Source organism: Cyprinodon tularosa, unplaced genomic scaffold, assembly GCF_016077235.1.
Source record: "Cyprinodon tularosa strain WSP-4 unplaced genomic scaffold, ASM1607723v1 ctg218, whole genome shotgun sequence".
In the NCBI taxonomy this organism is placed as follows: domain Eukaryota; kingdom Metazoa; phylum Chordata; class Actinopteri; order Cyprinodontiformes; family Cyprinodontidae; genus Cyprinodon; species Cyprinodon tularosa.
Genome location: NW_024038814.1, coordinates 485,207 through 597,651, shown reverse-complemented (window position 1 = coordinate 597,651; position 112,445 = coordinate 485,207). Strand labels below are relative to the sequence as shown.

The 112,445-nt window shown below is 37.9% G+C and overlaps 1 protein-coding gene across 2 annotated transcripts; it reads left to right on the top strand.

The window, feature by feature from the left end:
* Positions 1-244: 244 nt before the first annotated feature.
* On the top strand, positions 245-110,844 carry caln1 (calneuron 1). 2 transcript variants are annotated; one of them, XM_038285965.1, is made up of 6 exons: positions 245-730; positions 18,894-19,015; positions 51,673-51,816; positions 60,555-60,667; positions 101,995-102,151; positions 108,207-110,844. In XM_038285965.1, the coding sequence occupies exons 2-6, from the start codon at positions 18,901-18,903 to the stop codon at positions 108,332-108,334; spliced, it is 657 nt and encodes a 218-aa protein (XP_038141893.1). In that variant the 5' UTR covers positions 245-730; positions 18,894-18,900; the 3' UTR covers positions 108,335-110,844. The 2 variants fall into 2 exon arrangements, with proteins under 2 accessions (XP_038141893.1, XP_038141892.1); XM_038285964.1 differs by lacking the exon at positions 245-730 and adding an exon at positions 3,730-4,062.
* The last annotated feature ends 1,601 nt before the right edge of the window (positions 110,845-112,445 follow it).

Below are 112,445 nucleotides of genomic sequence, written 5' to 3'. Positions count from 1 at the left end.
ATTTCATGCTTTTCTGGGCCCCCTCCTGGCCCCCTGGTACATTTTTATCTAGAACCGCCACTGCAACAGGGAATCTGGACTTTTCTCTGGTAAACAAGCTTTATTAATCCAGACTTTAGTTGTCCATTTCTACGGGTAAAGAAACCAAAGTGAAGATGAGCCGATAGCTGCAGGACGAGTGAGCAGCCAATCCGCTGCTTTCCTGCCTTGTTGCGTCTGGCTTTGGTTGGAGTCTCTTCTCTGCGCGCAGCTGCGCTCTCATCCATCTCCGCTCCGCACCTGTATTAGTGGATAGAAATACACAACATGTCACTCATACAAGGCGATGCTTAGTGACTCATTTCATTCTTTCTGATTAGTGCCGGATTTTTCTTTTCTTTACAGTTATCAGTCGAAACCAAGCAGGTTTCTTTTTTAATCTCTCTTTTTCTTTTCTTTTTCTTTTTTTACTGATGAGAGTTTGGGCAGAAAGTGCAACTCGAATAAACGCAATCTGCTCCGCTGCTGGACCCTAAGACACAAACCTAACAGATTGTGTGACTCTATTTTTAGCACGGAAGATGAGCGCTGCGCACTGTCATAATAACGGAATGATCCAACATTAACTCCATTTCAGAGGATCGATCTCCGCAGCGGACTAAGGGCTCTTAAAGCGGATAAACTGGATCCCACTGCGAACATTGACTCCAGGATTTGACTGTTAACCTTCAGGCATTTAACGCTCCCAGAGGTAAGTTAAAGAAACCAGATAATAAATATCTAACTGATAGGAACTGAATGAGGATGCGCTTATGCGCATCGGGCTGGAGAAAAGGCTTTTAATTGAACCTCTGCACCTGTTGTTAGGGTCAGTCAAATAGGCAAATAAACAAATAACCTTAGAAATATTTAGCCTTTATTGTTTCTATTACTATTTTAAATATCTGTGTTTTTGTGTTAAGATCCCTATTTAAAGTGCATTTTCCAAGATATCCTTATGACAAAGTTATTGCAGAATTATTAGTTTTGATTATTCTTGGTTTTTCTGTGATCCTTTGCTCACTGAGTGAATCAATGAGCGGATAAATGTTAAACCCAGTGGTGGTGCTTTCATGAATGCTGCTGTGGACTACCCCTTCCCTCAGCCCCCATCCTATTTTTATATATATATAAAAAAACTGCATAGGTAACTTCACAACTCATGAGATGCATAATTTTGGGGATTAAGAGATGACAAGACAAAATGATGTATCTATTTTATTTATCCCTTTCATAGAAAAAAAATCACAAATTGAATTTTTTTTAATAGAATCAACTTTTGAATGTACATTCATTTAGTCCAACTCTGACTATTGTGTAAATAGATTCCAGTTTCCTTTTAAAAGAGTAGCTGAGTTTCTATAATTAGTTGCATAATACTTTTTGTTTTCTCCAGAATTCCCAAAAAGGAATAAAGGCTATAGAATTTTTTATGTTTGTTTTCAACAAATGCTGTTATAGGCAGAACAGTTTTGTTCAGGTACTTCCAGTCCAAGTACTTTACTCTTTAAGGTAAGTGCATCAAATTTTATTGAGATTCACTTAAAGGAAAAGTTTGGTCTGCAAGGAATAATCAGTGGATCATTATCTATACCTAAAACTAATGTTTGCAGTGATTTAATTGAATTTAGCGTTAATCCGTAAAAAAAAAAAGTAAATTTTGACAAGACCACTGAGTCTGGGAGCGGCCATTTTTGCCCAAAAATAGCAACACCTCACTCCTGACATCTTCTGGCAGTGACGTCACCGCGCGGTAAGCCTAGCGGCATTCTTCCCGCTTTACAAGCAAAGTCAATGGGAACTACTAGACACATCTAGCCTGGGTGCCATTCCGAACTTAGTCCCGCCCACAACGTTTGAGGTCGGGAAGTTCGGTCTGGCATTGCTCAACAGTAGCACGAGTATGCTCGCACAATATCTTTCGGGCCAATCAAATTGTCAGGGCGGGCTTTATAAGATGATGGACAGATGATCAACAGTAACATAATCAACCACATCACCAAAGCGCGCTTGGGTGACAACAACAATGGCTATTAGGTCTGTTCTAGAAGATATCGACAGCAAATTAATTTGAAAAGAGCAACAGAGAAACGCGATCAAGGCTCATCTTCTTATTCTAGGCGTGCAACTGCACGCTTTGATTTTTGTTGACAACAACTATGCGTGGCTTAATATACGTCACGCACTCCGTTGCTCTTATTGGTTGTAGATCTATCCAATTGAGTGCAGAGGCATTTTTTTTCCTGGTTCGTTCGAAACACGCCCCATAATCACAGCTCTATGGAGCAGCATCAGACTCATATTCTGACTAGAATTGAGTAGGACTACGTCAGGCTAAGACACATCTGCAATCAACAGAAATAATTTAAGATTTCCAGAGGACTTCACCATTTGAAATCTGTGAGAACTATAGTTAAACTGACAATGCCCACCTGCATGGCAGTTGGATGTCATAATTCATCGGGTAAAAGTAAAAAAAAAAATTGGTTATTTCACCTTTCCGATTCATGATCCTCCACGGACGGGTTCGTCGTTGGATTGCTAAATTGAAGAGGGAGGATTTGCCATCGAAACTTCTGGCCAAAGAAAAAACACGTCATATGTAGCCAACATTTCGAAGAACAAAGTTTTCAAGATCACTTGGATAATTGTGACAAACACCAGATACAGCACTGGGACTTGCTCAACAGCCAATACTGCACCGTGACGTCACAAACCGGCAGGTGGCAGTAGTGTTCTTTGACAAACAAGATGTCTTCAGTAAAGCACATTCAAATGAAATTTACTCTTAAGTTAAAACACTTAGCATTTATTGAACAGTAATTCTATATTTAAAGTACTTTCAGAAGTTTGAATTCTGACTATGACCGGACTTTTCCTTTAAAAACTGTGAAACTGCCCTTTACTTTAGTGCCGACTTCCCAGTGATGAGTCAAAAAAATAATCATGAGCAACAAAACATTTTCTAATTAAAAATGTATTTCTAAATAAGCTGCCTTCCCTGAAATGATGACACCATGGGCAGCGAGCCACAATGACCATATCATACAGAGACGATGCTGAAGCAATATTTAAGTAACATGAAGCCTGAGCAGAATGTGCTGTAATCAGAATATTATAATCAGCGTCTGTTGTGATGGGAAAAGCAGGCTGGATGTGATTACAGCAGCTAACAGTGTGTGAATGTGTGCGTATGAGTGGGTTGTGGGCTGATGTGGTGCTGTCAGAGGGCCAAAGCGGAACTGTAGACCCCATGCTGAGCAACATACCCCCCCCCACCCACTATCACCTGCATCAGCATCCAGGGCGCGCTCTTGCCCCACATGGTGGCGCGCTGTGATGTTCACAGCATCCCTGTATTGACCTGCAGAGCGCACTGTAAGAGCACAATACACCAATGCACTGACTGACTGTGCAAATGATCAAGTATTTTTCCCTCTTTCATCTGATTTGTATTTTCTGTATCCTTCCCCTTCCTTTGCCGTCATCTTCATTAGCTTTTGCATGCTGTGTACTCTGTCCTGATTTATTTTCTTTCTCTTAATAACTTCTACTACAAGTATTTCAACTTAGGCATATGCAGAGCTGTCATTAGGGTTCATTAGTGAGCCCTTCTCTCAGTTTCCCCATGTGGAGGAATGTTTGCTTCGGAGAGTGAGTGGGAGAGGAGAAAAGGGCGGGGGGATGACGGGAGGGGGAGAGAAGGAGGAGTGGAGTGTGAGATTAGCCGCCGTACCTGCTGCTGCTGCCGCTGCTCAGACATTAACAGCATCTTTCTGGGAACTGATGCTGCTGCTGTGGGACGAAGCTGAACTGTGGAGGCAGCCAGGCTCACCGCGCTGCTGGAGGCACCCCTGCATCTAATCCTCAGATGGAGGAGGAGGTCACAGAGCCCGATCCTCAGACAGGCATGTCACAGTCGGAGGTAAACGGGGACCTGCCAGGCAACCCCTACCTGAGGGATGGGACACTGGACATCGTGGAGAGTCCAGCCCGGGAGCCAGTGCAGTATCCCTCAGAGTACAGTCCCAGCCACCAGTGTGGGTAAGAAAACAAAGAGTCTATTGCTGCAGGAATCAGCTGGCCATCTGTGCAGGGAGGTGGCACTTTATTTTTGTGAGAGGTGGATATTATTTAACAATAGGCTGTTCTGTGACAATACTCTTTTAATCAAAAACGAAGGCACAACTTTGTTGCAAAAGGACGTGTGTGTATTGCATGACAGGGTATTTAGTAATGCTTGGTTGGTGAACTGGTGAGGTTTTAAATGTATTTCTTGGAGTTTTAAAAATATTTAAAACAAACTGTACTTAGACTGAGTTACATGATTTAAGAGATGTTTTTCAGATTAAGATAAGCTGCTGATTACTACCAAGTTAGGGGTTCAGAGGTTCAAACTTGCAGAGAAACTTATTAGAGTAGAAAAACACTTTTTTGCATTGGAGATAAGCAGTTTTCTTTTGTAACCAGAGCAGAATTTAACTCATTGTTTATAGAATTCCAGATATTTGTTCCTTAACATATGAATTCATCCTGAACATATTTTTTGACCTATCTAAAGTTGATTTTTGTGGTTGAAGGGCTCTCTCCTGGTACAATGTGTCCCGGTCACACTCGATCCATTGCTATTGGCTGCTGTGCTGCAGGGTCTGATGTAAGAAATTGCCATCTGGCCTCCCTGTCATGTAGAAAGCTGTGAATAAAGCTGCACTCTTTTCATCTTTTCATCAGGCCACACTCTCCTAAAGCGTCCACCCTCAGAACTTAAAACCCACTGGTTTAGCTCCTTGTTCTGGACGATTACTCATTTCCCCAGAAGACTGGAATTTAAAATGAACCAATGAGATTTTATGTCACTGAGATTTCGTAGGTCTGTTGTTTATTTTGAACGATCAACTTTGATTAAGCTCCTCTGGTTTTTCTTTCCATAGTAAAACATGCATAAAATATGCTGTCTGTGGTGATAAAGGGAGCTTTTTACACTCTTGAGGATTTGCCTAGTGGGTGAAACATTAGTCCAATCAATAAACTGTGAACTGGAACGAGAGTGAGGTGTCGCTTTTCCTTTGGTTTTAGGCTGGAAGTTGTTAAAAGACCTTAACATCTGCCAAGGAGCAGAAGTATGTAATTCAGTCTGATCCCTTATTTCAGCTGGAGCAGAAACAGAGAAATGTGGTTGTTTTTCTTTGTTTTGGTTTTTATTTTTTATTGGAAAGATATCATTCCAGTTTTCTACACAAACACATTTGAATAAAGCAATGATTTTCAGTCCGATGCTTTAGTTCTGGAATGTTTTTTTCATTGACTTACTCAGAAATTCAAAGGTCAGTTTATATTAAATTTCCAACAGGGATAGAAATAAGTTATGACTTTGAGCCTTGAGCTTTTTCAGCCATAGTAAATGTTTTCAGTTTTTACTCATCTTGAAAAACATAAGCAGTAAAATAAATGCAGTTCCAGTGGTAGTTGATTCAAGAGTTTGGTTTGAATTAATCTTGGTGGGACACTGTTAACTATATTGATCAGGCATCCAAGAACATAACTTGGCGCTATAAACTGTATGGGTACCTTATGCAAAACAAAAACTAAACAGACAGAGGATATAAAGGTATTAAAGAACCCTCATGTCTTCTAATGTCTCTTTAAAATAACTTGACTCTAAAGAGGCTTTAATTAGCAGTTTTGGGGAAGTTGACAAGTTAAGGAGGACACAGGGTGTAATAATTACACTTTTTTTTTTTGCAAATAATTTTGGATCTAATAACCCAGTTGATGAATTCAGATGTTCCAATCCACTCCATATGTGCATCATGTGTGTAAAATTATCTGCTTTGGAAAGTCCTGACCTCAATATTATGGAAAACCTTTTGCATGAGTTAGAGTGGATGCAATAATATCTAATCTATTTTCCCATTCAACTATGAGCACACCCCTAGTGTATTTAGTATTTAGAAAGTTTCTCTAGTGAGAAAAAAGGGTTCTACAGTATGAACACATTGGACCTTTAAGATCACAATTAAGTGGAGACAAACAAATACTTTGGCAATATAATTTTACAAATAACATTCTACAAACCATGTCTATAAAAAAACATGGAAACCAGTGAAATTTTAGAGTTTTTCAGAGAGATATATCTCCCGCTTGATCATGTACTGAATTCAGAATTTTCAGCTAATATTTATTTGGAAATAAATTAGTGGGTGCTTTTTTAAACTAATCACAATAAATGAAAACATAATTTCAATAAAAATAAACACATTCTGTTTCATATCATATATATATATATATATATATATATATATATATATATATATATATATATATATATATATATATATATATATATATATATATATATAATCTGATTGTTGACATATATAGCTCATAGATAAAGAAGCTGGTGCTCAAACAATGGGAGTAAATTTAATGTATAACTTATAGTTCTCTTTGTCGATGACATTGAAGTTTACATTAGATTTTGAAAAAAAGGTACCAGAGTCTAGAGGAATACTAAGGCTACATTCACACTAGGGCTGGGCGATAATTCAATAACGATATATATCAATCGATAGACGTGTGGCGCAATAGAAAAAAATCGGGTCGATAAAAGTTCGATAAAAAAAACGCAGTTTTCCTTCCTTCTCATTGTAGCCTAGCATGTAGGTTGATGCTAGTCACTACTTCCTCCCAACCAATCACAATCGCGGACCCAGGCACGCCGTCACCAAGCGCCGCCCTCTCAAACCACAACACAGAGCACATGAAGCTGTGCAGCAAGGAGAGGCGGAGGAAATTGTTCCAAAGAAGGGTTTTTGTAGTTCGCCAGTTTTGCAGTATTTCGGTCATGGCAAGTCGGACAAAAAACAAACCACAGTCATCTGGAAAATGTGTAGGGAACCAGTGAAAACGAAGTCTGATAACACAACCAACTTTTTTTTACCATCTCAACCGCTCACACCCGCAGGAGTACGAGCTGTGTAGGCCCCGGCGCGGCTCTCCTCCGAGGAATCTTCGGGAATTTAGGGAAAATATATATATATAAAGTTCTGGGCAGTTTCCCACGTAGTTCTAAGAATTGAGAAAAAAATGCTGAGGGGCCAGAAACTTCAAAGTAATAACTCAGGTTAAAGCAGGAAACTAAGCTTAGAAGAATGCGGGCGGGGCGGGGGGGCGTCCATTTATTTATTTGTTATATTTATTTTGGTCACTTTTCTGGTCACTTTAGTTTATTCTTTGTCAGTATTTAATAACATAACTCAGGTCTTTTAAGTTATTTTTCTTTAAAACAATTCTGTTATGGTTAAAATAGTTGGTTAAATAAAGATTTAATTGGAAGTCTGTGTTTGTGTTCTTTATTAAAATTAAATCATTTAGCAATATAATAAAAAATCCAGGCAGAGCTGCACATAAAATATGGTTTCAAATCTTTTCAATAATTATCGATATCGATCAATATGCATTTTTTTTTTATCGATAAGCTTTTTTTCTATATCGCCCAGCCTTGGTTCACACTGTAGCCTGAAGTGACCCTAATCCGATTTTTTTGCCCATATGCGACCTGGCTCTGATCTTTTCATGGCTGTCTGAACAACACAGATCTGATTTTTTCCAGTGCGACTCAGGCCACTTGGCTATGTGGTCCTGAATCCGATACGTATCTGACCTTTTCAAATGCGAACTGAGTCTCAACAGCCAGGTCACATTCATCTGACCTGAACGCCATTAATACTCAACAAAGGTCCCTATTCTGTGTCTTGCAATGCAGAATACAGCAAGAAAAACCACAACCATGGAGGACGATAATGCGGAGTGAAGTCTTTATTTTCAAACCTCTTGAAAAGATTGAGTTGTTGATGCTCTGGCTGAGGTTGGGAAAGAAATGAAAGATCGGTAGATGTGCTCCAGCACTATCATCCACGTTTTAAACAGAGCACGCTCGCTGGTGACGACTGTTGTGACGGCAGTTCATACAGGGGATCACATACAAGTCGCAATCATGAGGAAATGTGAACAACCATGCAAAGGATTCAGATTTCACAAAAAAAAATCATAATTGAGCATTAAAGCCTGCAGTGTGATTGTAGTCTAAGATACACATGATCCAAAATGCAAGGGGTCCGATTTGCAGTTTCCACACTCAGTAAAGGCTTAAGGAGCTGTGCCAACTGGTGTGATGTGAAAATAGCCTTGAAAATATTTAAGTAGTTGATGCTTTCGTTTGCTGATATTAATGCAGATGCTGATTTTAGTTTGGCCAGACGTTGCCAATTGTAGAGCATGTTTCATGGTTGTTCCATCATTTACATTAATTTGTTTTCATTCTCCGATCTATTTGTCAACATCAGAGAATCATATATTGACTGGATGTTTCCATGTTGCAGCTGTATCACACCACAACTGCCTCAGATTTTTGCACCATATTGGCCCTTTAATTTCCTTCAGTTGTCACACAGTGTGTAAATACTCTCTCTGCATTTATCACACGCCCTCCGGGAGCAGTGGGCTGCACACACTAAGTGCCGCCAGGGGAGCATTCTGGGTTCAAGGGTTTTAGTTAAAAGTAATATTCTTTGCACTAGTGACCTTTGTGGCCTCTCATAAATGCGAACACGCTGCTTTCTAAACATGTGGTCAGCATTTTACATGACCTTTACCATAAGACAGTTTTGGGTCAACGCACAAAGATACATTATGGTTTGGCAACCCACAGCTCCAAAGCCATATGTAGCTCTTAAGTGCCCCCCATGCAACACATGTTTAGAGTGATGCAGTGCCAGGTAGGTGGCTGTTGAAAACAACACAGTGGATGAGTCTGGGAACATGGATCCCAAAGGGAAAAAAATCAAGATAGCTGATGAGAAGATTCAGGGAAGAATGGACCAAACCTTTCATTACCAATGCGGAAGGATTGCCAGCATGTTTGCTTTGAAATGAACAGTTGTCAAAAAATAAAATATATTAATAATTTGGAAAGGCCTTTCCAGGGAAGGCATGCTAAATATGCAGCCGACCACCAAGTTGGAAGTTGGGGGGAAAGTGTGATTGCAGAACTTCGGGATAAATTAGAGGAGCACAAAGAAAGATTTAAGAAGTGGATTGAATCTCGGAACTCCACTACTGCTGTTAGTTTTGTTGCAACCCGAGAAATAATAAAGCATGGGAAATAAATCAAACAGCGCTCTTTTGCAGGTATGTGAACTCTCTTCCATTTTTTTCAAATCCTCTAAATAAAAACAACCCAAAAAAATCAGATTTCTTTATTGTATTTCTGTAATTGCCTCAATGCAACAAAACATAATACATTAACACTTGAGGGAAGTTAAACTTAAAGCAAAAAATACTGTACAGCAGAGTAGTCACATGGAGTGTCATTTTCTCCTGGATAAACATTTAATCATGAATGCCTATTATATATTTATGCCCACAGGGTCATTGCTTAATGGGCTAAAACTGATAGAGCCTGTGTTGCCTTAGGAGGCTTATATGAGAATTTTACATTTGTTTTTTTTTCTTCTTTTTTTTGGTCCAGTATTGCTTTTTGAATACTTTGGGTTGCCGACCCCCCTCATTATACCATATAATGGAAAAATAGGACATTTTAAATCAACATAAAGCTCCTGCATTTGAAAGTGGTCCTGCTACAGCCATGAACAACGGTGTCACTTCAAATCAGACCTTTGCCTTCAGTTTCACACTGATGTCAACAATGAGCAGATACCCTGAATAATAGCAGGAGCTAATGTCTTCATCTGATTGAATAGAGAAATGCATTATAGACCAATAAAATTAAAGCAGGTTTCATCTGCCTGTTGATAATAATGAATCATAAGGTAGTAAAATAATTTTAGCACAAACTATATATATTTTTAAGTGGACGGTAACTTTAAGATTTCCTCTCAAAAAGGGTCAGAAATGCATCTGACTGCTTATTTCATATTCTTACTTCTTCTATATACACTCACCGGCCACTTTATTAGGTACCCCATGCTAGTAACGGGTTGGACCCCCTTTTGCCTTCAGAACTGCCTCAATTCTTCGTGGCATAGATTCAACAAGGTGCTTGAAGCATTCCTCAGGGAGTTTGGTCCATATTGACATGATGGCATCACACAGTTGCCGCAGATTTGTCGGCTGCACATCCATGATGCGAATCTCCCGTTCCACCACATCCCAAAGATGCTCTATTGGATTGAGATCTGGTGACTGTGGAGGCCATTTGAGTACAGTGAACTCATTGTCATGTTCAAGAAACCAGTCTGAGATGATTCCAGCTTTATGACATGCCGCATTATCCTGCTGAAAGTAGCCATTAGAAGTTGGGTACATTGTGGTCATAAAGGTTGCAGCAGAAATCGAGACTCATCAGACCAGGCAACGTTTTTCCAATCTTCTATTGTCCAATTTCGATGAGCTTGTGGAAATTGTAGCCTCAGTTTCCTGTTCTTAGCTGAAAGGAGTGGCACCCGGTGTGGTCTTCTGCTGCTGTAGCCCATCTGCCTCAAAGTTCAACTTACTGTGCGTTCAGAGATGCTCTTCTGCCCACCTTGGTTGTAACGGGTGGTTAATTGAGTCACTGTTGCCCTTCTATCAGCTCGAACCAGTCTGGCCATTCTCCTCTGACCTCTGGCATCAACAAGGCATTTCCGCCCACAGAACTGCCGCTCACTGGATGTTTTTTTTTTTTTCGGACCATTCTCTGTAAACCCTAGAGATGGTTGTGCGTGAAAATCCCAGTAGATCAGCAGTTTCTGAAATACTCAGACCAGCCCTTCTGGCACCAACAATCATGCCACGTTCAAAGTCACTCAAATCACCTTTCTTCCCCATACTGATGCTCGGTTTGAACTGCAGGAGATTGTCTTGACCATGTCTACATGCCTAAATGCACTGAGTTGCCGCCATGTGATTGGCTGCTTAGAAATTAAGTGTTAACGAGCAGTTGGACAGGTGTACCTAATAAAGTGGCCGGTGAGTGTATTTACTGATATATCACAATGTGCAGATAATGGGAACTATGGTGCTAATGTCTGATCACAGTGGTGAAACTTCCTGGATTAAGTGCTTTTATTCTGAAGGTCAAATCCTTTCCATTTAACTAACACTTTAATCAATTTAATCATTATGATAAGATTGAGGCAGGCTGTGTACTTTACAGACTGTTATATGTTTTCACCATAATAGCTCACATTTAATCTTTTACAACAATAATAATTTTATTAAGAGATGCAATAGTGAATTATGGCCATATAATATAACAGCTTGGTAATGTTCCACTGTATGCATCCATCTATTGCTTTTCACTGTGTTATTTTAATTGTTTGCTCTCCCTGATTGATTATTTTTATTTAACTGAAACGAGCAACAGTGTATTCAAAATCACTGAAAAAAAAAAAAAACTTAATGTGATCAATAGTTTGAGGGTTACTCTTGACTTTTTTATTTTTTAGAAAACTGCTGTTGCTAATTTAAAATAGATATGATGGGAGAAAATAGAATGCTTAATTTAAAGCAGGTGAATGTGTAAATCAATGATAAATTCATACTATTTAAAATGACCCTGGCTGCTGAAAAAAGCTTTAATAGTCTATGATGTTAAAAGAAAGAAACTTCCTAAAGTTGAAGGCAAAGTTTCAGGGTCTCATATAAGCTGCTGTATTATGAGGATGTTTCCTAACAGGCCACTTTTTGTGAGTTCATGAATTGAAGCTGTAGCTTTTATTGTAGTTTACCTTAATATTACACAGAGAAAACTGCAAGTGAACTTTAAGTAAACCAAAAAGCATCACTACAAACCGAGTAGTTTTTTTTTGTTGACAGTTGCCTGACAGGAGAGGGGGTATGAGAAAGGGGGAGAGACATGGGGCAAAGGACCACAGGTCAGATTCAAATTGTGGTCAGATGCGTTAAGGACTAAGGGCTCCATACATGGGATGTTCGCACTAACCACTGCACCACCAAAGCACGCCTCTTTACTCGGCTCTTTAATCACTTGTTTCTGTTTTTTGTTATACAAATACATGTACAGAAAACTAATAAAGGAAAGATGAAAGTTTCTTTAGTCTGACGAAATCAGACTGCACCTTCGGTGTTTTAGATAAGTTAGAAAAACAACAATAAATGAGTTACTTCCACAAAAATGAGTTTTATTTTTTTTCTGTCTCTAAATGTAGAATTTATCAAAAACAAGATTATTATGATCTTTTAACAATTCATGAAGCCATAAATGATGCCGTGGCTTTGTAAGCCTCTATAGATTAACAATAAAGTCAAGCCTTTACATGTCTGGCTCATGCTAAGGTACAATTATCAGATACTTATCTGATTATTGTACCTTATAACTAAAATAATTAAAAAAATATACTTCTCCAACTATTGTGCTGTGAAGGGAATAGGTGTTCCACACACCAAGGTTAGAAGTGTGTAAATTCACCCCAGAAGATTCTCACCAGTCAAAGACCTTGTGGCTGAAGCTTGTAAGGAAGTGGCATTATTCACATTAACACAGGCCTGCTTTGACTGCACAAAATCTGTCCATCAACCCAAAAAGCTTGCTCACCAGATGACTTGTTATCAGTTTTTGTGAGGACCTTTATCACATGCAACAAGAAAATACTTTAGTTTACTCATATCTGCACAGAAGCATGGAGCAGTCTTACAGCAGTGTTGAGTGGTATGAGATTTTAAAGTGTGCTGAAAAATGAACTGATATTACATGTAGTTGAGTCAGACTGGGTTTGAATTACTTTCTCGCTGATTACAAACCAATTTGGACCACTTCCTGCCAAGCATCTTATTTTTTTATATTTTGGTCTGCAAAACTGTATCATAAAGGTGTTCACATCTAGAGAGAAACATCACACAAAGGAGAAAAACAGACTTTTAAACACAGCAGGTGTGAAAATCGACCATCAGCCTTTAGGATTTTCTTAGCATTAGAGTATTAATTTTGCAAAGTGGGAAGTGTGAATTGCCACAAGACTGAAGATGAACAAAAAGTTTGATCATTTTCTTTTAGAGAAAATCATTAACCCCTTGAACCCTACGGACCCACCGGTGGGTCCAGCTGCTACGTGACCTCGTAATTTTACCAAACCCCCAGTATTGATGTAAAAAACATATTTGGCACAGTTTGGTGTCATTTATGGATAAGTGTGCCAAAATGGCCTCTCCGCCTAAGAAATTTCTCACTAATACCATTCTAAAATAAATATGATTCATCTGATTGAGTCCAAATTTGGTATATTTTTACACATTTAGATTTGAAAGTCTGTACTACTTTTTTGTGCTATAAATAATATTTTGGTAGTGTTTTGCAATGTTTATTTCAAAGAAAATTTTGGCGAGGTTCAAAAAATGCAAAATATTTTGTATTTTGTCCCTAATATTTCAGGCAGGGTCAAAGCTACAATGGTGCTGACACCAGAAAACCATTCTATGACATCTTACCTTTACAGACGTACCAAAAGTTTCTTCTTAAATCTAATAGCTTTGAGGCTATAAGTTATTTACTTTTGTGTGTTTTTGTCAGGCAGAAATTTATTTATACCCCCTTAGGGTGTAAGAGGTTAAATTATCTAAAATGACTTACTGAATGAAAGATGATACTGTTTGAGCCGACATTTAAGCAGCAGCGGTTTTTGAGACTGGAGTAATAGATGGAGATGAAATAATCATGCACCTGCTGAGTCAGCATCAACCTGTAAGCAAACTGACATGTGTGAATAAATGTGATGTGATGAATACATTAGTGGTAAGAACAGCTGGTAAATCTTTCAGCTCTGGATCCCAAAACTCACATCATGATAAACAGATGATGTTTGTCTTTATGTTTACTTTCAGTCACTGAATAGTTGCTCCCGCCAATGCTGAGAAGGGCAGTTAAACACAGAAGAATGCTTGTGTGGAAGAGACATATATCAGACATATTTCACTTCAATGTTGGACATAATACGCTTTATTAAGAAATAAATGAGAAATGTTCCATTAAGTGACATCATTTTAGTATTCACTCTCATTTTTGGAGACATTGGAAGGCAATTTATTCTGCACAAACTATACGTCTGAGACTTTGGTTTGTAATTTTTGTCAAATATCTCACCACATAGGTCTTAAGTTGTGAAACTACTACTTATGTTTTTACTCTTGGAATGCATTTTGATCAAACTTATCTAATAAGTTTAAGCTGGAAAGGGCAAAAAGTGACATCTTAGAATAAAAGTATGGCTTAAAAAAGAGCGTCTGGAAACTAGGGCGGCAGGATTTAGCTAAATATCAAAAAATGCTATTCATTTTTCCCCAAAATGGAAATTTTAGTTTGATTTGTCTTCTGCATTCACCACAGGAGTTATCTTCAGGGTTTTTCTTGTTTGAATGTCCTTAAAAGCTGTCTTGTGCACTGTCTATATTCACAAAACTTTTCTGTTGCTACGAAAATTACTTATATCTAGCATATTTACACCATATTCAGCATTCCCTCACCTGATGTTTGCCTGCAAACCCACATGAAGAATTATGCTGTTCGAAAGAAGGTTATTATCTTACTTCATAAAATGTCACTTGACCAAAAATTGAGCTGTTTATATATTGTATTTTTTTTGTGTGTGTGCATATATTGCAAATGCACTAAATTGTTCAGCCTTACCTGAAACCATAAATCACCATGAAATACTTGTGCTTGTTACTGAACTGTTTGTAATGACTTTAATCTGTTCTTAAAACACACAAAGTGAGGACATCAGCGCATATTTTATCATTAAAAAACCAAAAGTTAGTGTTGCATAACATTGCTGCTTCTTATTTAGACATTTTGTTATTCTTTATTCCTTATTTGAATCTCTTACTCAGACTATTACCTCTTGGTAAACATTTCAGATCAATGTTTCAGCAAGGAGCAAGGGTGGCAGGCATGATAGGATGTATTGCTTTGTTATTAACTGGGAAAAAAGCCATTATTGTTATCACATTTAGAGCAAGAGCTGACTGAATTGATGAAGTAGGAAAAGAAAAAAAGCTCTACATTATGCACAAAACATATCTGTGCGTAATAGGCGGAAATACATGCATCTTGATTTGAGTGCTTATTAAACTGACGAGGATGAAAAATGGACAGGTAATGGTGGGCTGATATCTTCAAACTAAAAAAAGCCACTGCGTAGGTGGCCCATGCAAAGATACCTCTTTAAAGTATAAAAGAAAAGACTGGAGACATATTACCACCAAATTTCCTTTTATTTCTCATATTCTTAAATGTAGATACTCTCTGGCTCTGTTTAAAGTCTTATTTTTCCTGGGTTGATTGAGTGAATTTTAGTGTGCAACTAGTATCAATTGCAGATATATGATAGACAGGTATGGGTAGAAAAAAAAACTAAAATAAATTATCACTTTATCCCAATTAAATAAATCTGAACCTCTTATTTGTATATTTCTATTTTGAAAACTAAGTCCTGTTGCAAGAACCAATATTTTACAAATTACTGAAGCAAAACTTATCAACGCAGACGTAAAAACTCTTATGAAAAAATCACATTGCCAATTGGACAGTACTTAGTTTTCTATGACATATCAATTTGCTGGAGGAAAAAAGAAAGTGTGACTGTTACTTTCTCCTGTGCATTCATTTCCTCATCTTATGCATCATCGTTTCCATAAAACCTACATCTTCATTTGTGCAAGTTGTCGAAGAAGATGTAGGTCTGTGTTGATTTGGCCATATGGCTTCCATGGTGTAAAATATGCAGTGACAAAGTAAACTGACTCCTAGAGTTAATACAACAACAGCTGGAGTAAAGTATACACTACATAGAGTTCTAATTTAGCACCAATTCCTAGTGGGATGCCTTCCCAGTGTTATTTTAACACTGCAAAAATATCCTGTGTTGGAGCATTATTATGCTAATTTTACTGCCCTCACCTAATAAACTTCTGAAACATTGCTTTAAATGGCCATACGGTTAAATTTAGGTAATTAGCTGTGTTTGCCATTTTCTTTCGGATTTTTACTTCATGTTAACCACTTGCATAGATTCATGTTCTAATATTTGATCAAATATCTTTTGATTAGATGCTACATATTATAATATATGATCATATTAAATATCATGTCTTTCATATGTTTTTGTGTGAACACATGTTCAAGTTTCTGTGTGTTAGGACGACAGATGATGGTGTAATCAAAGCTCCATTATGGTCAAACAGCTACCTTTGCTTACATAATGAATAAATTCACAGCAATATATATATTCAAAAACTAAGAATTTAGTGGTAAAAAAAGATTCAGGTGCAAAAACTTTTAACTAAGCTACTGAAACCTAACTAAAAACTGGAATGCATTCAAACCAATTCACAAAAATAAACAAAGATCATATATTATACTAAACAATATCATGTGATTAATCCTGATAGAATAACAATTGGTTATGAACCCTGTTATGGCAAAGAAAACCCAATATTCATTCCAGGAAATGTATTCAGTCGACAGAGTGAACAAAGTATGAATGATCCATGTTTTATACAAAGAAGCTAACGCCTAACTGCCACGAGTTAACTCTTTTTAACTGACTCGTCAATAATAATAATAATAATAAGTGGATCAGAAAACCCATAGAATTACTTGTAGGAATTCTTTTATGTTTATCCCAGATCAGGGATTGGTCGGTGGAGCAGCGGGCTCAGCAGATTTGCCAAGACTTCCCTCTTCCCAGACACCACCTCCAACTCTATTTAGGGAATCCTGAGGAATTCTAGGCAATACACATTGTACCTCCAGCATGTCCTGGGCCTCCACCTGGTGGGACGTGCCTGGAACACCTGCAGGATGGGACTGTAAACAAATGCCCCAGCCACCTTAACAATTTCTTCTTGTCGTGGACAGAAAATAGCTCTTCTCCAAGCCCTTGCTGAATGGAAGAGCCCCTTCACTAGAGCCAAAACTACACAACCTCCCTTCCTGCCTATGTCAGGTCAGTTGCAAACCCCATCTGCTTGTCCATGAAAAGGCCAACAACCCCAACCCTATTTCTGACATTTTGCAATGAAAAAGCTTCCTTGATGGGAAGCCAAACGTCTTTAATCTTGGAAACAAAGTCCAGTGGATTGTTTTGTAACTTTTTGGAATGACTATAACCCGAATGAGGTCGGTTAAGAGAGAATTGGAGTTGCTTCGTATTTTGAGAGTGTCTTCCCCATGCAGACAATGGCTAAAGGGCTGGTTGTACTCCCGCAAGAGTTTGTCGCAGTGAGCTTGTCGCAGATATGATGCAGATATTTTTTTAATTTAATTTAATTTTAAAGCTTTAATATCAAAGTCTTAATTTTTAATTATGTGAGTGAGAAGCAGCGTTTTTAAGCCGAGCTGAGGGATCTTTGGCTGATTAATAGCTTATGCCTTTTTAGCAGCTGGAGTTTTATCATCTTAGCATCTTATCCATTATCTGTACCCCCTTGATGCTGTTCAGGGGCATGCAGGGATGTCTCTAATATCTTGCAGCCACTGAGTGAAAGGCAGGGTTCAACCTGAGTATATTGATGGCTAACATAGTGACAGATGGCAAACAAGCATCTGAACTGCACAGGAAACAACAGTACCTTTGAGAATTTACTAGTTTTCTCCTTTGAATCATCTTGATCTGTATTATATTTGAATACTTTAAGACAGAAGTTTTAAATTGTATCTTTGGTATAATTTTTCGTTTGAATAAATTAAACTAGAGAAGTCCATCCATAAGAAAAGCAGAATCACACTCATCTCTACTCTAGTGCTTTAACTTTCCCTCTGTGCCCTTGAGCTTCAGTTTATTGAATAATTAATTGCTAGTTCAGACTCATTTACACACAATACATGCATGAACTCTCCGGTGCTCATACACTTACACACAAAGCTTTTCGTCTCAACTTAAGAGTCTTCCTTAATATTTGCCTCTCATTTAGTTAATAGTTCATCTGTGGGTTTCAGTGCCCCTTGGATGCTGATGTTTTTTTCACCAAGGTGCTGCTTCACCTTGGTGCCTTACCTCACCTTGCTGTTATTTATTATGATTTGTCTTTTTTTTTACTTCACTCAAATAGCAGGTTGGCTGAAAAATATTTATGGACTTAAGGCAGCTTGTACATCTTAAAAATGCTTTAGTACGGGGTGGAGATGTTTAAAGCAGCATTAGGCTACAAAATAATCATCCAGAGCTGTTCATTAAGATAGGAACATTTACCACAGTAGGACAAATGTGAATCTTGCAAGACATAGTGGTCCACCAAAAACCCCAGGCAAGGAAACACAGACATTAATCAGAAAGAGGTCAAGCATTAAGGGATAAATTCTAAAGGAGTTGTAAAATAGATCTGTGTATGGGATATCAGTCATACAGCCTTCAAACCCAGCCTTTTTAGATGGACCAGAAGAAAAGCATTTCTAAAAGAAAGATGCAATAAGTCCTGGGTGTAGTTTACCACAAGCCATGTAGGGGACACAAAAAAACCAAGAAGGAGGACATTTGGTCAGAGCAGAAAAACCCTAAACTTTTACTCTTAATAATCCCGTACTCATCATAACCATGGTGAAACATGGTAGTGACAGAATAATGCTGATGGCATGCTTTTATGGAGCAGGGGCAGGGAACTCTGTCAGGTTTCTGGCAAGATAAACAGGCCAAATAGAGAAAACTGTGAGAGAAAAACTATATGAAAGGTAGTTTCCTAAAAAAAAAAAATCATCAATATGGTGTAAAATTTCATAAAATGAATAGAAATCTCACCCGGCCTTATACACATTAATGATTAGGAAGAGATAAAATGTTGAAAAAAACGATGCCGTATTGATCATTTTCATGGCACTCAATGTGCTCACAGCCATTTTAACATGTCTTTGTGTTGTCTGTCAGAGAGAAGATGCCGTTCCACCATGTGACGGCAGGCCTGCTCTACAAGGGGAACTACCTGAGCCGTTCGCTGTCCGACAGCGACAGCGATGTTCTGGCCACCATATCTGTTGAGGAGCTCGATGGTAAAACTTTTTAATTATAAACATTATAAACTTTTAACATTATGTAAAGATCAACCTGATGAATTTGCTTCAGGACAGATTTATTTAGTGCCTTCTAGTGAGTCTATGGATATTTTTTGTCATTTTCATTGTTTTTTGGGGGATAATAAGGTGATATGTTTTTGTTATCAAAGGCTGCTTTTGTAACAGTTTGACCAATTTGCAACACATTTATTGTTGCAGGGTAGCTCAGGCTCGTATTTTCTGTCAAAAACAAAAACACTTTTAGGAAAACTGCTTGACCTGAAATGTAACGTTGCATACTAATTAACATAAACCAAAATGTTATCTGCTTTGCTACACTTCGTGCCAGGTTAGGATCAAAGCTACAACAAAATCCTAAGGAACAGGATTACCTGACAGTGAAAAGCTGCAAGAATGTTGAGTTTAAAGAAATAAATATAACTTTATTTGGCCAGAAGACTGGGAAGTACATGCATTTCTGTGGGGCAATAAGTTGTTACTTTGTTGAAATAACCTTTGCTTTTCTGCAAAGTGCCAAACCTGCAGTAGCCACAAGCTATGTCCTAGATCCAGAACTTGTTTTGTATTTTAAAGGTCAAATTGGGGGAACTATAAGCTATGGAGGTAATCTATGAATGATGTAACATAAACCTGTCTTGCTTTGTTTGTAATGCTAATTTGCTCACACGGATAATAATGTCTTACCGTATAATTTCTATTTTGTTGCTTTCTCTCTCTCTCTGTCTCTCTCTTTATAAACCTTTTGTTTTCGAGCCTGTCTGGGACTAATCACTCGGCTCTGTACAACATAAACCTGATCAATAACAGTCTGCTGGAGTCAGCAGCAGCAGCACCCTCACAGGCAGCTAGAAAGCTAGACTGCCCCCTCATTCCGAAAATATTAATCCACTGATGCAGCATTAAGCTGCCGCCTGGAAAATTGGCAGCCCCGTGCATGGTAATGGCCAGATACTCTGTCAGGGTCAAGCTTTAATATGCATGAAGGGACCTGCAAAATATGAATTTCTCACTTCGTGTCTGAATGGGTTTGTGTTATTTGGCAGGTAAGAAAATGTTGGTAGTGAAGAGGATTCATATGGGTTCCATTTGAAAACACTCTGGTTGGCTAATTGCTTCATGTCAACAGTATAATTACTGTAGAAGCATTTACCGTATACTTCATGTTGGATTGATGGCATCACAATACGCCTGAAGGTGTGAAATAGATGCGTTATTGGTTTGAAAGGGCTGAAAGGAGAACAGAGTCTCTGGTGCTTCAAACTATTTACTTCTGTCTATTTTCTATAGGACAAAAATAAGATAACGTGTATTGTGGTTGATGGCAGGTGACTTCTTACAGAGGTGTCACAGTGCTGTTTTGATGCTTCTGTTATGTAAATGGCTACAAGAACCCTGGAGAAATCTTAGCCTTGTATGGAAATCCATCACACTGATGAGCATTATTCATAGGAGATAATTTAATGTTTTGAATCATAACAAAAAGTTAAACTTATACTCCAGGTGGCCATCAAGCAATCCCGCGTTTCCTAGAACAGAAATTGCAGAACCACAGATTAATGACACCTGACTCTGAAGCAATGGGCCCTTCGTTTGCTGCAGACTCAGAGGAATTCCAGCAGTGCCAATCAATAGGAACTATAGCAGAGACCTATGGGACCCCCTTTCAGGTGGTGCATGTTTGTTTGACACTCCTTTTTGTTTTATCATCTGATTGGGCCCTCTGTGTGCATCCTTACTGCAACCAGACATTTACCACTCCAAGGTTAAAGGTGAAAGTACTTTGGGGACCAGAATGGTTCCCTGAAAATAATCAATCTAAGCTGCAGATAGCAACATTTCATCAGTCATTCAACAGTTAGATCAGACAAGTTAATCCTGCCAATCTATGAGCTACACAGTGGTGTCAAAAGTACACACATTTGTTACTTAAGTAGAAGTATATATACTGCAGTTGAAGTATCAACTTGACCTCTTTACTCAAGTAAAAGTGAAAAAGTATGTGCTCCAAAAACTACTGAAAGTATAAAAGTATAAAGTAACCTTTAAAAAACAGCCAGATGGCACTGTAAGTAACAAACTTTAGACACTGAACATTAAACCGAAGCCAAGAGTAACGAGTAAAATGTTTGTTTTAAAAATATGAGGAATAGAAAGTACAGATAGTCGTGTGAAAATGTAATGATTAGAATTCAGAAGTAGGAAGAAAAATATGTAATGGAGTAAAGTATAGATACCTAAAAAGTGTACTTAAGTACATTAATGAGGTATTTGTACTTAGTTACTTGACACCTCTGGAGCTACAACAGTTGGGGACACTAGATCTGCTTTTTCTTCTGTCAAAGAACAATCATTAGTTTATTTCTTACATTTCTAAAAGCCTGTGCATCTTTTCTATTGTTTGCCATATACTGTAAATGGCCTGTTTCATTACAAGAAAACTATTTGGCTACTATGTTTTTTTGTTGCAGGGTGTATCTGTAATACTTTTCGCCTGGTAATATTTTTAATTAAAGTACAAAAATAAATTCATTTGAGGTAATACCAGTGGAATTTCTTTTCCCACTTGTGTACTGTACATACTTCTTTTCCATAGTTTTAAGCAGCCGCTCTGTGGGAGGAGAGATCATCAATGATGCAGATCTCCCAGACAGGTCCTTCCTTAGATTCTCTGACTGCTTGATGTTCCATTTCAAGCTGCCAAAAGTTCAAATTTTCCAACTTCTTTGTCTGCTGCTATGAATGAGCTTAAACGCTAAAAATGCTAAGAATGTGCTTCAGGACTCTCAACGCCCCTTGAAGGTTGTCCCCCAGAGACCTTGTGTGCAGCTGGACACCCCTGATGCTCAAAAAATTTATTTTGGTGTGAATGCACCATAAGAGTATCTAAAGGAGAGAAGGTGGCAGAAATGAAGGGAGTGTTTGTCTGATTTACTGTCTAAATAAGGATCTTTAACAACCATACAAATAGTGTTATAGAGATAAGATACATTTTATAATCCCTTATAGAGGAAAACTAAATAGTTTCAGCAGGGCTACTGTAGGGGTTAAAAGTCAAGCTCTAGGAATGTAATTTTATTGAGGACAAATGCCAGTGGTCCTTGAAACATGGGAGGCTCAATGCTCTTAGTCAAATCCAAACGTAACATATTGCAATAAAATATGATGAGCGCATAACACACATTACTATAACAGGTGAGAAGCTGTTGTGAAATAATAAACTCCACAAACCATTGCAAGATTTCATCACAAGACAACTTTTGAGAGTGAAAGATCACCTTTTTCGTCTTGTTTCATGAGTAAAAGTTTCCGTCTGTTTGGCCACTGTCATTCAAATCTTATGGCGTGTTCTGCCAATCAGCAGCGAGAAGCCAGCTTAACGACCAGCCCATGCTCAATAGACCCCTGGCTGTGACCCCAGGGCTCTACTTTCTTGCTGATGGCTTTAATGCATGAAGCCCCAAGCCTGAATAGGGATTTTGCATACACAGTACGGCTCCAGAGTGGAATGGACACAGATTGGGCTCAACAGCTGGGACATCCTCATGAAATAAAGCACATTAACACTAGGGATGCACGATATTGGGATTTTGGCCGATATCCGATATGCCGATATTTTAAAACTCGTGTAGCCGATAACCGATATCGATACTGATGTTAAAGCTAAGTAGTCATTGAAAATAGCAGTTTTGTTATCCATTTCTGACACTTTGAAAAATGATATACTCAAATATATTTTCATATGCTGATATCAAATAGATTTTTAAAAACGCGGTATCGATCTATTTTACTTTCAAAATCTCGTGAAATTTCATCGTTCTGTTACAAACTCTCGTGATATTTTGCTAATTCTTGTGAGATTTTGTTAGTAAAACAGATCGATACCGCGTCAATATATCAACATATAAAAATATGGCAAAATTTCGTGAATTTTCGGGGGATTTCGTAGCATAACTTAAGCAGAAATTAAATATAAAAGACCTGAATAGCCAATGCATGTTAGAACTTCTAAATATTTCCCTGACATTGCTGTTGAAACTAGAAGCACAGCTGGTCTGTTAGATTTAAATAGGGATTGGTCATGCAAATCATTATCACCATCTGGCCAACAGTGTGTTACACTTCCTTTTTTGTTACATCCCTGACCCGTCGAGTACCTCCCTGACCCATGGAGGCATGGACTCCACTAAAGTTGTGCTGTGGTATCTGTCACCAAGATTTTGGCAGCTGATACTTAAGGTCCCCTAAGTTGTGAGCTGGTGCTTCAGTGGATCTGAAATGTTTATACAGCACATCCTACAAATACTCAACCAGATTGAGATTTGGGAAATTTGATTGTCATGAAAACAGCTTTAATATGTTTTGTCTTCCCCAAACCAAAAGCAAAAAGCTACAGCAGCCATTATAGTGCTTTCACACTGAAGTCGTTACGGGGGCCAAAGCATCTGACTTACATGAAAAGTCTATTGGGGACCTCATCAAGAGCTTTCTAGCTTTCTGGCCTCCGAGCATCCGAGAATTCAACGCTTGAGTTCAGAAATGTAAACTTTTGCTGCAGAGACAACCAATCAGAAAAGCTGATCAAGGAGTTCTTTTTGGGAGACAGACTCTGCAATGCAAGCTGTTCTACAGAGCTGTCTGCATAAGAAAAATAAATAATTATTAAGGGGTTAAATTCCAAATAAAAAAAAACGGTAGAATGGATTATGTACAAGAAAAAGAGAGCAAGCTTTGATAATTATTATCACACTAAAACATTTTTCTTTTAAAGTGGGAAAAGAGTTTATAAATATACAAATTAACTAAAAATGTTCTAACCTCTTGACAAAATATATATATAAAGAGATTGTGTATTCTGGGGCTCCCAATCACAACAAACGGCAGCGAGAAATCATCAGTAGGCTGACCAATGCAGAGAGCTTTCAGGGGGGATTTCCAGCACTGCAGTCCTCCGCCAGTATGCAAGAATTGCATATTTTAGCAGGATTATAATCCTGACAAACGGACTACACAGATTCATTTTTTGGGGTGGACTTTCTTGCTTAAAAACATGTGGAAACAAATTTTCCCACTCACCAAAGTAAGTAAAGCCAAGCTGCTCTCTGCTTGTAGCTACAGAACAAAGCAGGTAAACAACCAGAGCGTTGAAGTGCCAAAAGCATCGTGACCAGAGTTTGACCCAGCGTCAAAATTTTGGCGTTTGAGTGTTTTGACACCCAGATCACGTTTGGTGTGAATGCACCTTTAGAGAGTACCAACAAGTGTGTGAGGTCTGCTAAAATGTGTGAAACTCACATCTATATGAATGACTGACTTCCGAGCAAAACAATAGCCACATCATCTTGATGTGGCTATCCGCTTTTTCTCTCCTTTATGCATCCTAGGATCAAATGATTATCAGGCAGATATAAATACCAATAAATCAGTCCTCACCACAGTCTACCATTGCTCTCTGGTTCAGTTCTGCTACATCCATGCCCATTTGTGTTGCTTTTTCCTACACTTAAAAAACATATTATAATTATTTGCACGCAAATTTTTTAAGTAGAATTTAATGCTGCATTATCAGATAACACTCACTTGCCATTATCAAGAAAATTTTACTTTCCATAACACATAAGAGTTGTGAAGATATTAAGTAACCTTTACTTAATCACATCCAAGTTGTAAGTTAGGTACACTAGTTTTTACTGAACTTAAAAATACAGAGTAGAAATGATGACGAATACTGAAATAGAGTTTACTGCACCAAAAAGTCACTTTTTTCAGTGTAGAGGACAGCTGTCAGAATGAGTACCATAACAGACCTGTAGCTGTGCAGCCCTAGTGCATCAAACAGAGATGAAGTGTTTCTTTTCTCTTTCAGAACCAACATTAGCTTCTTTAGTATACTGAGGTTTTGTGTTTGATTGGAACACAGGGGTGAGCAACAAACATCCATCAGGGAGTGCTGTTCATCCATTACTTTGCTGTCAAGCTTATCTCTGTTCCCTCCTTGGATCATTGCAGATCAGAAACCCATTTAAAAAGACTTCCTCTTTTGGAGATACTCAGACCCCGTTGTTTGGTATTTAAAATGCGTTTGCTCAAATTCACGGTTATCCTAATCCCCTCTACTAAAAAAAATCCTTAAAATTATTTCTGTGGATTAAAATCATCATGGGTTTCATCCTGGTGTTTCCAGTAACAGGTAACATGACAGAGCAGATCCAGCCACGTCTTAATTGAAGGGAGTGATGGGCAGCAGGAAGATAAAATTCATACATCAAAGCCAGAATGATGAAAGGAACTAGAGGTAGGAATTTTTAACACATGTCTGACAGTCACAGACAGGTCGAGCAGATGAAACATGTGACTCATCTTACACACTCCCACCATCTTGGAATGTCAAAAAGCTGAATAATGAACCACCCAGACGTCCGTACCGCCGTAGAAAAGTTCCTTTAGTACAAATGCATCACTGAAATACCAATGTAGCTGAAAAAAAGGACAAACCAATGCCTTAACAATTCGATTGAAATAGGCTGTTTTCCTTCTGTAACATTCTACAGTCTGTCCAGAGTAGTCCATTAGTTAAATTTTTGTCATATCTCTTTGCCATCCGTACTTGTTTTTATAAGATTAGGTGGAAAAGGTTAACAGATTCAGTTGGAAAACTAGGCATCAGCTGCATTTGATTTCAGCGACTTCGTCTTTTGAACGCCGTGAAAATCGGGAGGCCGGAAGAGTTGGTCTATAGATCCATGCAGGCCCAGCCTTCTACCTGCTGCCACGGCACCTTACTCAGTGTACTCTCTGTCACCTAGCAACCATGACAGTTGACTCAGAGCAGGCAAAGATTGGATGCAGAGCTACTTACTACTGTTCTTTTTTATAAATTCATTTCTGAGGAGCTTCAGCAGCAGCAGTACCGTCATTGCAGATATCAGATTTGTAGCTCATACACTGCAGAGATAATGGATTCTGTTCTTTAATGTCAGTCAAACCCATTTGCACAGGGACAGATAAAACCTTTCAATAAACCAAACATTACTCGCAACATATCTGACTCACTAACCATTGATAATGACATTTTTTTTTATTTACGATGAAATTATTCACATACTTGTATTATAATAAACTACACTTAAACTCTTCACCACTGTTCGTCACCATTTCCCTTTTTACTCTGAGCACGGAGCAGTCGGCTTGCTTGGCGTGCAATGAATCATGAGATACCCAAGGCCACAGAAGATACCGTGGTCCTTCCAAACGGGTTAAAACACGGTTGTATTTGCCTGCCGCATAAGGAGGAGTCTTCCATTTCAAACAGACCATGGAGCAATGCTATGTATTACATAATTACCCGACGAATCTGGCCCTCAGAGCCATCCACTGTGGCCTACACTTTCTTTTGGGGTTTCAAAATCAACTTGGCAAGTTTTTGTGCACATAAAAAGAAACCTGACTTCCGTTTTCCAAGCAACAACCACAAGATGTATAGGGAATACTTAGAGGGGAGGAAAGGGAGCGAACCCAACAAGCATAATGGGGATTTGGATAAGTGCTCATATGTAACCTATAATTCAAAGTAAATAAAGAGAAATCACGTTGCAATAGTGCAAAGAGACAGATTTGTTTCTAGCAGATTATCTGACTACCCTCAGTATCAGAAGTTTATTGTTTCATCAGAGACAGCTTGTGTCTGAACAGCCTCTGACCAGGATGAGTGGGCTCAGCAGAGATGTTATTTGCTTTGTCCTAAAGTCATGGATAGAGAAGGGGGCAGTCCTCTCTGCAGAAATAATACCAATGGAGTTTGGACCTGTCCTGTTGGCAAATGATTAACACTAGGCAGAAGATTTATTTATATTTTCTCACCTTCATGTTGGTACAAACAGGGGCGGATCTAGAGGCTTGGTCAGGGGCGCCATCTGGCAAAAGTAGTTCTTTCTAAACCAGAGGGTGGCAGCAATGATACAATACTTTCAAGAAGAATATCCTACTTTTACATTTTAAAATTAGCAGTTACAAAAAAGTGACTACAAAAATACCACAATTAACTCTTTATAATAATACATTACAGTCATGGAGGACGAATAAACAATTATTGCTCTTATGAGAATTCGTTTTTTTAATTTATTGGGAGGAGTTTGTCATTGCTGCTATCGAAGAGTCTCTAAAGATAAAAATTGACTGCTCAACACATTCTATGTATGTATTATGGAGAACCATGCATTCATTTAAACAGCACAGATGAATCAATAGGTATGTGTGTAGCTTTACTGGTAAGGGCCTCATGACTGTCTGCTCCGATTTATTTGGAAAATATAGATTTAGGTTCATTGTGATCAGTATTGGTTGATCCTAACCTGGTTTCAGTGTCTATTAGGTTTTGGGCACCAATCTAAGGGAACAGTTACCTTTAAAAAAAATGGCCAACTTTGAATATTCTTTCCCTTTTTCACTAATAAATGCAGTCATTATATGATACTTTTCTGTATTCACTGTCACTAACATTGTCTGGATGTGAATAATTTAAAGCTACAGTGTGTAATTTTCAGCGACATCTAATGTCCAGACTGCAGACTGCAGCAACATGAACATCTCCCCCCCACCGCTTCTCCCCCCCAACAGTACGGCGAGCGTTACGGGACAAAATGTCTTCCACGACGTCCGCATCACCTACCTTCTCAAGTGATGAGGTTTGTTTACATAGATAATTTTACAGATAGTATTTCATTAGTCTGTGTAGGGTATAGATTTCAGTACCGTCTCAGTTCATCTCTCTCAACTTGCCATAGTTACTTTGGAGCGTAATGGGCGATCTCGCAATCGCTAGTTTGTTGGCTCTGCGCTGCCGTAGCGCAAAGATGTCTGCCTCCATGGCTGCGAGACCCGCTCCTATGTAATTATAAATAACGAATTCTAAGGCAACGCAAATATTAAGGTTAAGAGGCTGAGCTCGTAGATGATGATAAATAACATAGTTATGTATAATATATTACATTTCTGACTGTATATCCCTGTAATTATTACACACTGTAGCCTTAAGTATTAATGAAAACTGTTATGGTTCTCCCATTTTAGACTTCTATTTGAGTTTCTTTTTGAGTTTTCATTGACCTATGCCATTCTGTTTTGTTTTGGTTTCTTTTCCATTGAGTGTTATATTCAAGTCCAGGGGTCTCAAACTCAACTCATCTTTCAGGGGTCTCAAAATGGTTCCAGAAAGGGCCGTGTGGCTGCAGGTTTCCTTTCCAATCAAGCAATAGCACACCAGACTCCATTCATCTCATCAACTGAGTGCAATCTGAACATGATGACTTGATGAGATGAACGGAGGCTGGTGTGCGATTGCTTGGTTGGAAAGAAAACCTGCAGCCACACGGCCCTTTCTGGAACCATTTTTAGACCCCTGAAAGATGAGTTGCATTTTTTGAGTTACTCTCTGTTTCCCCCTTGTCACAGTCTCCTTTCCCCTAGCTCCCTTCTAGTTACTTCTATCCTCACCTGCTCTATGTCAGCCGATTGGCCCATTCTTTGATCTGTCCCCCATATAAACACCTCCCCTGCCGTTCCACATTGCTGGTTTCTTCTTACTTGGCTCCCCATGTGTGTTTTCCCCTGATATTTCCTGGTTTTTGGTTTCCTGTATTTTGATTCTGTAATTTTTTCATTAAATCAGCAAAACTTATCTCTGCCTCCTCATCTCTGCATTTGGGTCCTTAACCAACCTCCACCCTACCTGACAGAGAACAAAAACAGATGAACTCTGCAACATAAAATCTGCCATGTCAGCGCTATTATATAAATACTCAACTAGAAAATACCCAACTTACACTCCTTACCCAGGAGCTTTTCATTATGTATTCATATGTGCGCCTTTGCTTATTTATAATTCTCTGTAACAATTTTGTTATGAATTGGCTACAGTAACTAATGGAGGCTGGTGAATGGAGTTATTTTATGTTAAACTTAAGTAGAGGTCCTGGAAAGAACTGTTCAATACTGAAAGTTTTTAACGGATGTTTGCCATCCTGCTACAATTATTCATATCGATGTTTTCCTCTAAATCCCTGTTCCAGCTTACACAGCCGCCACAATCTCCATGTTTACCATTTACTGCTTTGCAATATTTAAAAAGGCAATTTACTGTGTTTGTTCAGGGTCATTAAAAACCTTGCACTTGTGCGCAGAGCTGCCTCCTGGCTGACACTGTAAAATCATTCATCTGTTTAATATCCCATCAGAGAGCAGAAGCTGCTGTTGCCTTCGGGGAGAGCCTCCAGTCTGGCTCGCTGTCTGGATAATGGTTTCAGAGTTGACATCCATGTCATTCACACAGGAAAAATGCTACATCAGTGTGAGCTTTTATCCATACCAGGAAGTTGCAGACAGGAAAGTTAAGGGAGAAATGTGAAGTTTGAGACTGAAGATAAAATCCTTCAAGCAAGGATGGCTTTTCTTTGTGGCGAAACCCAGAAAACCTTGAAGGTTTGTTACTTTATAACATCAGAATGATTTTAAAAAATCTGTAACAAGGTTTTTTCCAGCATTACTATACATATGTGGATTTCACATGATTTCAGTTTATGCAAACTTGCACTGTTTTCTAACAGCATTTTTCTCTTTCCTCTAAATGACAGTTAAAACTAATGTAGTGTTTCTTCATCATCACTCTGTATCCGAGTCTCATTTTCTTACACACGATAATGAAGCATATTTCTCATGATTGCCACCATTTGGTGCCACTTATATCTAAATTTGTAACGTCATTAATGCCAAGCCTCGCAGAATCCTTAAAGGTTTGTTTTTGCAAAAAACTACCTCCATCCTCTATGTTCTCACTGATCTATGACATTATTGATAGTTCAATTGGAAAACTCTGCAATTGCTTTACTGTTTTTAGGGCATTTAAAACAGCTTAGGCTGCTCAGAGTTGCAGTGGGTAGCACTGCTGCCTTGGAGCAAGAAGGTCTTGGTTCTTTCTATATGGAGTTTGCATGTTCTCCCTGTGCATGCTTGGGTTCTCTATGGGTACTCCGGCTTCCTTCCACAGTCCAAAAACATGATTGTTGGGTTAATTGGCTGACAATTAAACCAAGTTGTCCTGTCTGTCTCTGTGTTGCCCAGTGATGGACTGGCAACCTGTCCAGGGTGTACCCCGCCTCTCGCCGATAGAAAGCTGGAGATAGGCACAAGCACCCCTAGCGACCCCAGCAGGAATAAGCGTGACGGAAAATGGATGGATAAAACTGTTTAAAGCAATTGTTAAGAATATGAGACTTTGGGGACATTTTTTTTTACATTATTATTTAGTGGCTTGCTATAGTGTTATTTCCATCCTAAACTTGTTTAAAATGGCAAACATGAATACGTTTTAAGATTTATTATAGAGCTACAAAAGCAGGGTGTAACTCAACAGAAGATGGTTTTTAGTCTCTGCTTCATTTTTCTCTGATGAAAGTCTGATTACTGCTGTGTTTATGTTGATCAACTCCATTTACTGTTCTAGTCCTTAACAAACTCCAGGACAAACAACTGCCTTCAGAAGTTCCCTAATTGACAAATAGAATTTGAGTACAAATTAATCTTACTAGAAATTCGGCTGTTCTGTGAAGACTCAAATTATTTTAAGGAGAACGTTACAGACTAAACTGAAGACAAAGTAACAAAGTGGACAGGCCAGGAAAATATATTTTAGATATGTTTAACGCAGGGATAAGGCATAAACTATGTTTAAAGATTTTAGTGTAACAGCTGCAAACCAAGAAAAGGTTTGCAGTTGCTTTAGATAGTGCTTACCTCATAGCATTCAGATCTTTATTTTAAAAAATATTTAAAAACAAACTGTCCCTTTATTCCAATGCATATTTATGCAATGCTCTATTGTTCTATTAAAAGTAGAATCTCAGTGAAAAAAATGGAAGATTGCATAGGTGGGTACTAGTAACTAGCTAAATTTATTCAATTACATTCACTTGATAACATTTTCAAAATAAATGTACCTTTATGAGTAGTTTTACAGCGCTTTACTTTGTTATTTTATTTGAATAAAATATGATAAATCATCACCACCCTTAGTTGTGAAACATTTCTGGCTATTTCATCCATTGTGAATAACTTCACTTACTGAAAACAACCTTGTTCTAAATACATTTGCATCATTAAGAGAAACAATTTCTTCTTTTTTTTACTAGGCTTATTGGTTAAATGTATTTTTCCATCTGCTGGTCTTATGTGTCATTTGGAAGTTGAGTAAAAATAAAGTATATAGTTTAATAATTTGTTAAATTGTACTATATATGTAAAATATTACATTGTTTGTTATGGTCATAGTAAGTAGTTCAGTTTCTCAGTACTTAAGGAGACGTTTTTACCAAATAGTTTTTCATTCTTACTTAATACTAATACTTGAGTAAAAATATGATGAAGTAGCACTACTCCTACTTGAGTACTCTATATGTGGAAAGACCTTATTACTCTAGCTTGGACTATAGCTTATATTTGACATTTTTTTCTGATCACAAACCTTTAGAAAGGGCAAAATGGATGACTAGTGGATCTTTTGATCACTGATAAACCCTCAGATATTATTGCTTGTTTGTATTAGCAAAAATCGTTCCTTTTCAGTGTTGTAGAGTATTTGACGTAACAACTTTCAGTAAGGCTGCTGCATTAAACATAACATTGGTGAAATTACAGAAACATCAGGGGAACCTTAATGTCTTCATGTTTTATGCAGATTAAATTTTACCTGAATGTTTGACCTCAGAATGGCATGAGGGGACATTAACTAGAATATAAAGTGGCCCAGAACAGATGAGAAAGATATAAAAATACTTTAAGAGCTGTTTTACTTACAAAATAGTTAGCCTATTTTGTCAAACACAAACAGCTAGTAAGATAAGTTGGTAAAGCACTTAATAGTTTATTCTGTCCGAAAAAACTGAAAGAAAAAATTTAAAAATAATATTTTTTCAACAATATTTAAAACATTTCCAAAATACATTGAAGTGTACGATGGTAATCAATTGTTGTATGTTGGGTCCATTCATCACTGAAGGCAATAACTAAACATGGGAATGCTATTATGGCTAATTTACAAATGTTCCAGCTACAAAATGGAAACTACAATTATGACATTTTTGATGCATTAATTTAGTTTGTTGAAGATTAATGAGGAAAATAAGGAGAATAATTTATTCATATCTAAATAACAGGGGTGCGTACAAGTTGTTTTTAATGCTGCTACTTTTACTTTTTAAGTAACATGAGACAGCTCTGTACGTTGTGGTTGAAATTGGTTGAACTTTGGGGCATACATTCCTGACTTCCCGTTTAGCTTTGCACCTGAGATAATGAAGAAAAGGCAGGTAAGATTTACTATTTCAGCCATAATACAAATAATTTGGAGCCTTTTTAATCTTTCAGGATACACTGATTATGACCCTGTATTTGCTGTAAGCAGGTTCATCCAACCCAGATTTCTTTATAAGAACTATTAAAGTTTAGGCACTGTTTTATTTTCATAAGAGTACCAATATTTATCAATTCAGTGCAAATGACAGACAGGTAAACACACAGAAAAAAAGGTCTTGCTCTCTCTTACTTTTTTTTTTTACAGCCTGATTGAATCACATGCTAAATATCTTCAAACTCTGGTTGCTCTGGTCTAATATTAAATATTCCACACATTTTCAGAAGAGGATTGGAAGACAATCTTTTGTAAAGATCTTTGGAAATAAATGTTTGGCAGATGGTTGTTGAAATTGTATGAAGAAATTAAAAAGTTATTGCACTAGATTATATGATAAATAATGAATTGTTTAAGTTGTAAGTGCCAGGACAATAGTGTCCCTTTGGATCAATATTGGAATTAATTACTGCCCCTGTTAATATCCTTCCCCTTGGCTCTCTAATTTGTTAATATAACATTTCATAGTGGCTCCTTGATCCTGCAGGACCCCTGAGACTGAGAACAGAGATGTATTATTACTCCTATTTCAATCTGAAAAACTCACATGAAGAGAAAAGACAATTAGGAGAAATTTATTGATCGGCAGGAATCATAGCGCTTCATTTTGATAGATATGCATGAACAGTAGCAAAGAATAGGGCTGTCCATGATGAGCAAGCATGTGGCGACAGTGGAGAGAAAAAAGCTCCCCACTGGGAAGAAACCTCTGGCAGAATCAGGCTCAACATGGCGGTCTTCTGCCATGGTTGAGATGAGACAGGGAACGCAGTAAGAGTCCGGGAGGAATGACCCTCTGATGAAGTGGCAGATTTTATTTCTTCTTTTTAAGGCTTTGCATAGATTGATTACTCTTATTATAACAGGGAAACTTTTAGCTTCAATAATATTTTTTGAATTCAGCAAATATGTTAGATTCATTTTTATATGACTCAGCAGATTTATAAAGGAAAATGTTTGAAAAGGAAAATGAGCTATTGTAATTAAATCAAAATATATCATCTTCAGTCCTTCATACTTCAGTTAGCACCTTTAACATGCATTAAATGTTAAAGTTTATGGATTACCTGCTGCTGCACCTTCAAACTTAGGACCACGGACAGCAGCAGGCTGCATTGATTGACAGAAAATGATTAGGCCATATTTATCTGAATCTGTGTCTGATGCTGCTTATGTGCATTCCCCTTCTATTCCAAGCACTGGCCTTCTGACCATTCACGTCTTTTGGACTCAACTTAAGCAGCTAGGTTGAACATGTCCCGATGGTTGTGTGTATTATTAGATCTCCATTCTCTAGGATGTCAAAATAAATTATTTATTTATTTATTTATTTTACTGACACATCAAGCAGACTTTATTGAGTAGCAGAGTGCAAAATGCATTAAAGTAATTTAAAATAAGGAATTTAAATTTTTTCAATTTTGGCCAAGATTTTTCTTCTGTTTTTAGAACATAATTGGGAACTTTTTCTTCTGCGAAATGTCTGTTTCAGCTGAAATGCTGCTGGAAATTTCCTGTTTTTTAATGAAGCAGTGTGAGTTATTTGAATACACAAACTGAGCCCTGGCATTGTTCTGTTCCAGTGTGTTCCAAACTGAGGAAAGTACTCAACAAAAACCTGAGTCACTGCTAAATTTATGCATGAAACACTCATTTCAGAACAGAAAAATTATCAGTATGCTTTCTTTGTAGCATTTGGTTAGCTTTTATGTGTTTGGATGCAGAGAAAACGTAGGCTGGAGCCGTGTTTTCAGTTGCTGCGTATGCTGCCTTCGGAACATCTGTCTGAAAGAGTAAAAGATGCTATTTACGCGGCTCGTCGGAGACTGGGGCCCCTTATTATCTCTATTAGGTACATGACGCCACCAAAACATTGTTTGTAACTTCATGACACAATTCATAATTTACGCTTCATTTACGCTTCACTGTTCCACCTCATTTACCAGCAGACAGGAGCAACATGATGGCAGTGCTGCAGATTGAAGCTGATTGATGAGCTTATTTTGTTGGTGACTGGTTTAGATGGGCAATTATTTGGTTCAGGCAGACAGAAAATGCTGTTGATAGTTATTATTTAATGAGAGATAAATTATCAAACCACTGAAAACCATCCAGATAATCCTTCAGCATTTTCATTATTATGATTAATCTCCAGTGATAAAAGTCACAGTATTAGTCAATACACAGAATTTTAAATAAACTGATGGACATAGATGCCACCACTTTGAAACATAATAAATTGTTCATAAAGTATATGTTAGAGATTTAGAACTTCCATCCATCTATTTTCCGTCACGCTTATCTCACACAGTGTCATGAGGGGTGCTGGTGCCTATCTCCATCTGTCTATGATCGAGAGGCGGGGTTCACCCTGGACAGGTTGCCAGTCCATCGCAGGGCAACAGAGACAAACAGGACAAACAACCATTCACGTACAAGACCACACCTAAGGAGAATACAGAGTATAGGAGAATACATGCATGCAGAGGGAGAAGATGCAAACTCTACGAAGAAAGACCCGGGTCGGGAATTGAACCCTAAGCAGTGAATAATACAGCAAAGTAAATATAGCAATAGTTTAAATCTCTTGTCATTAAAAATACATGATGAAATTTATATTAAGTTTTTCCACAAATACGTTGGTGGGAGGGAGGACCTCAGTGCAGCATTCAATATTGCTGATCACTCCATCCTGTTAGAGCGCCTGGAAAACTGGGTCTGCCTCTCTGGTACAGCTCTCAACTGGTTTAAATCCTACTTAAAGGACGGACTTTTTTGTATCAGTAGGAATCTTTACATCAGAGATAACAAAAAATCACATGTGGGGTTCCCCAAGGCTCCATCCTGGGTCTCCTCCTATTCAAAATCTAGATGCTCCCTCTTGCTCAGTTAATAAAAAACAACAACATCAGCTACCATAACTATGCAGACGACACACAGCTTTACATCACCATTTCACCAAGTGATTATGAACCAATTCAAGCACTGAGGAAATGCTTAGAAGAAATCAATGCCTGGATGTGCCATAATTTTTTTCAACTGAATGAAAACAAAACTGAAGTAATAATCTTTGGACCAAAAAAGGAGAGATCTAAAGTTAGCACACAGCTTCAATCGCTTCAGCTAGTAACATCTGATCAGGCCCGAAATCTAGGTGTAGTACTGGATTCAGACTTGAACCTCCAAAAGCATTTGAAGACAATTACAAGGTCAGCTTTCTATCACCTGAAGAACATTTCCAGGATTAAAGGACTAATGTCTCAGCATGATCTGGAAAAACTAATCCATGTCTTTATTTTTTAGTCAAATTGATTACTGCAACTGTGTTTTCACAGGTCTGCCTAAAAAGTGGATCCGACAGCTGCAGCTGATCCAGAACGCTGCTGCCCGTGTCCTCACTAAGGGCCAGATCTATCAAAGGTTTGCGTGTATAAAAACGTGAACTATTTCACTGCGCACGCTAAAAAATTTACAAACTGATCTATCAACAGCGTGCTAAAAGGATTTGGTCTTTAAAACGTGCTAAATAGCGCCTCTTATCCATTTAGTAATTTTTCTGCAATGAATATGCAATATGGGGCGTTTACACACAAAACTGCGTCTTGTGGGAGGAGAACATGTAAATATATCAATTGAGCACTCGCAAAGTGATTTATTAAACCTGAAAGCTATTTTGCTAACGGTATCTGACTCTATATTTAACACGTTTCAAAAGAAGGTGCAAATGGTCTGTATGCGTAATTGCGCACACATGGCAGCGGTTATTGTTGCAAGAAGGAGACATCGAAATGATTCAAGGAGACGCAGATAATGCATTTTATCACTCCGTGTGAATATTTTTGGAATGAACGAGGAAACGATCATCAAAACATATTGTTTATCCAGTATTGCCATTTTGGAGCTGTTGGGGGAACTCCGAATGGATTTGGAGCCAGCCACAAGGAGGACCCACGCAATACCAGATATCACAAAACTCCTTGCAACATTGCACTTTTTTGCATCTGGGTCATTCCAGCGTACGGTTGCAGAGAGAGCTGGGATCTCCCAATCTCGTTTTTCAGAAGTGCTGTCCAACGTTCTAAATGCCATGTCGCCCTGACGCCCTACCGGAGAACCCCGACCTCCCCCCTGCGCCTGTGGAGCAACACGCCAATGATGCAGGGATGCGTACGCGCAGTAATCTCATCCACAGTCATTTCTTGTGAGCCATTTGGTATGTGCATTTTTCTACAGGCCAATACAACTTTTACTGCAGTGAAGTAGAAATTCAGCCACATACCACCTTAGGGAATAAAGGTTGCCAAAGTTTTTTTTATATATAAATATAAATATATATATATATATATACATTAGTGCTGTCAAAATTATCGCGTTATTATCGCATTAACGCGAGGCCATTTTAACGGCGATAATTTTTTTAACGTGAGATTAACGCTATGTGGTTTTATGGTACAATTTTCCAAGTACATCCCGCTGCAGCCTGCGGGAAGGCGGGGCTATTTTCCCCCAGTGTATGCATTTCTCCTAGGCTTCTAGAGCGGAGAGCTCCTCAAGGGAAAAAGACGCTCATACACTGGGTGACGCTAGTGCCTTTTCTTTAAGCCCCACCACCAACAAACAAGTTGAGTGTCTGGTAACTAGTAGCAACCTGAAATACGCTGAGAAAACAGATTACTGAGGTGAAATGGAATCTGCTACGGCACTATTGCTGTCTGTGTACGCCACAGGTCAGTATCGTATGTGTGTATGTGGGTGGGTGGGTGTGTCTGTGTGTGTGTGTGTGTTCTCATTTTTGTTAAGAGGCTGAAAAGTAACTTTCTAGAGCATAGACTACCTCCATCTAGTGATGTCGGTCTATTGATTTTGATGTATTGATTGAAAATTGTTCATTATTACCTTGGTTAATTAACATCTAATGTTAACTGTACTACATTTTATAGCAGTAGGGTAAAATGCTTGTCTTTGTTCAAAAGACTGTATTAACTGTAAAGACTGTCTTTTACATCAGCCTGTTTTCAGGGCCTTTTTTTTGGCTACATATTTGTTATTTTTTGCTACATGCCTCCCCATCTTCTTGCCATATGTTTCTATGGCATAAATCAGTGTCTGTGACCTGTTTTCATTTAAAAAAAAGAACATTGGCACAAACCTAGCCTGTATGTATTTTTGTATATCATCGAGAGTATTTAAATGATTTTCAATCAGAAAAAAAATTTGCGATTAAAATGCGATTAATCGCGAGTTAACTCAGGCATTGATGCGATTAATCGCGATTAAAAAAATTTAATCGATTGACAGCACTAATATATATATATATATATATATATATATATATATATATATATATATATATATATATATATATATATATATATATATACTCAATGCCACATACATGGATACTGGAATGCCTGGAAATGTACAAGATCAACAGGACTCTAATAGCCTTCATCAAGAACTCAATGAAGCTGTGGAAAACAAGTCTGGAAGCCAATGCAAAGCCAATAGCACAAGTCACCATCAAGTGCGGCATATACCAGGGTGATGCACTATCCCTGCTGCTGTTCTGCATAGGCCTGAACCCCCTCAGCCAAATCATCACAAAGACTGGCTACGGATACCAATTCCGAAGCGGAACAATCATCAGTCACCTCCTCTACATGGATGACATCAAGCTGTATGCCAGGAGTGAGCGAGACATCGACTCACTGATCCACACTACCAGGATCTACAGCAACGACACTGGGATGTCATTCGGACTGGACAAGTGCGGTCGCATGGTCTCAAAGAGAGGGAAGATGATCAGAACCGAGGGGGTTGAACTACCAGAAGGCCACATTACAGATTCTCAGGACAGCTACAAATACCTTGGGGTGCCACAGGCTAACGGAAACCACGAGGAGATGGCAAGAAAGACTGCCACAGCTAAATACCTACAAAGAGTAAGGCAGGTCCTGAAAAGTCAGCTGAATGGGAAAAACAAGATCCAAGCCATCAACACATATGCCCTACCAGTCATCAGATACCCCGCTGGTATAATAAACTGGCCAAAGGAGGAGATAGAGGCTACTGACATCAAGATGAGAAAGCTCCTCACAATGCATGGAGGGTTCCACCCCAAATCCAGCACTCTGAGACTGTACACCAAGCGTAGCGAGGGAGGCCAAGGGCTAGTGAGTGTCAAGACCACTGTCCAGGATGAAACAACTAAGATCCAGGAGTACATATGAAAGATGGCCCCCAAAGACAAATGGCTCGGTGAGTACCTCAGGCAGGAGAAAACCGAAAGTGAGGACAAGAAAGAGGAAGGAGAACCATCGTGGAGGGACAAGCCGCTGCACAGCGTATACCACAGACAAATAGAAGAAGTGGCTGATATCAAAAAATCCTACCAGTGGCTGGAAAAGGCTGGACTGAAGGACAGCACAGAGGCACTAATCATGGCAGCACAAGAACAGGCACTCAGTACAAGATCAATAGAGGCCAGGGTCTACCACACCAGGCAGGACCCCCGATGCAGACTGTGCAAAGATGCCTCTGAAACAATACAGCACATCACAGCAGGGTGTAAAATGCAGGCAGGAAGTGCATACATGGAACGCCACAACCAGGTAGCTGTCATAGTGTACAGAAACATCTGCCATGAGTATGGGCTGGAAGTCCCAAGGTCAAAATGGAAGACACCTCCTAAGGTAGTTGAGAATGACCGAGCTAAGATCCTACGTATGGGACTTCAAGATCCAGACTGACAAACAGGTGATGGCTAACCAACCAGACATCGTGTTGATCGACAAACAGCAGAAGAAGGCAGTAGTGATAGATGTGGCAATCCCAAATGACAGCAACATCAAGAAGAAAGAACACGAGAAGCTTGAGAAATACCAAGGGCTGAAGGAGGAGCTAGAAAAGATGTGGAAAGTGAGAGCAGCAGTGGTGCCAGTGGTAATTGGAGCACTGGGGGCTGTGACCCCCAAACTGGGAGAGTGGCTACAGCAGATTCCAGGTAAAACATCAGAGGTCTCTGTCCAGAAGAGCGCAGTCCTAGGAACAGCTAAGATACTGCGCAGAACCCTCAAACTCCCAGGCCTCTGGTAGAGGACCCGAGCTTGAGGATGACACATACCACCCTACGAGGGGTGAGAAAACAGTTTTTATATATATATATATATACCGGTATATATAAATATATATATATATATATATATATATATATATATATATATATATATATATATATATATATATATACCGGTATATATAAATATATATATATATATATATATATATATATATATATATATATATATATATACCGGTATATATAAATATATATATATATATATATATATATATATATATATATATACCGGTATATATAAATATATATATATAAATAATTCTTTTTTTTTTTTTTGTAGGGGGTGGGGGTGTCACTGTAAGATTTAAATTTCTTAATGCACTAGTTTGTACAGACTACAAACTACTTTGCCGCAAACCACAAAACGCGCAAAACCATCATTTAAGTAGGGTGTCTCCAACAGTTTTGCACCTGCCACCAGTTACGCAATCACTCTTGTTAAATCACCCGCTAACCATGGTTCAGCCCCTCGCGCCAAATTCCAGTTTGCGAGCGCAAATTACTGCACGCAAAATTGGATCTTGATAAATCCGGCCCTAAGACTAAGAAAGTAGAGCACATCACCCCAGTTCTAAAGTCCTTACACTGGCTCCCTGTATCTCAGAGAATAGACTTTAAAATACTTCTGTTAGTCTATAAATCTCTGAATGGCTTAGCACCTAAATACATCACAGACTTGCTATCAGTGTATCAACCCTCCAGACCACTCAGGTCTAAACTTGGAGAAGCAGCATTTAGTTCCTATGCTCCACTTATCTGGAACAAACTTCCAAAAATCTGTAAAAGTGTGGAAAGCCTGAGTTTCTTTAAGTCAAGGGTAAAAACACATTTGTTTAGGACTGGCTTTGACTGTTCTAGTTAAAGAGTTCAACTACAACATCATTAGTTCAACTTTTTTATTTTCTTTAGTCCAACTGTTTTTAATATTCTTTTCTGTTTCTGCATTTTTTTAATTTTTTTATTTTTTCCTACTTGCTTTGATTCTATTTTTTTTCCTATATTTTAATCATGTAAAGCACTTTGCATTGTCTTTGTACTGAATTGTGCTATACAAATAAATTTGCCTTTCCTTGCCTTGCCTTGATCCCGTACTCTATTCTGACTGGGAAAAAGAGCCATAGTGTGATATAATTCTATATCTGTGTTTTTGTGAGTATTCACACTATTTTGGATGGGCTGGAGTTTCTTGAGATTTTTGTTAGACATTCCAGCAAAGAATGATTTACAGAAGCAGCAGCAGAAGCAGCGGCCTAGAGGAGATTAATGAACAGACAGGTGAGAGGTGAGTGAGGGCTTATAATATTTGAGAGGCGGCAGAATGAAGCTTTGCCAAGTGTGTCACAAGGGAATAAAAGAGTAGCAGACAAACCAGACACCGTCCAGTCAAATATCATCAGTCTTAACAAACTAAGGAGTACTTTGATGGGTTCTCAATTGGAAATATTTAACTCCCTATTGCTTCATTAGGTTGAAATATGTTCATATTGAAAGTTAATCATTTGATAGGGATGGCCTTCAGGTCAATAAGTCGATGCAATCAACTGGTTTTCCTTTGTTAGAAAACTTTGAATGAGTCATGAGTTTGACTGTGTGATATGGTTGAATTGTCTCTGTAAAGTGCCTTAAGATGACATGGGTTGTGAATTGGCGTTATATGGTAAATGGCATGTACTTATATACCGCCTTTATTCAAGTCAAGAGACTTGACCAAAGCGCTTTACACTACATTCATTCATTGTATGTGTGTCTGCGAGGTTATGATATGTGTGGGAGGGGGGGACGGCAGGGAGTAATGGCTCTGACGGCTGTGGGGAAGAAACTGTTTCTCAGTCTATTTGTTGTAGTCCGTATATTCCTGTACCGCTTGCCTGATGGCAGCGGCACAAACAATATGTTTCTGTATCTGTCAAAAAACTCCCAACAAGAATAATATCCTGTACGGTAAAGTTTCTTTCAATGTAAAAACATGTATTTTCATAAATAATTTGTGAAAATAATTTTAAATCTTTTGTCACTGAACCTAAACTTTCAAAGGTCATAATATTTGCATTTAAAATATCTGTCTTTTCGGTTCCCAGGAAGGTTAGAGTTAATCATCTAATCCAGTCTGTTCACTGATATTATTCAGCGTCCAACAGTGTGTTTATGCATGGCACTCTGTCATGGTGTTCTACAGAGAGGTGACAATCCATCCCATTAAAAGAACACCAGATGCCTGTCAGGCTTTTCTTACAATCCTTCCTCTATCATCTGCAGGCGCACCTATGAAAAATGCATTTATTAAAGAACAGTGAAGTCCACTGACTGCTTTTACTGATGACATTAATACTCGGTGAGCAGCTAATGAAGCAGCTGATTCAGCTGTATAGGCAAGATTCTTTTACACTGAGATTCAGTTCAGAAAAAAGGGTTTTTACAATGAGGTTAAGCTGTTTCACTTTTTAAATACAGAGAAAGGTCTCTTGAAAAAACACTGAATAAAATAGTAACAATTATAATCTGCCTGTAGAGGCTTTTAATGATGTAATATTGCATGCAAGAGAAAGGATGTAGAGGCTATGGGATATTTTTAGCCTCAGTTATTTTGCATTAACAATGGGATGCTCAGTTCTTTTTGATGATGCAGTATTAAAACGGATAAATAAATACATCCATATGCAGTCGGTAAAAAACACAAACAAACAAAAAAGAAAATGTGCAAATGGACAAATTTAACATGTCACCCCTAAAGGTTGTTTTTGTGAGGAAATAGATTATTTACCTTCTGGCTTTTATCGATTCTGAGCAGAAAATTAATTCAGCTTCATTCTTAGTAGCTTTAAAACTTCACATGAAAGTGTGACTTTTATGCAGAAAGAAACAAGATCACAGACTTGACCAAGTATCAGCTATGCTTTTACATCTTTTTTATGATCTGTCACATCGCATTACCTTGAGATTTATATAATCAGGTGGCTGTTATAGTGTACAGGAACATCTGTGCAGAATACAGACTGGAGACCCGAAGGTCAAAATGGGAGCCACCCCCCAGGGTACAGAATGACAGAACTAAGATTTTGTGCAATTTCCAGATACTAACAGACAAAATGTTTGTGGCCAACCAACCGGATATTGTGATCATTGATAATAAGCAGAGGACAGTCGTAGTGATCGATGTGGGCATTCCAAAGGATGGAAACATCAAGAAAAAAGAACATGTGGTATTGGAAAAATACCAAGAGCTGAAGGAATAGGGAACCAGGAAGGTGAAGACAATGGAAGTGCCCATGGTCATTGGAGCACTCCCGGCAGTAACAGCCACACAGATACCTGGAAAAACATCAGAGATCTCAGTCCAGAAATGTGAAGTTCTAGGGACAACAAAGTTACTGAGGAGAACCATCAAGCTATATATATATATATATATATATATATATATATATATATATATATATATATATATATATATATATATATATATAGCTTGATGGTTCTCCTATATATATATATATATCTCCTATATATCCTCCTATCTCCTATATATATATATATATAATATATATATATATATATATATATATATATATATATATATATATATATATATATATATAATATATATATATATATATATATATATATATATATATATATATATATAATATATATATATATATATATATATACAAGGGCGTAGGAATATGTTTACAATTGGGGGGGACACATGTCGGAAATCTGAGATTCGTAAATATTCAACAGAAACATATCTTAAGTACGCTACTTAAAAAAAAGGCTATTTAATCTTTTACTTTATTCCTTTATAAATGTGTTTGCAAAAATAATGCATTTAAAATTAACATAATGCATTTGTTCATAAGATGTGAGCATATCACCAAACAAAATGACTGGAGTCTTTTATTAAGCAAAGGGAGATGTCTTTCTAGGGCTTCAGCCCTTGGCATATTTAGTGGCCGCATACGCACTAGAAAATCAAAACAATTCAGTAGGCCACACAAGTGCAAAGTTTGATATGTTTTATTTTGTCAAACTTGCAATAATGGTCAAAAATGAATTTATATAGGTTGACTGACAGAGGGCGCTGACAGTGTGTTGAAGAATTATGGACAGGGCACTTTGAAGCATCTGGTTCAAAAACGCATTATCAACCTTTGGTAGAAATCCATCCATCTTTCCATTTTCTGTACACCCTGTCCCTTAGTGGGGTCGGGAGGTGCTGGTGCGGGGTCCACCCTAGACAGGTGGCCAGTCTGTCCAGACCTTTGGTAGAAATGGCGCCTTTAATTCCAATTTGCAGTACAGAACAGAGAAAACTACAGAGTTGTCAATGTTGTGTTAATCTGTTTATAGTGTAAAAAGAGGAGCCAGCAGTTTATTTGAGGAAATAAAGATTCAGAAGTTAATTAGTTGGTTAATTAGTGGTTGTGCAGCAGTCCGCTGCACGACCAATGCGGCCGCCGCTGCTAAGAATTAGAATTAATTCTCCCTGTGGTTTTAACTTACGATCAGGAGCGTGGCAGGTATAACATCTGCCATTTCGGGGAATCAAAACCATGCAAAAAATAAAAAATCCTCGTAAAACGCACGCCCAGACCGGGCTAATTTCAACACAAGTTGTGTTAGGTGACTGTTACTCACACTGACGTTTCAATTTAAAAAAAATCTGAGTAAGTCCTACTGCTGTTTCAGCCTTTTAGTTGGTGGTGGCATTGTACTGAAATGAGATATAAAAAAATATATATAAAAAAAACATTTTGCTAGCGTGGCAAACGTCTAGAGAAAGTTAGCAGTTAAATATTGGATGAGTGATCAGCCCAAGACTACGGAAGAGGATTAGGGCCACTGAAAAAAAAAAAAAAGTTAAGTGATTTTTACATTTTATTTCAGTTTAATACGGGAAAAAAGTCAGAATTCTGACTTTTATTTTCAGAATTAAGACTTTTTTTCTCAGAATTTTGGATCTTAATGTAGATGGGCACCATGAAGGCAGAGATGTGGAGCACTCAGCTTCACTGACAAAGATGTGAGTTGTTTGAGAGGGCCAGTGACACATTGGTGGAAAATGACAGAATTAGGCAACTTTTTACGTGCCCGAGGGGTCCCCTCATTAATGGAGGAGCAGAAGGTCATTAAAACAAGAGAGCTAGTCTCTAAAAGAGACATGGCTATGGCTTGATGCTAACATGTTTGTTGTTAAACATACTTTTGTTATATTACATTTGTGTTGTGTTTTCCAAATAGTGTAGAAAATGAATGGTGGGTTTATAATATTTACCTTTTATGAGCAGGACAGGAAGCAGAGAAGTGTAGCATTACCTCCAACTAGTTAAACTCATAATTATGAAGTTATTCAACAAATTCCTCAAGTAAAAAAGTGCAACTTTTATTTTTTATTTATTTATTTTTTTTTTTTACCAGATTTGTTGATTAATTTCAGAATTATGTATTCCTTCCAAATCTGTAGAATTGTTTAAACCAATATCTACATTATTTAACATTTAGTTTGTTTTAGCAGTACTTCCTGTTATATTTCTTTATACGTATATTTTACATTTTCTTGCACAGCAAGCTCAGCAGATTTGAAATTGTGTGCTTGTGTAAACACAAGTAGTCAATCTTTACTCTAAACATATATTCTGGTTATTTTTTAGTTAGACCTTCTTGTTTTTATATATCTGTATAGTACCTCAAGTTTGGGGGTCACTGTCCCAAGAGACGCAATGATGCCTTGACCTTCCAAGTTTTCTCCAGCTCTTCTCTGAGGACCTGGTATCTCTCTAGTTTCTCACGATCCTTTTTCCTGATGTTGCAGTTACCTGGTATTGCGCTGTCAACCACAATCGCTTTCCTCTGCTTTTTGTCCACCACCGCAGCTTCCGTTTGGTTTGCCATTACCATTCGGTTGGTCTGTATCCGGAAGTCCCACAGGATCTTGGCTCGGTCATTCTCTACCATCTCTGGATGGTAGAGAATGACCGAGCCAAGAATGTTGACCTTGGGGTTTCCGGCCCATACTCTGCACAGATGTTCCTGTACACTATTCCAGCCACTTAGTTATGGCGGTCCAAGTAAGCTTTCCCTGCTAGCATCTTACACCCCGGATTCTGTATGTCTGTGTAACAAACCTGGAATTGTTTTTCCGACACCTTTCTGTATTTCCCTTCGGCACCTCTTCAGAACTCTGATATCGTGACTCTGACTCCCAAGCGTGTCAATGACACTGGGTTTGGCCTTACCCTCAGGATAATCTTGCATTCTTTTTTCTGCTCAGTTGTGATCTCCTGCCTGTCCTCTGAGCTCTTGGGTATCAGCGTCTGGGACTCTCTGGGCGGCGCCCACAGCATTTTGTTGGCAGCAGATGCATTATCATCCTCCCTCCGCCAGGTAGACGTGGCCACCAACCTGCTGTCTTCTCCTGCAGAGGTTCCTGCTGTAGACATGAATGCTGTTCACTGCAGCTCTGTTTCTAATATACTTTTTGAGAAATCTATGTCTCTGCCTCAAATACTGCGTCCAATCCTTCTTAGCCTGATATATACTGTATATTGTACAGGAAGGAGACATTTAAAACATATAAAAATTGTAGGCTATAAGTATTCAATGATTTAAAAAAGTGCAAGAATAATGATGAAATAAACATAGCAGGTACTGTATGCAACCACCTGTTGAGTTTGTTAGAATCAGTGATGACTGAAAAATCCAACAACGGCTGGGAAGAAGAGACTTTGTGCTTGCGCTACTTTGAGCTTTGATTGTGCAGATAAAGATAAAGGGTGACATGTTCTTGTTTGATTCAGCTGAGGCACTTTGGTTTGTATTAAAATGTTTTTAATATGACTTTGACATTTTTGAATGCTTTCTTTTCTTAGAAAAAATTGGAAATGGCACTTTGACTTTTTAGATCTGTGAAAAAGCAAAGGCGTCATTTTTGTTTACACCATCATATGTTTGTTGACCAGTGTCACACCTGACATGGCTTCCTTTATTATAACATATAGTAAAACAAACAGTGTGAACATATATGTGTGTGTACAGCTGTTTTTTGGCAGATTGACGTTGCATAATAAGCTCATCCTGTTTTACAGCAGAGCAGCTGACTGGTTAGGCTGTAAGGTGTTTATAGTGTTTGCCAGATGGACCACAGGCTTTTGCCTGTGCCTTTAAATGAGATGAAGCAGACAGTGATCAGAGTCCTAAAGCTGCATGGGGAATTGTGGGGTATTCTTTTTTGTAAGGCTGAGTACCAGTGATCCAGTATGTTTTTGTCTCTGATGGGACACTGCATGCTGTTTATATGTTGGCAGTACATCATCTAAATACCCCCTTTGAAGCTAATCTGCCCATTCCCCTGTGACCTAAGACTTAAATAGGGCTTTTTTTTATCAAAAGATTGTACTATCCTGCATAATTTCTCTTTTTGAAGCATTCTTTGTAAAACATTTATTGCAAATCTATTTTTAAAATCCATTTATCCCTTTATAGGTGTGATGGACTTGCAGCTCTGCAACACCAAACCATCCTTCATTAGGTTTGCCCACTTAATTAGAAACATACAGAACTTTTTTAAATACCTGCATTTAAATACCTGCTTTACATTTGCATAGCTTCGGGTTTATGACTCTTTTGCCACTCTTTCAGTTTAAAAAAACCCTCTTATGAAGCAATGTTGTTAGTGGGTTATGTCAGCTTATATGTAGAAGGAGATTGAATTGTATTTCAGCAAATATATTATATTAAATATATGCAGTATGCTGAATAAATAGTTTGCCTGTTGATTTTTAAAAGCCCTGAGCTGGAGGTGCTGTGCCTTTCCAGTTGGTCGATGTAAACTGTCCTATTTTTTAAGGTGAAAGGGATTAAAAGGATGCTGTAAACCTGAGGGAATGCTGCGCCAAGTAAACAAGGTTCCACCAGGGAGGTTCAGCCTGGTTGTCTTTGATATAAGCCAACCTCTCTGCAATCAGAGACAATCCTGGGCTCTTTCTGCTCTGCTCCACTTTGGTGAATTGTTTGGATTTCGATGAGCTGCTTACATTAATAGTGTGTGGTTTTGGTAGCATTATGGAAGAATTTTAATGCGTATTTTTCCATTTATTGTAATTGCATGTTTTCCCGTCTATTTAATTGTTTGTTTTTGACCAGCAGAGTTATTTAGTGAAATTTTTCAAAAAAGATTTATTAAAATAATAAGAAAAGGTAAACATAGCATATAGCATATAGTATATGCATTAAATGCTATTGATGGTATTTTTATGATATCACGCTCAGCCAGCTTTCTTACATAGGAAGGTTGATCATTTACCATCTGTCAAAGCGTAAGAAAAGGTTGATTAAAAACGTAAAAATTAGGATAAATCAGAGGCTAAAAGTTTTTCATTGGAAATTAAACTCATAAAACTGCCACTTGAAGGTAAGTGCATTTTTGATGAGACCAGAATTGAATCTGATCTTGAGTGCTCTTCAGGATCTAAGAGCTATGACAGAAAAAAGCCCTCTTTCTTTCTTTCTTCTTCTCTCTTTTTTCCTTCCCTCCTTCCTTTCTTCCTTTGCCAATATCGGTCTTGGAATAGATGTACCAGAGCTTGATGATAGCACAACAGATTTGCTTTCAAATGTAGACCATTGTGTCTGTTTCCATAAGGTTCCGGTTGGTACTTGTTTAAGAAACTTTAATGAAAATTATTTTTGGAGTAAAGTCATATATAGAGAGAGAAAGAGATAGAGACAGAAAATACTGCTTGAAGTGAGAAAATAAACACAGAAGATTTACAGTTATTTCTACAAGTCTGCTTCCACACCTGTATGAGACAAGAGGGAAAGAAAACAGAGATCATAAAAACAGCAAAAAAAGAAGATAACAGACAACCAAAGTAACATAAAAAAAAGCTTAGAGAGACAAAATCTATGGTGTTTACACAATATTATTCAGGGAGTCATACCGGTATATCTTTACTTGGTTTTGCTCCCATTTTTTATGAGATGAATTCAAAGATCTAAAACTTTTTCCACATACACAATAAAACCATTTCCATCAAATATTATTTACAAACCAGTCTAAATCTGTGATAGCGATCACTTCTCCTTTGCTGAGATAATCCATCCCACCTCACAGGTGTGCCATATCAACATGCGGATTAGACACCAAGATTAGTGGGCAGGTGTTTTAGTCAAGTAAAAAGTTGTCATCCAAGAAATTAATAAAGGAAAAGTAAAAAAGTATTTGTTAGAAATGCTACTTTAGTACTGAATAACTGTTGGATTCTAACATCAGATTTAATGTTTATAAGTGTCATGATGGGTATCTGTGCTAGCCCAAAATGCAGAACACACACGGAGGCTGGATAAAAGTTTAACAGAGTTTATTGATGAATAAACACATGAATATTGCACAGGAACTGGATCTGGTCAGGGGCTGGTTCACTGGAGTCTGCAGAGATGATAGTTCAGTTAGCAAACGAACTGATGAGTTAAGAGTCTTTGATATTTCAGATGAATACCTTGAAGGAGTCCGGGTTTTACTTTGAGAGAGAGAACTGTTGGGTCCAGAGACTGTTAGTTCAGCAGAGTCCAAGAGTTGCTTCAGCGTCTTGCTTCTGACTTTGAGGGCAGACCTTGATCTGAGTTTCCAGCTCTTAGCCAAGAGCTGCGGGGGAATCCACAGAGGAGTCTTCAGGTTTGGCTCACGAGGGTAATCTCGGCAGGTTAAGCTCATCCAGAGCCTCAGGTGGAGACAGGTTTCCTGTGAGGCAAAAAACAAGGAAGAATTAGAATCAGATCTCATCAAAGAGATAACAAAGATTCTCAGGTTTCGAGGCTCAGGTCGCTAACCAAACTAGGTCAACACTGCGGCGTCAAAGAAAGGTCTGGAAGCAGTTATATAGGGCTGGTCTTCTGATGAGGAGATGCGCCTCAGGTGTGTTGGAAGGTTCCAGCTCTGGAGGACCCACGGCGCACTCTGCTGGAGGAAGGTGGTACAGCTCCAGATCCCAACAATAAGTGATGCTGACAAACAGACTTTATGTTTAAGTTCTGGCATTTTAAAGACTCCAATACCTAAAGAATATAAATAAATGTCACAAATATAAAGAAAAAATTCATGCAGAAAACATACTTTTACAAATTTTATCTTCTCAACATAAAACTTAGAAAAGCAATCCTTACTATGAACTGTATATATATGTTAGAACAGGGTAACAGACTTCCCCATTTTAATATCTACTGTTTTCTGTATGTTTGCCTGATTTTGGAATAGTTCAAATCACTCAGAGGACAGTCAGAGATTTTACTCAAGTCGGAGAAGCGATATTTTACAAGAATATAACTCAAGTAAAAGTAAAAAGTACGGCACCGTAAAGCTACTCCTAGAAGCTTTTCTTTTTTAAATTGTTGCTCAAGTAAATGTAGCTAATTACTAGCCACCTCTGATTACTAGTATCAGTATAAAAAAACAACAACTATCCATCGTCTAAATGCCTGTACAGTTTTAACTCTTGCTTCAGTAAATACCAATATCTATATCGTATGCCGAGCGTTCTTAGAGTCTAATCCCCCTTGGAATAAAATATTTTTTGCTTTCTTATAATGGACCTTGGACTTTTTTGCTATTTGTTTGCATCTTTGCTAGGAGGTACAAACTTAATTAGCCCTATTACGTTTTGTTTACCCATTACACACATGTTCAATATTGTACCTCTTTTGGTGGTTTTATGGTAGATGTAAACAAAAGCACTTTGTTTACTAACAAACTGAGCAAGAAAAAAAAGTTCAAAATAAATAGCAAATAAACCACCAGCAGGACTAATGATTTTTTTCCCCTGTTTTTTTAAAAATACAACCAGCATAAACTACTGGCATTTCAATTTAAATGTATGAAATGAGACCATGCCCCTATAAGGAAAGAACAAAATTTAAAGCAGGACAAGATTTTTAATAAAATGATAAACTGTACAAATTTGCAGAATAGTTGAAAGTAGCCATAATGACTGAAAAGTCTGTCTTCATAAGAGTCATAGGAGAAAAAACAAAATGATGCAGTGTAGATGAACAGAATAACGCTATTATTAACACTATTAGGTAAAATTATGATGTTTGTTTGAGTAATTCCCATCTTGTCAATCAGGTAGATGTTACTCACACTGTAAAAACGATCTAGAAATAAGCAAAGACATCTTAAAATAACTGTATCTACCATTAATTTTAGTAAGTATATCAGATGATTTGCCAATGGAATTAGTATTTTTACACCTAAAATAAGATAATTAGAAATAAGAGACTGCTATTTTCTAATTTTAAATGTAAACTGTCCTGTTTCATTGGCAAAGTGTATCACTTACCTGCTCAATTCAAGAAAAAAAGCACATATTTTAAGAAACAGTGACTTACTTAGAAGCTTTTGCAGTACAGTGACTGCCATTAGTGAAGAAAAACCCTGATATACTGAAGGCCACGTCTTTAACGCAGACAATAAACTGAATTACCCAAGAGAAACCTCACTCTTCTCTTCATTGTACCATGGGATGATTACTGAGCTTAAAGGTTAAAAATGCTCTGTAAAATGAGAATCAATGGGTGGAACAGAAAAGGGAGCACAGCAAAGGTCTGCATTTGCCACGTAAAGGCACAAAAGTGATCACAGGAGATTGAGGCTGTGAAAGCAGGTGAAGAAAATAAATCAATGGCTGGAATTGATCTTGTTAACTTGAGGCAGTGGTGCAAGACCAATTGCATAACACTGTGCCCACAAAGCTCTGTCAGACAGGAGGAGAGGGAGCGAAGGACGTGAGGAGGGAGCTTTATGGATGAGGAAGGGGGGGAAGATAAAATGGCAGCTATCTTAACTAAGGGAGGTTAAAATAGTTGTAGGAAGCATTTCATTGCATTAATAGAAAGGTCACAGAATGTAGAGAGAAAAATTCAAAATAAAATAGATTGGATGAAAAGCAAATAAAAATAACATTGATCAAAAATAGATTTTTCTTTCTATAATGTGAAGGATGGCGGTTGCTTATAGATACTGAGGGAATTTCTTGTTTGTCTTGGCAGAGATCCGGGAAGCATTTAAGGTGTTGGATCGTGATGGAAATGGGTTCATTTCCAAGCAGGAGCTGGGAATGGCCATGCGGTCTCTGGGGTACATGCCCAGTGAAGTGGAGCTGGCCATCATCATGCAAAGACTAGACATGGACGGTAAGTCATGGTGTGAAAAGACTTGTCCACGTATGGGAAACAGCTTGTCATTGTACAATTTTAACATTTACAATGCATTTGTGACTTTTGTGTTTACCCGATGTTAAATTAAGATTTCTTTTATTTACTTGGCTTGAATGTTGCACCTTCTTTGCTTGTACAAGAATTCAGTTTTGTGCTTTTTTCCAAACCTTTAAAAACAAATGTAAAGCCAGAAACCTTTATTATTATGCATCATATCTTTAACATTTTAACTAAACATCAGAAAGGATGCTATCTGCAGCAGATAACAAAATTGTTTTCCTGCAGACAGTATTTGTAGAGAGGAGGTGTTCAGACCAAAACAATTCAAGATAAAATGAGAGAAAGTAATCAAATATTTTAAATTGATATTAGATTTTTAGATTGTGTTTTCACTTTAGGAATGGAAAGGCTAAACTCTTTAGGACTCAGCATTAAAGTTAAAGACATTAGACTGCATAGATCTCCTCCTGTGACTCATCCGGATCAGATTCCTCTGAGACTCAGGGAGCTCTGAGCCCCGGAGGTTCAGTCTGGTTGTGTCTTCTCTCTGCAATATAAAGTCACAGTTTCAACTTTTGAAGCGTTCCCGAGATGTGATGGTGTTTTGCTGTCCTGTTTTTAAGTATTTATTTTTTTTAAATTTAAATATCTTAAACTACTTGTTCCCATTGAAACACATTTTTTCTGCAAAATTGTGTAAAATATAACAGTACAACCTTTCTGACCTGTTATAATTCATTTAGCATTCTCTAGAATCATTTTACCTTCCACATTTCTGTCTTGATTTTATGCTGATATAACTTTTTCATATTTTTGTGAGGATGCAAGGGATGCAAATAATGTTTAGAGTGAAAGTTTATTAAAATCTACTTTAACTGTCCAGTCTATATGAGTTTCTTACAGAAGCTCAAGCTAATAATGAGTTAGAGGAGCTCAAACCATCCATCCATTTTCTGTCACGCTTAACCCAAGCGGAGTTGCGAGGAGTGCTGGTGCCTATCTCCAGCTGTCAATGGGCGAGAGGCGGGCTACATCCTGGACAGGTCGCCACTCCATCGCAGGAGCTCACACCAATCAAATTCAAAAATACCTTATTTATCTGAAAGAGAAATGAAATGTTGTTGAAACTCTTTATATGGTTTCTTTAATGAGTTGCTGTAGATGCTGATGGCCTGTCTTACAGCTGCTCTGGATGAAGAGTACTCTGATGGTCCAAAATCTTCTTAATTTTATTGAGAGTTCTTCTTTTTAAAATGTTAATCATATAGTGCCAGTTCACAATACATGTCTTATTGCACTTTACTGAGGCAGATCAGTCACATCCAGACTGACTGGTAAACAGTTTTCTTTCCAAGGAAACCCAGTTAAATGCATTGAGTCATTGACCACAGCAAATCCCTCTCACCAAGCATGCATGCAGCAACAGTGGAGAGCAAAAACTCCCTTTTGACAGGAAGAAATTTTACAGCAGAACCAAGCTCAGTGTTAAGAAGCTGGCTTGGACTGGAGAAATGAAGAAGCCATTTCTTTGTTCTTATCATGAAGCTACTATAATCTAGATATGCTAGATTATATATGGCTTCAACCTATTATTCCTATTGGTGCTGAGTCCTTTTGTGTCGACACCGTCATGACTAGAAGAAAATATTTAAACATTTGGGACTTTTCAAAATGTATATGATTTATTTTCTATATTTTTTAGGGAAAACTATTACTTTTATTCTACTCCAATGTAGACATTGGATTAAAAGAAAAAAAAACTTTCTTAAACATGACCTTTTGCCTTCTATTGTACTCCAAACAATCAATATTATTGTATAATTAATGCAAAAAAAATTGTAAAAAATATATGTATATTTTAAATATACTCAAAAGCATGAGAATAAATACATATAGCCAAGACTTTCTGCAATAACAGTCGCACTCCGCCCCTTCCATCCCTGCAGCTTCTCACCAGCCCAAAATAAATAGCTTTTGGTGCTGGAGGTTTCATAATGAAAGCATGTGGAGCACATCTGGTTAAAAAAAAAAAACAACAAAAAGATGCACCTTAAATACTGCTACTAAATTGTGAAGTAACAAAACAACAAGTATGCCTTCCTATTACTCCATTTAGTTTTGAAGGCTTTGGTGAATAATGTGGCTACTAACAACACAAGTTATACTTTAATCAGACTGAAGCCTATTATTTGAGTTATTTACTTAAAGATATAGAATGAAAAATTGTCAGAAAAAAATTGAAACTGTATTGAACAGCTGCTGAGGTATCCATGGTGTTGTGGGTTCAAGGCTTTAAAGCCAATGTGGGGAAACCAGGTTTGAATCTGAATTGTTGTGGTGTAAAAACTTTGCCAAGTCTCACAATTATGACTTGCTGTGGGCACTTCTGAATAAGAGAGAGGAAACAAACAATACTGGGCAGCTTAAGAAAACATTTCCAACCACCAGACCCTTGTTTCAACTGGAAAAAGTACATTTTGTATATCAGATATTTATTTTGCAAAAAAAAAAAAATGTTTTATATTAAAATCCCCATGTCATCAATATGTACATTTTATTCATACCAATATAAGATTGACAAGCAAATTGAAACTAAACATAAGCTGTGATAATGAAATTATATTATTGCAGGAATGAATAAAATGTATATACTTACATTACATAGAGGATTTGAATACTAATACTTTGTAACACAGTTTTGCCAAACAGGAAACTGATGATTTAGAATGTACTGAGGTCTCAGTTACTTCTTACTGTCTCTGCTTTAACCAGGAAGTAAGATATAAAAAGTCATATAATACTGTGATTAATCATACTTTCTTTCTTAACAGGAAATGACCTGTTCCTCTAAAGATTGTTGCTGTGTTAAAAAGAATAGTATTGAGTAAATGGCTGTAGCTATGATCATTTTTGATTAATTTGTTTTCTGATTAATCAGAAAAAAATACAGGTCAGTACATAGGTCTTCTGTTAAATAAAATTATTCTTAAAATAAAAAACATTTGAGCAATGTGTCAACCATATTACCTTCTGAATTCCTGCTATTTAATCCAAATGCATGCATAGTTCTTTTCTTTTCATTTCATTTCATACATTATTATCCTACATTATTTATCAAGTTAATAAAAAGCAGAGTACATTTTAAATTTATGAAACTAATTTTGAGGTCTAAGTTCCTGCTGTCTTTCAGCAGAGTTCGGAAAAAGTTCGCATGCAGTTTTTTTAAATTTAAGGCTCAGTTTTTCAATTATAATTAGGAAGTGATCAAATAAAGGCTGCATTGCAGAGTAGGAGGATTTTAGCAGATGACTGGAATTGGATGTTGACCAGATGAGGAGCAGTGAACATTTGACCCTGATTATTTCTGCTTATATTGATGGTTATTAGTTGTGCCAAGTCGCATGAGCTCATTATGACCTTCATGACAACATGAATCTTTTATTGGATTTTCAGAGCTGCCTCATTGTACCTCCTGGCCTCTTTTTAAAGCGAATCTGAGTGACCGTAATAATATGATCACAATTTCACATCAGTAATAATTCATTTGTTCTGTTTCTGGAACATATGCTGGAAAAAAGTCGAAAGCGGGTGGCTTTGACTGTGACGGATACAGAAAGTGACTCAGTTACTTTGTGTCGAACGTTGAGCTGTCACAAACTCTGCCTACAAAATGAAAGCAAACATGCTTCCATGATTTTCACAAAGAAAAGAAATCAAAAAGGTTTGAATTGATTTCACAGCACTGCTTCGTTCTGTTCAGTGTTTGTGATTCTTTTAAAAACTTTTCATTTCTTTTAAACAACTATAGCCATTTTTTTTATTCTCTATTCATATAATAACAGTAAGATGCTGTGCTGTGGCTAATACCTGCATGTAGGGATTATATCTGAGCATTCATATGGCCAGGAAGAGAGCTATTTTAGTCATTATTATATTATTCATATCAGAAGAACTCAGACTAACGTCACCCACTGGTGTTGGGAGTACAATCCTATCTCAGGGATCAGATCAGAGCTAACAAACATGGCGATCTTTCAGCTGCATTTTGTTATACTGTCCTAGGGAAAGTATTTGGACCCAACGTCATATTTATTTATTTTTACATTTGATCAAATTACAGCTACAGATCAGGGAATTTTCTTAAGGATTTGACCAGATAGAGTGACACATATTTAGGTCCCTGCTTGGTCAATTCTAATGAAGATCTGAGCTCTGTGTGCTGATTCAGCCCAGTTTCTAACAGGTTTTCTTCAATGTTTGTTCTGATTTATACATCTTTCTTCCTCACAACTTTGGCCAATTCCTCAGTTCTGGTAAATAAAAGTACCCGCTGTATAGTACGGCCAGTTTGATGTAAAACTCTGGTTTTCACAATGCATAGCATTTTATATGTGAGCGAAAAGTGTTGGTTTGAGTCGCTTGAACCACGTACAACTTTTTCCATGAATGGGGAATATAGGGTGAATGATACATTTACACACTGTCTTTTCTGCTCTTCCATTAGCCTCTCTACTTCTCTGACAAATGCTCTCCTCAACAATATGTATTTTAAATAGACATGCTTTACTTGGTAGGTGGATATGATGATGGATAGAGCAGTCCAACGCGAAATATAAATATAAAATAATATGTCCCCCAGATAAAAATATCTGGGGGACAGTGATTCGCCTAAATGTTAAGAATGCTGGCATAACATAAAGAATAAAGAATAAATTATGAACAGTTTAGTTGTGCCTTCAATTCGTTGCCCATAGGAAGACGTTACTTGGATATAACCTAAAGGAATATCTTCAGAACGGCTCCAAATGACACAAAACTCATATGGGTGAGTAGAACATGATGTAATAACGTAAAATCAAGGGCCCAATGTAAAAAAAGGCATTCCCCTTTAAACCTAACCCTCCCTTTAAACCAATCCTCACCCTGACCTGTCTTCTGTGCTTTTTGTCTTAAAGTTTCTGATTATTTTCTTTTCTTCAACCTGGTGCATTTCATACAGTTCAGGGTAAACTTCAAAGACTGTTGGTTTCTTGTATCCTGCTTCTTTTGTATTCAAAGCTGAAGCACATCTTTTCTTATATTTATGCCACTCACCAAGTCTACCTTCTGTCATCCTCCTCCTATTTGACCTTTTGACCTGTGTTTTTCCTGCTGTTTATGTATGAAGTAGAGTCATAATTTCAAAATCAGCACAGATGTGCTGTAAACTGCAAGTTGTTTTATCAACACCTTGATTTTGACAGAGATCCCCATCTCATTGAAATATGATTAAAAAGGAAATCTAAAGGAGCGATGAAAAAAGGCTGACACAATTATAATTAAAATTTAGTTTTACTTAATAATAATTTAGTATCAGCAGTCAATCTTCCTCGGCTTTTAGGACACATTATCCGACACAGTCACAAGATCAGAAATAAAGTCTTAAAATGTACATTGAATTAGCTGTTTTGGAAGCTGACAATGTTTTTTCATTGCAAAGTAAAACTATATGCAAAGCAGAGGTGCTGCATTTGGGACTCCCATTAGTTTTTCTCCATTTCTTCTAGGCCTGTACTCCGTCCTGTGTGGTCATTTCTGACCAGTGAGAGCAATGATCGTCCAAATTGTAGGCTTTACTTTGAGTTATCATTGACTTGCAAAGGGTTAAATTTGAAAACAAATTGCAAACCTAACAAAAAAAAATAAAGCCCACTGTTGGTCCGAACCAAACAAGCAACGGACTTCGGTGGTCTGGCTAAACCGTAAGTTTAGAGCACATTAAAAAAAAGTGGATTAACCCCTAAACTTTTCACCCCCTCATAAAAGACAAATAATGAATGAAAGAGAATGTGTATAAACCATGGCAAAGCATAATCTAACATTACAATGTAGTTTTCTATTACTCTAAATTCATAAAGCAAGTTACAAGCTTATTGACAGTGATATTTTCATAGAGTCAATGTTTTCATTCAGAGCTTAAAAGCAAGAGAAGACTGATTTATACGAAGACATGTTTAATGTTTTAATGTCTGTATAACTGTAGCAGGTACTCTGCCACAAAAAGATATGAAGACCGTAATCCATGCTTTTATCAATACAAGATTGGATTACTGCAACTCTTTATATGCTGGCTTGGACCACTCATTTTTACACCGTCTGCAGTTGGTACAAAAGTCTCCTTACTGGCACATGTAAACGTGACCACATATCACCTGTTCTAGCTTCACTGCACTGGCTCCTAGTTGTTTTTAGGATAGATTTTAAAATTTTATTGTTTGTTTTTAAAGCTCTTAATGGTCTAGCCCCCCAGTATTTGACTGAGCTTCTCCAAATTCATGCCCCGGCCAGAACACTGAGATCCTCTAATCAGCTGCTACTGGCGATGCCTAAAACCAGACTTAAAACTAAAGGTGATTGTGCCTTTATGGCAGTGGCACAGAGACTCTGGAATAACTTGCCTTGGCATGTTAGCTCAGCAGGCTCCTTTGAGGTTTTCAAATCCTCTTTAAAATCACATTTCTTCTCCCTGGCTTTTAATCATGTCTAAGTGGACATTTGGCAAAATTTTATTTTAAAATTTATTTTATTCTAAAATGTATTTTAAATGAAACATTTATCTCATTCTATTTTTATGTGTTTATGTATTTTAGTCTTTAGCTTTTATCTTATGTTCCTTAACTGTGATTCCTGTACAGCACTTTGGTCAACCCCGGTTGTTTTAAATGTGCTTTATAAATAAAGTTTGAGTTGAGTTGAGATAAAGTAAAAACAAACCGCAGAGAGCTGACTACATTTAGGCAGTGTCAATGATATATATAGCCTTGATTCAGAAATCTGTACATTATCAGCATTTAGACAAGTGTTAGCTGCCTGGTCTGAAAAAGGTAGAAGCTTTGACTTTGAGATGATTGACAAGCGTGCTAATCATGCAGAAATGCTTGGAATCACAATCAAACTGAAAACAGCTTCATTCTATTCAGTATGAAGTAATTTGCATTTTTTTGTCAGCAATACTATTGCAGTACAGTCATTGCCTTTACAGTGCGGGTAAATGAAAAAAAAGCAACACCTATTGAATGTTGTTAAACATTCAAGCTGTTAGACAGGCTGCGGACTGCAGCTAAGATGCTCTCTGGATTTTGGTAGATGATTTTATTTTGTAACAGTACGAGTAAAAGTGTTTAGCTATGGTTGTATTTTTTTTTTTTTCCCACCGGCACTACTACATTTGTAACAGTAGCGGCAGCAGCACATCTGTGAGATGAAGTGGTACCAGTTAAATATCTTGGTGGCAGATTTGTAGTTTAACCTCTATTTGTTCCAGAAAAAGTCATAAATCCTTCAGCAGTGACAGGAAAACCATTACGAGAACGTGTGGAAAGTCTGCACCATATTATTTGCACATCAGTGAAGTTATGATTATGTAGTTCATTCGGTAAAGTTGATATGTTGTTTAGTTTTTTGTTTTTTTCACTTATGTGTTTTTTTAAATCATTTTGTTTATTTCATATTTTTATCAATCTTTAACCCATATTTTGATTAAATGAACAGTAGATCCATATAAAGGGGTTCCATTCTTCATATCCCAGCTTTCTTCAAGTTATTTACATACGGTTTCTGACTCCACTCGTCTGAATATGTCCAAATCCATGTTTATCTTTATATATATATATATATATATATATATATATATATATATATATATATATATATATATATATATATATATATATATATATATATATATATATATATATATATATATACTTCCCATTTAATGCCAAAGAACCAAAGAAAGTGCCATCTGGGTTAATCATAGTGTATCATGATCTTTGAAAGGACAATGTGATCATAATGGGAAGTTGGAAGTTGTCTCTTTTTTATTTTCTTTTTATCAACATTAAAATAATAACATACTCATAGTTAACATTTGTGTAACTTTAGTAATCATTATTTTATCTTAAAGCACTATAAACAATTTTTGCTTTCCTATTTAACAAAATGAAAACACCAAATACTGTATTCTTGTTTTGTTGTGCCCGCTATCAGTTTAATTATAGCTTACAGCAGATTTATAATATAATTATTATTATCTACTTTTGTATTAGGGTTATATTATAGTTATTTCAATAACCTATTATTCCAGGTAAGAGTTCTGAGTAACATTTACTGAAAAGGAGACTTTTTGGTAAAAACTTACTAAACTGACCTGAATTGATGCCAAAGAGACACTGCTCAGGCAGAGTGTTCTTATATGGTTGGTTAGAGCTGTGCGTCCTGCACAGCATTTCAGATATACTGTGACACTGTGACCACCTCCATTTACAACTCAAAGGTGTAACAGCTGTGCATCATCCTCAAGTATCTGACCATTTCACACACCACTAGACACAATGATGGAAAACCAGATGTATTCCTCATGAGGAAGGGAATTAAACCTTTACTCTACCAAAACATGATCATCAGCCACATCACTGGATTATTAGTTTCAACTTCATACAGATGCTTGATGCTGTTTTTGTTTCAGAAACCAGTCCCCTTCTTGAAGTTATTCATATCCTCCTAATCCAGTGAAAGTGAGCTGTTTTTGTTTTTTTATCTCATCTCTATTTTTTTAATGAAGGGGTTTCAGGGATTCACTGATGACTTTATTAATTTTCAGGACTTGTGGGTTTCCAACATTTATAGACAAGACGTAGATCTCATCACCATTTCCCCTGCTTCTCCTGTTCCAGGTGATGGACAGGTTGATTTCGAGGAATTCATGACGATCCTTGGTCCAAAGCTCCTGTCGTCTGAAACGAGGGAAGGTTTCCTGGGGAACACAATAGATACCATCTTCTGGCAGGTAAATATAAGTCCTATTTAAAAAAAAAATTTTTGGCTTTGGTTATGATTTAATCAGTTTGTTCATCTCTGAAGGGTTGGATGTATTGACACATTTGAAATATAAGAAAAAATTGATCTGAAGATGATAAAGAGGATTATTTTGTTGGATTCGAAGACAGAATTTGCAGCTTCAAATACGATCATAAAATCTTTTCTTTCTCTCATAGTGGCATAATGTGTGAAACTATCTTGGAGAACATAAAATTAATCATTCAGAAATCAGGGAAGGAGCAGGCAGAATTAGAAGAAATTAAACATGTTTTCGTGAAAAGCTCATAAGTTTTGACAACAATGATGCTTCTAATGAAATCCTCTTCTGAACAAAAACCTTCCTATGGAGGAGGGGTAAGTCTTTCTTCTATAACTACATCAGCAGTTTCACCGAGTTCACTCTTTTACTCCAACAAACAGATGCATTTTGCCTTGTCTGATAAATGTATGCCTTAGAGCCCTCAAGGACTTCGCTCAAGTCTAAAGCAAATTTAGATTGGGGGAAATGAACCACATTGCATGATTCATCATGATTATAGATACAGTATATTTAGATCACAAATGATAACTTTCATGATATGTTGAAGATTAGGTTTCTGTTTGTATTTTAGCCGCTGAATCTTAGAACAATACTAGTGTGATGTGCAACATCTTTAGGTGCTTGTTTTCTTGCTTGTTTAAAGCTAGCAGTGCTTTGCTAAATGATTTATACCTCTTGAACTTCCCTGCACTTCATCGTCTGTTGCCATCAAGTATTGCATACTTGTGAAATGGAGGGAAAATCGTTTACAAACCTTTTTACAATACAATATTGTGTTGGGATTTTTTTATTTATTCCCTGTTTCTCTTATGACCTTCAATAAAATCCCAAATAAACAACTGAATTCAAAGGACAGTATAAATCCTGCTGGTCCTTGAAGGCTTCAGGCTAGAGAGGATAAAGCATCATGAAAACCTAGAGCTCTGCAGACGGGTCAGGGAAGGTTTGGAGACGTTTAAAGCAGAGCTTGGTTATAAATCAAAATGTAAACCATTGAACATTTCAGAGTCTGCAATGGTTATTCTATGCATTCTTCAAATCTGTTATTATTCTAATCTGTTATTTCCTGGTTTTGTCCTAGTTTACCTCATTTTTGTGTTTTTTTTTCTTTTCCAAGTTCAGATCCAAGCTTTTTCATTAATTATCACTATCCTGTTAGAGTCCAGACATAAATCCAACTCAGATACTAAGACTTGAATATTGATGTCCATAGACCTTTTCTATCCAAGCTGATTTTCAGACGTGTGTGATTTCAGCTGCATGGCGTCTATTTATATTTTAAGGCCCCCTAAGGAATTATGAATTCAATGGGCAAATAATCCTGACATCTAAAATCTATCCATCCATCCATTTTCTGACATGCTTTACCCCAAACGGGATGGCGAGAAATCTAAAATCAAAAACAGCTAAAACTTAAAAACAGCAGTTGTGTTTTGTATAGATATTATGCCAAATTAGTATTGTATCATATGCAGAGTTTCAGTATTGATACTCTTCCGGATGTCAATATTTCTGACAACCCTATTACTCATAGCCTGCACTCTCTCTGTGGCTGTTGCATCTGCAGATGCAAACAACTAAAGAAAGATTACTATACTCAAATTTCTTACACTGATGTCATAAATTAATTTGCAACCGGAAAGCTAGAAAGCAATATAAGGTAAAATGTTTAGAAGAAAGGCAAATTATTTTTTGAATAGAGCCTTTATGTTTCACAATATTGAAATACAGTGTATTTACAGAGCTTTAACGACTAATTACTAAACTTTAAATTTTGTTTTTTAAAGAAAACCTGTGCAAGTTTTTACCCAACTATTAGCTTAAATTCTGATATATGAAAGGATTTTTAGTTTAGGTCAATATACTGTACAGAACCTGGTGCATATTAACTCAACTATCAATAAAAAGGCCATAGAAATAAATCTTAAAATTTACAATAAACATTGCTTAAAGGTAAATGAATAATTATGCCCAAAACGAGTAATTTAGAGCACAAAATAACATTTGATTAGCAGAATTTTCAATAGGCTTGTTAAAAATCAAGCACTATTCCAGTGAAAGTCCCCATGTAAGAGCTGTTTTGATTTTTCAGCATGATTTCAATACAACAACAATATAATGTTGTAGTAAGTTCTTTAAAATCTCATTTCACTGTGTGCATGGAGAGAATATGTGTGCAGTCTCATTCATCTTCATCACAACAATCACAATTGCCACTCAGGTCTGTCCTACATGCAAGTAGAACTGTGAGATCTCTGGGAAAAAAAACCCGTCTGCAGTTCTATACGCTCCATCTGGATTTTCAAATGTCCTTATAACACAAAAGAAGTAAATGAATGGCAAAATAATAGAGCAGAACAAAATCTCAGAATGTTGGTGCTAAATTGCAGTGTTCTAAAGTGCAGTACAGTGGTTTAAAGAATATGATTGACTTGTGAACTCCCTGTGATAGCTATCAAGAATTGAATAGAAAAGGTATAAAGATCTAAGCCTTCCTATTCAGCCAGCAGGGACAGGAGTATGCAAACCATTCAAAATACCTTACCTGTGGCTGGTTGCTGCTTTAGGAACCAAGCTTTAACATGAACCAATATTTTGAAAACTTTACAGCATCTTGATAATGAAAAAAACATCTTCTCATTGATTGTACAATACAGTGTTTACTTTTTCATATACTTTCAGCTGGACTGTGTTTGCATTTGATGCTTTAGCCAAGGCTCTGACAAAGACTTGGCACGTGCAGTCAAAAGTGGTGCTTTAGAGTTCAAGGTATCAGTGCAGAGGGAAAGGGAAGTTCACTGATTGCATTTTGAATCTCAGTATCAATAGATAAAATGATTTCCTATAATAAACAAGGATATATTCTGTATCTGCAACTTTAATCTCTATCTGTATATTTCTTCCTATGATAAATTTAGTCTATGAGGTTGCTCTTAAATTCAAAAACTTAATTCTTGAATTTCTGCCTGGATACATCAAATCAAAGTTATTCTCCCCACTTCTACTTCCTTACTGTGTCTCAAAAATGTTATGGACTGAAATTAGGAAGCGGTCTATACAATATGTATATCTATCTAACAGGAATCAGTTATAGAGTGTATCCTGAAGCTAGTCACTCTGAAGACTTAAACAGAATTTAAGGGATTTCTAAAAGAGAAAAAGCCGCTTTAGTTCCTTTTGAAACTTATATTTTTGTGTGAAGTTAACATAGGTTCAATTAAGTAAAAAAAAGAAATATATACAGGCAGGAAACACTAAGTCGATGAGACTATGAAATATATACCATAAGCTTCCTTTGGGTTATCATATGAAATATAAACCTTGTATGCATTACTGCTTCTTTGACACACATTCCTAACTGGATGTATTGGTGCACAGAGTCAGGAAAAGATCTGAACACTCAGTGACAGTCTGTGCTTTCCTTTATTTTTAAATAATAAGTAATAAATTTAATATTAAATTTGGGGAACATTAATATGGAATGAAAAGACAGAATTATCAAGCCCAAGCGAGTAGTAAGGACCTGCTCGGAATGTCTGGTGAAGCCCTCATTCAGGGACATACTCATTTCCCACCTCTGGAGGGAGAATTTCCCAAATCCTGCAAGAAGTGGGGGAAAAGTAAGCCCCATTTACACTACCTTATTGAAACTGTGCCAAGATCGGTCTGAGCATGGAAACTGAGTTAACTGTTGAATGTAAATGGCATGCACAACTGAACCGGTCCGCACCAGACACAACCGAACTGTGCTAAACTGGTATTAGTTCACCAATAGGGCTCAGAGCGGTTCATTTCTGGCTGGATTCTCAGATAACAAAGAGCACATGAGCAGAATGCGTCATCTCTTTACAGTCAGCCTCTTTAATCATGAAATTTCAGACATTCATAAAAATACTAGCTTCCCTACCGTGCCACATTATTTACAGTGATGATTCTGCTTAGCAGCGTAATGAGTTAGATTAGACTGTTGTTTGTCGTATCCACTTCCCAAAAGCCGACTCTGTCAAGTCAATTAACCAAAGGCTGCCTTCTTCACCTGATTCTCCACTAACTTCCTCAATGTTATATGCGCTGCCATGTTGATTTGTTTGATTACCTCTAGAGAGCAGTAGTACCGTAGATTGTCACTAGGAGGAGAGGAAACGTGCTAGGTTAGTGTGTAAATGGTCGTAAGGAACCAAGCTCGGCGTGGTTAACTGATCCAAGCTCGGCACGGATTCATTATTACAGGGTAGTGTAAATGGGGATGTGGTCCGAGGACATGTTCATTGCCTCTATTGTTGATGCGACAGCTTTTAAGCTGCGGTTGTATTTATTGTTAGGCCAAACTTGCTGCTGCACAGGTGGTCAACATGGAAAAACTTGGGTGTAAGAGGAATTTGGTCTGAGACCATTGAGAGAAAAATGCATTAAGCCTCTGTAGAGAATCAGTGAGGCTCAAAGTGAATTTGGCAAACTGTCTGGGAAGAGGGGGAAGCAGTGTTTTTTTAAAATGTCTTTAGCCGCAGTGGGGAGCTGCTGTCCCTAAATAAGGAAAATGTGGAATGAATACTTTGAGGATCTCCTCAAGCCAGGTGACACACATTGTCTGGTCTCTGTACAAGTTGAGCAGGAGTTTGTTCCGCATTGATGTTCCCGATGCATGTTGGACTCCATACAGGCCCCCTGTCCACAGTCCTCTCCGTAACCTTTATGGACAGGATTTCTGGGCACAGTCAAGGAAGAGATGTGTGGTTTAGGAAGCAGCAGATTTTGTCCCTGCATTTTGCAGATGACATGGTTCTGCTGGATACCTCCTCCCAAGACCTTTAACATGCACTGGAGCAGTTTACAGCAAATTGTAAAGTGGTCTTGATGAGGATCAGCTCCTCCAAATCCAAGGATATTATTCTTGACCAGAAAAAGGCGGCGTCTTCCACTCAGATTGGAGGAAAGTTCCTGAATCAAGTGAAGAAGTTCAAGTATCTCGGGGTCCTATGAAGGGAGAATGGAGTAGGAGACTGATAAAGTGAACAGTGTAAGAAACACAGCACCTTTCTGTTGTGGTCAAGAGAGTGCTGAGCCAAAAGGCAAAGTTTTCAATTGACCAGTTGCTCTACATACCTACTCTCACCTATGGTCATGAAATCGGGATCATGCTCACAAGAACAGATCCCCAGATACAGGTGGCTTAAATGAGCTTGGATGGCTGGGCACTGTCTTAGCGATAAAGCAGGGAGCTCAATCATCCAAGAGAGGTTCGGAGTAGAGCCGCACCTCCTCCACATGTAGAGAGCAGAGGTTGCTTGGACATCTTTTTCAAATGCCTCCTGATACTTCCATCAGGAGGTGTTTTAGACACGCCCCACCTGGAGGAGGTCCATGAGACGACCCAGGACTACGAAACCGCATGGAAGTGAACCATTGGAAGTATTATTAAAGGCTGAGTTGGCTACATATTCCTAATTTAAAGATATTTAACCAAGACCAATAAAATTGTTGTGTATTTAAAGTATTTTAGCAGATTTAAGTTTTCTACAGTACAACCTGAAAACTAGGAGTCTTGAAACCGTGTAATTAATCCTTATTATTTCTGTCCTTAAAAGTAATATCTTTTAATATGGAAAATTGAATTGGATGTGCATAATTTTTTGCATTTAGATGGAGTGACTCTGTGTAGCCCTCAAATAATCGACTCGTTAAAGAAGTACTGTTAAAATTATCTCAATCTAAAGTCTGGCAAAAACAAGCCAACAAACAAAAAAAAGATACTGAATCTCAATCCTGTCTTGGTTCTAAACCTTGGATGAGGGAAACTTACATTTTGTCCTTGCAGGGAGATTTTCTCATCCCAGTAATATCAGTTGAAGTGTCACATCCTCACCAGCTGGGGTGATGGGTAGTGATTCACTCACTCATACACATTTGCACACATTTTCATCTTGCTAGAGGACCATGTGTTGACTTCGATTGATAATCAGTCATTTTCAACCATTTTCTATGCCTTAACCTTGATAACAACCCTAACCTAACCGTTACCAGTGAATACTTACCTCTAATCCGGACCTAAATTCAATTCACACCTTATTTCAAAACTCTGGTTAGAAAAAAAAACATGAGGTGAGGACCAGCAAAAAGCCCTCACTTTGGTACAAACAGTCCTCAGTTTGATAGAAATAAAAAACCCAACAACAAATAATCTGATGCCAAAGCATGAGCACACACATACACAAACCTTTAAACACAATTAGATTTGCCCTGAAAGAGTTTTTGAAAGTGTCTAATCTTCTCCTTAGCTGGTTTACAATAACATTTTTCTGTTCTTTGTTTAGCTAATCCCCAGCCACATAATTAACAAAATGTTGTATAATTGAATTTGGAGTAGTAAACAGATGGCCTCCCCTGATAAATTGAGAAATACTGTTTATGTTTCTCACTGTAAATTCTTAGGGGCCTTTTGTTGTTTTGTATACTCTTCAACATTTCTTTTATCACCGAGAACACATTATTTTAGGTTATATTGCCAATCTTTCTTTCCCACTTTTTTTTTTGAAGGAGAGCTTTTTATCCTTTAAGGACACAGTTACAGTTTGTTCATTCTTGTCGACTAAGAGCCATTTAATGATAACAGTTGGTTCGGTTTGGTAATAATAGGGTTGATGAGGTCACAGACGTCTAAATTATTTTTAGGTTATTTGGTTTCTTCTCTCAGAAAAAACAAACAAAACAAACAAACTCAAGTTGGGACAACCAAATACTTGATGCTATGGCTGTTCTACAGTAAGGCTATGTTCCATGTTATTAGAAAACATGGACATTTTGATTCTATCAGTAATATGTTTCTGGTTAATATTTAAGATAAAAGCTTTTTACAAAAGATAGTTTAAAGTTGCATAGGGCTTCATGCTTCGATCAGTGTGTTCAAGGGCAGCTGAGGCTACAGTTTAGCTTGCCACCATCACTGTGTGAATGTGTGAATAGGTTAATGACTGAATGTAGGCCTAAGGTAAATAAGTACAGGTCTTTTACCATTTATCCCTTTAACACCAAGTGTATCATACTTGATACATGAGTTTTTGAGACCTGGACATCATAGGAGTAATATTTTTATTCTTGAAAAACGTTACTTACACAATCAAACAAACACAGTGAACTGAAAATCCATAGTAAATTGCACAAAAATGTCTTATGTATTACAAGTGGTATAAAAGACTTATTTAATTTAAATTATTCAAATGGAAGTTTTTTTTCATCTGTCAGAATGTTCAGTCACAGTTCTACTTTAAAAATTAGTTTTTCTGATAAATTTCACCCTGCCACATTTCGAAGTGCATCCAAAGTGTTATCATTGGCTGCAAGCCAATATATGCCAAAATTTCTGTTTTAAAAAAACATATGAGAATCCATCTTCTACAGCTCCATCTTAAATTGTTTGGGTCCGACAAAAAAAGACAAAAACAATAAAAAAAAAAAAAACAGGTGGGCCAATAACATTTCAATATTTTGGTTTGTGGCAGGACATATAGCGATGATGGATATAAGAGCTGCCAAGTATACAACCAAGCCAGAATAATAATAATCATAGCACAGTAGCAGGATGTACGCATCGCTGATGCTATCACATCTGTTTTGTCACAATTCACAATTTCATCTTTAAAACAGGAACAACAATAAAGTTAAAGCATACATTGTTGTCCTCACATCTGCTAATATTTCATTTGGTACCATGATTGGCTAAAATCAAACTTTGGTAGGTGGGCTCCATGTGTCACTTCGCCCAGTTAGCTCAAAAGGTTCTCCTGGATGTTTTTTTCTTTCCCCGACCAGATTTGATGGGAGCAGTCCAAAATGTATGTGTAGAACTAAACCTGAGCTCTACACATTATCAATCAGACCATTATGTCTGTTTTCTCAAGGTTCCGGTTGGTACTTCTATAAGAAACTTTATTGAAAATTATTTTCGGAGTAAAGTCATATACAGAGAGAGAAAGAGGTAGAGGCAAGAAATGCCGCATGAAGGGAAAAAATAAAACAAAACAGCAAAAATCGTCAACACAGAAGATTTACAATAACCCCCAAAAGTTTGCTTCCACGCCTGTATGAGATAAGAGGGATAGAAAACAGAGATAATAAAAACTGCAGAAAGAAGATAGCACACAACCAAAGTAAACATCAAAAAAAAGCTTAGAGAGCAGCAGATATCCTTTAGATATCCAAGGCAAAATCTATGTTGTTTACACAATATTATTCAGGGTGACATATATATTTACTGTAGCTGCAGCTTAGTATTTAGTATGAGTGTGTATCTGTGAACACCTGGGAACCAATTTACCGTGGTATGTATGCAAAAGGGCTCAGTCCCTGAGGGGCCGGACCCCAAAGTGCATAGTGCCGAGGTCCAAAGGGGCTGCAGCAGTGAGCCCATGGTGGACCAGGATGAGAGCGCAGGGGTACTAGGTCTGGGAGACCCAGGTGACCAGGAATGGAAGAGCGGCCACCAAAGTACCCAACCCCCAGTTGAGAAACATGCCAGCAGACAGGCACTTGTCACAGGCAGGGAGCATAAGAAGGGCTAGGAGGCAGGCCCTACTTATACTTGGGTCCTAGGATGTTCAGTAGGTGGGGCGGGAGAGGCAAACACCCTAACTGACAGGTTGACAAAGATAACTTCTAATTCATCTAGTCACATTTACACAATCCCTCCCTTAGCCCCATGCGGACGTACAGGTCCTCAAAGGAGACGCACATAAGGAGAGAGGCTAAACATATTCTCACACTCCTCATAAATAGTGTATGTATGAGGAGAAGGAAAAGTTTCACAGACCCAGGAGGACATACCTAGACCCACAATTGTGGCAAGAGGGCAGGCAAAAAAATAGGGGCAGGGACCATGTCCACAAAAGGCACAAAAGCGCATGTACTTCTTGCAAAGAATGAGGAGAGCCCACCTGCCCCACTCATCCTCACCACCTTTTACAGAAGAACCATAAAGAGCTTTCTAACCAGCTGTCTTACTGTTTGGTGTGGAGGCTGCAGCGTCTTAGACTGGAAGAAGGTGAGAGTGTTGAAAACAGCAGAGAGGATTATCGGGGCTCCTCTTTCCTCCATTAAAGACATTTCATCCCAGCACTGCGTGTCCCAAGCCCGTAACATTATCAATGACCCCTAACACCCCCACCATGGGTAAAAAAAAAACCCCTGAATGTTGGAACTGTAACTAATATAAAGTTGTATGTTTACATTATCTCTGCTGCTTACCTTGATCACGGCTGCACTTAAAAACAAAATGTCTTGAGAGCTGTACTGAATGAAATTTATGTTTGTATACACTTCGTGTATACAAAATAATAATAAAGTGTGTCTAAGTGCCAACAATCGGAGGAGAGCAGCAGGGTAGTCAGGGACTAGCCCCAAAAACACCACCCCAGACCCACCACTAGGGGGGACAACCCACCCCTAGAAGGGCAACCCCCGGACAACTCCGGGCACAGCCCCTCCACAGCATCCCCCCAGAAACCACACGCCCCCATAGATGGCAGAAACGGTAGCCAACTTGCCGAAGAGCACAGCTACTCAATGCCACTCCAGGCCCCCACACCCATATGGTCCTCTTATACCCATGGCTGCAAGGCAATTGCACCCCAGGTAGTTCACCCCCCTAGGCCAAGTTGCAGGGCACGCCAGCCCAGTTGCCAGACACGCTCCAGCATCCTCTCTCTCGACTGAAGGCACAGGCCATGCACAGGGTCAGGACAGGCAGTATGGCAGACCCTTACCACAAGCTGAGATGCATCCGGGCATGGTGGTCTTATCCTACCTGCATGCAAGGATTGGACCAAATCCTCCAATATCCAAGACAACACCCAAGGCCAGGAACCGGCATCCACCATCTCGGCAGACAGACCTGACTTTAAAGCCATAATATGAGAACTACTTAACTTAAAGTATTACCCCCCTATAGTTTAAGTTAGAATTTAAGGACAGAATTTCTGCAAGGAGCAGCTAGGAAAATGTTTAACTATGCGAACCGAACCGCTGTGGAAAACATGGCGAAAAAGAAATAGCTCCTAATGGCGATGATTCACAAATGTAAACAGCCAGAGAAATCCCGTGATTTAGCCCATATATATCACCACTATCAACATACTGTGAAAAAACTCCAGGAAAGAAATTACTGTCGCTCTCATACGGCTTGAAGATGCTTTGATAAAGTTGTACACGGCTGTCTTTTCTACTAGCTCGTGTAGTGTGGTGTTGTCAGTTTGCTCTTTGTGTATAAATGCTGCAGACGCTGTGACTGACGGCTCATTTTCTGCACGGAATGGTATAATGACCCCTTATGTGTTTAAATCGTAGGTCTTCAACAGGGGGTCTGTGACCCCTATGGGGTCCACGGAGGTACAGTACTGCATTGGGTTTTGGTTGATTAGACTTTTATATATATATATATTCCCCCCTGCAATTTTTTCCCCTAATTGAAATGTCTTTAAATACACATTAACATGAAATTATCACACTGTAGTAAACCGATAAATGGAGACTGAAGATGTCTTTCAGTCATCAATGCACACATTCAGCGACACACAGGACCTCTTTGAAGATGGGCACAATGTTATTCACAACACCTGTCCCATCAAGAGGAATCAGAATCAGAAATACTTTAATAATCCCAGGGAGAAATTACTTTCGTTACATTACTCCATATGTAATAGAGGGACTATAGGACCAGTTTGATATAACACAATTTCATACAATATATAATTAGGGGGTCCCTGCTTTATCTCGCCGTTAGTTTGGGGGTCTTTGGACTGAAAAACTTTGGATTCCAACAATGCATTCCAACAATCATAGGTGGGCATCAATCTGGCCTCTAAGTTACCAATGTGTGGCCATGGGTAGGAATTTTGCATATACTACAGTAGCATCGTAAACTTAGTAGAGCTTAATCAAGGTCTGATCCAGTTCACGCTACAAATGAAAAACTCTATAGTTAGCGTAAAGAAGGAGCCTTTTGAGGATTTAAAGCTGCAGTCTGTTACATTGAGAAGAGAACAGACTTCGACTGAAAATTTGAAGAAAAACAGGTTTCACACCTCTCCCCCACCCTCACTGCTTCACTCATGCCCCACCTCCAAGCTCCACCCCTCTCACAGCATCTGCGGGGCTACCACATGTGACCAGAAGCGTCCAAGCAGCGTACGCGGCATGGAGTGTGAACCGGTAAGAGCGATAACACTCACCTCCAAGCAGCTAGATATAAGATGCTGGTTATACCGAAGTTAAGCAGTGTAAGCAGTTGTCGGCAGGGGCAGTAAGGGGAGTTTCTCTTTCGCTGGTGGCTGTCGCTCCGCCATGACTTCCACGCGCGTCCTCCTGACTGCGGCAGCCGGGCGCTGCGGCAGGTTCAGCGGTGAGAGGGAGGGGGCGGGATTCAGCGTGTGTGAGCTGTGATTGACACTCCATCAGACGCTCCTCTGGCTGTGATTGGTTGTTTTGTCTCGTCCCGAAATATTCTTTCCAGATTGAAATACAGGCAGTAGGTGGGACCAATTGAAGCAGTTTTTTTCACAGGTTACATATCACATGTACTGCTGTCTGAGCATAGGGACAGTTTTAGCCAATATGACAAAAAAGTGATTTTTAAAAACTTACAGACTTCAGCTTTAAGACTTGACATGTGAAAACTGTGTATATACAAATAAATTTAAACTGTGTATTTGGATCTTTGCAGCTTTATTTGAACATAACAATTAAAGGGGTAATTAAGCAAACCTGGGGAAAAACCAATTAAGGTGTAATTTAGCACACACCAAATTTCCCCATTCACAAACCTGCATTCAGATATGCAAGTAGATGTAAATGAGCTCCAGATGTATGTTTCTTCATGCAATCAGGATCAATGTATTCAAACCAGAACAAGAGGAATTTATTAAAACCTGTGTTGGAGATCCTCTAAATGAGGACCACTAGAGTTTTTTCATGACTTTACAACTAATTAGAATAGTGCAGAAACAATTAGACAGGTCTTAGACATTATTTTCAAAGAATACAATTCTGGTTAGGATCAGGGTGAAAGGGCCTTTTTAAACTTGACATATGTTTTTACTCATACAGCTAAAATATACAATTTTAGTGCCTCAAAAGTGAGGCACTAAAATTTATTTAGTGTCTGCTTTATCTCCTTTATCACCTGTGAATAGTTGATGCACACAAATCTAAAAGCAAACCAACTGAGTGGAAAAACAAGGTGCAACCTGGTTATATCTGGTTAGGATAAACAAAACTAAGGAATAAATTACACAGTCATAATATCTGCAGTAAATCCGAGAAAATGTTGCACAAATGCCCTGTTATTAATTTTAAACTTTTGTCATCCAATAGATAATTGGAGGATTTTCAGACATTTTACGAAATGGGATTTCATTATGCAGCGTAGACAAAAATTATATAAGTAAGAGTAGCACTACTTATACATTCCTTTATTCATGGAAAGGTAGAAAGTAGCAAAAAATGACTCGAGTAAAATTAAAAAAGCACCTGTTAGTATTGCTACTCGAGTAGTGAGTAATTGTTGGCACATAACTTAGGATTTAATGTTTGAAATTATGTAATTAGACTGAAAGTTACATGCTAATTCAGGAATTTCATGGTATAAAACAAAAATAAAATACAAATAAATAACATTATAAAAAACTAGCAAATTCAAGCACACAAAACACTGTTTCAGCTTATATTTTTAACATAAACATATAGAAACCAATTTGTATATCTTTTATAACATATAAGCAATGCATATATGTTATAAAGGATACAGAAACCAGTGAACTTATCTATTGTTGTATCAAATCAAAGCTATGTAAAGGCCTAAAATCCTATAATTAAAAATGTTTATTGATCTTAGATTGAAATTTATATCAGATTTTCAAACAATGAGTCTAAAACAAATATTCTTATTTGAGAAAAGTAAACTGATGTCCAACATTTCATATTTAAAAAAAACCCTGCTTTTTAGCCTAAAGGCACGTAATTGACAATTGTGTCTAAAAAAACAAAAAAGAAAAAACATGTAGTCTTTAGTGAAATCATTAAATTTGAAATATGTGCAGAATTGGTAATAAGATATCAGTCAATTCTACATTTTTAGGTAGCTTTTTAACAATTCTAGTGTAAAAACAAGCTTGTACACAATGTATAGGATCACAATATCAGTCTTTGCAAAACTGTAATTCCAAAAGACATATTTTAGTTATTGAATATTATACTTCAATTGGAATATTTGCTAATTTTCCATGTCAGTAATATTCTTGGCTTTCAATGCCTATAGAGCTAAATCTCATGGGGAGCTTTGGGGATATAAATTAGAAGGATAATGTAAGTTAATGGGCGGCATAATCATTAAAATGTTCAGCAATAGAATCACAACTAAATGTTGTTCTGATGCCCTGTGCTGTAGATTCAATGTTCATGTTTATAAATGTGTATTTTCACTGAGGAATTCGAAGTGATTTACATTATTTCACAAAGCTGCATACTTTTTTATAAAACAATACCCTGTAGAAAAAAAAAATCTATTGTTTTTTTTTTTTACTTGATTCTAAACAAAATGTTTTTTTTTTTTTCTTTTCCTAAATAATTAAACTGTGTTGACAAGCAATGCAGAGTTAGTTCATAAAATGAGGAAATTCACCTTTAATATCAGATCTGGTTACTGGAAACAAAAACTCCTCTGGGTTTTTATTTCCAGTAACATGAAATAAGTCCTTTATGTTGCATTTGCTTGTTTGTAGCTGGTCTCGACTGGTCATCTGTCTGATTAGATTTCCTCTAACTCCCTGACAGAACACCACCATGGACCTTATTATAGAGCTGTTTGCTCTGTAATCAACCGGAGCTGAACGCCCACCAGTATGAAAAAACCCCATCATGGAACCAGAGGGCTTGATTATTAATGTCTCTTTTTCAGACACTTAGTTGCTCTTTTTGCTATTTCTCTTTTGTCTAATTCTTTTGGAGGCTCCATAAATGTCTTATGTTCCCTTTTCTTCTGATCTCTTCTCCCCTTTTGCTAAGGAGTTTAACACTTTCCTATTTTAATTTAGCTGTTGATTAGAAATTAATATTTTCATCAAATTACATTTCATGCAAACATAAATGAATGTAAGTGCTCTACATTATTATACATCATGTTCTGTAAAGAGAACAGATCTTTTCTTCTTTATATACTAGTTATTTGGCCAGTTTTCAGTCTCTCAGAGTAATATGAAGAGATTTAATGTTGTGCTTTAATCTTGAATCTTTATTTCTCATTTTTATTCTAAACCTAAATGCTTTATAGGGTGTTTTGGGATCATCATGATGTTAAATGATCCACTTTAAAATTTATAGTATTCCATTAGTTCTTGAAATGAAGCAAAATTCTCCCAGAATCGATGGCTGCTGTCATGGCACAAAAAAAAAATAAAAAAAGCACATTTCCGGGAAGTAAATGAGTGAGTTGGAATTGTCAAATGGTAGTTTGTGTGTTTATTGTTGGGCATTCCTCGTGAAGAAGGTGGTGTGTTCAGTCTGAAAGCAAAAAAAGCAAAAGTGAAAACTGCGATATTATAAACCAAAATGACCAGAGCAGCTTTTACAGAAAAGAGTGTTTTCAACTGAAACATTCTCATACTTGTATTAAGATAAAAGATACCAAATCTAAATATCCATTTACTCTACTCTTAGAATAAAGTTAGGAGATTTCTGCAGATCCTTCTACTTATAACAATGAAAGTGTACAGAAACTAGCATTGGCTGGTATTGCTGCTCTATGCTTATCCACAAGGGAGAAGATAGCCATCAAACAGCTCCAGATTTAAAGTCGTAGGGAAACAGCTGTTCCAACCGTTGCATTTCTGAATTCCCCCGAGTGGTGCCTGATTTTACACGAGTGAATAAAGTGAATGTGATTGGCTGTTTATCAAGGGGGCCGTATTGTTGTGACGGAAGGTTCGCAAGCAGTTTGGTTGTGGTCGGTTTGTTGGAAGCATCTTGCTAACCAGTTGGCAACTTAGTGCTAGTAGGTTCCCAATGGGAAATTACATTGGGACCATGTAGCACTAAGCAACTACACCGTCAAGGAACGCTATGGACAGCAGAAGCATGCAAAAGAAGGAGAGTTTTGTGTCGGAGGTCATGGATGAGTCTCCTCCGTCATACATTTTTTATTTAGAGGAGGAAAGCGGGACGAAGACGTTGTGGAAGAGGACGCCAGGGCGGCAGAAGCTTGGTTTGGTGTAGAAGGCTTACAGCCGTACATGTTTGAGCCCTTGCCTCGCAACCCTGGCAGTTCTGTTAGCTCTACGCCTGCTGAAGACACAGACGTCCATCCCCGTGAACACTGGGACAGAACTCAATGGGAAAGGAAATGATTCTTATTTCAACCGTTGCGTATATTAACTGCGACATATGAATCAAGATGCTAAGACCGAAAAAATTAGATTGACAGATAGGGGTGGGTATTGGCAAAGAAGTCATGATTCGATTTGAATCACAATTCACATGCCATGATGTGATTCTATCACGATGCATCAGGATACTTGAAATATTGCGATGCATTGCGATGCATTGCAATATTTTCACTGAACACTATAAGAAAAAGATACAGCCATTACCAGTGGCTGACTGGCTGGGTATGATCTGGATAGTGTCTTCAATTGATACATAACTGAAATCAACTGAATTCATACATAGCTGTATTTATTGAAATGACTTTTGGAGGTGTTGCCATGAAAACAAATACTGGACAGAAATCTTACTATTACTGGTGTGGACACATTGACCAAAAGATCTTAGGATTCATAAAACTTAAAATAACAAAATAAGGATAATCAGTATGTTTACATGGCCTCAGTAGTCCTTTTGCAAATTACGTGCATCATATCAATTTCATTTTTACCTTCTTTGTTTTTAAAGCCAAAATGCATCCAAGCATCTGACTTGAAATGTGATGGAGCCGCAGGGCGAATTTTCTCAGTCTCCTCCAAATTTTGTTTACGAATGACTCGTGTCAGTATCCCGCAGCCGGACATGCTTGTGACACACAGCAGTGGGCATCAACACATCCGCAGCGACATCTGCTGGTCTGGAAGTTGTATTCCACTTGATTTGGCTGATGTGCGCCAACCATTAATGTATTTTATTTGTTAATTTTTTTTTTTTTTTTTTATAATCCATTCTTGCCTTCAAGAATCGATGCAGTAAATCACAAAAATTAGAATCGCGATGCATCTTCATGACGATTTTTTTTGCACACCCTTATTGACAGATGACCGTTGATATATGATTGGCCAAATTTAGGTGTACAGGCTGACATATATATAACTGGCCTGCATATGATAACAAAAAAAAACAGATTTTAAGACAGGATTTTTTTTTTAAATAGAAATTTTATACATTTTGGGACAAAATAGTCTGATAAAGAGTACATTTATATACATCTTTAAGCCAGAATGATTTGACATTTAAATATGATTTCCCTGCAACTTTAACAAAAATCACCCAATCAGTGAAGGACCAGAACTCCTTACAACCCTAACTTATTCCCTTTTTTGCTTTCTCTCCATGTCTCACTGAAGCAGGTTAATTTCTGTTTTTGTTTTTGAATGAATGGCTCATTGGAGATGGTGGTATTACGTAGCCTTTACCAGCTTGTCATTTGGAAACACTGAATATTTAGCTGCTTTTTAGAAAAGTCAGCACAGTGCACACATCTCAAGTTCTAAGAGTGACAGTTCCTGAGCCCTGATGCTGTTGTTGTAAACTCTCTGTCACAGTACTTTGAGGTCCTGATGGGGATGGATTTAAAAGTCAAGCGTGTTAAATATAACATCATTTAAAAGCAAATGGCAAATTATGTTTGTAAAACTGCACATATTAACGATTTAAAACTTTAAATCTTAATTTCAGTGTTTTTTGCTATGATGATAGAAGATTCAACAGCGGGTGGACATTTCAGTTAGTGGCACTAATGCACTAAATGCTGCTTGCCAATATAAAAACATAGGGAGTATGAGCTGATGAGTTTAAGTTCAAGATGGTGCAGTACTTCATAATCAGTGGTTTAACTACTGGGGATTCACCTCAACTTTTAATCATGACTCAAAGTTTGGGTTTGAAAATAGAGACCGTTCACAGAATAGTCCATTAAAGATCCTGTTGGTTTATGATTAATATTTCCAACATAACATCAAGTATCTAAGGTACCTGGCTTTTCTTTAATGTTATGATGGAATGCTAATCTAAATGTTGATACCATTAAAGCAAAGTTAGTGTTTTTACTTTTGTATTTTTTTTATTTCAACAAAATTTGGGTTTTCTGATAGACTGTTAGAAAACACTGGGAATAAAACTAGAACCATAATTAAACCTTTTTTTTTAATTAGTACCAAAAAAAAGACTTTTGTCTTGTCTCCCAAACTGCTCATATTTTCCTTCTCCTGACAGTTAGTCATGCTGCCTGTCTGGTATGTAACTGTAGACGATTCGCTTCCTAAATCATTGCCATTAATCTTCCTTTTATCAGTCATTTGTGCCAAGGGACAATCTGAATTCATATTGACTTTGGAACGACTCATCTGTGATGAATAATGCATGTTCTACAAATTTTTTTAGTTTTTTTTTTTCTGTCAAGAGACAGGTGAAAGAATAACCTCATCCTGAGCTGTCACCTCCTGAGAATTCCTAAGACTGGAAATGAGAGATTCGTCTGACTTTGGTCTTCAGCAAATACAGAAGGTGCCTCAACGTGACATTTGATAGAGGCAAGAATGTGCATTATACGGATATTTGCTGCGGTTTGCACAGATATCATTGCTGGATTATATAATTTGGAATATTTTGATATAAATTTCTATTTATCTGTCTGTCTTTCCGTTCGTCTGGCCATCTATAGATATATTTTCTTTTTCTGGCAACACTTAATTTTCCAGTTTTTAGTTTGCTTCAAAGTTTTTACCTTAATTAATGCATGATAGCAGTAGTTTCTCAAACTCCAAGTCAAAACTGCTGAAACTGAAATAAGAAGTTTCCTACAGAGGTGCTGACTTACAGAGTTCATGCACCCTGCAGGTACTCTGAGAAGTGCCAGCTCCTCTGACAAATAGTTGCTGGGTATTTGATAGATTAACAGCAGCTGAGCAGGGTGCAAAATACATGAGATCTGCATTGCTTAGAAGACGGGAAGGAAAAAAAATCGTATTTCCTTTGGCAGACTTGGCCTTGATTAGCATTAAGGTGGCCTGGAGACTTGACGTCAGAGGCAGCTAATCAATGCCAACACTCACACACACACAAACACAAAGATTTCCACATGCTTACATCGTTCCTTTCCCTACGTAATCTGCCTCCTTTAACTGTCTGATCTTTCCTATGTTGTTCTGTTCAGATTCCAGCTCGTAGGTCTTGAGATAAAGAATTATCAAAGTGCAATGACTTCATTTATCACAATCTCACCAAGCTTTTTCATGCCCTGCTATGCCAACGAGAGCAGAAGAAAAGCAGTATTTTGATTGCTTGCCAGATTTCTACCGTCCCGAGCTCTCTTTACATTTACAGCAGGACCCAGATTAATGTCCTCTAGATTGTTTACAGTTAAAAAAATTAAATAGTTAGAAATATAGTTGTTTTAGTAGATGTTTTTTTTATATTTCACCAATGTTTTATTTATTTGTCACCACATTTAGCAGCAAATTAGAAGTCAGTAAAGCGCATACAGTAGGGAATGGTCAGCCCTTACCAAAAATCTGTTTATATGACACCATTTTAGTGTTGTGCAATTTTAATAGCAGATAATGCATCTTTTAATTAACTAGGACTGGAAGTGATAGTTTATTAATAGTTCATTCAAATCAAGGGAAAATAAAATATGATTAGTTGTTAAATGATAATAACAAAACTCTGCTTATTCACCAGGATCTTTAGTGTTGTCATTCACCAATTTACTAATTAAGACTATGGTTATCAGCAGAGTTACTAATCATTAGCCAAAGCATAAGCAGCCTCTGTTTCTTCAAGCGTTAACCATAAAGGTGGATGGATCTGGCTAAGTCGTTCGCTGTACAAATAATCACAGACAACCATGGGTTAAAAAAATATTGGTACCTTTATTGGCTAATAATCCTTTTGACAGTATTATTGTATGTAATAACTACGCAAACACTGCACACTACTGTAAATGAGCACAGGGTACATGAAAAGCTAATAAAAAGGGAGAAAGGAGATCTAAGAATGTTACTAAATGATGTTCATGCTGCAGATAAATGTGAATAGCAACTTATGCTGAGATCTTACCTGGAATGAAAAAGTGAAGCTTCATTCAGTTTTACTGTGAATAATAAACAGTGACTCAGAAAGGAATTTAAATGTAGCAGCACTAAAGCAAAATGGGTTAGCTCATAAGAAATCAGAAAACCTGGCTAGAGTACGAGTAGTAGCGAGCAGAGACAAAGAGTTGTAAAACTCTGATGGCTGCCGCCATGTACTGTACAGCATATGGATGGCTGAAGATTAGGTAGCTTGAAGCTAACAATGCTAGCCAAATCCAACATTAGTACGCTGACGCTTTAGACAAAGTGGACAATAAACAGGGACAGAAACACACAGCGCTTGCAGAGTAGTGGTCACCGTTACAGGTGAATAGTTGGAGAGTGAATTGGTGGCTGTTTCTGAATTCACAAGAACGCGAGTATGGACTTGTGTCCTCGCTAGGGTGGCCATTTCTATAGCACCAAAAAGGAGGACATTGTGCGGCATATCAATAAATTACTAAGGTGTACATAAGAATCGGGTAAAGTCACATTTATAGCACAATTCTTAGTAGTTTAAAGAGGATGCTTGTGTAGCTGAATAGAACAAAATATTAAAGAAATGTAAAAAAGAATTGGTTCCCAGCATTTGTATTTATTTAATACATTGTGGTGTTTAAAAAGTGACCATTTTTTAACACAATTAATTTGCGCAGAACTGCTGTAATTGATCATAAAGCAGTTGTTTGGAAAATAAGCTCGAGAAAGAGCTAGAGAATAGGACGATGCAAACTGCAAAAAGTGGCTGGAAAAGAGGAATTCATGACATGGCTGCAGCCTGTCGAGAGTAAAGATGATTTCACCATGTTCTCTATCTATCCATATCTATCTATATATCTATCTATCCATATCTATCTATATATCTATCTATATATATATATATATATATATATATATATATATATATATATATATATATATATATATATATATATATATATATAAACTTGAGTCATGGAACTGTGCTTACAGCTCCTTATTTCATGTAAACTAATAACTTGTGTATAGGGTGGCCAGATGTCCGGCTTTAGGGCGGACAGTCCGGATTTTCATTGCACTGTCCGGCGGCACCCAGCCGGACGTGTATTTGTCCTCCTTTAACCCCAGATTCCACATACTCCGTCAGCGCTCCGCCCCGCTCACGTACGGAGTACTTGTCTGTCATGTAAATCAATGAGAGCTGTTCCACATCCTCCGCTCGTCACCGCCCACGTACGTCTTCTCCGTCCTTCACCGTCAAAATACGGAGCTGAGCTATTTTTTGCTCCCCTCCGGTCCGTCCAGATCAAGACCCGCTATTGCAATCGCACCAAACAGAAAAAAGTATGTAGAGAAGACCCGGTTTGTCAAATTAAATTATAGTAAAAACAGATCGGTATCTAGAAATTAGAGCATAGTTTGAATATATTCCCAAAAACTAAGAGCAATTAATTAAATAATTGGATGCAGACTATTGGTGCTTCAACAGACCAGGAAGAAGTTGTGAGATTCTAGAGTGAATCTCACAACTTTAAAAGAAAATTCTTATTGCAGGAATGGATGAAGAGATGATGAGTTTGGAAGCAGAGAATAAACAGAGTTCATACAAACTATGTATGATTCTAGTTATCCCTGTTACAAAAATCCACAACAGAAAGAAAATATTTGGGCAGAAACTGAACATCTGCTGGATGATGATGGGGATTTTTTTAATATGTCAGATTAAATTAAGAGTTCAGCAGTTCTGCGCAAATTAATCGTGTTAAAAAATGGTCACTTTTTAAACACCACAATGTATTAAATAAATACAAATGCTGGGAACCAATTCTTTTTTACATTTCTTTAATATTTTGTTCTATTCAGCTACTCAAGCATCCTCTTTAAACTACTAAGAATTGTGCTATAAATGTGACTTTACCCGATTCTTATGTACACCTTAGTAATTTATTGATATGCCGCACAATGTCCTCCTTTTTGGTGCTATAGAAATGGCCACCCTACTTGTGTACATGATACTTGTTGATGGCATTAAAATTATTTCTAATAGCATTAAAAGAGCATTAAATTAGAGTTCCTCATTCCTGTATAAAACCTGTGAACGCTTAATTTAATCTGACATATTAAAAAAATCCCCATCATCATCCAGCAGATGTTCAGTTTCTGCCCAAATATTTTCTTTCTGTTGTGGATTTTTGTAACAGGGATAACTAGGATCATACATAGTTTGTATGAACTCTGTTTATTCTCTGCTTCCAAACTCATCATCTCTTCATCCATTCCTGCAATAAGAATTTTCTTTTAAAGTTGTGAGATTCACTCTAGAATCTCACAACTTCTTCCTGGTCTGTTGAAGCACCAATAGTCTGCATCCAATTATTTAATTAATTGCTCTTAGTTTTTGGGAATATATACAAACTATGCTCTCATTTCTAGATACCGATCTGTTTTTACTATAATTTAATTTGACAAACCGGGTCTTCTCTACATTCTTTTTTCTGTTTGGTGCGATTGCAATAGCGGGTCTTGATCTGGACGGACCGGAGGGGAGCAAAAAATAGCTCAGCTCCGTATTTTGACGGTGAAGGACGGAGAAGACGTACGTGGGCGGTGACGAGCGGAGGATGTGGAACAGCTCTCATTGATTTACATGACAGACAAGTACTCCGTACGTGAGCGGGGCGGAGCGCTGACGGAGTATGTGGAATCTGGGGTTAAAGGAGGACAAATACACGTCCGGCTGGGTGCAGCGCCGGACGCCGGACAGTGCAATGAAAATCCGGACTGTCCGCCCTAAAGCCGGACATCTGGCCACCCTAGTCCTCGCCAAGTATGTTCTTGGGAAGAACACAAAAAAGTGTGGACTTGGTGAGAACGGGAGCATGCAGCATAAATATGGGTCAATTGAAACAGAAGCGTACTCGTGACGACACCACACACTCGGCTAGTCTGGAGTTGCTTTTCACCTCCTGTTATTTATAGTATTGAGATAATATAAAATTCTGCCTTTTCTCATTTAGTGGGGGAATAATAATTAACACAGTCAGATTAACACGAATCAAATGACCATTTTGCCAAATAAAACAAAAATATCGCTATCATAGCCAGCAATCCTTCTCACATGGCTATGCCAAGAGAGGGCTGCTGTCGGAGCTCCGCTGATTGCTGCGGTTCTCTTAACTTCGGAACATTTTTTTTTTTAATTATGCATTAAACCTGTAAATGGGCCATATAGTGATGCTTAAAAGTATAATGTAGGTAAAATGATCCTAAAACATACTTTTATTGAACAACAGAAACAGAAAAGAGAACTTTTAACCTAATTAGACTTACACTTAGACAGATTTATTTTGTCATTTTGTATACACAAGTGTAAACAAAAAGAAATTAATTTAGAACAGCTCTCTAGACAATTTCATTTTTTAAAGTTCAGCCTTGATAAGGTAATCAGCAGTTGTTGATCTGCTACTACTGCCTCCAGCTCCTGAAACACTCGCTTCTCCTGGCTCAGGGGAGGAAGAGGATGATGAACACGATGATGTGAGGGTGGTAGCCCCCTTGGGTTGTAGAGGCTGCCATGGTTGAAGCAGCAGTGGTGCCATCGGCTGGTTTAGCAGCGTCAGATGATGCTGGAGAAGGTGTGAAAGCCAGAGGGGGCCGGGAGGAGCCGACTGGGGATGTTTTCAGCATTTGGCAGGAAAGCATCTAGGGTGTTCTCCTCATTTTCACCTGCAGAGGGCTGTGCTTCTCCTCTAGATTCTGAAGATTGCCTGTCGATTGCCATTCATCCATTCCACCTAATACTCTGAGCTCTGTGAGCGCTCCATTGAAAGGAGATGGAGGAGACTCAACCGCGACCTCCGACATAAAACTCTCCTCCTCTTGCATGTTTCCACTGTCCATAGCGTTCCTTGACAGGGTCGTTTTTTAAGTCACCAATTTAGTGCTACTTGGTCCCAATGGAATTTCCATTGGGAACCTACTAGCACTAAGCTGCTAACTGGTTAACAACAATGCTTCTGAGAAACCGGCCATAATCAAACTTGCTTGCGAACCTTCCGCCACAACAATCCCGCCCTCCTGATAAACGACCAATTGCATTCACTTTATTCACTTGTGTAAAGTCGTGCACCACTCGGGAGAATTCGGAACTGCAACGGTTGAGACGACCATTTCCCTACGACTTTAAAGCCATTTGCAGTTGAATTAAAAAGCTTCTTTAAAATAAAACACAATACATTCAAAAATATCTATTCTACTGTAGCTTTGCCCAAGCTTAGTACCTCAATAAGCACCATATGGCTTGGTGGTAAGAGAGGACGATATTCGGTTCAGTTCGGCTCGGGAACCCAATCTACTTGTCCAACTGGCAGCTCTTGTAAAGACTTGAATTAAAGACTTGAATTATTTCATGTAGGGCAAAAGAAGAAGATCTGCAGGGCTTAATTTGATCACTCACAGCAGCTATGTGAAGATGTCTCCTCAGAGTGGTGACTGATGGCTTAGTAGCAACGGCTCAGACAGGCAGCAGCACAGCATCAAAACAGTGCTGCCTATTGGCATCTAAGCAAACAGTCGGCCAGAACTGTTCCACAGCCGGCACAGGACGGGTCAACCAGGCAAGAAACTGGATAGTTTTTCTCACCTGCCTCAGAGCAGACAGGATCATGATGAGAAAGACACTAGTCAGAAGGCAAAAAATCAGACTTCTCTCCGGAGGGAGTGGTCACGTAACATGGCTTCATCTGATCTGTGTCTCACCTATCAGGGGCAACAGGGCAAAGAGGAAGGGAGTCGGCTGCATCATTGACGCTTCGTTATAGACATTTGATCTTCAACACTAGATTACTTTTGCATGTCAAATCCTGCTCCCCTGAAAGTGCAGAATGAAATGCCAGATCATGTATTTTTTCAACACTTATGGCACATCTAACCTCAACCTCTGCAGTGATGCTAAATGTAAATCTAGTCACTGTAGACAAGCTTAGGATGTCAGATTCATACCCCACCCATTTTAGATGGTTGAATGCTGCATGGCATGTTTGCTTCAGGGGTCTAAAATTGTTATTTTCAAAAAAAAAAGCTCCACTGTCCTTATAGTGTAGTGGTTAGGGGTTTGACTGTAGTGAGCTTTACTTGGGTTTGAATTTTGATGGCATCAGGAAGAACATCTGGATATTAAATTTTTACCAACCTGTCAAAATTACTTACTGTGGCGACCCCTGAATATAAGAGTAGGATACAAACACAATTTTTCAACAGCTCTTTTTTTTGTTCCACAGGCTGGTAAACACATGCATAAAGAGTGGATTGACGTTCTGCCAGTTGAGCTTTAGTCAGAGTTAAATTGAGGCAATAGGTGTTTGAATAAAGCCATGCTGTTCAGCAAGAGTGTTGCTGATTGGTTGGGTTGAGATCAAATAGTACTTCAGTTATTCAGAGTTACTTTGAATCATACTGTGAGGTTCTTACTTTTGATGGGATAACGGGAGACAAACAACTTTATAGGCACAGACTTCCGGCTCATATAAATAAAGGTGTAAGTGCAATAAATGGAAATCTTTTTTTTTTAACCTTATTTTTAATATTACTATTCAGTTCAGTTAGTTTAATCAATAAATTGTAATCATAGTACAGTTCTATCAATGCTGTTATTATATTTAGTGGTATTTGTTGTAATATTTTATTTAAACGAAATGAAATCTTTAAAAGAAAGTTCTAAAAGTCTGATTTAAGAGAAACATACTCATAAAGTAAAGCCAATGTAGCTGCCATGTTAAAGTTGTTTAAATCTTTATCAGTAATGCAACAGATGGGGATTCCATTCCTGGTTACTTCTGACTATCGTACACCCTAAATATGAAAGCAGCTGGGAGAGAAAAAATGCTCAATAAATGAATAAGTTTAGTCTAGTTGCAAATTATACACATTTTCAAGAAGTCTACAGCAAATAGATTTGATTTAAATCTACTGTTTACTGGTCAGAATTAGACATGTAGTAGATGCTGTAAAATAATTTATCATCTGGTACGTCATTCTGCACATTCAGGGACCAGATGTGTAAAGGTGACCCAGAAAATAAATCCTATAGATGTGTTTCTTTGGGCATTGGATATGGTAGGATAATAAAACAAGTATCTGCACCTGTATTTCACGTCTTTATATGTAAAAAAAAAAAAAAAAAAAAAAAAAAAAAAAGCCAGTTCAAGACATTCAAATATTGATCTTATTGGTACGATGCGTAGGCATCTCTAATATATTATTAACCAATAGAGCTAGTCAGACGTCATAGGTTTAGTGGGTATGAACTACATTATGTAATATCACATTAAAAGCCTAAGACACATTAAGGCTTGGCTGGAGCATGACAAAATTCATCACAGTTCAAGGGCTTGAAAGACATTTACAAGGCACTTAAGATGGTGTCATATGTCAGCTTGCATACTTGACCGAAGGACTCAATGTCATTGCCTGTACGTCCATCAGAAGCCTTCATTTCAGTAAGGCTTCACCCTGATGTCAAAAATTTAATAAAAGATTTTGCCAAACAAACCAGCAACAAGAGATCATCAACATTTACATTTACATATAATGTAACTGTTTACTTTATATGAAAAAAATGCCATGTGCTGATAGTCTATTCAAACGATGGGATATTGTTTGATATTGCAGAAGATTATGTTTACAATCATATGTTTTCCTAAGATTTAGAAAAAATAAGTTTTATGCTTTTGACTCTAAAGTTCTCCAATAGATATTTTAGATCAAGGGTCAGCAAGACAGCGCCCACGGCTACCAGGGGCCCCTCTAGGAGCACATTGGGGGGCCCTCAGTGTTTTCTGAAAACAGCACAAATCCCCAGTGGGCTAAGTTTGAGGTTTTAATTCATTCTGTTTCCCTTTTTTAATGACCCTTGCAATTATAAAGATTTCAAAATGATATGTAAAAAAAATAATAAAAAGTTACAAGAAAAAATAAAAATATATTAATGATACCTGAAGTTTAGGTGAACGTTGACTCCTCCATTCATAGGTCAGTAATGGTAGCCCTTCCGATGACTTAGTACTAATAAAGAAGCTCTAAGCTTTAAAAAGATTGATGTCCTTTTGGATAATATATTGATAAAAAAAACATGGATATATTTGTGAAGTAAACAACTAATATCTTTTTTGACACAAAGCAATTATTTTCTATCTTGGCTGTTGTGCAGAGGGTGACCAATTTTGCATGTAGAGATGGCATTCTGGTGTTATTCCTCTTATGCAAATATCTACTTTTAAAACAATAGATCAAAAGGGTAAAGCTTTTTGCTGTGTGGATCTCTTCTACTGTGTTTTTGGCAGAAAATATATTTATGGCTGAATAGATAAAAAAATAAGCATATATTGCTCCCATTTGCTGGATTTGGTTAAGGGATTCAATCTTGTTTATTTGGAATGCAGTGTACCTGTTGTGCTATGGTGGAGCAGTGGTTGGCACGCACGGCCCACCTACGGAGGCCTTGGTCCTCCATGCAGCTCACCTGGGTTTGAATCGGACCTGTGGTCCTTTGCTGCATGTCTTCCCCCCTCTCTCGTAACCCCTTTCCTGTTAGCCTACTGTCGAAAAAGATAAGCCACTAGTGCTGTAAATTCTCAAAAAAAGGAATGCAGTGTGCCTGAGAATCTAGTGCAGAAACTAAGCACATAGAGCACAACAGCTGCAAGAAATGGAAAACTGTCTACATTTTTATAAATTTTCTCCAAAGAGTGAAAAATATAGTTTGGCAGCCTGAAAACTGACTTTCCATGCACTATAGAAACATTCTACTTTAAGTATGACTCTTTGTCTAAATGCTGCAAATAAACCAAAGGCCTCCTAAGTGCAAACTGAAACCTTTTGGCATTTCTCTTTCTTCTAGTCTCCTTGCATAATACAGAGGACCTCAGTGACAGTTTGCTTCTTTTTCCTCATTCAGATCCGTTCTCCTTATGTTTCATACTGCTTTAATTGCATGTGAGTCAGCTTGACTACCTTGGTGAGTCACATCATTACAGAGCTTTCTCATCCAGACCGCAGCTCTGAGAAGTGTCAGCAGCACATTACTGCATTTTCTGCACAGTCGCTTAAACTTAAGTCGCGCACTCCCACGCATTTGAGAAGCATTTTTTTGTTACCGAGGGGACCGAATTTTAATAAGGAATCTGCCAATCAAAAAAAATTCCTCTGACTAAATCACAGTGTGAAATTATATTTACTGAAAAAAATATTCAGCAGCTGAATGTGAGAAAAGAGATCGAACCCGAATTCATTGTTCATTATTCACACCGTTGTTTGGTGTGTTTATGCGGCAAGAAGCTCTCCAAACCACTAATGTCTTTAGATATATTGGATACTCTGAATAGCAATGCATTGGAAAGGACATTCTCTTTTGAAATGATTGACATCAGTATGGAATGGTGTCCTAATGGTAAATATTTTCTACAGACTGATAGACATTTAAATGGATTGGATATGGCCTTATAAGTCTTCATAGATTGATGGACTGCAGTGTTGCTTCTTTTAAGGCAATTTCTCATGCATATTTGGCTTCACATTGTGTAAAACACAACCAAACTCACCAAAATACCTACTTTGATGGCGATTCTTCAGGAGGTGCATTTGAAGAATTGCACCTGTTGCTTTTTCTCTTAAACCACACAGAAGCATTAACAATGTGCCTAGTAGTTGAAGCAGAGTGTTTAGTTTCTGAGAAGATGTGCAGACCCCAGACCCTTAGCTCCAGTCTGTGTTCCAATGGTTTAAATTCAGAGGTCAAATTTCATCATTTGCAGTAACCATTAAAGTTGATTATATTTTAAAAGTTTTATTTTAAGCTTTAAGTCTATGGAGCCATTTATACTGGGTTACTTTAGTACTTTTGTTGGGATCCAAGGGTTTGCCCTCCAGAGGGCTGTGTGGATCCCTTCCGTTGGGCTTCTATTTCTGTTGGGATCCAGAGGTTTGCCCACCAGAGGGCGCCGTGGATCCTCTCCTGGGAGCTGGTTCTCAGCACTCAGCTGATTCCAATCAGCTCTGCTGATTAACCTCCCACTATATAAGCTGTTTGATAGCTTCACTCTGAGCCGGATCGTTTCCAAGCCTTGCCATGTTCTCCCATGTTCTGCCATGTGCTACCTTGCCATGCTCTTCCATGCCATTGCCATGCCTGCCTGAATCTGCTTATCGGTGCCTGTTAAACCCAGTCTGTCTGAACCAGCGAACCAGTGAGTTTGAGCTTGTTTATCTGTCCCTGAGTTAACCTGTGCTCTGTCTTCTCTGCCTTCCAGGGCAGAACCTTGTGTGTCACTAATAAATATTGGACTTTAATCCTGCCTCAGTGTCTGTGGAGTTCTGCATCCTTGGGCTAGCAAACCAACTACGTATCATGACAGAACGATCCGGCCAACAGACTAGCCCAGCAGACTCCCAGCACGCTCACCTGGTGAGGCCCGCTCAGCGCCGTCCGCTACCTCCCGGGTGGGAGGCGCTTCGTCGTCACTATGATGAGCTGGTGGCTGCCTTTGCCCCTGAGTTAGCCCCTGAGTTAGCCCCGAGCCGTCTAGAGACCCCTAAGCCTGCTCGGATTCTTCCGCCAGCATCAGTCCGGTGGGAGGAGGTGATCCGGAAACGGGAGATGGAGCGGCGCCGACGTAAAGAGGAGTTGGATCGCCAATGGGAAATGTGGTGTCGCCAACGTGATGAGGAGCGGGATCGCTGGAATCGGGAGTATATGGGTAATCTGGAGACCCTTTGGCGTTCTATGCGCTGTTCGCCGCCTCCTCCGGAACCACAATCGGTGGTCACCTCTCCTCCTGATGCAAAGCCGCAATGGGCGGCTTCTTCTGTTCCTGACCGGGAGCCGCAACCTGCAGGCTCCTCTGTTCCTGACCGGGGTCCGCAACCAGCGGGCTCCCCTGTACCTGATGTGAAGCCGCAATGGGCGGCCTCTTCTGCTCCTGATCCGGAGCCGCAATCTGCAGCCTCCTGTGTTTTTGTGGAGCCACAGTCGGTGGTCTCCCCTGCTCCAGGGGTGGAGCTGCAGTCGGCGGCTTCCCCTGAGCCTCCTCCTGAGCTGCAGTCGACGCTTTCCTCTGAGCCTCCTCCTGTGCTGCAGTCGACGCTTTCCTCTGAGCCTTCCCCTGAGCCACAGTCGTCGGTTGCTGCTGAGCCTGTTGCTGTGTCGCAGCAGCTGAGACGGCGTTCTCCTCGCTGCTCCCCGCAGAAGCCGAGACGGCGTCCTCCTCGACGCTTCCCGCAGCGGCTGAGTCGCCGTTCACCTCGACGCTCCCCGCAGCAGCTGAGACGGCGTTCTCCTCGTTGCTCCCCGCAGAGGCAGAGACGGCGTCCAACTTGGAGCTTCCTACAGCAGCAGAAACAGCGTCCTCCTCCGCGCTTCCTGCTGCAGCAGAGAAGGCGCCCTCCTCCATGGCCCCTGCAGCTTCTGAGACGCCGGTCACACGGCCGGCCACCTGAGACTCTGTCCTGCTGCCGGTCACACGGCCGGCCACCTGAGACTCTGTCCTGCTGCCGGTCCCTCGGCCGGCCACCTGAGTCTATGCCTTGCTGCCGGCCCCAAGGCAGGCCACCTGAGACCCAGCCTTGCTACCAGGCCCCAGGCCGGTCCCCTGAGACTTTTCCTGTCCTCGCCCACCCCGGGTGGGTTGTTTTGATTTTTGGACTCTGTTTCTGTTTTTGTGTCTGGCCCTGTTTCCCCCTCCGCTCGCTCTAGGTGGGTTGTTTTGTTTTCTGGGTTTTTGTTTTTGGGCGTCTGGTATCCGCCCTTGAGGGGGGGGTACTGTTGGGATCCAAGGGTTTGCCCTCCAGAGGGCTGTGTGGATCCCTTCCGTTGGGCTTCTATTTCTGTTGGGATCCAGAGGGCGCCGTGGATCCTCTCCTGGGAGCTGGTTCTCAGCACTCAGCTGATTCCAATCAGCTCTGCTGATTAACCTCCCACTATATAAGCTGTTTGATAGCTTCACTCTGAGCCGGATCGTTTCCAAGCCTTGCCATGTTCTCCCATGTTCTGCCATGTGCTACCTTGCCATGCTCTTCCATGCCATTGCCATGCCTGCCTGAATCTGCTTATCGGTGCCTGTTAAACCCAGTCTGTCTGAACCAGCGAACCCGTGAGTCTTCAGTTTAGTTTTTGATCCCTGAGTTTAACCTTTTTCTGTCCTCTCTGCCTTCCAGGGCAGGTAACCTGTGTTCCCAATAAATATTGAACTTTGATCCTGCCTCTGAGTCTGTGGAGTTCTGCATCCTTGGGCTAGCAACCAACCACGTATCATGACAACTTTATGACTGGAAAAAAAATGTTGTTTATGTAGCTCAGTTCTACGATATTCTGGCTGGACATTGATTATATTTAAATGTTGCTGAATATTTTCATTCATCTACTTTCTTTCTCTTTTGCACATTTTCAGCACTTTCTTGCTGTGAATGTTTCCTCTGGAGTCTTTCCTGTTATCTTCTTCATTGATCCTCAGTACTGATGAGAAATTATAGGAGGCAGAGTTTATAGATTTGCTGATTCCTCTCAGTGACCCCCGGGGAACTCTTAATGTCTGCTCTAGTCCAGGTTAATGGGATATATTTACCTTGATTAATTAAAGTAACTGTAATTCACTATTGATAAGTAGTTTAAGCCAATTCCATGTCGTTCCCTATTTTGCCTTTGGCTGCTGTCGGTTTGATCCGTTGCTCACAGTCTGCAGGGATTCGACTAAAACTGAAAGCAAAATGAAATGAACTCTGGAAGAAAAGGGACAGTATATGTTTCTGTCCTCACAGAATGCAATTTACCTGACTTTTAGTTAATATTGACATTCTTTATTTGAGTCCAAGTCCTAGACAAAAAGAAACCCATTCCAACACTAACTAGACATAAGTTTGTAGACTTTTTTAAAAACTCAATAAAAATAAATAAAAGGCCATTTTCATTTTAATTGTTTCTGTCAAACCATCAATCCTGTCTCGTCCTGAGTATGTATGAGCTCTGATCCATTTTCCTGTCAGTTGTTACTCCCCTGGTGCCTGTTAAGTTTTCTCTTTCTCTAAATGAATCTCCTGCCTTTTGACTGCTGGGCAATGCAGTGGTAATGGAGACATAAATTTCTCCTGAATGCTCAGGGCCTTTGAAGCAGAACGGAAAGGTTGTTTAAAAGTGTAGATCGATGAAGATGAAGTGATGTGGTCTAACTAATCATCTATCTGTCTGTCTGTCTGCAGTCAACATTTTAATGAAAAGTAATTTCTCTATTAAATTTATTTCTCTTAATGTCTTAATTTTCATTACAATGTTTCAATTGTGGTTAAAATAGACAAACTTTTTGGATTGTATAGTTTGACCAAAGATCATTATGAGCTGAATTTACATAGTCTGACATCAGATATAGATTCTTTACAAATTCTTACTTTTGACCTTGTAACCCGTTTTATCTATAATCCTATAGAAATTCAATTAATTCAGGGATATAAATATGTTGTTTGACAATGCTTTTTATTTTATTTATTTTTTTTAGAAAACACACATAGAACAAAACACCATCCTGATCACAGCTGGTTTAGTGAATAAATTGAGAAATATATACAGGAAATAATAAATATTTAGTTGTTGAACTTTTGCCATTGAGGTATGACCTTCCAGGGTCAACATTTTGAATGTAGGAATCCATATTAAGATGCTGCATATAATGCTTTGATGCTTATTTATTATATTATTTCACTGCATTGCTGAAAATCTGCTTAATAAAAGAAAGGAAAGCTTTAAGGCAAAAACCGACCTCATCATTTCTACAATGCAAAGATGGTTTAACTAATAGTTGTGTGAGTTTTTTGTCTTTATATATATATTTCTCTTAGCTTTAGTTCATTGTGAGACTAGAGGAAACCCATGATAATATAATTATATATGGAAGCATTGATCATACCCTTACAGCTGTAACATCAGTGCTATTTCCTTTCATGTCTTGCTTTTGTAGTTCCGATTCACTGATCTTGCTGAAGTTTTGTTCCTCGTCTGACAGTTTCTAAGATTTTTCCAACTTTCTGAGTCTGCAAACATCTTTATTAACCTGAGGCCTTTTTTAAATTGTAATTCTAACACTTTAGCTCAGTAATAATGAATTTCTTGCTCTGCCACAGTTGATCTTCCTTTGCTTTATAACTTCATGAAATTGCAAATCCTTATCCAAAAGATATCTGCGAAAAAACTCCAGGAAACAGGAAACTATGTAAACCAAATATACTACACTATTTAATAATGAGTTATGTTTAGCATTTTTTACTATATCTGAGACATAAATTGTAAATTACATACTTAGATTCAGAGAGGCCTCTTGATTTCACCATCTCGGCTTGTAACAGTTCTGTTACAAAAACAAATGTGATAATAGAAGTTTGCACTGAGATGGACAATGAATTCTACACCCTTGATACCGATGAACATGACTTTACAGAGGAGGAATCTATAGAGGTCACACACTGAGAAGATGTAAGGGTTCCACATCCTTCAGCAGATGTAGACTGGATAAGAAAGGTTATGTGTCATATTCATTTAGGAAAGAGGAGATACACTGTGAAGGAGTCTGTGGAGGACCTGGTAGAGTTTTCTTTTATTTTGAAAGTTTGTCAGCAGATAAACTTTATCTTTACATAATGATTGTATGCACTGTCCCTAAGACTGAGATATTTCTGTTTCTCAGATGCCTGTTTGATGGATGTATGTTTCTATCCAGTATAATGATGCTTTAATGATACTCTTCATTATACCCCAAATAAGCTTTATATAGCTTTCAATTTCTGGCTGCCATAGCATTTTTTCCCTTTTATTAAAGAAAAAAATGTTTGCTTTACATCTATATACATCTATAGTTGTAAAGCAAAAACCTTTTTCTTTAATAAAAGGTAAAAGTTATCTGATTGCTTGTGTGTCCACATTCATAAAGAGTTTACATAAAAAAAAATGTAACTGCATACTTACTTTGCATGTATCTAGTTAATCTGAGAGTATAGTAATGGAATTAACTCATCTCCTTTTTGTGCGAAGTAGCTGCTGCTGAGTTGGCCTCTGTGACTGTCCCTTATAAAATCAACCCTGACAAGGACAATTTGCAATATTTATTCATATTCCTAGATCATTGTATTAAACTTGGTGTGTCTTCTTGAGCTTAATTCTGGTGCTTTGACACTGTTAGTGCCTTAAAGCTGCAGGCATAGTTTTATCTGCTTGTGTATTGTGTCATTTGGCCGTACTGCAACAGGCTGAACCTGACAGATGGACAGACGCAGGCTCTTGGCACCTTCTGCCCCGTTGCCTCTCTCTATACAGTATGTGTATGTGTGGACCTCATTTATGTCCGCACAAACGTACAGAGCCTTCTCTTCAGGTTGACTTCCTTCAATTATCTTAAATCCAAATATCATCTCTGCAGCACCCCAAAAAACAAGAAATTAAACCAGGCCTGGACCTTTTTCACTGACAGTTTTCTCATCAGTTTGAGATCTTCTGGATTCAAATGTATTTGAATATGTCACAGAGATCGCATAGCAAATACATTGTGTGAATATAATGAGTATAATGAGTTTCTAGGAGATATAAAAGGTGATGATGTAGTTAGTATGCAAGCTGACATATGAGACCATCTTAAATGCTTTGTAAAAGTGATTAGAGTCCTTGAACCTTTATAAATTTTATCGTGCTGCAGCTAAACCTCAGTGTGTTTTATTAGGGTTTTAATAAGATACAACATAACGTAGTGCATAATTATGTTGTGGAAGTCTAATGATTTATGATATATTCAATATTTCCCTGATAACTTGAGTCTTAAACACATTTTTCTTCAGCCCCACCCAGTCAGTAGATTATAAGGCACCTATAGGTGGAGAAAAAAAAAAAAAAAGCTCCAGCTCAGGTAGTCTTGATGCAGACTTTCTGTAAACATCCGTTTTTACATCTTACTTGAACAAGAATTACTAAGAAGAAAGTTGACTGTGTGCTGGACTTTGACTGGGCCAATCTACCATGCAAATATGCCTTGATCTAACCCAGGGCTCTAATATTAGTCTGATACGCTTATTAGTTTAGATGGATCTCTGCTACAAAACACCTGAGTCAAATAATTAGGTCATTAGCATGACTCTGGAGAACTTGGCTGCATACTGGAGGTAAATAAACCAGTTGTTTCAGGTGTGACGCAGCAGAGCTACTGTACCTCTAAAAGGTGCAAGACACTGACAGTGTTTGAATGTCTGCCCCAACCCCTAAATCCCTCAATCACTTTATAGAGCAGTGAGTATATTGTGGACTTTATAATGAACTCGGTTAATAGACTGTTCGAAAAGATGATCACTACTTTTGGTCCCCTTTGGTCATGTAACTCCACCTCCCTTTGCCATCTTTGTTCTTTCTTGCCGCCCCAACAAATCAATGCTTTGCGAGAAGCGCTCTCGCAATCTGGGATATATTTGCTTGTCTAGTAACCATGAATGCTCATCCCTTTTCAAGGTGCTTTGTGGGAAATGTTAAGTCCACTACTTTTTTTTTTTTTTAACCAGACATTTGAACACTCATCTATAATGGCATAACTACTATGTAGTGCCCTATATAGGGATTAGGGTGGAAGTTGGTGCACAGCCACTGCATTGATCAACCCTGATCTACTAACCAATTGCATCACTGGGTCTTTTTTTTAGCTTTATGATGCTGCTGGAAGTTAAAACTATACCCTAGTTAGAAACATTTTACAGCACTAATAGGATCCCTCCCTAGACTTTTCCCATGTTTATTGACATCTAACTGTCATCTACCTCTTTCTCCCTACTGAAGTAAATATTCCTCACTCCATTTTTAATATATTTTCAAACCTTATCATGCTTCATACCAGTGGTTCTCATTCTTGGTACTCAAGTACCATCCTGAATGATTTCTCCTAAATGCCACACACCTGAAAACAACATGCCTCTGATTAACAGGTCTCTGCAGAGCTAGGATATTCTGCACTCGTTTGAATCAGGTATGCTGAAACACAAAGACATCTAAAACATGCAGGCAAGCAGTACTTGAGGGGCAGGTTTGAGAACTTCTTTACAACGCAACTCCCTACCTGACCTTTCTGCTGGACATCTTAATGTCCTCTAGGGCTTCACAAAACAGCTAGATTTAAACAGTGATTACATTAGACACATGGGGATCCATGATTGCTTCTGCAGATTTTTTTTATTTGATTGCATTTATCAGTATCATAATAACCGGAATTAAACAATAATCCCAGCATTAAAACTATCCAAAAATGTGTATCCTTTTCTTTGCACAGGATGTGTATGCATTGTGTTGTCCTGTTCTATCTCATTAAAACCAAATCGATTTATTTAAGTTTAAAGACTGTTTTAAAGACACTGTGTGACAAGTTATTGAAAGAAAAAACCCTATATTGTACTAATGTAATGTAATCTACACGTGTTTGGGGCTGTGAATATATATGATGAAAAATTAGGAGACCAAAGTTTTCCCTGTTTGATTTTTTACACTAATTATATTCCTCAGGTAATAAATAAATAAAAGAAAAAAAAACAAGAGTAGTTTTCTTATAACTATACTTTTAGAGTTTAAAAGTAGGGAAAAGAATTTTCATAAATTATTTCGATTTTGTTTGAGTAAATCAACTATAGAGCTCTTTCCTTTACAAGGTCAGTTGATAAAACCCTGTGTTTACGTTATTAAAGGTTATCATTTTTTGTTCCCTAAAGCAAGACTTTTACGTTTGGGTCTCCTTTAAACCCGTTAAGTTAAATCGACTGCACTGAAGCTTTAAAATATTTCTGACTGTCTCCAAAAATACTATAACAACCACAATAACAATGGAAAAGAAACTAGAGTCTCAGCCACTTGCATCACTCTGTCGAGGATTCAACTTTGCTTTCACCACAGCAGGTCGTTACAGGTTGTGACATTTTCAGCTTTTCCAAAGTCTCCATTAGGGTGTGCTCCAGGCTTGTGATTGCACTTCAATCTGAACTTCAGGGAAGAATGCGTGACAAAGAGCACCAAAGGTTTGCAGCGTGGGGCTCAGCATGAATCTGAAGGTCATTCACCAGTGGGTGCCTGTGGATCTTTTCTGTTGGAGTCACTTCAGGTCTGGGTGTGTTATTCTTTTCAACTCTCCTTTCTTCCACAACTCTCTCTAGAAAGGTCAATCCATGCTTGAAGGTTAACATGGTGTTAGAAATTTGGTGGAAGCAAAAAAATAAAAATGAAATACTACCTGGAAAAAAAAAAACTCCTGCTCTGGCTTGTTTCTCTTTTTCTCTTCTGGCAAATGAAGATCTTTGGCAGACTCTTGATGCCTGACTATGTTGTCGTCATGAGGCAGTAGCAAGGTTGTGTAAAGGTTTGGTAAACACAATTAGGCGGCGACCTGTCTCCCTCAGGGCGTTGGCTGCAATGCTAAGTGGCAGATGCTGCTGGATTGCTTCTGCTAGATGAATAATTTTAGGGTTGGATTTCATCTCAGTCTCTCTTTTTTGATGGAAGGTGATAGTTGTCTGTTGAAGATCTTATCCTAAAAAACAAATTGGCACTGTTTTATATATACTTTAAAAAAACAGAGGTCAGATAGATTATGTAAGATGCATTATAGTTTGTTTCTTTTCAGCTTGATAATCTGCAGAGCATCTGCTTTTCGTTGTGCTTAGATTAAGTTTTCTCACCATTATATTCTAATACTCAGTATTTTAATGATTAAATTAGAAGGGGGATTTTTTTTTAACTATGCTGCACACTCCTTTTCACAAAATAATTAACTGGTCTTCTCACATTGTGAGGGAATTTTTTTCAGTATATTCTGCTTGGCTTTAGTTTATTTGTCTTCTTTCACTTTTACCAATGTGTTCAGTGTCTTTGCCCTGATGGTGACCCAGTTTCGGTCGAATGTCAGCAGTTGGACAAATGGCCACACATTTGATCCTAGAATATTTTGGTATATAAAGGAGATGATAGTTCGATTTTTCGATGATGGTTTGACTCACTGTCATTTTACAATAAACCCAAATTATCAACCCTCTATTACGAAACAGGGCAATTTGTCCGCTAATCCGGGACCTCTGTTCTAGTCCTTAACTTCCATCAAGCTGAGTTCTTTTTAGGTGAGACACCTTCAAATTTTTGACTAAATCCATCTCGCCTGCAAGTAATTGTGCTGACATCCTGTTATAAGTGCATAGGGCCAGAGGGAATTTATTAATTTATCATATCGATGTGTGGAACAGCTGTCATCAAAAATGCGCACAGGACTTCTGATGATCCATCAGGAAGTATGGATCTTTAAATATTCAATGGCGCACTGTTAAATCATGGTCCAATGTAACCCGTAGGATCTCAGTTTAGCTTGCAAAAGGACCATTCATATCCTGTTTGAAACAAATACAATCTTTCATGTCAGATTAAGAGCAGACAGTATGCAAATGGTGCCAATATACTTTAATGCAGCAATGCATTAAAGGGGTTAAGTGTTCACTGAGTCATTTTCAGGTCTGCAACTCAAAAGCTCCAGATGGAGCTGCTCTGATATCCCACAGGTCAAAAATAAAAACAGTATTTTGATCCAAATTGTCTACTTCCTGTGTTGGTAGAACTATAGCCACAAGAGCTGTTTGTAGGTCCTAAAAAGTTACATAAGGGTGTGGGATTTTAATAATCATTGGTCAAACCTTGGCTTGGGTCTGATTGGTGTAATGATTCAGAGGGATTTATGAAATGGTTCTGCCATGACCACCGAATGTTGGCCTGGATTCCTATGCTAGTTGGACTCAATCAATTATATTAATCATATTAATTCTGGGTGCAGATCTGATGATTTATGTTGAAGTTTGAGCAAAACATTGAGTCAAAAGTTATTGCCACACTTGTCTTGACCACAGTCCATGTCTGAGACCAAATTAGAGCAACTAATCTGTCTGTTGACATAGTTTTAAGTCAGTGAGGCAAATTGGACCAGAGAGGGCCATTTCCGAGTCAAAAATGTGACACCCTGTTCCCAGGGGGTGTGGCATAGTCAAGGCAAGGCAAGTTGCTTTGTATAGCAAAATTCCGTACGAGGACAATTCAAAGTGCTTTACATGATTTGAATTATAAAATAGAGGAAAAATAAAGGCAGAATAAAAGCAAATAAAGACAAATGCAAGATAAAAGCAGGAATTAAAAGAAACAAAAACATAACAAATCATTTATACCAACTTTGTCAGTAAATCCCTCAAATTATTACACAAGGTAGCCTTAATGCTGGTTTTGCACGTACATGCTATCACACATCTCTAAGCTTCCAAACTGCCAAGTAACTGCTGATTAAACTATCTGATGAGCAATTTATAACTTTAGATTGAAAATGTCTTGACCATGGCTGCTTGCTCCCCTTCTCAAATCCCCAGGAGGACACAAGAGTTGTTTAAGTTTCTCAATGTTGAAAATCCTGGAAACTTCCTTTCATCTACCTGTAGTTACTGGAACAAGCATGGTTTCAGCACAAATGTTTTAATTTATTCTTAAACATGACAAATAAATACAGTTTATTCCTTTAGAGGTTCGGTGCCTTTAAATGTTTCTTAATTTATGGTTGTGGCATTTTGTGCTTTACAATATTTTTTTAACATCTGAATTTTCTTTCATCTCAGCTGAACATGTCAAACAATAAACTTTTATCTAACCTGCAGAATGAATCTAGTCAAAGTGTGGAAACATTTAACATTCATTAGTTGTGGATGTTCAATATATATCTTGGCCAGGAGATGCTATCCTTTCATATTATACTTATTTACAAAACTTGACAGTTTAAATCATCATTATTATTTTTTTTTATATATATTGGGGTCCAATTTGTAAAAGGGAATCCCAAGAAGCTCAATGCTTATGGATAGGGACCCACTTTCATCTGAAGCTGCTGAGGGCAACTAAAGACTTTAGGTTTGCAATTCTTTACTGCAACATCTATGATATATTATCTTTGATTTTATCTTCCATCTTTGAGTTAATACTTTTTTGACTAATTAGTCATAAAATTATGACCACCTGGATTGAACTGATGATGATGCATTGAATAATGAATGTGTGTAATATTCCCCTCTCACTGTTTTTGTACTGTACCGCATCCTGGTGTCTTGTCTGTTCCATGTAAGTTATGTTCGAGGTTCCAGATGCTTACTGACCCCTCTTTTAAAAATGGCTGGTACCTCTTCATTAATGTTTTTCAATGTATTTGAGGCAATGTTAAACTGAAAATTTCCTAAAGTGTCCAATATATCAAGTTTCTTAAATTATGGGATCACCGTCTGGCCGATTAACCTAATACTGATCCATTTTCAGTTTTTCTTTTTCTTTAAAGGTACAGTATACTATGCAATCGGTGTTGATTTTCCAGCGAGGCTCCCCCCAGAGGGCGAAAGTAAAAGTGCACTGTCGTAAATATGCACAGCTGTTCTCCTGGTTTCTCCGTCAAGCCAGGCGCGGTTGTTTTGAGCTTAGAAGACAGGCGAACGCAAAGAATGACTAACACAGTGAAAGTATGAACATGCACACAGAGAGAGAGAAACCATTCCAAAGTTACTTACAATCGCATCAGCAGAAACGCGAGGTCCGCGTCAGCCTTGCAGCCTTCTTTTTATTTTAGCTCTCGCCATTCGGAAAAAGCTTGCCCGATGTTCACCCGTGTACAACTCCTCTCTCTGTCCGGAGCCCTTTTCCTCTTTCTTGCCTGCTCCGACATGGGCTTTCGCTGTTTTCACGCTGGTTCCGCCATGATAACTGCACAAAGATCGCCACTGTGCTAGCAACGAGCATGCTTTTAACTGGGGGCGTGTAGCAGTTCTCGCCGTAAAGCAAGACCGACTCTCGCGAGACTTCTGAGCCTGTGGGTGCGGGCCGAGGGCTCCTGCAATTGCAAGTGCAGTATTTCCCCCACAGACCACCAGGGCGGCAGAGAATACCTTTGTTCAACCTGAAATGACTCATTTAATCATCCAAAATGTTATGGAACACATTAATTAACTGAAAAATGTTGCATAGTGTGCCTTTAAGGTTAATTTTCTTTCATGCCAATCAATGAGTCAATGAGTGACCTCCTTTCTCATTTTATTGCTACTCATTTGAGGGATATAATGTTTACCATCTCGATTATTAGGTGCAAAAACATACGTATACCGGTATATATTTTTATCTCAACCAAAGGCCTTCCACTGTCCCCATTGTCCCTACAGATTAGCGAAAGAGAGAAGTGTTGATAAGCTCAGAGCAGAAATAGAAGTATATGAGGAATGATCATGCATTTGTGGGGGTGACTCCCATAAGACCTGAACAGAAGATTAAAATAAGATTAGGTTGCTGACACAAATACTGACAAATCAATCTTTTAAACTTTTATAGTTTTTGCTATTTCAGTGGTTTAAGCATTTCGCCACAAAATAAAAAGAAAATGTTCTCTTATCATATATTTCAGCACTTGTTGGTACTTTCCCTGCTGATTGTAGCAATAAGGGAGCATCTAATCTGTTTTGGTTTGACCAGTGGCAGTGCTTGTCTGCACTTTCCTGAATGTTGTGTAACCTTAAAGCAATATTTTCCCCAGTCAGTTTAGGCAACGTTTTTTCCATGTTACCAAACATGTGGGATGATTAATGTATCAGAATTTTTTTCTTTGCCTCTGTTGCTCCACAAAAAAGTGTAATGAACAAAAGACTGGAGTTTTTTGCTCAGTATGTTTCAGTGATAATGTGACAAAGTGAAGCATATTTTCTGTTAAATGACTGGTGGAAGGAACTGCAATGCCTCACTGCAACTTGTGCGATTTATCATCTTGCCAGCCATCCGATAAAAATACACAGTTTTTTATTAAATATGTAAGAAGGCTCGTCTCTCTTATGTTAATTTTAATACACATCTCTCTCCTCCTGCAGTTTGACATGCAGAGGATCACCCTGGAGGAGCTGAAACACATCCTTTTCTACGCTTTTCGTGATCACCTGACCATGAAGGACATTGAGAACATCATCATCAACGAAGAAGAAAGCCTGAAGGAAAACTCTGGGAACTGTCAGACGGAGTTTGAGGGAGGTGAGTGAAAGTCCCTGGGCTAATTTCACACGCAAGCACTTAGGAGCATGAATGGGTCACAGGAAGGCTCTCGGTTCTGTGTGGGTAGAGAGAGGGAGAAAGAAAGCCATGCTGTCAGAAAGAATTTAAGCTTTCTCATCACCATCTAGAGCCAACATAGTCCCAGCACACCTGCTAATTTATTGATTTGGGGCGTTTGTGAGGACGAGTGTCAGCTGGTCAGCTGTTCAGCCACGGCACACATGAAATATGCATGACTCCTCTCTTCACCAACAGCCATCAAAGATTTATGGATAGAGAGCAGCAGAGGGTAGTCTAGGACTTTCTCCCTCTCTCCATTAAAATAGCCATTGTCATTGTTTTCTTTAAGCTAATTCTAATTCCGCTTTTTTTAATCCAGCACATTATTGAAATTTATTAAATCAGCCTGTTGAGAAATTTCAGCTTAGGAAACAAACCCCTAAAATTATTTATTGAATAAAGATGGATGCTTTGACAGTTGTCGTGTGGTGTAAGTGAATTATGTGTCTTCATCAAATCTTAAAGGATGTACCAACGTGTTTGTTTATGGAACTAAATCAAGGCCATTGCTATTCATCATTTGGGTTACCTTTGGGACTTATGAAGTATTTTTTTATTCAATTTAATTAATTCAAAATAATCCAAATTCAATGGCAAATTAATACGTTTTTTTGATCCAAGCCTTTTAACTACCAAAGTCTCTATTCAACACACACCACAAATAATACTGTTGTTGAATCATAATAAGTTCCTGAATTCAATCAATTCTTCATTTATTTTTTGAGTTCTTGCAATTCTTAAGCATTTTGACGGCTATTGGAAGAAACTTTTTTTTGAAAAGATTGCTTGAATCTCAACTTTTAACAGCTCTATAATTAGTTCTCAGCTGCTTCCGTATTTATGCCTATCTTAGTAAGGAATTTGCGAAGGAGAGTCATTCTCACATAGTTAAAGGCAGTCTCCTTTTTCCCTTTTAAATTCAGAGTCTGTCTATTTTAGTGACCCTGATCATCCAGGCCGTGTCAGCCATGGTTGAATGCACCACCTGGAGGATCCTTCCACATCTTTTATGAACCAGTGTTGTTCTTCTAAGCAGCTGGTGTTCATTCTTCATTTACAGGACCAGGACTATATCTGCTCATCCTTTAACATCGATTTGAGACTGATATATTTTGCATAGTTGAAGCATCACTATTGAGGAGCATGTACAGGTCCTTTTCAAAATATTAGCATATTGTAATAAAGTTCAATATTTTCAATAATGTAATGATACAACTTTAACATTCATATATTTTATATTCATTGCACACTAACTGAAATATTTCAGGTATTTTATTGTCTTAATATGGATGATTTTGGCATACAGCTCATGGAAACCCCAAATTCCGACCAATAAAAGAAAAGTGTTCTTAATACAAAAAAAGTCAACTTTCAAATAATTATGTACAGTTATGCACTCAATACTTGGTTGGGAATCCTTTTGCAGAAATGACTGCTTCAATGCGGCGTGGTATGGAGGAAATCAGCCTGTAACACTGCTGAGGTGTTATGGAGGCCCAGGATGCTTCGATAGCAGCATTTAGCTCATCCACAGTGTTGGGTCTTGCGTCTCTCAACTTTCTCTTCACAATATCCCACAGATTCTCTATGGGGGTCAGGAGAGTTGGCAGGCCAATTGAGCAAAGTGATACCATGGTCAGTAAACCATTTAGCAGTGGTTTTGGCACTGTGAGCAGGTGCCAGGTCGTGCTGAAAAATGAAATCTTCATCTCCATAAAGCTTTTCAGCAGATGGAAGCATGACGTGCTCCAAAATCTCCTGACCCTGCCCTTGATAAAACACAGTGGACCAACACCAGCAGCTGACATGGCCCCCCCTAGACCATCACTGACTGTGGGTACTTGACACTGGACTTCTGGCATTTTGGCATTTCCTTCTCTACAGTCTTCCTCCAGACTCTGGCACCTTGATTTCCTAATGATATGCAAAACCGAGCAACAGTCCAGTGCTGCTTCTCTGTAGCCCAGGTCAGGCGGCTCTGCCGCTGTTTCTGGTTTAAAAGTGGCTTGACCTGTAGCCCATTTCCTGCACACGCCTGTGCACGGTGGCTCTGGATGTTTCTACTCCAGACTCAGTCCACTGCTTCTGCAGGTCCCCCAAGGTCTGGAATTGTCCCTACTCCACAATCTTCCTCAGGGTCCGGTAACCTCTTCTCAGTGTGCAGCGTTTTCTGCCACTTTTTCCTTCCCACTGAGGTGCCTTGATGCAGGTCGGCAGTCTTACCCATGATTGGGGTTTTGAGTGATGAACCAGGTTGGGAGTTTTAAAGGCCTCAGGAATCTTTTGCAGGTGTTTAGAGTTAATTTGTTGATTCAGATGATTCGGTGCATAGGTCGTTTAGAGACATTTATCATGATATGCTAATTTTGTGAGATAGGAATTTTGGGTTTTCAGGAGCTGTATGCCAAACTCATTATTATTAAGACAATACAAGACCTGAAATATTTCAGTTGGTGTGCAATGAATTTGAAATATATTAATGTTCAAGTTTTATCATTACATTATGGAAAATAATGAACTTTATGCTAATATTTAGATAAGGACCTGTATTGTACAGCTATCCTGTCTAAAACCTGAGCTGTCCATGGTGCTGAATGAAAAGAAAAGAAAGTATTTCTTTCAAATTTAATAATGAATCATTCTTACCTGATTCATAATATTTGTGTAGTAAACTTAAAAGGTTATTCTACATTGTACTACAATCCAAACAATATTTATGCAATTAAACCTACAGCTAACAGTTTATTTTGATCCGTTGTAACTGTCTTATAACCGAATCTTTCAGTTTAAAAAAATCTTGTCATTTTACATATATGATTTGTGGTTTTTATGGAATAGCAAACCAAGATGTTTTAAATAAAAAAATTATTTAATACATTTTTTAAACTTTCTTATATCTTACACCATTTTAAAATTATTCAAATGTGTTCAAGTTATGTGCATTTAAAATAAAGAATTCATTGAAAACTCTGAAAGCGGATGATAAAAATCTATTTTTTCTCACATTTATTTTGTCCCTACATCATCATAACATTTAATCTTAAAAACTGCTGAATCATACCTCCACATGTTTACACATCTCTTAACAGCCATAAAAGATTAGAAGGATACTTTACAACAGTAAATAAACAAACAAGCTGTAGTCATAGGTGTCAACTTTATGGAAGTACCTCAGTGTAAAAACATTTTCCTTTCTATTATAATCTAGAATAATTACAAAATAATTATATGTGTTTTAACTTCTCATATAAAGAATTTGTCCTTTCCTGACATGCTTTACCAAGCCAACACTGGGATTTATTAAGAGGGGCACAATTCACCCCGCCTCTTTTACAAATCCCTAACACAGCTACAGAATGATGAAGACATCATGTTTCATGTGTTAATGATGATGGATAACTACTGCAGGTGTTGCACTGAGCAATCCATTGGTTCTGAGGTCCATGAATACCACCTGTCATGCAAAGACACCAAACTGTGCTCAGTCATGGAGAAATCAATACTTTCTGTCCCACTGCAGTTTTATTTAATCCAATTCATCATGCTGCTTCAGTACTTATTACATCACCTGTTTGATATATGAAGAAGAATAAAAGGATCTTTGATTTCCCTGCAGCTTTTTTCTTGTTCAACAATCAATATGATGTGACAATGGAAAACACCAGCATAAAAACTTTCTGTTCAGATCAAGAAAATCACATCAGATACTTATTTATACCTAACTGAACTGAATGTACTGATATTATACAGGAATACCAACACACTGGGCAGCAGATGTCCAGTTAATATCTGGCATCTCCAATCAGTTCAATTGCTTTAATACAAGCAAATATATTTCAGGGATTATAGATATTATATCCTGTTTCTACTAAATGACATGCTGTTAACCATAAATCACCACTCAGGAGGATAAGGTAGCCCACCTTAAAGACCACAGTAGTCTTCTGTAGGTTTTGTTGAAACTTTGTCATTCAGTTTGGCTGCTTCTGGGATATTTCAGGCCAACAGAAGGTTCAGGTAATTTGACCGACAAATAATGATAGGAACATCAATCTCCAAACCCCTACTGAACAAAAACTCTTTGCTAAATCATTAAAAGGCAAACTCTGGTAGCATTTCTTTCTAAAACAGTAAGTATTTTCAGCAAAGCTAAATTGACTGTCCACTAATATCCCTGGGTATTTAAAATTTGCCACAATTTCAGAAGATTGCCAATCGAATGAAACTGGCTCCACTATAAAGTCTTGTTTAAAGCAAAATAAGTTATTTTGCCTTTGCTACATTAATATCTAACAGCACTATGTCTCTGGGGCTTTTGTATACAATAAATAAACAACTTCACGTGCAGGATAATGCTTCTTTAGTAGTCCAACCAGAGCTACATTATTTAGAATGCAGCTTTGGTCATTAATCATAAGTCTGTTTGTAAAAAGACAGAATAACAGAGGCGAGAGAACACAGCCTTGGGGGGATCCAGTGCTGACTGCATGGATTAGAAATGTTCCCACCACTACAGACCCTCTGTATTATAAAATCATAGAATATCCCTGATCCAAAGAACCTAGCTTGAGATCTCATTAAGATTAATAGGAGAACATAGTAGTTTTTATTGAGGTAAAGGCTCATTCTTCCAAAACCTTTCAGGCTCATTGAATGCTTTGTAACTATATTCTACAGAGTCAACACCACTACCTATGTTACTTCTATATTTGAAGTGAACCAGGTTTTAAAAAATGGCCACATATGACTGATAAGAACTGTCTCGATAGTACAAAATAAGATTTGTTGGATGCAATATGTTGTTTTCTTTCCATGTCCATTTTTTTGGTACTGAGAACATTTTGGAGGGGCTTTAAGGTGGCAGCGGTCAGTGGCCTTGTTTGCTTATTGAAGCATTGAGCTCATTAGTAATCATTGGAGCCAACAGTCCATGGTATCAAATCTGCATCAAAATCATGCAGTTCATTTACAGAACATTAAAAAATGTTGGGACCATTCATTTTGCTAGACTTATGCATTGAAATATTTAGTTCCTCTATGTTATCAACATTTATCATCAGTAAAATGCTTGTTAAACCCTAAAAATACCTAGGTAATTAAAAATGATAGATGTTCATACTTCTCCAACAGCTGTAGACTGTTTTTCCTACTCATAAGTTGCCATAAAGTATACATTCTATTGTTTTTTTTAACCTCCATCAAGAGTTCAATTAGTTGAAGCAGACATCCCCTTTGTCCAGGTTAAAGTAATTATCTTTATTGCTTAAGTCACCAATTTAGGGAAATAAAATGGGGAGATAAAGGGCCACCTAAATAAATATAATAGCATATAGATTCTAAATGGTAAAGTGGGCCAGGCTGATAAAGGGGAACATGTCTTTAATCATGGCTTTAAGAGCAGCAGGTATTTAAACTACTGACACACAATCAGATCAGATCATTCTTCATTCTTTTTGACGCCCAGATCTGTAAACACTGTTCATTTTCTCTGCTTTATTTTAGATTAAATTTGTTCAATTTTGAGTCCTGTATAAGAGAAATGGTTCAAAGAAAGAGTGTAATAAATATATCATCTTTTCAGTTTTTTTTTTTATTAATTTAAACCTTTATAATTTCTCCTTTTAATTGAAATGATTTGTTTTATCTCAATGGTTATTTATCTTTTCTAACAGTTGTGTAAATAAAATTTTGATTTTAGCCTTTTTTTATGTATACAGTTTCTTAGATTTTATCTTGCTATTGTTATTCAAGATACGTTTTTTTGCCTGCCTACTTGTTTTCTTATCGTCCTTAGTCTTTTTATTTTCTTTTTTGTTCTTCTAATTTTTAATGTTTTTTAGCATTTTTTTATCACCTTAATTTTTTATCTGATTTAAAAAACTTTTGCCATATTTTTTCATCATGGATATAGTTGATTGACTAACTGATTTGATTCTTATTCATTGTGGTTCTATTTGTCTACTTCCCCTTCCAGTTCACCCCTCGAAGAAAAACCGTCAGACGTGCGTGAGGAAGAGTCTCATCTGTGCTTTTGCCATGGCCTTCATCATCAGCGTCATGCTCATTGCAGCCAATCAGATGCTGAGAAACGGCATGGAGTAGCTGTGGCCCCTGTAAGCTGGCTACTAACCAGCCTGCATGTGCATGCCAGTGGATGGAGCCATATCCCTGTAGATAGAAACAGAACTCTAAGGCACAGCGATCCAAATGATCACAAAGGAAATTAGTTTTTAAAACCATGTTTAGTTTGTTTTTCATTTTAATAATGGCGCCACCTCCCGCTGGTGTCCCCAAAAAACCCCACAAAGCCAGCATGAGGAGACATGCAGGACTCCTCCCCCTTTACTCCGACTTTAAAGGGCTGACATTACATCAAACACTGTCTCTGTTTCCCTGATGCAATAATCTAAACAAAATATGAAAAAATAAAAAGGAGTTAAGAGCTGCTTGCTTTTCCAGCAAGTGATACTTAACAAGAGTCTGGCACCCACCAGGAGGCTGATGAACTACAAAGGCTGAAGGAGTCAACAAGAGGCAAGAAACAACTGGTCTCTTATTACAGGCGATGGAGGGATGATGGCAGAGCTGGACAACATTGAAGCTCATGAATATGGCTCCTGGAGCTCCCGCTGGGCTGCGATACTTCAACTCTCTGATTAACTGCTGAGTCTGTGGGCTGACGTTAGGAAATCATACAGCCAAGAACTCCGAGCTCGTGTGATATTTCTGAATGAGAAAGGATCATTCCCTCCTTGTGGATGCTGATCTGATGAACACTGTGCAGAACCCACATTTTTCTCTGCCGTTAAAAGGGAAAAAAATCCATCCTCCTAATGCTTTCTATTGCTTTCATAATCCATCTGTTTGTGGTGACCAGTTCATACCAGGGAATATTATGAAATGTTTTTTTTATCTAATATATGAACTTTTCCTCAGCTACCAACCACCATAGAGTTGATCTGTAGGCAACAACTTTCACCTCGTTTAGTTACATAATGTTTTGAATTTGTGATACATTGTGGCAACAAGGAATGATTTAACTTTCAGTTTGCCAAAACTAGATTTACTTAAAGGAATGAATGCTTCATCCATGTTGACTCATTTCTCCTCCTGTACTTAAAAGCTGTCAGCCCTACGTTCTGAGCCACCATCACCCCACGTCATGCAGTTATTTATTTTTTTTTGAATCATTCTTTTTTCTCCAGTGAAGAAAACTGTCAAAACCTCTGCTTCATTAAAGGTGGTCACAGTTATAATAATCTATCACATTGGGTTCAAATCCAGCTGAGGCAACAGGTGTACACCTGTTTTAAGTATTGATTATAAACCCATTTTATGTTTGCACAGGCATCACAGAGTTATTTTTTTTTTGTCTGTTCTTGCAGCTCATGGGGTGTAGGAACTTGCTGCAGCACTCAATGATTTAGTGCTCAGTGAAGTGGCTCTAAGCTCCTGTACTGCCTGTCATTTGGCCAGATACCCCCTCAATAGCTGCATGTGGTCAAGTCTGTGTCTAATGTAAATATTGCAACCCTCGTCTGAAGTGTCTCACATATGTGTTTAAATGTTTCTGTAAGTATGCATGACTGTCAGTGCTCTCTGCTCTCACCATGGGGTCAGAGTCCAGTAAGGACGTTCAGCAGACAGGAGATGTTTATTTGGTTACAAACGTGAAAGTCTTAGATGGTAGAAGTCTCCTCTGTTTCCTCTTAACCTTCCTTCTAAAGCCATAAAGCTCTGCAGAGATGAACCAGACAACTAAATGTAGTTGTTGTCCCTGTCTTCATACAGGAACACAAGAATAATCTAGCATTTTTGTGTTAGAAATATCTATATTTTATTCAGTTTGTTATTGTTTTTGCACTGTATCTGTGATCCACTCCAATGGGAAGGGAAAAAGGGGGTGATCGTTTGTATTATAGTGCCATCTACAGGTGGAATTTACATTTTGAAACACTGTTGTCTCATCACCATTTATTTATTTCACTTTTTCAACACATTGCTAAATGTTTAAATCTCATGTATCATGTACAGGTTGATCACATCTCTACCAACAGTGCAGGTAGAGAGGCTCTTGTATGCAGATACAAATTTACACCTGATACTTACTGGAATAGATTTCTTGCCTATGGCAGATCAAATAAAACACATTTTGAACCTGTAAAAGGTTTAATTTATCCACCTTTGGGACTAAGTGAGCACCAGTGTAGTCTCAAAAAGCATCAAATATGTTTTACAAACATTTTATTTATGGAGAATAATTGATTTTATGACATTTGGTATGATGACTTATGATGTAATCAGAGACTCTGACTCTGCAGAATGATTGCATGTCTCCATCAGTGATGCAGAGTTACTGTTGGAGTCTCCAGTAGCATGATAGATAGTTCCCAACTCTTGATTCTCTTATCTCATTTTGTATGTATTTAACTAACAGATTATCTATTAGACAAGCACATACTGTATCTACTGCATGTGCATTATTTCAACATAGAATAGAGAATGACTTTCAGTCGTGCTATTTATTAGAGGCATAAGGAATTATAATCTTGTAAATACAGAAATGTGTATAAACTCTAAACATATAATTGTTGCAATAAAAATCTTTTTTTATGTGTTTTTTTGTTTTCATTTATACATCACATCAGGCATTCAAGTTAAAAATAAATGTCAAAATAAAAATAAATGCCAGAAAACTGATCGTTCATTCAGTCTAAAAAAATACATTGAAAAAAAAAAACTCAGATCATGCACTTTAACTGAAAGAAAGCAACTGAATATATTGATATTCTGCAGGAAAAAAAATAAAATAAGATAGAAATTAAATTAAAGAAACATATCTTTGAGTGTTTTCCTGTGTTATTATTTTAAGCAAATTACAGTCCAAACTGTAACAAATTGGTGCATAAAATGCCACCAGATTTTTACAGATGAGGCAGATGTGACAAATGGCAGCAAACAATGGATTAATAAAGGATCTAATTAGAGTTATTTGGTTAAATAAAACAATGCATCACAACAGTTAAAATATTATAGTAGGGAAAACACACAAATTCTGAAGATGTCACTTACGCATATTTTCACTGAAGTTACGAATTTGTTAATTCTGATTTATCAGTCACTAGAAAAAACATGGGGATTTTGTTTTTTGCAATTCCCATTAACTAAACCCATAACTTTATATTTTTTAATTTCAAGATTTTCTTGTAAGTGTCTGCTTTACTGTTAATTGGGTTTGGTGCTGTGTTTTATCTAAGACTATCTAATAGCCTACAGGAAGCGTGTGTTTCCTTTGTTATTGATAAAGCAAGGGTGAAAACAAATCACTATACCACGACATGGACTTGTTGCTGCAGTTTTAGCTGTGCGTTTTGCACAAAATGCTGTCAGTTCAACTGGGACTCAATCTGAGTGAATCATTCCTCTGGTCTGACAGCACATGATAACATAACAGTAGAAGAAGTTATTTTTTGGAAACTATAATTGTATTCTCATTGAGAGTAAAAAAAAAATCTTCAGGGGCAAAAGGTTCTATCTGCTCGATCTGACTCGATCTGTGCATTTCCTTTAGATTTTTAAGCAGTTATCTTTTTTTATGGCGTCTCCTCTTTCCCTTGTTTCTTATTTTTTACCTTTTAAGCAAAAGGACGTTTTTAAAGTGCTCTCTAAATTTTTTTCGGACTTTGGCTGTTTTTGTTTTGTTTCCTTTTATTTCTGTTGCAGTTGGTTCAAATCATGTAAAACAAACGAACAAATAATCAAATGTCTTAGATATTTTTTAAAACTCAAGGTACAAACCAATGTGATGAATAACAGACAACTACGGCACAAGAACCCAGCTGGATCTTTAAATATTTAGCATAGCAGCCATCTGCATGCATTTCTTTTTCTTGTTGCTGAACTGGTAAATAATAACAATGAGACAGTTTGATAGACGTAAAATGGGATTTTGTATCACAAACAATGTGATTTCCAAAGAATGCAATCTCAAATGATTTACCTTTTTATTACGTAGCATGACATTTAGATGTTTGCTCATCATCTTAACATTTTTATTTATAAAATAGCCGTATTAATGTGTCCCCATCAAAAAACAGGCTGCCTTTTTTTGGTACAGGGTGGAGAGCAGCCAAACATGCAAAGAAAAACTCCCAGTTGGTGTAGGAACAAGAATTAAGATTTCTTTAAAGGGAAAATGTTTATTTTTCGGAGC

What these genes read in the sequence shown, in the direction of transcription:
- caln1 (XM_038285964.1), top strand. Translation starts at nt 3,890, where the DNA reads ATGGAGGAGGAGGTCACAGAGCCCGATCCTCAGACAGGCATGTCACAG. An exon ending in AGTCCCAGCCACCAGTGTGG is followed by an intron (nt 4,063 to 18,893) that starts GTAAGAAAACAA and finishes GTTGTCTGTCAG; the next exon opens with AGAGAAGATGCCGTTCCACC. An exon ending in ATCTGTTGAGGAGCTCGATG is followed by an intron (nt 19,016 to 51,672) that starts GTAAAACTTTTT and finishes TTGTCTTGGCAG; the next exon opens with AGATCCGGGAAGCATTTAAG.